Source organism: Balaenoptera ricei, chromosome 6 (genome assembly GCF_028023285.1).
Source record: "Balaenoptera ricei isolate mBalRic1 chromosome 6, mBalRic1.hap2, whole genome shotgun sequence".
Lineage (NCBI taxonomy): Eukaryota > Metazoa > Chordata > Mammalia > Artiodactyla > Balaenopteridae > Balaenoptera > Balaenoptera ricei.
In genome coordinates this window covers 66,005,716-66,120,757 of record NC_082644.1, presented here as the reverse complement: position 1 = coordinate 66,120,757, position 115,042 = coordinate 66,005,716, and the positions used below count along the sequence as shown (strand labels likewise).

The 115,042-nt window shown below is 42.1% G+C and overlaps 1 protein-coding gene, 1 long non-coding RNA gene and 1 pseudogene across 3 annotated transcripts; 2 read left to right on the top strand and 1 right to left on the bottom strand.

The window, feature by feature from the left end:
• Positions 1-10,494: 10,494 nt before the first annotated feature.
• Positions 10,495-14,527, top strand: LOC132367066 (uncharacterized). Its single transcript, XR_009503660.1, has 3 exons — positions 10,495-10,802; positions 11,095-11,189; positions 13,930-14,527. It is a non-coding gene; the product is annotated as an uncharacterized LOC132367066 (long non-coding RNA).
• On the bottom strand, positions 14,309-114,303 carry GLDC (glycine decarboxylase). Of its 2 annotated transcripts, XM_059924751.1 has the most exons (25): positions 113,812-114,303; positions 113,198-113,276; positions 93,448-93,583; positions 84,621-84,785; positions 80,456-80,533; positions 78,995-79,142; positions 78,153-78,349; positions 75,977-76,073; positions 70,196-70,301; positions 68,712-68,851; positions 68,029-68,109; positions 65,631-65,728; positions 65,036-65,120; positions 64,821-64,862; positions 63,699-63,841; positions 49,594-49,669; positions 43,495-43,620; positions 41,915-42,064; positions 33,172-33,284; positions 31,721-31,862; positions 29,218-29,329; positions 20,706-20,801; positions 17,528-17,700; positions 15,550-15,630; positions 14,309-15,012 (listed from the first exon to the last, which is right to left on the bottom strand). In XM_059924751.1, the coding sequence occupies exons 1-25, from the start codon at positions 114,064-114,066 to the stop codon at positions 14,869-14,871; spliced, it is 3,063 nt and encodes a 1,020-aa protein (XP_059780734.1). In that variant the 5' UTR covers positions 114,067-114,303; the 3' UTR covers positions 14,309-14,868. The 2 variants fall into 2 exon arrangements, with proteins under 2 accessions (XP_059780734.1, XP_059780735.1); XM_059924752.1 differs by lacking the exons at positions 14,309-15,012; positions 15,550-15,630; positions 29,218-29,329 and having other exon boundaries at positions 17,567-17,700.
• Positions 53,350-54,203, top strand: LOC132367583 (DCN1-like protein 2; annotated as a pseudogene).
• Positions 114,304-115,042: the final 739 nt, after the last annotated feature.

Here is a 115,042-nt window from a genome sequence, read left to right as displayed (position 1 = left end):
ATCATCTAGTATTTTATTTCCTCTGGCATTGGCCATATCGCTGCATGAAGGGTGGGGAATACCTTCCAGTTTCAGCTACTTGAATTTGTTCTACCACTTTTTAGGGAAATAAGGAATTCCCACATTTATGCTGTATGTTGTTTTAACTTTGCTATAAAATGATAGATTATGAAAAAAAAGCTGATTACAGCTTAACATGTTCAGAAGTGTCAAGAATGTCCCAAAGCTAAGCAATTTTATATTACTCTTAAACTTTTTTCTAAAGACTTCCAAGTTTTTTTACATAAGTATTTCAGTTTGTATCTAGAAGATACAGACTTTCAGAAAGCATAACCACAATATGTTGTCACATGTGTAAAAAAAATGTGTTAACTAATTATATCATCAAATCTAGTAAATATTTGTTCAAATTTCCATTGTCTCAAATGTCATACATGGATATTTAAGTTTGTTTGAATCAGGATCCAAATAAGGACTTTACATTGTTACTAATTGCTATCTTGTAAGTATCTTTAATCTGTGTATATCCCCTTAATCTTTTTTTTTTTTTCCTTTGCCTTTTACAATTTGCATTTTGAAATGTTCTGGAGCCTTTCAAACAGAATAGATTTTGCCAATTATAACCATGTGGAATAGTTTAACCTGTTTCTCTTTATTTTCTGTAAATTGGTAGTTAGAATTCAAGACTGACCAAATTCAGGCTTGAATTGGGTGGCGGGGGGTGGAGGGCGGGAAGACTTCCTCATAAGTGGTGTGGTCATCCTTCAGGAGGGTGGTACATAATGTCTCGTTGTCTCTTGGGCTTAAGTTTGAAAGCTGAGGGTTTTACTGGATTCTATTACATTTAGTAAGTTATACTGATTGCTGAGCACTCAGCCACTTTCATAAGGGTAGGAGTTTTCTTTTTTCTAGTTAGAGTAGGCAGATCCTCTAGTTTTAGAACTCACTTCTAAATAATACGGTTCATTCAGCAAATATGTGCATGCTAGTATGTTTAAGGGTATTAGGTAATCTTTTGGAAGCTGGCAATCAAAAACACCCTTAGCTGTCTTACAACCCTGCTGTGACAGTTTGGCTAACATAAAGGGGCCCTGCCTATATAAAGCTTAAAGCTTTGGATCTCAGTATAGATCCCACTTACAAGAGCTGGCTGGGGATCTGCTCTGACTTGCCCACCGTCTATTTCTCTTTGCGCACCAGGGACAAAACCTTTCCCCATTCTTCTTCAGGTCACCCTGAAGATAGAGCTCATTACTGTCTACCTGTCTGATTTGTCTGTCTTAATTTGAGGAAATTGAACTTGATGGTCCACTCACCACCAGCTCACAGTGAGAAGAGTTATCCTTGCTTGTCCACTGACTAGTGCTGACTAGTCCCCACACCAGACCTTTAACTCTCTGAAAGAACTGTTATTTAGTAACCTGGGTTAATCAGACACTACACAGGGAAAAAAAAAAGATTAAATACCAGTCACTGGACACAGGAATCAAGAGCCAGCTAGAGGGACCAAGCAGGCCGACCAAATGATGTATTGAAAAAAATGAATGAAAGAATAAGAGTTTTACAACTATATCCTCAAGTATGAAATTGCATTGTATTGATAGAGTAAGAACAAGTGCTGTGCAAAGAGTAATTTGAGATTAAAATTCTTTGAAATAAACATGACTGTGAAAACAAAATGCAACAGACAAAACAGAATGGACACTGCCAGAATTTTAATGTATTGCTGAGTAATCCATTATATGAGTATCCTGCAATCTGTCTATGCACCTCCTGATGTATAGGTTGTTTCCAGGATTTCACTATTATAAGGCAAGCTGCTGCGAAACTTTGTCTTTCGAAAATAGTTTGACATTTCTTATAAAATTAATTATGTGCTTAACATACAACCCATCAATTTCATTAATATTTATTCAGGAAGAATGAAGACCTATTTCTAAAGCAGTTTATACCATTTTACACTGCCAGCAGTGTATGAGAGTTCAGGTTGCCACAATCTAACACTTCATTTTGTTCTTTCATTATAACCATTCTGGACAGAGAGGGCATGTAGTCTCTGTAGGAGACAAGAGTGGGTTGAAAATTTAGTGACCAGAACGACTGTAGTAGTCATTTGTACTTTTCACCAGGTATTTCTGGCTCAAGTGCACGTGTTAGGATTATACATCCCAACCTCCTTGTGCTTGGCCAGGGCCATGTGACCAGCTGGTCAGTTAGTTGTAACAAATGCTATGTGTCACTTCTGAGCAGAGCATTTCATTGCCCTCCAGAGTTTTCTTTCCCCTTCCATGGAGACCAGTAGCATCTAAATAGAGCTTTTCTATCAGAGTGGGGTCCCCAGCCAACTTGTGATGTACATGCAACGTGAGTGTGAAGTAAATTTTAAGAGCATAAGGTTTTTGAGTTGCTAACACATGATCCAGGCTTTCCTGACTGATAGCATTCCTAAATTCCTCAGCCTGCCAGTAGACATGAAATTGAATTTAATTGATCTTTTTAATACTTTGGAACTAGAACGTCTACTGTTTCTAAACTGACTTCTTTACTATCCAAATTAATTGACAAAGCTACTGATAAATTGGTTGGTGGCATGGTAGGCAACCACTAAGATGGTCCCCAGTGATCTCTACCTCCTGGGCTTCGTGCCCTGTTGTAATCTACTCTCTGTGAGTGTGGGCTGGAATGCTTTCATTCTACTCATGTAATGTAGTGAATAGAAGTGATGGGATGTCACTTCCAAAGTGAGATACTGTGGCTTCCACTTGGGCACCCTCTCTTGCTCATTCTGAGAGAAGCTAGCTGGCATGTTTTGAGCTACCTTCTAGAGAGGCTCTTGTGGCAAGAAACTGATGTCTCCACCCAACAGCCAGTAAGATCCTGAAGCCAGAGGAGGTGAGTATGGAACTGGATTCTCCCCTAGTCAAGGCTTGAGCCTCCATGCTTTCTGTTAAGTATCCTGTTGGGCTTCCCTGGTGGCGCAGTGGTTAAGAATCCACCTGCCAATGCAGGAGAGAGCGGTTCGAGCCCTGGTCCGGGAAGATCGCACATGCCACGGAGCAGCTAAGCCCGTGTGCCACAACTACTGAGCCTGCGTTCCACAATTACTGAAGCCCACGTGCCTAGAGCCCGTGCTCCGCAACAAGAGAAGCCACCTCAATGAGAAGCCCGCACACCGCAACGAAGAGTAGTCCCCGCTTGCCGCAACTAGAGAAAGCCTGCACTCAGCAATGAAGACCCAATGCAGCCAAAAATAAATAAATAAAAATTAAAAAAAAAAAATCCTGTTATTCATATTGTTCTTCCCCTATGGGTAATGTGGTGTTTTTCTCTAGCCTCTTTAAAGATTTTTTTTTGTCTTTAATTTTCAGAAGTTCAATTATGATGCTACTGAGCATGAGTTTCTTTAGGTCTGTCTTGTTTTGGGTCCATTCAGCTTCTTGAGTCTAGATTATATCTTCTGTCAAATTTGGAAACTTTGCAGCCATTTTTTCTTCAACTGTGATTTCAGCCCTGTACTTTTTCTTCTCTCCTTCAGAACTTTAATGCCATGAATGTTCGTTTTGTTGTTGTCCCACAAGTCTCTGAGATTCTGTTCATTTTTACTCACTTTATAGTCTCTATCATTCAGATTAGATTAATTCTTAGTGATCTGCAGGTCCACTGATAATTTCCTCTGCCATCTATATTCTGCTATTGAGCCCATCCAGTAAGTTTTTTCTATTTTGGTTATTGTATTTTTCAGTTCTAAAATTTGTTTGGGTCTTCCGCGTATCTCTTACTCAAGTTTATATGATGAGTAATTTTGTACTGGATCCTGGACATTTTGAGTAGTATGAGAATCTTATTCCTATTTAAATCTTCTATTTTATAAGGCCAACTGTTTAGGTTCAGTGGGGTTCAGGCCACATTTGTGGTTCAGTGTCAATTTTCAAAGCCTCTGCATTGCTATTCTGGTCCACCTCCACTTGGATGCTACCCAGAAACCAATCTGAAACCTCAGCAGTAGTCCACCCATAGTTCACTTTGCCATGTTGATTATGGTCAGTTTCATGCGTGGTCTGCTTGAGGGTCTGCCCAAGACTTCATTAACAGATTTAAAGGAACCCTTTCTCCAGCTTCTTTCTCTCTGTAATCCTCCCTCAACCTCTAGTTGGGATGGTTAAGATGCTGCCTCTTTGCAGCTGGTCACTCAGTACAGGGCAAGGATGGTCCACAGGGCTCCTCCCCACAGTCTTGGCCACATCTAGTGAGTAGGGGGATGGGTGTTCACTTGGAATGGGGCAGGTATAATCAAACGGATTTTTTATACAGGTCACCCTTTTCCCATCCTTTGGCTTATGAGAGCAGGCTTTTTGTTTTCTTCATCTGTACCCATTGATGTTTTCAGGTTTTACGTTTTTCTTGCACCCAAATCAGGAAAGTAAAAAGGTGGCAAAAGAAAAACCCCAGGAAACTTCCAGGTCATTCCTCAAGTTCCAAAGTGCCTACCCAGGCTACCACCTTTTTTCCACCTTTCAGAGCCTTTTGATAGTTGCTTTATATATTTTGTCCAGGGTTTTTGGTTATATTTAGCAGCAGGAATGAGGTGAAATATATTTACTCCATCTTGTGTGGTACTCAAAGTCCTCCAAGTAGCCTTTCAAAAACGGGTAAAATACTATAAACAAAGCAGACATACTTTCGTCAGTCACCCTGCCCATTCCCCTCCCCCTCCCAAGAAATTATGAGTTCAGTGTTGCCTTTTCAGTTTACTTTTAAACTTAGGTATTCATAAACAAAATATAGTATTTCAAATGTTAAAATCTGCAACTTTTATTTCATTGGACTTTATGCTTTAAGATAGTCTTCTCTTTTAATAGGTAAACTTAGTCTCTTTATGTGTGTTATACTGGAATGTTTATTCCTATCATTGCAGTTTGTTTATTGTTACGGAGGAGGCAGGAGTAATTCTTACCTTTCCTCCGTATTCTCATAAATGAAGAGGATTTGATCCTCCCCGCCCCACCCCTGCCACACACACATGCTGGACTGAAAGGTAATGTTTCTATCATTTTGTGATCATCCTTAATCTTTCAACTTAACTTTAGAGCATATTGATATGATTGATATTTATAAAATGGTCAATAGCTCAGTTTTTTTCTGAATAAAACATATATTTTTGTTTCCCTTCAGATTACCTTTTCTGACCTATTAATGTTTAGTATTCGTTATAACTTATTTTTTAAAACTCAAGTTATTTTAAATATGACTTGCTGTTTTACTTGACAAGTTTTGTCTGTTTACTCACTTTCTTGTTGAATACTTCAAGATGTTTTTTTACCATGGACTTTTCAGTGAAAGTCTATGAACAGTAAATTTTATCAATCTTTGTGGGTCTGAAAATGTTTTTTTTCACACTGATTTTAGAAAGATAAATTGGCTGGGTTTAGAATTCTAGGTTGCTAGTTATTCTTTCTGTAGCATCCTGTAGCTTTCCATTGTGTTCTGGCATCTTTTATTGCTGAAAAAAGTTGGATGTCATTTTGATTATTTCTTTGAAGGATATATGTTTTTCCCCCCAATAACTTTGGAGTTTCACTAAAATCTATCTAGGTGTGGATTAATTGCTGTTTGCTTTGCTTGGGATTCATTGTACTCCTTTAAATTGAAAATGCAGTTCTGGAATTTTAAATTTTTCTTTTAAAAATAATTGTTCCTCCCATTTTTTTCTATCTCCTTCTTGACCTCCTAGAAGTTTGTAGCAGTCTACCCTCCATACCTTAGTATCTGTTACATCTTTCATCTCTTTACCCACTCTGTGCTATGGTCTACGTGATTTCCTTATATCTTCCAATTCACTGAATTTTCTCTTTGAGTCTAGCCCACTTTTTAACTAAACCAGTTGTTAATTTTGTTGAATGGGACTCTTTCACCATGCAACTAGTAATGAATTTGGCTTCTGCATTCACATGTAGCAAAGATTCTTGTTAGTGACTTTGTTTCCACCCGTGGCCTGGGAGGGAAAACTTGTTTTCCTGCTGCGACCCTGAGCTAGAAATACCAGTTTTTCAGTCCTGGTATTGGAACAGAACTTTCCCAATTCTAAGCATACCCCATTCCTGCTTCTTACTATACATTATAACTGCAGCCTCGATTCCTAACATCTCTTCCCTGGCATCTTTGGAATCCCAATTCCTAAGACACATATCCAGTCCAGCCACCTCCATGGGCCTCGTAGTGTCAGGTCCTTTGGGTTCCCTCTTCATTTCTGCCACCTGGAGATTTCCTTTTCTTCCTTCAGAACCTATGTGTGTTTTTTAATGGGGGGAAGAGAAGTATTTCACTGGCGTATCCATGTCTTTGTAGCAGGGATAGCAACAGTTCCCGTATATGTTCATTCTGTGTCCAAAAAGAATTGAGTACCGTTGGTATTTTTCATACCAACTTACTACTTACTACTCGCACACCCTGTGAGGTAAATGCCATCATCTCCATTTTACTGGAGATAAGAGAGTTACTCATCCTAAGTCACTAATGGTAGTCAGGAGCAGATTTAGAATTTAAGCTCAAGGCTGTGTTACTTTCCACTACTTTTTCTGCTTCACTATGTTGTTTGATTATTTACTCCAGTATTTTTGTATTACATCCTTTTGCTCTTTGAAAACCAGGTTTGGACACTATTTTAAAGAGAACCAGCGTGTAACCTGACTGAATTTCATCTGAAAATGTCTGAATGGTTGTTGCATGGCACCTGTTTCTTTTTAGAGACTCTTCTCGTTTTCATAGTGTAAAAACCATGGGCTTCATTCCTAAATGCAACCCGTTTATGGGAAATAATGAAGTTGCTTAAGGATGATACTGAGCCTGCCTAACTGGCTCCTTTCAGCCTCTCGTCCCCAAACTGCCCCTTGTTCAGGAGCATTAGACCTCAGACTGACAGCACTGGTGTGAATGGCAGACGCTGTCCCAGGCTAAAGGCTGTCTTTCTGACAAAATGCAGAAATAGTGCTGACTCTCCTCTCTACCCCCCACTCCTCCCCCCCCCGCCCCCCCCCCCCGCCAACATGGCTGGCACCACACACTATACTCACTCCTTTGCTATTTGCAAGTTTATGTAACAGCCTACCCAACTGTCTCCTTCCATGGAAAGTATTTTCTTCATTGTCTTTTGGAATGCATTGAAGCTGCTTCTCTTAACCAATAAAAACATCTAGTTCTTCTATTTTGGGGAACTTTAATATTCCTATGCAGTTCACGTTGGATAAAATGTCTTGAATGCAAGCAAGTTATCTTTTTCCATTCTTTATGCCAGACTTTTAAGAAAGAATCTGTTTGTAATCTAATTCTACTTTGGCTGCTTCCTACTGCAGTGAGTAGCAATTTTGGATCAAGTTCCCAGTGGCAGCACTGGGGGAAATTCTGCATTTTTTTAGGATGACTGATATCACTCCTGGTGCTGTTGGATTCCACCCTGTTTTCTGGGAATTTATAACTTCGGCTGTTACTTAAAGCACTTAAATCTTATGAATCTCACCAAGTTTTTTGTTTTATTTTTTTCAAATGATCTTTAGAAGTGCTTTTGTAGGAAATTGAAAATGTCATACCCCAAACTATACAAACGCTTTTACTAGTGCTTTTACAGTGCAATAGACAGATCAAAATCACACTAAAATTCTCTTGCATTGGTTCTGAAAACCCTAGACCTCTATAAGAGATCCAGACCCCCAGAGAGTCATGTAGGTCCATTTAAAAAAATAATTTGTAGTTGATTTTTTTTTTCAACCTTCCGTTGTCCATTGATTCTCTTGAATTCAGGAGAAATTATAGGCAATCTCCAACCTGCATTTCAGAACTTAATTCGTAAAAGAATGATGGCCATAATCTGTGACTTAATGTAGGTTGAAAATGAAATCTCTTCTATGAATTAGTACAAATATTTCCCCTAGGAACAGTGATACAGAGGAAAGAGGTAGATTTCCAGGTTAGCCTTCAAAAGCCTCTTAAACCCTAATTGAGCAGCACTGCTTTTACGGAAAAGGTATCCAGTAACCCTTCCCAGTTCCAGGCACCAGAGACTGCCCCCTCCCCTAGATAGACTACATGTTCCAAAACAAACTACGGGGTGGGTGATCTGACAGCAGAGATTGTAGCTTCTTTAATATCAGGGACTTATTCCCCATCCTGAGGAAGTTATATATATGAGAGGTGGGGAGAAGACATGGGAAAAGCTCCAGATGGACAATGTGTACGAAGGCTGGGAAGTTAGTTGGCAAGGTAAAGCTACAGCTGGGAGCCCCCCCCCGGAACAGGGAGGGCTAGGAGAGGGGGGAAGGGGGAGATCAAGTACTCAATGAAGCAAGTGATAAGAATTACATATGAACAGGAGAAGGAAGAAAGAGGAAAAAGAACATCATAACTCACCCGCACAGACCACACATCTTTGTTGTAGTACACAGCAGGGTCCCTGCCTGCTTCTGTGGCCAGTAATAAGCAGGCGGGTCCTCCAGCCCCTAAGGCTCCCTTCCTGGGAGGTTTCCACCCGCCCTGTCCTCAGGGCTTTGCTGCTCTCTGGACTCAGTTTTCAACTTCACAGACATCCTAACCCTGAGGTAGTCACCCCCCTGCCTCTTACTTCCTTACCTCTGGCCTCAGGTTTGGCTCCTGTATGGTTCCCTCAGTTCAGAACTCTTGCCGCCTAGTTGGTTTCTAAGAAAAACTTCCGTGTCCTTCCTCTTCTCTCAGGGTCCTCCCCTCCCACACACATTTCCCTCCTAATCATGGGGTCCTCCCTCTACCCCTTTATTGAGAGGCCCACTCCACTATGTCTGGTGCCCCCCTCCCAGCCTCTTTCTCATCCAGGGAACTTGGACCCTAGGTCTCTTCTTCCACTCGCCACCCCCGCCTCCACCCAACACTGCTTCTCTCCTCTTCCTCCACCTGCTTACTGCTGGCCTGCCTCCCTCCCAAGCTTGGGCTTCCTCCTGCCCTCCACCCTTTCCTTTTGTCAGACCCTGTGCTCTCAAGTCAACTTCTTAACCATCCCCCTTCCCCATTCTCTTGATTTCTCTCCTCTTCCTAATTTGAGGGAGTTCTCTCCTGCCTCCTTATTTGGGCCAATTGTTCATGCGCTTGACTCCCTTCTCTTCCTTCTCACCCTGGAGAACTTTCTTCCACCTCCCCTACCCCCCCATCTGCCTTTTCTTTCCCCCCAGTATTTCCTTCATCTGCCTTGTCACTGAGCTAATGATGTTCTTTCCTCTTCCGCATCTGAATCCTCCCCATCCCTACCACAGACCCCTACCACCTCCTCCCCCATTTCCTTCCTGTTCCTAACCTGCACCTTCTTCCCACTTTCAGTTCTCTTCCCTCCCTCCTTCCCCAATTACAAATCCTTCCCTCCCTTCCTGACCTAAGGACCGCCCCCCCTCCCCAATATCTTTTCTCCTTTTCCCTCAAAGCCCTCCATCCTGAGCCGGGGTCCCGTTTTTCCTCTCTGGACCCTATTTTCTTCCCTATGATCTCGACTCTAGGCTGAAACCCCTCCTCCCCCTTCTTGACTCCAGAAATATTCGGACACCTTTCTTCAACCCCAGCGTTTATTCCTCATCTTCTTTCTTCCTTCCCTATTTCCAAGAGATTCTTAAAACCCTTTACATATGAGATTGAAAATAACCAAATGCTAAATAAGATGGAGAATACAGATACTAAGGCCTTCAAATATGCTTCGCCCTCTTCCTGAACACCCCCTTCGCCCCTTCTCCACTTCTAGTCATGGCTGGCTTCTTTTTGTTCAGATTTTAGCCTGAAAGTCACCTTGTAAGAGAATCATTCCCTGGTCACCTAATATAAAGGATTCCCAAACACCACCCACCCACAGACCATATTGGTTTTTGTTTTCTAAAGAACATTTAATACTGTGAAGTCTTGATGTGTTCGTCCATCTAGAATTGACGTCCCATGAAAGGCCTTAACTTTCTTGTTCATCTTGTATCTCTGTCGTTTAGAATGGTGCCTGGTACATAATGGCTCAGTCAGTTTGCTGAATAAGTTAGTGATTTCTAGGTACCAGACACTATGCCAAGTGCTCACGCTGTCTTGTTTAATCCTTACAACAAGGCTGACTGAGGTAAGTACTTTTATTATTGCTATTTTATACCTTAAGTAACTGAAGTGCAGAAAGGATAAGTGAATTTGCCTGTTGTCTCAAAACAGTTGGTATATCTGAGAACTTAATCCAGATCCGTATGAAGTCACAGCTCATGTTCCTCCCACTTTCTCTGGTGGGCCAGAGGAAAAGGGCCGTTAGGAATGGAAAGGGAAAGAAGATAGATCTGAATGCAAGGTAAGTCAAAGTGGAGTCAGGACTCCTGTGCTGGGACAGGGAGTGCAGGATGTATAGAATAGGACACTAGATCCTAAGTGAAGATGAGGATAATAACAGGAGCTAACACTTAGGAGCACTTACTTTGTGCCAGGTTCCAAACAATATATCGAATTCTCTCTCACCTAGGAGTGGTAATGTCATCTTACAGATAAGGAGACTGAGGCTCAGAGATGCTAATTATCTTCTCTGAGGCCATACAGGTACGATACAGGGGAGCTGGGATACCACCCCAGGCAGTCTGACTACAAAGCAAGTACTCTGGTTGCTATCCTGCACTACACGCAGCAGGAAAATAAACAGACTTACGAGAGTAGTATGCTCTGTGTTGGGCACCAACTCCTGCTTCCTGGATTCTTATCTTCTGGACATTCTGGAATGACCTCAGCTGATGGAACACTCCTGCCTCATGGCTTACCTCTTACTGCTCTCCACAGAGGAGGTGATTGATGATGAACCCACGTTACTCCACTAGCACTGGGGAAGCCCCCCCCCCTTTTTATCTCCCCCCTTCACCTGGGATCAGCACAGGGCAGCAATTGTGGATTAGCTCTACAGACTGTATCTGCTCTACAGACTCAAGCTTTTTTCTTGAGTGAGGTGTCCCCGGGCTTAGATTGCTGAAGCATGGGGGTAAAAATGGAGAAGCAAGCCCTTCCAGCTAGAGATCTAAAACCAGAGTCTCCAATTGGCTTCTTACTGATAATAAAGCTGATTTGTTTTCCAAATGGCAGGAGCGAGCCTAGCAGGCCAGACAAGGCGGAAGCACAGGTGGCATCGGCTCTAGGACAGTCTGCTCCAGTCATAGAGGGATTTTCCTCTCAAAATGGTAAGATTTGCATAAAAAATGCAAGGTTGACTAAGTCCAGCCTCTTCCTCACCCCTACCTGCCTCCCCAGACCCATCCCTTAAAGGCTTAGAGTTCTGGAAATGTCCCTGAAATGTGAACAAAGAAAGCTGAGAGGCAACAAAACCTGGGACTTGTTAGAAATGCAAATTCTCTGGCCCTGCCCCAGACGTACTGACTCAGAAATGGGTCAGGGCTCAGCATTCTGTTGTCTATAAGCCCTTCTGGTGATCTAGACACACTCAGGTTTGAAAACCACTGCCCTAGGTAACATCCCTAACCCTGGCTGATGTCTGAGCCAAACGTTCTGTCCCAGAGCCCTGCAAACCTCTCAAAGTGCTAACATCTCAACTTCCAAACTGCTTGTCCCAGATGGCTTCTTGCACCCAAAACTGGCACCTACATCCTTTATTTGGATAAAAGGCACCAGTTTGGTCATTGGAAAACACGTTCCCTATATGTATCTAGAGGGTTCATGGTTTGTTTTTGTTTTTTTTAAATTATTATTATTTATTTATTTTTGGCTGCATTGGGTCTTCATTGCTGCGCATGGGCTTTCTCCAGTTGCAGCGAGCGGGGGCTACTCTTCGTTGCGGTGTGCGGGCTTCTCATTGCGGTGGCTTCTCTTGTTGGGCCGCACGGGTCCTAGGTGTGTGGGCTCAGTAGTTGTGGCACGCGGGCTTCAGTAGTTGTGGCTCGCGGGCTCTAGAGTGCAGGCTCAGTAGTTGTGGCGCACGGGCTTACTTGCTCCGTGGTATGTGGGATCTTCCGGGACCAGGGCTCGAACCCGTGTCCCCTGCATTGGCAGGTGGATTCTTAACCACTGCACCACCAGGGAAATCCTTCATGGGGTTTTCAGACTGAGCTGGGGCCCTTCCCCTCTATGACACACAGCTGCAAGGCGAGGGTTGTTCCAGGAGTGCCCTGTGGCCTATCCCAGGGCTGTGAGAAGGCCAAGGGGATGCCCGATTCACAGGATGTATGTGTGTGTCTACATCAGACTCCTCATCTTCAAAAGTGCTCAAAAGGTATACTCTCCATAACATTTTGTAGGTACTTAATGCCCCTGAATTGAATAATTTAAAATGGTAAATTTTATCACAAGGTGGGGGTGAGGGAGAACTACACAAAGCCTGTCCAGAGGCTTGTCTCCAAGGCCTGGCATTTTGTACTTAGCTTTAATAGAACCCTCACAGCATGCATTGGGAATACTGGTTTCCATGGCAGTGTCCCTCTTTGAGATCAAGGATCATTCCTTCATTCATTCAATTTATATTTGTTTGTTGAACACATACGATGTGGAAGACCCCAGCTCAGCACAGGTAATCCAATGATGAATGAGATATGGTCCCTCCTCTCAGAAAACTTAGTCTAATGAGGCAGACAAAAACCAAGTAAACAGAATAATTACTAACTGTGCAAAAGAGTGTAGGATAACAAACTGAGTGCCAAGCTAGAAAATAAGAGAGCCCATTTCATGTAGAAAATAAGAGAGCCCATTTCATGGAGACGTGCAGAAGACCTCCTGAAGAGATGCTGAAACATGAAGAACAAACGGGAGCCAGCAAAGCAAAGGTGATGGGGACAAGTGCTCCAGGTGGAGGATACCACACGGACAAAGACCCAGAGCAGGGAAAGATGGCACAAGCCTCAGGTGAATGCATGAGCGACTTAATAGTGAAGACAAACAGTTTACTTCAACTCTCTAAATCACCTGCTTTTGCCCCTAACAAACATATTCCAGGGCAAGCAGTGGATGACCAGCTGTGGAAACAACTTGGGCACTCGACCATTAACACTTTACAGTCTGATAAGAAAGAAAAGACTTGCTGTTCACTCTGGTGGTTTGTTTACACATGCTTGTCCTTCCTCAGAAGGGGCTACTCCATTTCCTGATGGTCAGTCTGTGTTGAGAGCCTGGTTTCCAGCTCAGGAAGGGCAGAGTCTCCAGGTGTGTGGTGACCACGGCAGTGTGGTACCCAGTTTACACCGGTAGGAACTGGAGTTGTTCAGCCTGGGTTCAAATTCTGGCTGTTCTTTCTCATCAGCTGTGTGACCTTGGGCATCTCTCCATACCTTCCCCCTCGTATAAAAGTGGAATGTTGTGAGGCTCCAATGAAATAATAAACACTTAGAATAGTACCTGAGAAGTACTCAACAGATATTAATCATTTAATTATTATGTAAAAAAGGAACCATGGATCCCATCACTTCGCTACTGCTTAGTTAGGCTGAAATGAACAGTTCTACAAACTTTTTAAGTGTGAGAATGAGTAGACCGCTTGCAGAGCATTCAATAGAGTACGCAGACCTTTCGTCCATGTCACTATCATAATAGCTTGAATAATGGTTGGTTGAGTAACAAACAAGGAACCAAGTAGTCAGGGTTAGAGCAGATGCTCCATAACTTTTGGGGAAGAACATATGAAGCATTTGCTATTTCTAGGGAAAAGTTATTTGTGGCAGGCCTGCTAGTTGCCTACCTGAAACTCATTCTTCTCCTTTTCTTCAGTTAACAAACTTCTGGTTTTCTTTGGGGCAGTAACATGCCCAGGTAAAAGACCTTCTCATACTCCCTTGCAGCTAGGAGTGGCAATTTGAAACAAGCCTGGCCAGTTAAAAGTAAGCAGAAGTTACTGGGTGGAACCTCTGGGAAAGCATTTCAAAAGCAGCTGACTTGGATGGAATCTGCCTTTTGTTTTTCCTCCTTTTTCCTGCCTAGAATGGGTATGTGATGCCCAGGTATGCAGTAGCCATCTTAAGACCGTGAGGATGAAGACTATATGCAAAGGGGGCAGAACAGGAAGACTGAAGACTACCCCTTGGCTTATCACCTCTGGACTTACTGTTAAATGAGGAAAAATGAACTATTTAATTAAACTGCTGTGGTTGTTTCTCAGTTATATGCAGCCAAACACAATTCTATCAGAAAGGGCTAAAGTGGCATTCACTGCTAACCGAGACATACAAACTGTTTCTTTAGCCAAAGACACAACTAATAATGTAACGGTTCTGCTGGGTTGGGTATTCTCATTATCCTTCGAACGCCTCTGAAACTAGGGTACATGGGAGTTAACAATGGAAAGTGGACCAAGAAGGCATTCTTCAAATTGCAATGCTTTTATTAGAATATTATTAATTGCAGATTTTTAAAAAACTACACACATGGAAAAAGGAGAACACTCAGAAATACTATTACAGATTAGGCAAATTAGTAGGATGAAAAAGATTTCTTCAGTGTATACAAAATGTAAACATTTGCCCTGGGATTTCCCACAGATGGCACAGTCCACAAGGACTTATTTGGAATAAAAATATGTCTATCGGATCTCCAGTATAGTCTCTATACTGCAAACTTGCTACATTGAAGTTAAAGTTACTAGCACACCCCAAATTTTCTACGCAAAAAACTAAGTGGTCCCGATCAAGGCAGCTTGAACATCAACTGCTACATGTGAAAGCAGAGGCACCAAAGCAAATCAATCTTCCAACAATGAGCTTCCACTCACTATGCTAATTGTATTTACATTTACCTTGAGAGATATTACAAAAATATACAGTATATAAAACCCCTACTTGAGTCTGTGGTGGAAAGTGAAACATTTCTTTATCAGGCATTCCAAAGCCATTAAGTCAGTCACTTGAACTTAGGGAGAGAAGACTAAGAAGAGGCCCTCTTCTGTTCAGAAAATGGGGACTCGTAAACATCCATGGGTGGGCAGGTACAAACCAGGTGCTGATCTCCATAGATGTCATCAATCCGGGCAATGGTTGGCCAGAATTTGTTTTCTGGTTTCACGAAGGGCTGCAAGGGACAAAAGACAGAAATCTTCCGGGATATTCTGAGAGGTTTCTCTCGGTGGGGAAGAGGAAACTGCAATGATATTCCCACGGCCTGAGGTACCATTAGCCCAACAAGTACTCAAAAAGTATAAAAAGCTAAAATCCAACCTCCTTCATTACTGTCCATCCAAAACCCCCTGTCCCTACTCTGCCGAGCATACCACAGAGCACCTTCACCTAAGAATCAAAGGGGAGATAGACTGCATTTGGGGCCATCTCTCTGTTGGATGATGGTAGAAAACATCGATCCACTTGACAGGGACTCCCATTTGGTCTTCCTGCACTGTGCACCCTGAGGATTCCCAGGCCCCTGGATGGCATTCTGACTCTGACCTCAAGAGCTCTGAAAGCCAATTCCTGTGTTCTGCAAAGGTGTCCTACATGTGGTCACTATGGTGAGGAGACAGCAAGAGTGGGAGCCCCACAGAGTAGGTGATGGCCCCTCATACACACATGAACGTGGACCAGCTGGCACATCCAGTTTCAGAGGAGAACTTACGAGTGGGAATGCTGCCACCTCTCTGGAATACGGCCGATCCCAGTGGGAGGACGTGACGCAGGTCAACGAGTGTGGAGACATCTGAGACAGAGACATGGATGGGAGATGGGGTCAGAGCAGAACACTGCCTTTCCCTTCCGTACGTCACATCAACCAGTGAGGTGATGGAAGCCCATGGATGGTGGGTGGTGGTTTTGTTTCAGTTTGGGGGGGAAGGAAATTTTGGTAGGAAAATTTTTATCGTGAAACATTTTAAATATCAGAAAGTTATAGTAATAAAATAAGCACCCAACGTAAATCAACATTTTTGTCATATTTCTTAACCTTTTAAAACAAGAAACATTACAGATACAGTTGAAGCTGCCTGCATATCCCCTTTCCATCTTATTGCTGGCCCTCCTCCCCAGCGATAACCACTACCTTGAATTCGGCTGTCACAATTCTCATCATGTTTTTATACTATTACTGCATATATTAATAAACTGCATAGAGCCTAGTTTGGTACACTTTTAAACCTTATATCATCCTGTGAGTATTACCCTCCACTTGCTTTTTTTTTTTTAATTTTTATTTATTTATTTATTTATGGCTGTGTTGGGTCTTCGTTTCTGTGCGAGGGCCTTCTCTAGTTGCGGCAAGTGGGGGCCACTCTTCATCGCGGTGCACGGGCCTCTCACTGTCGCGGCCTCTCTTGTTGCGGAGCACAGGCTCCAGACGCGCAGGCTCAGCAATTGTGGCTCACGGGCCCAGTTGCTCCACGGCATGTGGGATCCTCCCAGACCAGGGCTCGAACCCGTGTTCCCTGCATTGGCAGGCGGACGCTCAACCACTGCGCCACCAGGGAAGCCCCCGCCACTTGCTTTTGTATCTCAGTATTGTATTCTTTAGATGTCTATTGCTATTTTTTAAAAAACTGCCTAAACCCTGAAAGAATCCAGAGAAAAGAGAAATAATAATGAGAGCAAATCATATTATATTCCTCCACTACCCTGTCAAACTCACACTGAGCACGGTGCTGGCCTTCTCCCGCCAGCCATTGGCCCCAGCCCTCCACCTTCAGCTGGGCAGCTCTGGAACTTGTCTGAGCTCCCCTGAACATCTCATACTCCTCTGGCTTGAAGCCATAACAACAGAACCACAGCCTTCGAGGTATACTCAATTCATGATCCCTCAGCTTAATAATGTCTGGACCTAATGCAGAACTTAGAGCTCCGATCAGATATAAAAGGAACATATTTTGGAAGAGGCGAAGTAATGCCTAACAATTTTTTTTCCAGTGTAGGCCATAAACATGGTAAAACATTCAGGCCAAGTACCATTCTGGTTGTTCTAAGAGATAACGACTCTAATAAAAGAATATCTTTATCCAGAGTTTATAAGGTAAATAATCTCAGCAGAGTGCATCAAACAGAGACACAGAATGATAAGATTTCTCCAACTATATAGGGTCCTTCAGCCTCTGCTCCCTCCTTTGGAAGCCAACTGGGTCCTTGTGGGGTAAATAGCTCCCGCAACCACCAAACGTATACATAAAGTTAAAACATATCAGAAATAACCACATTCGGGGCTTCCCTGTGGTTAAGACTTTGCCTTCCAATGCAAGGTGTTGCGGGTTCCATCCCTGGTCAGGGAGCTAAGATCCCACATGCCTCGTGGCCAAAAAACAGAAACAAAACAGAAGCAATATTGTAACAAATTCAGTAAAGACTTTAAAAATGGTCCACGTCAAAAATATCTTTAAAAAAAAAAAAGAAAGAAAGAAAAGAAATAACCACATTATACTTGAGTAACCACTGTTGTGTTGATTCAAGAAGATTTAAACTTCCAGGTAATGAACGTATGGTCTGCTCAGAAGAATGGCCTTATCCTAGGCAAGAATATCATCTTCCAGTAAGACTTCAGAGGTTGCCGGCACACCATCCAGACACTGTTTTCTACTCTCTGAGATATTTTAGATAAAGTACCAGTGCCTACGTACCTTCAGTGGATTGACCCTGGGGTCGATGCGGCCCTCCTCAATGTCGGCGATTTCCTGCCGAATGCTGATCATGGCATCACAGAACCTATCCAGCTCTGCCTTGTCTTCCGACTCAGTGGGCTCAATCATGAGAGTGCCTGCCACTGGCCAGGACATGGTAGGGGCATGAAATCCTGCAAAGGAGATGGAGGAACTTGTGTCACTAACTTTAACCTCCCCAATTTGGAAGACGAGACCCTCCCCATCTTATAGTTTATCCCAAGGAAAATAATCTGATAAATTTGCTACGGTATATATCTAGGGATACATTTTAGCACTATTTATGGAAGAAAAGCTTAGGAAATAACCTAACATCCAACGATAGAGGATTGGTTAGGCAAATTTTACTGGGCTTCCATACAATAAATATGCAACCATTCTTAGTATTTAAATGTATATTTGTTAATATTTTTGAATGTTTACCCAACTTAAGTGAAAAAGACAAGCTACCTAATGATACTGTCTCGTTTCTATTTTTAAAATGACAAAAGTATTTATATATATATACACATTTATATATGTGTGTTTGTGTATATATATACATACACTTTATATATGTATGTATATTTTAGGAGGGAAGCTGCTTTGAAGAATAAATACTAAAATTTTAACAGGGTTATTGCCAGAAAATGAGACTAGGGTTTTTATTTCACTTTGTTTTAGAATCTTTTTATAATGTTCATGTATTACTTTCAGTTAAGAGAAATTAAAATATTATAGCCTACCAAAAGGTAAATAATGAGGTAACAAGCATTAAGGAGGCTGGGGTGAGTGTTACTGTCCCTATTTTACAGATGAGGAAACTGAGGCTTGCCCAGGATGTAGAAAGTCTTCACCTTTACACTGAATACAGCTGAAGGTATTTCTATGTTTCCAAAAGCTTTCACATGTTAAGATGAATCGACAAGACACATGGTCAAGAGAGAGATTTCCTGGTCAAGAGAGAGATTTCCTGGACAAAAGCCAAAAACAACTTTTTCCCAATTCTTACACTTTTTCCTGTGAAACTTTAAAAGATGAAGAACAGCTCCCAGGTTGATATTTCTGTCAACTAAGTTGGCCCTGGAGGGCAATGGTTCCCAATTCTGGTGTGCATCATTACGTGGAGTCCTTTATAGAGTCATGCCTGCATTCTTTAAGGGATTGCCTTCTCAACATTTTATTATAAAATTGTTCAAATATACCGATAAGTTGAAAGGACTGTAGAGTGAACACCCATACACATTCTACCTAGAATCTACAATGACGCTCTGTTTGCTTTATCACATAATCTAGTTATCTATTCCTATCACATATCTAAGGCATCCGTCTTAGTTTTGATGCATTTCCAAGCATGTTGCAGTCATCAGTACACTTCCCCCTTAAACACTTCAGCATGCATATTATTAGCTAGAATTCAATATCTGAATTCAATATCTGTCCCCATATTTTTGTGATAGTTTACTTACTGCGAAATACACAAATCTTAAGTGTACAATTTAATGAATTTTGACAAATGCCTACAACTGTGTCACCCAAATCAGAAAGGGATTTCTTTTTTAAACAGCAAGCTGATCTCATTACCCATTAAGTCTGACCTCAATTCCATGTGTGAGCAAATGCAGCCCAGTATTTTCTGCTGTAGTGGTTCCCATATCTGGAACCATCTGAGTTGTCATGGAAACATGGATTCCTGGATTTTAACCCTGATTCAGGAAATCCAAGGTATGAGCCTTTAAAAACTCATATCAGAATCAGGTTAAGTTTGGAAATCTCTGCCGTATGGCAGCATGCCCCACACTCACCTGATAGGACTCATCCATAGAGTGCTTGTAAACACAGATTACTAGGCCTCACCCCTAGTATAATCAGTAATTCTGATTCAGGAGGTGATTTAGACCCAGAATCTGTGCTGTCATTTTCACTGTTGTTTTTTTTTTACTTAGCCATTCATTCATTCTCTCACTTATTAAGCACAATTGTTCTGAGTGCCTCCTATGTACCAGGCACCTGGACAATTCTGGGCTTAGGGCAAGCGTAGCCATCACTCTATCAAACATCAAAATATCAAGGTTGTAGGTAGAGCAGAACTTGGAAATACTGGGCAGTAACGTCAAATACCACTTCCGTCCTACCTCCATCCCCCAGCTCCCTCCCTGCAAATGCTGCTGCAGTCAGATGCGGGATACAGGCCACACATCTCAGAAGGGAAGCCTTAACCTGAATCAGCCATCACTCAGCCATTGCCTGGGAAGTTAAGTCAGGTCATAGGAGCAGCCAACAGGAGATTCTGAGGTAATTGCTAATTTCATTAATGAAAACTTTCTCCGGTTTTCCCATTTATTATCAGTGTAACTCTACATAATAAGATCATTCACGAGAGAAGTGAGTCACACACGTGGGACTCCCGTTATGATACGGTAGTAAAACTATTATTAAAGTTCCTTATTAAAAGAAGTCATTCAAATCATCTTAAAATTCAGATAGGACTCCACATCCATCAAAAGGCAAAGTTCTCCCCAACTTAGCCTTCCTGAGAATTGAAGGTTCTGTGATGTTATTAATAATGTCACTAAGAAAATGTATTTTAATAAGGGCTGTGCTGAGTGAACATCCACTAACAACACACAGATAAAAGACTTCACAGAAAATCACATCATCTCTGTGAAAACAAGGTGCACCTATTCCTTCATCTCTATAAGCAGCTGAAACAGCTATGCCACGACTGAGGTGGCTATAAAACTCAAATGCCACTCATCTTTCTAACACTCCTACAGGATGCCTGCTTCACTTCCTTCACTTTCATGGACCTCTCTGTTTACCAGGAGTCGGATAGGTGGAAGGATTTACCAGAAACATGGGCAGAGAGCAGCAATCATTTTCTTTGGGATTTTTAACTTTGTTAACTATAAAGACTTCTTTACCTAGCTGCTGATGGATTCAAGATGCATGATTTAATATCTTTTGAAGGACGGTACCAATGGAGTCATGGGGAAAGTTTTTTCTCTATCCACAGCCCCCAGATCCCCATTTAGACTGTGGATCAGTTTACTATGGTACCTGCACATTCAGTCTGTGGTCCATAGCCAACATGGGCAGCTACATGAATGTCAAAAACCCAAGTTCCCCTACAAGGGGTCACTCCCGGGAGACCGCTCACCATAATCCTGAAGCCTCTTGGCCACATCGACGGCCTCAATATTTGCAGACTTTTTGAAGGGTCTTGTATCCAAAATAAACTCATGAGCCACATAACCTGTTGAGGAAAATTATTTCAGCTCAAGATTAACATCAGCTTGTTGTTTTACCCAAGCAAATGAACAAATAAACCAGCTTTTTAATGCATATCGTTGAGGACCAAGAAACCATGGGCATTTGGTAAGTTTATAGTTGACAACAAAGATTTCATCTGCTCTTATTACGTATAAAAATTGTTAACATGTTGGGCCAATATGTCCAGTCCTCAGTGCTCAACACACCCATGAGCCAGGAGGCTGGTGGGAGGTGGAACAGGAGCTGGAAGACTTGCTGAGATCCCTGGGGATGAGACCATTTCTACTCAAAGGACCTAAAATCTACTTGCAACAGTTAAACATGTCATCATGGGCCTGATCCTTTTATATAAAGTATTTCTAGAGTTAGAGGTACATTGACACCCTTTTCAACAGCATTGCTCCCAACATCAAATAACGGTTTCTTCTGTGTGTGTGTGTAAATACATACTAAACATATCCATGAGACACAGAATTTTATTTGATTCTTCAAAGGGGCTTTTGAGGTTTTGGTTTCAGGCTTCAGGCTGAGAATTAGAAATAAGGGCTGTCAAACAGCACACCGCAAGTGGCAAGGAGCTGATGAGGCCGAAGTCTTGTGGGGGTCAGTTCACTTTGTTCTAATTTGTAAACCAATTGCCTCTCTAGCCTCAGGCTGCCATCTCCCCAGCATGACTTGTTGACCACCCATCCAACATCTAGAATAAACCACAAAGTCAGCATTTTCTTAAATAGAACAACATTCCCGGGAGCTTCCCAAATTCCATGGCCCACACAACTGATGAATTTCCTTCAAAGAAAGTATCTACTCAGGTGAAAATAACGTACTCCTTCTTAACCCGCTATCCTGACCCTCAGCAAACAGTGAATCTACTTACAGATACTTGGAGCAGACATAACTCCTCGAGCCTGAGAAGAAAAGCTCCAGTCATTAACAGCCCCTGAAGATCTAGTATGTGAACTGCTCTGCTTCTTGTGTGATGAATACATATGAAGGGATTGGCTTTGTTTGAAAACAAAAGTATGAGAACCTGAGACTTTGAATATACTGTCACCCCATATTTTTAAAACAAGCTTTCTAACCGTGATGAGGATTCAATTGTAAGGAGTGTGGTTCAAAAGTAGAAAGGTGTATTCAGAGGTAGATAAACTTAGACCAAAAACAAGTGCCTAAAAGAAATGACCAGCTGGAATGTTCAGGGGGAAAATCATGACATTATTTAAATCCTCATCAACTATTAATTTCAGGAATGCTAAATGCCCTACGGCACTACCCCATTTGGGGAGCCCAACCTCAAGCTTCGACCTTTCTTTTCTGAGGCTCTGGCAGCCATCCCAGCACCATGACAATGACTCAAAGAAGAAGGCTAATGGAGCTCACTGCTCTGAAGAACACTCAGCCATCAGGAGGGGAGGAGGAGACGGACACACAGTGGGGAGGAGTCTCTCTTGCTGGCGGGCAGACAGCACAGTCTTTCAAGCAGAGGTTCAGTAATAGCTGAAAGGCCGCATCAAGCCAAGCCCAGCCCAGTGCTGCTAAAGCAAGACTTCATCTGCAGAGGCCCCGCCACAGCCAAGTGGTTTGGGAAGAGCTCCATTTTCAAAATGAGGTTCAGATGTTATTTTCTAAGTCCATATTCTAATACGTTCAAATGGAAACTGTAGTGGGATTTCAGCATCTCTCTCTCTCTCTCTCTCTCTTTACTTGAGGCTGAAAAGGGGTGAAATTTAAACTTGGCTGCTCTTGGAGGCCAGATCCCAAGATGTTCATCTTTGTTTGCAGTTTTTAAGGAGAAAAGATATACAAATATATGGCATATGGTGAGTCAGAGTAATCTGAAGTAGAAATTGTATAAACTGATCAGTGCAAGTTTTAATTTTCAGTGAGTATGTGTTTCCTCTGGGCCTAACCATGACTGTAGCTGAGAGTCTGAAATGATAAGTTGAAGGAGCAAGGAAAGAAGAGGGGTCGGGGGGATGATGGAAGAGCAAAATAAAAGTGGCTTAGCTCTAGACAGTATGGTACTGGCACAACAACAGAAATATAGATCAGTGGTACAGAATAGAAAGCCCAGAGATAACCCACACACCTGTGGTCACCTAATCTATGACAAAGGAGGCCAGAATATACAATGGAGAAAAAACAGCCTCTTCAATAAGTGGTGCTGGGAAAACTGGACAGCTACATGTAAGAGAATGAAATTAGAACACTCCCTAAACACCATACACGAAAATAAACTCACAATGGATTAAAGACCTAAATGTAAGGCCAGACAATATAAAACGCTTAGAGGAAAACATAAGCAAAACACTCTTTGACATAAATTACAGCAAGATCTTTTTTGACCCACCTCCTAGAGAAATGGAAATAAAAACAAAAATAAACAAGTGGGACCTCATGAAACTTAAAAGCTTTTGCACAGCAAAGGAAACTATAAACAAGACGAAAAGACAACCCTCAGAATGGGAGAAAATATTTGCAAATGAAGCAACTGACTGACAAAGGATTAATCTCCAAAATATACAAACAGCTCATGCAGCTCAATATCAAAAAAAAAAAACAACCCAATCCCAAAATGGGCAGAAGACCTAAGCAGACATTTCTCCAAAGAAAATATACAGATGGTCAACAAACATTTGAAAAGATGCTCAACATAACTAATTATTAGAGAAATGCAAATCAAAACTACAATGAGGTATCACCTCACACCGGTCAGAATGGCCATCATCCACAAACAATAAATGCTGGAGAGGGTGTGGAGAAAAGGGAACCCTCATGCATTGTTGGTGGGAATGTAAATTGATACGGTCACTATGGAGAACAGTATGGAGGTTCCTTAAAAACTAAAAATAGAACTATCATCTAGCAATTCCACTCCTGGGTATATATCTGGGAAAGATTAAAAACTAATTCAAAAAGATATATGTACCCCAATGTTCACTGCAGCACTATTTACAATAGCCAGGACATGGAAGCAACCTAAATGTCCATCAGCAGACGCATGGATAAAGAAGATGTGGTACATATATACAATGGAATATTACTCAGCCATAAAAAGGAACGAAATTGGGTCATTTGTAGAGACATGGATGGACCTAGAGACTGTCATACAGAGTGAAGTAAGTCAGATATCGTATATTAACACATATATGTGGAATCTGAAAAAAAACTGGTATAGACAATCTTATTTACAAAGCAGAAATAGAGACACAGACACAGAGAACAAACGTATGGATACCAAGGGGTAAGGGGCGGGGTGGGATGAATTGGGAGATTGGGATTGACATATATACACTACTAGGTGTAAAATAGATAACTAATGAGAACTTTGTGTAGCACAGGGAACTCTACTCTATGCTCTGTGGTGATCTAAATGGGAAGGAAATCCAAAAAAGAGGGGATATATGTATACATATTGCTGATTCACTTTGCTGTACAGAAGAAACTAATACAGATTTATAAAGCAACTATACCCCAATTAAAAAAAAAGAAAGAAAGGGGCTTCCCTGGTGGCGCAGTGGTTGAGAATCTGCCTGCCAATGCAGGGGACACGGGTTCGAGTCCTGGTCTGGGAAGATCCCACATGCTCGCAGAGCAACTAGGCCCATGAGCCACAACTACTGAGCCTGCGCGTCTGGAGCCTGTGCTCCGCAACAAGAGAGGCCACGATACTGAGAGGCCCGCGCACCGCGATGAAGAGTGGCCCCCGCTTGCCACAACTAGAGAAAGCCCTCGCACAGAAACGAAGACCCAACACAGCCATAAATTAAAAATAAAATTAAAAATTAAAAAAAAAGAAAGAAAGAAAGTGGCTTGGCTCTAAGCTTGGAACATCCCCCCTCCCAACCCCTCATGTGTTAATTATCTTACAAGGCTGAAGATGACATGGGAAAGTGCTACAGAAAGATAAGGCTTCCCAAAACCCTCCTTGAGAGCAGGCACCAGAACTTTCTTATCCTGCATCCTCAGAGTGAGTGCCTAGAAATAAATGGAACTCACTAGCTAATTAGAAAGCTTGGGTGGGCAATCAACGCTCGGTCAAGCTTTTCAGTTGTAACCCAGGGACCACAACTAACAGCATCAAGACTCCTGTTTCCCTGGGAATGAGGTCAAGTAGATGGGCCACCGCCCCTAGGCTCAGGAGGTCACTTCCCAGGCAGGGATGTGAGGGTCCAGCCTCTAAGGCCCATGTCCACCTGCCCATAAAGGCCACCGGGAAACCTCTTCAGGGACAGGAATTTCCAGGCAGAGTTAGGTTTGCCTAAGGTCAAAAAGAGATAAGCATTTAAGAAATTAAAACATAAATAAAACACTGGGCTACTAACAAAATGGCCTATCCACTGACGGGAACTCTACTTGGATCAAACAGTGAGCCTAGCCTCCCACAAGAGCAGACACCTGTGAATTTTTTCAGTTCCTCCTTTAAAAATGCCTCACCCTACCTGAGGTAATTCCTTTCCTTATCCTAGCAGAATAAATACTACTGATGCTTCCCCATCCCAATTCTTGGCTATCACTTCCTTGTTTCACAAAACCCTAAGCCTCAACAAGTTTCGCTGGTATTTTCAAATCTCTCAAAGAAATGGTTCATAAAGGGAAGCCTGGAGTTCATTAAAATTATTGCCTCACAGTCGTCCGTAATTCCAGTCTTATTTAGAGCTGGTAAATATGATTAAGATGAGTAACGTCTTCTAATATTGCCATTAGACATTTTGGAATACAATGTGTTTATTAAGAACATTTCTATTTTGGGCTCTCAGGAGGTACGGCGATCATTCTTTTTTAGGCCCTAAAATACTAAGCCTCCAATTGTATAATGAATGTGTTTACCAGACCAAACACAAGACAATTTTTGGTTTCATGAACTTTGGGGTTGGGTAAGAAAGTCTGTAATCACCAATCTCTTTCTGCTTGGGATGAGAAATACAATTCATTATTTAATTCTTGGATAAAATGTCAAAACAAATGGAAATTTCATCCATCTTTCTGTGTTGCGAATCTCCTGGGACAGTCTGCCCGAACCAGTCACTTGTGATGCCAAGCACATAGCAGGCACCTGAGCAACAGGTGCTCATTCACTTTCCTCTCCTGGAGTGCCATGCATCCCCATGTGGTCCACACCACATTCGTTCTTGCCGTAAAGAACTCAGGCTTGCATCGCACAACTCTGTGAGCACACTAAAAACCACTGAAATTCAGTGGGTGATGTGTATGGTATGTGAATCCTATCTCAATGAAGTTGTTAAATAAACTTAATCCTAAGGAAGTATTAAATAAAAAATAACAATTAGAAGAAAAAAACCCTAAACCTTGTAAATTAAAGCAAAAACATTATTTTCACCCATCAAATCGGCAAAGACATTTTGGGTTTGGTTTGTGTTGCTTTCCCAGCCTGGCACTTGGTGCTCACTGGGCCCTAGTGCGATGGTCACTCCTATGCTGTTAGAATGAAATCAATTGCTATTGTCTCTGAGGGGAAACAAGGCCATACATTTCAAGAGCTTAAATGCATTCAGATCCTCTGAGATAACTTCTCTTCTACAACTCTAACCGGTGGAAATAGTCAAGGACGTTTAAAAAAAAAAATCTAGGTAAAAGATATTCATTGCAGCATTGTTACAGATGCAAATAACATGGTGGGCAGGAGGTGTGGGGGGGGAACCCCTACAATTACTTAAATCATGGTATATATGATAGAATCGATGTAGCCACTTTCAAAGCACCTTTAATGACGAGGGAAATAATCGCAATATAAAATAAAGTTGAAAAACAGGATACAGGGCTTCCCTGGTGGCGCAGTGGTTGAGAATCTGCCTGCTGATGCAGGGGATGTGGGTTCGAGCCCTGGTCTGGGAGGATCCCACATGCCACGGAGCAACTAGGCCCGTGAGCCACAGCTACTGAGCCTGCGCATCTGGAGCCTGTGCTCCGCAACAAGAGAGGCCGCGATAGTGAGAGGCCCGTGCACCGCAATGAAGAGTGGCCCATGCTTGCCACAACTGGAGAAAGCCCTCGCACAGAAACGAAGACCCAACACAGCCAAGAATGAATAAATAAATAAATAATAATTAAAAAAAAAAAAAGAGTAAAGCATTTAAAAAAAAAAAAAACAGGATACACACTGTGTTTATAATATGATCTCAATTGTCTACAAGTAAGGTGGGAAGGAATACAGCAAAATATTCAGTGGTTATGTCTGCTTGATGGAACCATGGATCATTTACATTTTCTTCCTCAAACTTTTTTATTGTCCAAATTTTCCACGTTGAGCATACGTACATGACTTATATAATCATACAAAACCAATACTGATGCTAATCCTGAAGGCCAATACATAAGCAGGATGCATCTCACAGCACAGGAGCTATATTTGAATTAATTAGTAGCTCTTGTAGCTTCTTTCATACCCAACACAAGCATTTCATTGTGTTGCTTAGAGACATATTGCCCACAACTTTCTTTCCTACTCTCTGGGGAGCACTGTTAACCAGAGCTCCCGATTATTTAGTTCTTTTCTATTTTCAAACTCCAGAACCACCCTTTTGGATACATATTTACAAAGCAAGATCAGCCTTTAAATTAAAGATCACAGGTGGAGATGCACACTTCCCTGGGCTGGAGACACTAAGAGCCATAGAGGGGCCTCGTACCCGTGGCCCTGGGTCTGGGCGCTGGATACTGACGGCTCTCTGCTCTCTCTGCCCCAAGCTCAAGACCCGTGGCTCCCTGGTCTCGGATTCCATGCCCACAGCCCATGCACCGCCTGTCCACCTGACTCGTAGCGCCACCCTCCCATCACCTCCAGGGTGACTTGACTCCCCCTCCTATTATTCCCTCTATTGTAGCTTCACTCTCCCCTCTTCACAGCCTTTTCTCTGGCAGCTTAAAATCATCTTGTTCTCTTATTTAAAAACAACCAAAGCTGCATCCTATTGAAGCAGCTCCTGTCCCCCTTTACCACCAAACCCCCCAAACCATGAAAGCTTCTCCCTTCTCCCAACCTCAGCCTACATCTCAGCCCATTTCCATCTAGCATCTACCGCACTGTTGGGCCCTAACTGCTTTTGAAGGGGACCAAAGGCTTCCTAATTGTGAAAGGCAATGGTGCTTCTTAAGACTCATGAGACCTGCATCTTTTTAAGCCACCTGCTCTTCAGCCTGTCCCTGCATGTCACGGAAGACCACCCACACGTGCTGACTGTGCGTGTTGTGCTGACACGATGCCAGGGACCGAGGCAGCCACAGCCTCCGCCGGGCAGGAGCTCAAGGTCTGCGGGAGACAGCCAGATGATAAACGGAGTGGGAGAATCCTCCGCGGAGGAGGGAGCCAAGAGGAGCAGTTCTCGCCACCAGGAAAGGAAAGGGCAGCCTCAGGGAGGAGGTTGGGCCAGAGCAGAGGCAGGAAGGACAGGCGCTGTGACAAATGCTGGGGGTTGGGAAGGGGGGCATCTAAAGCTGCCTCGGCACAGAGCCCCCCTCACCAGATGCCACTTTTCCTGCACCCACTCCATGTAGCCATCTGCTTCAGGGGTTTTGCTCTGGCTCCTCAACACTGTTTCCTTGGGTCCCACCATTTCCAAGAGCCTGCTCTCAGATTCTGTGCCCAGAGCCACATCTCTGCAAGTCTACCTGCTCCAGCCTCTGCCATCACTTCCAGGGAGACCTTGTTCCTCCATCTCTTACTCCCTCTAAGAGGGAGGCTTACCTAAAATTTCTTCACTCTCAACTAATTAGTAACTAACTCCCCTGATTCTACTTCTAACAGCATGTTCATCTCCTCCCACTGTCTTAATGATATTAACATCCTCTTAATCCTGTCATTACCCTGCTCAAAAAACGCTTCTGGCCCAACTGTAGAGTCCAGAGCCTTCCAAGGCCTTCAAAGCCCCATGCTACCTCTCCAGCCTCATCCTCATCTGCTCCCATCCTTCAACCCACCCAACACTCCCGCCACCCAGACAACTCCTTTCTCTCCAGCTTGCTCCTGTATCTCTGTTTACTGGCGTTCTGCTACTCTTCCTTTCAGGCTTATCTCAAATGCCTCCTCCCAGAAGGCTCTCCCAACTATTCTGCCCTGCCTCTGCCCAGTCTGAATTACTCCACTCATTCCCATGGAACTGGAGGAGGTAATGAGTGCATGGTATTTATGTATACGTCTCTCAGTGGTGTGGGCTCCTTGTTGGCCTGCGCTTCAGAGACTAAGTGCATGGCAGAGCCTCGCAAATAGTGATATCCTGTTCACTAAACTGAAGTGCTTTCCAATAACTCTAGGCTTTTCTCTGGTCTGTGCTAAGAAACAGAAGTTTCCCACCCTCTTCTGAAAGCCACATCCACTAGGTCAAACTTGGTTTGGCCAAGGAAGAAAACCAAGGTGAATATAGACTAAAGTTCATACTTGCCTCTTGCACCCCGGAAAAGGACTCTGTAGTGTTTTTCTAATCTCTTGGCCATGTAGTTGGCATTTAATATAGCAATTTCTGTGGCCTGTTTAAGGCCCTTGCCTCCCATCATCTGCAACAGAGGGAAAAAGAGCCGTCAACCACGGAACAGGGAAACCCAATGGACACTAACCAAAGGTATCCCCAGATAAATCCCACTCACAAAGGAAGTCAGCCTACCATCACTCTCTGGATTGCAGATGAGTGAAATATCCTAACAAGGATATCTGTCAATCCTCTCTAAGCCTGAAATAATTTTTGGTTTCCTCCTTTGAACAGTAATTTTATGCTTCTTATTATAGTTACAAAGCTTAGAACAGGGCAAAACTAACTGCTGACTATTGTGTTATCTACCGAAGAAAAAGAATTGTTTTTAGGTTACATGCATTTGGGGGAGGTTTTGTTTGGTTGTTCACTGTGAATTTGAGATGCCTTGATAATTGCCAGGAATCTCATGGGATCTTGGCCAAAATCCCCACTGAATCCATTTTGTATGGTTTGTCTTCCAATTGTCCATATTTGAGGCCTTTATGTTTAACAACTGTCAGGTTCAATCTTATTCTTTTCTGGTGGTTCATAAGTCCCTGTGATTATATGGGGTGAATGCCATTAGCAGCAAAGAGCTTAAAACCAAGACTGCACCAATTTTTACTCACTACTTTCTTCCCAGAACACCTCATATGATGGAGGCTTGATGTATATTAATACATAACTAACGTAAAGCAGATGAGAAAGCACCAAGTAAAAGAGCAGGGACACCGAAGTCCAAAGTAAGGAGAAGACACATTTTGGTCAAAGAAGGGTTCCTAGAGTAAGAGTTTGAACTTGAGTGGAAACTTGAAAATGGGTAGAATTTGGATAGACAAAGAGAAAGGGGATGACACTCGAAGTGAGAAGAATGGCAGAAACAAAGGTAGGGAATGGAAGGCACATGGCTGCAGCTTGGGAGGTGCTGTAGAGCTGGGTAGGCTGTGACTACCTCTCACAAGCCTCAAACCCTTGCTGGGAAGGACCTGGACTTGGTTCAGCCAGCCACTGCCTCTGGCCTGTGCATCAGAGTCTCTGAGCAGCTTGATGGCCCAAGCCCTAACCTGCATATGCTGAATTTGATTCTCTCTGGGATGGGCCCTAGGCAAGTGCATTTGGGAAGAACCCCCTAAGGATTTTGTGCAGGCTAGGCTAGGGAGATCCAGCGAGGAGAGGATGGAGAGCCCTGGCTGGAATCTAGCAGTCCTGTAGGGAGTCTCCAAGAGGGACTGCAGCAGGGACAGAAGATAATTCTAGAGTCCAGGTGATAAGTAACAACAGCCTGAAATAAAGAAAGGGCCCAAGGTCAGAGGGGTGGCTTAAACCCTACTTTATTTCATTTTTAAACTGAGGCTCTGTCTGGTGTTCCTGGCATATGGCCAAACCAGCCTTGGGGCATTTATTTTCTATACGTGATTCATCGCCAGCCCAAATAACATTCCATAACAAATAACTCAGGTATACAGAGACCAAAAGGAAGCTGTAAATTAGATTCTGTTTGCAAAGAAGCAGACCTTTATTATGATTGTTTTTGTTTTTACTACTTGCAAACTAACTCGAGTATCATTTCAAAAAGCAGGTTTTAGTCTCTGGGGTACAGAATTGTTGTTCCAGCTTCCCAGAAAGTTTTCATTAAGAATCATAAATGCTACACTGTTCAAGAATAACAACCAGCCCAAAGAGTCATCCGGTGTGATTTGCATAGCTGAGTTAGGGGTTTATTTCACCAGAATCCTCCCTTCCTCTAAGGAGGGGAGCCAGTTGGGGAAGGCTGCTCTAATTAGCGGCTGAAGAAGTGCTCCTATCCAATGCATGGTCTTCTCAGCCCAGGAGGTAGGCAGGACAGTTTGAACAAGAGCTGTATAAAATAAACTCCGGCCGTAGTGTTTCTTGGAAAAACACAAAGGAAGGAAGCCTGTTCTCTGACAAAGTCTAATTACCCCCGAGAGTATAGTTCCACAGGCCCTAAAGGGCAAAGAGCTTTGGGAAACCACCACATAAGCAAATTTCTGCTATTTTCATCTTATCCTCCAGGCTCCCAAGAAATATAAAGCGAAATGAGATGTATTCCTAAAATTTATCCCAGGATCTCAACCAAGTGTAATAATTAGTATGTGCACTGTTTTTCACTTGCGAGGGGCCGTACAAATCCTACAGGAAACCAAATGACGTGGCCAGAACATCCATATGACTCATGGTACTTAACTCTGTCTGGAAAAATATATCTGGCATGTATGTCAGTTTCTCTGGTGTTAAACCCACTATGAGAACCCAAAGGAAAACAGCCTGATGAAGAAGAGACAAAATGAGTTTTAGCTGATCTCTTCAGGAAGGTTTCTTCCACTCAAGTCATCAGCAATTTTCAAGTCTGCAGTCTCAGTTCCCCACCCACACATCATACCCCCCCGCCCCTCTAACACACATCCATAGGCCTCACCTTAATATAAGCCCATGAAATGGGCAAGATGGAACTGGAGCCCCATGGGGCCGCGCTGACGGTACCCAAAGGCCGGGCATCTTCGCTTGGCTTTACCGAAATGATGGGATGATTAGGCAGAAAAGGGACAAGATGCTTCTTCCTGTATTGTTTTTTTTAATACAAATTTAGAAGCTGTAAAAAGATCCAGTCTAACCAAACAGGCAGGTGCTGGGCCCTCTCAGGAAGCTCTATTCCTAGCAGAGGAACTCTGACATGGGAGGGACCCGGCACCTGCTAAGGGGCAGATGTTCAGGAAGTGTTCCTTCCTTCCTCCTTTGCTGGAGGCATGGCTCAGCAGCCATCAGCATCCCAGCAGCTCACCCAAGAACCGTGGCGGCGAATCTGGCAGAGGCAAGCAGCCTGGAATAGTATGCAGGGCCATGGGCTCACAAGAATGTGGGGACATCCCAGCCCCACACACCCTCTCCCTCCCAGCCCCTGCTCCCACACTCTTTCCCAAGACATCTAAGGGGTATAGAAGGATGCTGCTGAGAAGAAGCCCCATGGGGTAACACATCAGAGGCCAGCCTGTGAACATCAGCCACCCTGCCTCCCCCACAGCTGAGGCACTGGGCCTCCTTCACTTACTATAAATAGTAGTAATCAAAAAGGAAAGAAGAGAAAAGCAAGGGGGCCAGGCTCGCAGCATTCCTGAAGACTGACCCCTTTGGCACAGTTTTGGGAAAATGAAGATGCTCAGGAAATGGCTGCTCAGCATCATTTTCATGAGATGATTTGGCTTCACAGTGTAAAGATATCAACTGCTACGAGACACTGCTTTAGTCTTATTCTGACTTCATCCAATTGTTTCTAGTAATAAGGTCTGTTTCCTTCTTACTTATCTCAGATGTAATAAGAATTCAGGCTGCAAAGTGTTCAACATCTTACACCCAATTCACTTTTTTTTTTTTTGGGGGGGGGGGTGGCATTTAAGTTCTACTCTCTTAGCAAATTCCAATTATACAATAGTGTTATCAACTATAGTCACCATGTTATATGTTAGAGCCTCAAATGTAACCATCAGCTGATTTTAAAAAGAAATAAAGAAAAGCTGCTTAGAAGTCTAAATTAAAGTCTGAGAGGCACTTCTAGGTGCTAATATGCCAGTTCTCAGCCATAATGCTCAGTAAAGGTCCCTATTCATTACTCTGTTAATAATCCTGCTCTGTCTAGGCGTGACTGGGAGCTAAGTGTGGTCACACACTGTGGTTAATAAAATCTAAGTATGTTTCTCCTTAGACATACCCTAAAAGCACCCCTTTCACTGCTCCTCACCCAGTCCCTATAGGCATGCCACATGTGAAGGTATCCTGACACTTGAAGACCTCGACGAGAAGAACAGAGAGTTTGGGGCCAATCTTTGATTCTCAGTCTTCAAAGCCATCCTGAAACCAGGGCCCAGAACTCACACTCCGATGGGCCCCATGCCAGGGCCACCTCCGCCATGGGGAATGCAGAAGGTCTTGTGAAGATTTAGGTGTGAGACATCAGACCCAACGTCTCCAGGACGACAGATTCCCACCTACCACAAAGGGAAAGAGCCAAAAGCAAAAGTCAAGAGCGTGAAGGGGTGTTCTGGAGAGGCGGCCATGCTGTTCCCCTTGAGAGGAAAGGCAGATGGAGCTGTTCACAGAAACATACTTAATAATGCAACCAGGACGCCCCCGCCAGTGTCCTTCGCCCTCCATGTGCCCGTGGCCTTTAAACTGCCGGTTCCTCAGCTGGGGGCAGGGGCACTGAGTTTCCCGTTGGGAGGTAAAGTGGCCACCCTTTACCTCCCAAATGCCGCAAGGAGACAGGCCTCTGGGCACTAGGTACCCCACCCTCGCCCTACACATGCCGGTGTGAGGCCCTCCCCAGGCCAAGGAGGTGGAGCGCTTTCCCCAAGAACGCAGTGAGTGGGACGCAGTGCCTGTCTCTTCTCCCTCCACAGATGAGAGAATTGAGACACGGATATTATATGCCCTGCTCGATATAAATACAACTGGATATAAACTTCAGGAGGCCAAAGTATATCACCTCTCTCGTTCACTCCTGTATCTTGAGCATCTAACACTGTGCCAGGCATATGATTGCTCTGGTAGCCCTGCGCCAGCCTCCCGGGCTTCCTCCCAGCACAGCCTGTGAGCGACAGCCCTTCCCTTGCACCTGACTGGGCCTCTGGGGCAAGGAGGTGCTGCACGAAAGGAAATCTGAGGCACAGAGAAGTTAACTGCCTGGTCCAAGATCACAGAACTAAGCTGTGAGACTTGAGTTGGTGTCCTTCATGCATCACGTCTTCCCATCATTTAAGAAGCCACTGAGATACTTGCATATTTAGCTGTCTCCTACCTGCGGTGTGGCTGACAGGGTCTTGGTGCTCTGGCCTGGTGTCAGGCCTGAACCTCTGAGATGGGAGAGCCGAGTTCAGGACATTGGTCCACCAGAGACCTCCCGGTCCCACGTAATATCAAACAGCGAGAGCTCTCCCAGAGATCTCCAACTCAATGCTAAGACCCAGCTCCACCCAACAGCCAGCAAGCTCCAGTGCTGGATGCCCATGCCAATGAACTAGCAAGACAGGAACACAACCCATGCATTAGCAGAGAGGCTGCCTAAAATCATACTAAGTTCACAGACACCCCAAGACACATCACCGAACGTGGCCCTGCCCACCAGAAAGACAAGATCCAGCCCCACCCACGAGAACACAGGCACCAGTCCCCTCCACCAGGAAGCCTACACAAGCCACTGAACCAACCTCACCCACTGGGGACAGACACCAAAAACAATGGGAACTATGAACCTGCAGCCTGTGAAAAGGAGACCCCAAACATAGTAAGTTAAACAAAATGAGAAGACAGAGAAATATGCAGCAGATGAAGGAGCAAGGTAAAAACCCACCAGACCAAACAAATAGAGAGGAAATAGGCAGTCTACCTGAAAAAAGAATTCAGAGTAATGATAGTAAAGATGATCCAAAATCTTGTAAATAGAATGGAGAAAATACAAGAAACGTTTAACAAGGACCTAGAAGAACTAAACAGCAAACAAACAATGATGAACAACACACTAAATGAAATTTAAAATTCTCTAGAAGGAACCAATAGCAGAATAACTGAGGCAGAAGAACGGAGGAACGACCTGGAAGATAAAATAGTGGAAATGACTACTGCAGAGCAGAGTAAAGAAAAAAGAATGAAAAGAATTGAGGACAGTCTCAGAGACCTCTGGGACAACATTAAACACACCAACATTCGAATTATAGGGGTCCCAGAAGAAGAGAAAAAGAAAGGGACTGAGAAAATAATTGAAGAGATTATAGTTGAAAACTTCCCTAACATGGGAAAGGAAATAGTCAATCAAGTCCAGGAAGCACAGAGAGTCCCATACAGGATAAATCCAAGGAGAAACATGCCAAGACACACATTAATCAAACTAACAAAAATTAAATACAAAGAAAAAAACACTACAAGCAGCAAGGGAAAAGCAACAAAAACCACACAAGGGAATCCCCATAAGGTTAACAGCTGATCTTTCAGCAGAAATCTGCAAGCCAGAAGGGAGTGGCAGGACATATTTGAAGTGATGAAAGGGAAAAACCTACAACCAAGATTACTCTACCTAGCAAGGATCTCATTCAGATTCGACGGAGAAATTAAAACATTTACAGACAAGCAAGAGCTAAGAGAATTCAGCACCACCAAACCAGCTTTACAACAAATGCTAAAGGAACTTTTCTAGGCCGGAAACACAAGAGGAGGAAAAGACCTACAATAACAAACCCAAAACAATTAAGAAAATGGTAATAGGAACATACATATCGATAATTACCTTATATGTAAACAGATTAAATGCTCCAAACAAAAGACATAGACTAGCTGAATGGATACAGAAACAAGACCTGTATATATGCTGTCTACAAGAGACCCACTTCAGACCTAGGGACACATACAGATTGAAAGTGAGGGGATGGAAAAAGATATTCCATGCAAATGGAAATCAAAAGACAGCTGGAGTAGCAATTCTCATATCAGACAAAATAGACTTTAAAATAAAGACTATTACAAGAGACAAAGAAGGACACTACAGAATGATCAAGGGATCAATCCAAGAGAAAATATAACAATTGTAAATATTTATGCACCCAACATAGGAGCACCTCAATACATAAGGCAAATGCTAACAGCCATAAAAGGGGAAATCAACAGTAACACAATAATAGTAGGGGACTTTAACACCCCACTTTAACCAATGGACTGATCATCCAAAATGAAAATAAATAAGGAAACACAAGCTTTAAATGACACATTAAACAAGATGAACTTAATTGGTATTTATAGGACATTCCATCCAAAAACAACAGAATACACTTTCTTCTCAAGTACTCATGGAACACTCTCCAGGATAGATCATATCTTGGGTCACAAATCAAGCCTTGGTAAATTTAAGAAAATTGAAATGGTATCAAGTATCTTTTCTGACCGCAGTGCTATAAGACTAGATATCAGTTACAGGAAAAACACTGTAAAAAATACAAACACATGGAGGCTAAACAATATGCTATTAAATAACCAAGAGATTAATGAAGAAATCAAAGAGGAAATCAAAAAATACCTAGAAACAAATGACAATGAAAGCACAACAACCCAAAACCTATGGGATGCAACAAAAGCAGTTCTAAGAGGGAAGTTTATAGCAATACAATCCTACCTCAAGAAACAAGAAAAATCTCAAATAAACAAGCTAACCTTACACCTAAAGCAATTAGAGAAAGAAGAACCAAAAAAATCCAAAGTTAGCAGAAGGAAAGAAATCATAAAGATCAGATCAGAAATAAATGAAAAAGAAATGAAGGACACAATAGCAAAGATCAATAAAACTAAAAGCTGTTCTTTGAGAAGATAAACAAAATTGATAAACCATTAGCCAGACTCGTCAAGAAAAAAAGGAAGAAGACTCAAATCAATAGAATTAGAAATGAAAAAGGAGAAGTAACAGCTGACACTGCAGAAATACAAATGATCATGAGAGATTACTACAAGCAACTATATGCCAATAAAATGGAAAACCTGGAAGAAATGGACAGATTCTTAGAAATGCACAGCCTTCCAAGACTGAACCAAGAAGAAACAGAAAATATGAACAGACCAATCACAAGCACTGAAATTGAAACTGTGATTAAAAATCTTCCAACAAACAAAAGCCCAGGAGCAGATGGCTTCACAGGTGAATTCTATCAAACATTTAGAGACGAGCTAACACCTATCCTTCTCAAACTCTTCCAAAATATAGCAGAGGGAGGAACACTCCCAAACTCATTCTACAAGGCCACCATCACCCTGATACCAAAACCAGAAAAAGATGTCACAAAAAAAGAAAACTACAGGCCAATATCACTGATGAACATAGATGCAAAAACCCTCAACAAAATACTAGCAAACAGAATCCAACAGCACATTAAAAGGATCATACACCATGATCAAGTGGGGTTTATCCCAGGAATTCAAGGATTCTTCAATATACACAATCAATCAATGTGATACACCATATTAACAAATTGAAGGAGAAAAACCATATGATCATCTCAATGGATGCAGAAAAAGCTTTCCACAAAATCAACACCCATTTATGATAAAAACCCTCCAGAAAGTAGGCATAGAGGAAACCTACCTCAACATAATAAAGGCCATATATGACAAACCCACAGTCAACGTCGTTCTCAGTGGTGAAAAACTGAAACCATTTCCTCTAAGATCAGGAACAAGACAAGGTTGCCCACTCTCATCGCTATTATTCAACATAGTTTTGGAAGTTTTAGCCACAGCAATCAGAGAAGAAAAAGAAATAAAAGGAATCCAAATCAGAAAAGAAAAAGTAAAACTGTCACTGTTTGCAGATGACATGATACTATACATAGAGAATCCTAAAGATGCTACCAGAAAACTACTAGAGCTAATCAATGAATTTGGTAAAGTAGCAGGATACAAAATTAATGCACAGAAATCTCTTGCATTCCTATACACTAATGATAAAAAATCTGAAAGAGAAATTAAGGAAACATTCCCATTTACCATTGCAACAAAAACAATAAAATACCTAGGAATAGGGCTTCCCTGGTGGTGCAGTGGTTGAGAATCTGCCTGCCAATGCAGGGGACATGGGTTCGAGCCCTGGGCTGGGAAGATCCCACATGCCGCGGAGCAACTAGGCCCGTGAGCCACAGCTGCTGAGCCTGCGCGTCTGGAGCCCGTGCTCCGCAACAAGAGAGGCCGCGACAGTGAAAGGCCCGCGCACCGCAATGAAGAGTGGCCCCCACTTGCCACAACTAGAGAAAGCCCTCGCACAGAAACGAAGACCCAACACAGCTAAAAATAAATAAATAAATAAAAAATTAAAAAAAAAATACCTAGGAATAAACCTACCTAAGGAGACAAAAGACCTGTATGCAGAAAACTATAAGACACTGATGAAAAAAATTAAAGATATACAAAGAGATGGAGAGATATACCATGTTCTTGATTGGAAGAATCAATATTGTGAAAATGACTATACTACCCAAAGCAATCTACAGATTCAGTGTAATCCCTATCAAACTACCACTGGCATTTCTCACAGAAGTAGAACAAAAAATTTCACAATTTGTATGGAAACACAAAAGACCCCGAATAGCCACAGCAAACTTGAGAAGGAAAAACAGGGCTGGAGGAATCAGTCTCCCTGACTTCAGACTATACTACAAAGCTACAGTCATCAAGACAGTATGGTAATGGCACAAAAATAGAAATATAGATCAATGGAACAGGATAGAAAGCCCAGAGATAAACCCACACAAATATGATCACCTTATCTTTGATAAAGGAGGCAAGAATATACAATGGAGAAAAGACAGTCTCTTCAATAAGTGGTGCTGGGAAAACTGGATAGCTACATGTAAAAGAATGAAATTAGAACACTCCTTAACACTGTATACAAAAATAAACTCAAAATGGGGCTTCCCTGGTGGCGCAGTGGTTAAGAATCTGCCTGCCAATGCAGGGGACACGGATTCGAGCCCTGGTCTGGGAGGATCCCACATGCCGCGGAGCAACTAGGCCCGTAAGCCACAACTACTGAGCCTGCGCGTCTGGAGCCTGTGCTCCGCAACAAGAGAGGCTGCGATAGTGAGAGGCCCGCACACCGCGATGAAGAGTGGCCCCCGCTTGCCACAACTAGAGAAAGCCCTCGCACAGAAACGAAGACCCAACACAGCCCAAAAAAATAAATAAATAAATAAATAAAAATAAGGTACCGCTTACTTTTTAAAAAAAATAATAAATAAATAAATAAATAAGTAAGTAAATAAATAAACTCAAAATGGATTGAAGACCTAAATGTAAGGCCAGACACTATAAAACTCTTAGGGGAAAACATAGGCAGAACACTCTATGACATCAATCACAGCAAGATCCTTTTTGACCACCTCCTAGAGAAATGGAAATAAAAACAAAAATAAACAAATGGGACCTCATGAAACTTAAAAGCTTTTGCACAGCAAAGGAACACATAAACAAGACAAAAAGACAGCCCTCAGAATGGGAGAAAATATTTGCAAACAAAGCAACAAACAAAGGATTAATCTCCAAAATATACAAGCAGCTCGTGCAGCTCAATATCAAAAAAACAAACAACCCAATCCAAAAATGGGCAGAAGACCTAAATAGACATTTCTCCAAAGAAGATATACAGAGTGCCAACAAACACATGAAAGGATGCTCAACATCACTAATCATCAGAGAAATTCAAATCAAAACTACAATGAGGTATCACCTCACACCAGTCAGAATGGCCATAATCAAAAAATCTACAAACAATAAATGCTGGAGAGGGTGTGGAGAAAAGGGAACCCTCTTGCACTGTTGGTGGGAATGTAAATTGATACAGCCACTATGGAGAACAGTATGGAGGTTCCTTAAAAAACTAAAAGTAGAACTACCATACAACCCAGCAATCCCACTACTGGGCATATACCTTGAGAAAACCATAATTCAAAAAGAGGCATGTACCACAATGTTCATTGCAGCACTATTTACAATAGTCAGGACATGGAAGCAACCTAAGTGTCCATCGACAGATGAATGGATAAAGAAGATGTGGCACACATATACAACGGAATATTACTCAGCCATAAAAAGAAACGAAATTGAACTATTTGTAGTGAGGTGCGTGGACCTAGAGTCTGTCATACAGTGTGAAGTAAGTCAGAAAGAGAAAAACAAATACCGTATACTAACACCTATATGTGGAATCTTAAAAAAAAACAAAAAAAAATGGTTCTGATGAACCTAGGGGCAGGACAGGAATAAAGACGCAGACGTAGAGAATAGACTTGAGGACACGGGGAGGGGGAAGGGTAAGCTGGGACAAAATGAGAGAGTAGAATTGAGATATATACACTTCCAAATGTAAAACAGATAGCTAGTGGGAAGCAGCTGCATAGCACAGGGAGGTCAGCTCGGTGCTTTGTGACCACCTACAGGGGTGGGATAGGGAGGGTGGGAGGGAGACACAAGAGGGAGGGGATATGGGGATATATGTATATATATAGCTGATTCACTTTGTTATACAGCGGAAACTAACACAACATTGTAAAGCAATTATACTCCAATAAAGATATTAAAAAAAAAAAAAATACTGCCACCAAAACCTGGCATCCCACAGGCAGCGTGGCTTGTGGTTTCTATGGAAACAGCAACTGACTTTTTAGCCTAATTTAGATTTTAAAATACAGAATTGAATATACAGTCAATTCCTAATTATTCACCCCAAGAGGGAGAAAAGGAAGTACCCTAGCGCAAGAAAGTACAGTACCTCCGTGCTATTGAAACAGGCAATTTCACCCCAGCATTTCTAGCACCCCAGCTTTGGGTATCATGCACTTTACCAAAGGGCCCCTTAGGGCACGTGGCTATAAAGGGCTGGAAGGCTGTTGGAGAGAATACTGAGCTGAGGGAGAGAAAGGGAGGCTGACAGTTTTCCTGGACCATTCTGGCACCAGCCACAACATTCAACGGGTGTTCCTGCCACTTTGGCACTTGGACTAATTGTGAATGTGGTCAAAGATAAAGAATCCATTTATGCTACTGAAGCAATAGAATCCCTGGACTACTCAAAAGAAATCAGACAGGAGCAAAGAAAAGCAGAGAGTCTGAAATGGTTTAACAAAATTTTTTTTTAAAAAAGGGACTTCCCTGGTGGTGCAGTGATTAAGAATCCACCTGCCAATGCAGGAGACACGGGTTCCAGCCCTTGTCTGGGAAGATCCCACATGCCACAGAGCAACTAAGCCCGTGTGCCACAACTACTAAGCCTGCACTCTAGAGCCTGCAAGCCACAACTACTGAGCCCACGTGCCACAGCTACTGAAGCCCGCACACCTAGAGCCCGAGCTCCGCAACAAAGAGAAGCCACCGCAATGAGAAGCCCGCGCACAGCAACGAAGAGTAGCCCCCGCTCGCCGCAACTAGAGAAAGCCAGCACACAGCAACAAAGACCCAATGCAGCCAAAAATGAATAAATAAATAAATAAATTTAAAAAAAAAAAAAAAAAAAAAAAAAAGGAGGAGAGGAGGAAGCTGAGAAGACTCTTAAAAACATGATGAGTCCCTGTCCTCCAAAGTCTCCCTAACGCATTTCCTCAAAGGTACACATCACACAGACCACCACCACACCCCCCAAGCCCTGCCAAGAAGTCAGGATCAGCCCTTCAGGGACAGAGCTATTCAGCTGTTTCACACTGATGAAGCTGAAGCTAGTCCAAGGCCATGGGAGATCAACAGCCACCAGGGGCCAAAACTTGGGTCTAAATTCCCTCAGGAAGGGAGTCAGGTGACCTCATTGCCTTTAGTACCCCCAGAGGGATAACACCCTGTGACAAGCTAAGGACATTCAGCTCACTCCCTGCTTCCCTTCAACCTTTTTACCTCCTCCTCAGCATCCCCCATAACCTCCTTAGGATCTGTAATCTCAGTGAAATTGTGGTACATACTTTGTTTGATTTGGCAGTATAGAAAGTCAGTCTCTGTTCTGAATTCAGTGTCATGTTTTAAGACAACTGCCAAGAAATCAAAGAAAATGAACTTTTTTTTTTTGGCACTTAACCATTTTCTCAGGGAGCCCTCTCACACTGCCCACCTGAGCGTTCATATTTGCTCCGTCCAGGTAGACCTGTCCTCCGTGTTGGTGGATCAGGTCACACACATCTCCAATGTTCTCTTCAAACACTCCATTGGTGGATGGGTACGTAATCATGATTGCTGCCAGGTTCTCCTTGTGTTTATCCACCTGAAAGATAAAAAAGGGCAGAGGGAGACAATGAGAGGGAATGTTTCTTTCTTAGCCAATCCCTCGCTTTTTATTTTAAAGGATTAAGAAGGACGAAGACTCGTTCTATTCATTTCTGGAACTGTCTCAATGTAGGATGACGCTAATAGGAGATCCACAGCCATTACTCCCTTTGTAAATCATTCCAAAGAAATAACAAGATCCCTTCAGGATAGGTCTCCATTGTCAAAACCAAAAAACTGTTCAGAAGATTTTTGGGTATTTTGGGCTCAACTCTCTAAAGTGGTTTTCCTTTGGTTCAAATCATCTCAATAATTATTTCAGATCTTTTTGGTTCCAGACAAGTTGATTCTCACAGTTAATCTCTCTCTGCTCATCTTGCCATATCCACCCTTATCCCCTTTCCCTCCCATTCTACTGAAACTAGAATTTCCACTAGGAGTATTCTGCTCTGATTAAAAAAAAACTCCATCTTTTTCCTTTTGACAGAAGGCAAGCATATATAAAAGGCATGTTCCTGTTTTTTTGACCAGCAAGTCAGTGAACAGGCTCATGTGGAAATGAAAAAAAACCTTTTTAAGGTCATATCCTATTTTGGAGAGACTTAATAATTATAACTACTGGCCCAGAATATTTATCAGTAAAAACTTTATGGAGCTATGGAAGCAGGAGGGTGGGTGGGAGAGGTGAGCAGCGTTGTGTGTTTTCATCTTCTCTTTGAGGTGGTTACATGAAGTTCTCAGTCTCCATACCTAACAACCCCGACAAAATCACATTGCTATTCAAGTGATTTCCTTCCCTCTTAAGATGCAGCCTCCAGTCCACCAGTGGAAAGCAGATACGGTTGCTAGGCAACCTCTTCCTGGAGGTTGGGAGGTTGGGAGTGGGGATTGGTGATGCAAGAAGGAAGATGGAATATTGCCTGAAATTCAGCAGGTAACGGCTGGGGCCATCATAAGCATCTGCAGAATCTACATTTATGTTTTAATTCCCAACACAAAGATTGAGAATACCAGTGACTGCCAGTTTGACTGTTAATGGGGGAAGGAGGGGAAGGTTGGGCAGAAGGAGGCAGGTAGATCCTGCAAGGAGTATCCTTACTACCACCATGAATAATTCATTCAGTTTCTTACACATGCACACATTAGATGATGGGATTTCAGTGTAAAGGACCTTCTCCCTGTTAGAGAAGGAAGAGGTAAAATAGACTGTGGTCAGCTTTATTCTGGACCAGAAATGTGACTCTTGCTTTTATTTTTCTTATAGAGTCGGCTAGGTTTTCTGATTTTATGCCATTCTCCCTAGACTCATTCAGAGGAGGAACTGCAGTCTTTTAATTAGAATGCAAAAGAAGATAATAAACTATCCCTGATCCCCACAACTTCTTTCCAACCCAGACCCCCCCCATCTGTTAAGTGGAAGATGAGTACCATAGCCTTGAGGTGAGCTGCATCGATATTCCCGTATTTCTCCACCTCCACAGGCTGAATCTTCATGCCTGCCATGTGGGCACTTGCAGGATTGGTTCCATGTGCGGATTTTGGAATGAGGCAAACCTTAGGAATGGAATGAAAGGAAGGAAGGAGAGAAAAATCACCAGGCTATTCATAATGACAGAAAAGTCCTACAAAATACTTGGAGCATAAATTCAATAGGCGCCACATGCTCTATTTAAATTGACCAGTAGTGCCTTAAAGTTTACTACAATTTCATTATTACTGTATTGCAAAACAATGTCCAACAGGAGTTTACACTTGAATCCCCAAATACTGTTCCCTAAAGACTTTCAGAATATTAATACTCTCCTCCCTTAACCCAGCAACACCAAAAGCAGGTCTAGGCTTATTCTAACCTTGTCTCAGCTATAATATATAGAAAGCACCTTACAAGAACATGAGATTGGAAGTTAAACTCTAGGACTCAAATGCACACATCACAGCTCCAGTGCTCTGCTTGGCTCTACTGAGACCAGGAGAAGTAATAGCCGACATATTCCAAGGCCTCTCAGTGCCAACACACCAATGACTACTTCATTATTGGATGCTTACTCTGTGCAATGAATTGTTAGTTGCCATGAGAATCATAACTAAGCACAAATGCCGATCAGCCCCTGCCCTGTGCTCACACACTGCGTTCACTGACAAGGCTGGCATCCGTATAAATAAATGTCTAGAAGGACTTCCCTGGAGGTCCAGTGGCTAAGACTCCGCGCTTCCAATGCAGGGGACGCGGGTTTGATCCCTGGTTGGGGAACTAAGATCCCACATGCTGGGCGGTGCGGTCAGATTAAAAAACTAAAAATAAATAAATAAATAAAAGGACCCTTTAAACAGGGACTGCATCACCTCAACCTAGTCTCCTTGGCCAGTGGAAACATCTCCTCCTCCCTTATCTGAGGAAGCCGTTCCTCTCTTTCCAAAGCATCTTGTTGTTGTCAGTATAATTGGGGAAATAAAAATTCTTTAAAAAAAAATGTCTAGAGCCCACAGGTACCAAAGGAAATCAGAATAACGGGGTGCCACTTCAAGTTGAAGAGATCAAGAGAAAGTATTTCAAGAGCTAGAACCTAAGCCAGAGCTTAAAGATGTGTTGAATTCTTATGGAAGGCGGATGGTAGGCACAACGTTAAAATTCCCAGATTTAAATCATTTGCATTTCCTGCCCCCAAATCATGGGAACACAGGTGCTCTGTGTGATCTGATGGTGCCCCACTACAGGAAAGGGCCTCATGGAGTTCCCTCCAACAGAAAGCAACAAGAAGAAGCAATGTTGACCCTGAAAACAATCCTGTTTTTAATTTTTTTTAATCCCAGAACCAATACTGACACCCCTTGAAGAGAAGTGGATGGGCATCATAAAAATAGGCTTATGAAGGGGATATTTAGCTTACAGCTGTTTCCTCAAAAACAGCAAAGCCATCTACTTAAGCAAAATGTATGTGACCCAAAGAGAACTACAAACAGAGGCAAACATGAAATTACTTTGTTGTTCTTCTGCAGACAGAAAGTTAGTGCCTCTTTTGAATGGTTACTGGTCTCATGCTTATTATGCTGTGTTGTCCTCAAATCCTTTTTCTTGTTTAAATGTTTCCCTTTTGTATTAAGTTCTTTTCTTTAATTTCTCAGGACCAAAGCTGGAGTTATTTTTCCTTTCTCACAAGATATTTTTATTCTACCAAAGGATCTTTGGATAAAAGGATCCCTTCTGGGCAGAACACTGATCAAGGAAGGGAAAGGTGAATATTTAAAAATGAATATAAAATATTTGTTAAAGGCCTCAATGAAGAATTCATACCAGAGAAGTTATAAGGAAACAAAAACATCCAAGCTAAAAATGTCACTCATCTTGTGATACACTGAATAGCATCCAAATGTGTCCACATTCTAATCCCAGAGTCTACGAATGTGACTTTATATGGCAAAAGGGATTTTGCTGGTGTGATTAAATTAAGGATCTTGAGGTGAGAAATTGAGGATCTTGAGATGGCATCTTGAAATCTGGATTATAGGTTGGACCCTAAATGCATTCACAAGTGTTCTCATCATAAGGAGCCAGGGGAAGCTTTGACTACAGAGGAGGTAGAAGATGTGATAACTGAACAAGGGGTTGGAGTGATGGCAGGAAGGGGCCATGAGTCAAGGAATGTAGGAGGCCTCCAGAAACTAGGAAAGGCAAAGAAACAGATTCTCTCCTGGATCCTCCACAAGGAACGAGCCCTGCCAACACACTGACTTTAGCCAAGTGAAACCAATTTCAGACTTCTAGCCTCCATAACTATAAGAAAATAAATCTGTGTTGTTCTAAATCACTAAGTTTGTAGTAATTCGTTACAGTAGCCATGAGAAACTAATACACATCCTGATATAAGGATTAGCGGGAAGAAAAGGTCTCAGTGGTTTTGTCAGGGATTTCTTGCTGTTAGACGTTTCTGATTTTCTATGTGGATCCTCACTTTAAAAATTGTGGCGTTGCAAAGGACTTGGAAATAACAGGACCCAGATTTGATATTTTATCAACATTAACCCTCTTTGGTACATTTATGCCAATTTAGGTGGATGCTGTGTTTTTCTAACCCCCCAATGCACCTGGTATAGACCCAACATAGCTAGCTCATCCTCAAAGACTTGCTGGGGGCTTCCCTGGTGGTGCAGTGGTTAAGAATCCATCTGCCAATGCAGGTGACACGGGTTCAAGCCCTGGTCTGGTAAGATCCCACATGACAACTAAGCCCACGAGCCACAACTACTGAAGCCCGTGTGCCACAACTACTGAAGCTTGCGCACCTAGAGCCTGTGCTCCACAACAAGAGAAGCCACCGCAATGAGAAGCCCACTCACTGCAACGAAAAGTGGCCCCCGCTCGCGGCAACCAGAGAAAGCCAGCACACAGCAACGGAAGACCCAATGCAGCCAAAAAACAAATGAATAAATAAATAAAATAAATCTATAAAAAAAAAAAGAAGAAGACTTGCTGAATGAGTGACAGATTAAGGAGGAGGGCTCCTTTGCAAGGGAAATCAATTTCTTACCACAGGTAAAATCCAAAAACAAAAGGCCACTCCTTTGCCTCAGGCAGCTGAGAAAAGAAAAATACATATAGGTTTTGGGGGTGTTTTTTGGTGGTGGGTTTTTTTTTGGTTTTGGGGGGGTTTTTTGGTCAGTGTTTTCCCTTTGTATAGGAAATTCAGTATCTGATCAACAAACCTGAGTTAGTATTTGACAGGCAAATTGAGTTAATAAATATAAAGTGTTTAGGACAGTGCCTGGCACAGGGTAATTTCTATATAAGTGTTTGTTAAATAATTTGTATTCTCTCAAGTTAAACTGGTAAATCAAGAACTTGGCCATTGCATTTTAGGAACCTCTGAAATTTAACCTAAGAGTAAATGTGAAAATAACTTCCAAAACAGCTTGAAATAAGAGAATCATCAGGAACCCGGGAGGTTCTGTAGCACATGACTTCCCCACATTCTTCTTTTTTTTTTTTTCAAAAGGATATATATATATATATATTTTTTATATTAATTAATTAATTTATTTATTTTGGATGTGTTGGGTCTTCGTTTCTGTGCGAGGGCTTTCTCTAGTTGCGGCGAGCGGGGGCCACTCTTCATCGCGGTGCGCGGGCCTCTCACCATCGCGGCTTCTCCTGTTGCGGAGCACAGGCTCCAGACGCGCAGGCTCAGCAATTGTGGCTCACGGGCCTAGTTGCTCCGCGGCATGTGGGATCTTCCCAGACCAGGGCTCTAACCCGTGTCCCCTGCATTAGCAGGCAGATTCTCAACCACTGCGCCACCAGGGAAGCCCCAAAAGGATATATTTTACTAGATTCCATTAGAGTCTGTTGTATGGAAGCAGCTGTCTTAGACATCTCTGATGTTGAAAAATCCTGATTATTTGAATAATAAGTCATTTTCTTTTTCTCTAACTAAAAAAGTCAGGTTTAATTAAAATCTTTAATCTAGAAAGGATGCCAACATTTCCGAACTTAAGAATTCTGTATTTCTACAAGCTCAGTGACTGGGTAGCTTTCCCTGCCTCCCCTCACCCACCCCCCAAAATGCAGCATCCCACTCCTCTCTGTCCTTCAGTGGAATAACCTCTTCCAACATTTCAGTGATGGTAGTGTGAACAGTGGTGCCAGAAGAAAAGTCACACACAAGGGGACTGAGAGAGAAGGGAGGACTGGAAAAAACAAAGAAGGAAAAGGAGCTAAAAAGAATCCATGAGTCACAGAAGAACTCTGCCCAGGCCCAATCAAAACGTCTCTCATCCTTTTTCCTTGACCTTTCTGGTTTGGTTCCCAACTCCTAGACATTCACAGATAGCTCCGGGTGTCAGATTAAAGAGCAGGGAACCAAGGAGGGATGGGAAGTATCACAGAGTGGACAGCCCTGGGTTTTAGCTGGCCTTTTCTCGCTAGCTGCTCACTGGCTTTCCACAAGCACCACAGTGTAGATCTCGGCAGCCTCTCCATAAAGCAGGAGCGACATGAAGATGGTTACACAGGATGAATGGCTCCCTCCCCAGGAGTCCCAGACACCTCATGGTTAAAGAACATAACAATGGGGAGTTCCAGGGGCTACTGAGTACATGGAAGCCACGGAGGAAAAATAGAAAAAGCAACTTTAAATGTCAGTCATCTGGCATCCTCTCACTGGAGTCCCAGTGTTTCCTTTCTGACTCTATGACGGTGCTGAGATTCTGAGGTCCAAAGAACAATCGTAATTCCAAACTAACCCTTCCTTAGAAAGTTAAAGAATTCAACACCTAAGCGAAAAAAAAAAGTTGAAATATCAGGGACTGTGTCTGTCTTATTTATCGCTTGATCTCTCTCTGGACTGGCGCACACAGTGGCTCGCATGTGGCCAGTCTTCAATAACTTATTCAAGTAATAAATGTCCTGTTTTCCAAAAGGTCTTTGAAAGTCAATTCTATTCCCCAACCAGGACGAAGGCCTGGGAAAACACACCTGTGTAATCAGGATGGATAAGCAAGGGAAGGTGGGAGAAAATTTTTTTTCTCCCCTTTTGTGAAAGGGAAGTGAAATAGTATTTAAATTCTTCACTGCAAAATCCAGGCAACTGGCCATAAACTATCTTCCAGCTTTAATAAAACCAGGAATGGACTAAGATTGGACTACCACCCACTGCACCCCACTTATGTGGGCAGCCAGACCACCCCAGCACCTTTTTCTCTAACTCTCCTGGGCTGGGCAGACACTTCGACCTGCTCCTGGCTCCTACCCACTGCTCCCTCTAGCACCACCTCCACAGCTCATGAAGTTCAAGTTTAGCGTGGCCATCACCAAAATGAAGGTCCCAGGAACACAGACCTCCTTCAGCCACAATCTGAAGCCTGTGTTGTTAGGTCATCTGCTAAAGGCACTGCCTTTGGGGATTAGTGGAGGCCTGGCGAGCCCATTAGCACCTGCTGGCCGCACAAGGGCCCCCCAAAAGCAGTTTGGACCCTGGAGACTAGACTCTCACCCAAAGCAAACAAAGAAGCAGAACCGTGAACTCTGCTCCATGTCCCATGTCTTCTTTTGTTGCTTAGAGCTGAGAATCACTTAATAGGGAATTTATTTATTCAATAAATATTTTCTGAGCATACATATGACAAGAACTGTGCTCAGGCACAGTAGGAGTTACAGAAGAATGAAAGCTCAGTCTCTGCCCTCTGTCCAGGGCTGAGCCAAGGAGGGAGGCTTGGAATGGCAACATTCCTGCCCCTTCCTCCCTTTGCTCCCTGCGGGGAGCAGGTCCACAGCCAACTGGCTGACTTTTACAGACTGGGTTTGAGAGAAAGCCTTTTATCTCCCAATGTTTTCCCTCAAAATGGTCCAGTGAAACGTCTTGGAGGCAAGGATCGTAATAGCCAGTTCATAGACATTTGTTTCTTGATTATATGTTTCCCCAGCTTCTTCCAAGAAGACTTGGAGGGAGTGTCCCACAGAATGAAAGGGACCCTAAAGCTGAACCTGCTGCCCTCCCCCCACCCCCCGGTGGTGAGCAAACGGTCCACACTCACTGTTCTGTGTCTCTCTCCTTTCCCGTCTAAGTAGGCTCGGATAGTGGCCAGCCCAGCGTATTCCCCCTGGGCTCCGCTGCAAAGACAGGAAGAAAAGGGTCAGAGCTTTATGCCTCTCTGCTTTCATTTACTCATTCAGTATTCATCGGGCACAGGCTGTGTGTTCACCAACATGTGACACTAAAAGCTCACCTAGGACCCCTGCATGAGCCTAAAGGCTTGAACAACCAGAACAGTACCTGGTCTGTGCACTAAAGCTTACCCATGCACCTAAAAAATTTTTTTTTATTATGGAAAATTCCAAAATTATAGAAAAGTAGAGAGAAGAATATAAGGAACCATCACATTATACCTATCACCCAGCTTTAAAAATGATCAGATTATGGTCAATCTTGTTTCCACCTATATCCTTCACTCTGAACTAGATTATTTTGAAGCAGAACTCAAGCATCATATCATTTCATCAATTCAATCTTCAATATGTATCTTCCAAAGATAAGAATTATTTTTAAAAGATAACTGTAGGGACTTCCCTGATGGTCCAGTGGTTAAGACTCCACGCTTCCAGTGCAGTGGGCACGGGTTTGATCCTGGTTGGGGAACTAAGATCCCGCATGCCGCATGGCGCGGCCATAATAAATAAATAAATAAATAAAAACAAAAGATAATTATTACACCTAAAACAATGAACAATAATTTCTTAACATCACCAAATGTTTAGTCAATGATCAGATTACCCCAAAGGAACTGTACACTTTGAGTGTGGCACCATTCCTGACAGTCTCAGGGTTGGCTTTCCCAAGCCCTAATGATCATGGCTGCTAGAGGCTGGCCATCCCCGTCTCAGCAGTCCTTGAAGACACTACTTTTAGAGAACACTTAATGACTAACATTCCAGGGAGGGATGCTGAGTCAGTCATAAACTGTTACTTAATGTTCTCAGTACTCTCTGCAGGAAGGAAAGGAAGTGAGTAATAGGTTTTTTTAATCCCATTCAAAATGCATATTTCCTCCATTTCGCAAAATTACACCATCTTTTGACTCTGTGGAAGGCGCGGTGGTTTTGGCATTCATCGCTTCTGGTCACCCCGTAATATTGAGATCATACTCTAAAAAAGCACAAGGCTTAAGAATAAATTGGATAAACTGTTTAATTTCTAAACTAAAAGCTAAAATTTTGAGCATTGGAAAACATTTTTTGAGAGAACGCTGGGATGGAACCAGTTGGATTTGAAATATCTGCAAACTAGCATAGGGGCATTGATGGTTTGGTGTCAGGAGACGGCAGAATTGACGATTTAGGGCTCAGCATGAGAAAAGGACAGAGAACAGGGAAACATCTGGGTGTGCAGGGCGTAGAGCCTGGCTGGAGGAAAGGAAGGAAAGTGGTGATTTCCACAATGTGGGTGTCACAGAGCAGCAGAAGAGACTAGATGAGTTAAGGAATAATAATAATAACAATAAGTATAAACTGCTCCATTAATTAAGCACTTCCTCTTTACCAGGCACTGTGCACGGAGTAAACACAGGTAAATGGGAAACATTGTTGTTGTCACCACCAAGCATTTTACACCATCTTATTTAATCCTCCTAATACCCCCACAAGATAGGTACCATTGTCTTCATTTTGCACATGAAGAAACTGAGTCAGAGTATTACATGCCCAACCGGCCAACAGTGACAGCCGGAGACACTGATACAAGTTGGCCTGTCTTAAGGGGTCTCGTGCTTCACTTGTAAGCAGTGAGGCTCCTCTGAGCACGCTGTGCTTCCCAAAGGATTGAGAGTCATGGGAGCAAACACTGGCTTTCCTTCACAGAACCCTTGTCTGACTGACAGAACTAGGAGGTTTAGCTCCATGTAAAAGGCCTGTCCCCATAAGACCTGGGGCACCCATTTCCTCATCACCCACACTGAGTGAGCTTTGCCTCTCTCCTCTCTCTTCCAGGGAGGGAGGCAAACACTGGGCTTCTATTTTTCTGGCTTCTGAAAAACAAGTTCTAGCTCATTTGATGTTCTTTATTTTGAGAACAGGAAAATGAACATGCCACGATTTAGCAAACCACTTACACCACTATTTACTTAGCCTCTCTGTGTTCTCATCTCTGAAATGTGCATAATAATTGCACCCAACTCGAAGGGCAGTTATGATAAGACATGAGATGATCCATGGTAAAGGGCTTTTCACAGTGCCTGGCACTAGGTAAACACTCATTAAGTACTGGCAACTATCATCACTATCATCAACGTCATCATCATCATCATCAATCATCACCATCTTCAGGCAGCAACCCTCATCACTCTGTGACTCAGGATGGGCTGAGGATGGGCTACCACAGCATTTGAATGAGCACTTCCACAACCCTCAACCTCTGTCACCCTCTCCTTTCCCTCCAGCAAGCCAAATCCACCATTCTTCAACTGTCCCAACTCAAGTTCTGCCTCTTCTATAAAGCCTTCCCCAAAGTCACAAATCCAGTTCCTCACCATGGCCTACAAATCCCCCACACGATCTGTGACTTCCACCCACCTCTACACCCGTGTCTTCTACCATCCTCTCCTTGCTCACTATCCTCCAGCCACCCAAGCCTTCTTCCTTCCCTGAAACAGATCAAGCCAATGTCTGTCTTGGGGCTTTTCACTAAATGTTCCTTCTGCTTGGAAAGCTCCTCCTCTAGTTCTTCAAATATCTGGCTTCTTATCAGTATTTAGGCCTCAGCTCAAGTGTCACCTCCTCAGAGAGGCCTTCCCTGAAGGCAGAAATCTTATCTGTCTTTATCAACATTGTTTTCTTTTTTTTTTTTTTTTTTTAGAAATTTCATGTAATGTCTGAAACATTTATATTAACATATTTCCATACATATTTCCATACAAGTACAAATATAAGATTTTTAGAAATTTCATGTCAACATTGTTTTCTCTACGCCAAGAACACTGACATAGGGGGTGTTCAATAAATACTGATTGACTGACTGAATGACTGAATTATTCTTTACCTCCTCCAAACTCGTGGAGTATTTTACTCTACTCGTTCTTCTGATAATACCATCCTATTCATACACTATACATTGAAATTATAGATCTCACATGTACTTCGTGTGCCTATTTTATCTCAATTAGGGTATAGGCTTTGAGAATAGGATCTTAGGTATTAGAGTTCTATACATTCACAGGGAATATATAGAATAGTACTCACAGGGAATATATAGAATAGTACTATGCATGGAGTAGCTCTGCAATAAATGTTTAGTCAATTTGTTCAAAATTGAGTTCTTCTCCAGTCCAGACAATCAACATTAATGTCATCCTTTCTCCCATGGAAAGGGACTTCAGCACATGGATTTTGTATTTCTCTCTGTGTTTTTCTCATGACTTCTACTCATCTTGTTTTGTTGGAAGACCAACCAAGGTGTTTAGACTAGGAGTGAAAGAAGAGACTGGAGCTAGGAGCCAGTAATCCAGGAGAAAGGCAACATGCTAAAGACTTGATCAGGAATGCTGGGTGTTTTCTGCCTTAGATACTCTTAAAAATCAGCCATGTTTCAACTCAAAAAAGTACAAAAGATATGTTCTAAATGCCACACAAGTCTTATTCCTAGGGTACTATGGAAATAAGGGGAATTATTAGTGCCACCTGTTGGTGGAAAAGTATTATGAAAAGTAACTGCTTATAAGCATAACCCAGACAGAACCCGTCAGAAAAGTACTACCTGTGGAGGGGCAGCTAGGATAGTGGTCTTCTGACATCTATTTAAAATGAAGTGGCTACTGGCCTGGACCTGCAGAGCCAGCCACAGTGAGGAGGATGCCAGTAAATGGGGAGCCTCAGACCCACTTAGAAGTGCCAGGTAGGCATAAGCTTAAACTGTCTGAGAAAAACAAGGCCCCCAGTCACAGCATTTACTCAGGCTGGTGAAAAAACTGCGACATATTGTACTGTTTAACACAGAATGAGTGACAACTAGCAACTTCTTCCAAAACCCAGACTCATTCTACAAAGAATCCACGAGAAATCCAGTAGACTAGACGAAGCTAGAACAACTGTATAGCAAGTACAATGATCCACAAGGTGAAAATAAATTGGAGTTGATGGGATTCAACAGTTTTGTAATGATTTAAACCTAGACCCTATTAGCGTCAGTGTATCATCGTAAGTGTGGGATTTCAGGGCAGCTATTCAATGTGAATTTGGCAAAAAAATTAATTAAAGGGGGGGTGGAATTTGAAGATGGCATGACAGAGCTAGAGTGATAGTTCAGCTCTTTTGCTAAGATTAGAGCAAGAAGGACAAAATAAACTTCAAAGATTTTTATCATTTTACCTTTACCTTTGCTAAGAGCACTGAGCAAAGGTTAAGATTAAGAAATATTACAATTTAGTTCTATCTGGAAAGGTTAAATTTTTAGATCTTTGGAACAAATTTTTATTGGACTATCACACAAAATAAATCCCAAGGGACACTTGGAAACTTCCACTAGATTTTAGAAATATAACTGCAGATACGTCTATCTATGATGAAGAAGGAACATGGATGGCCTGCTCCTACAGATGATTTTGCAGAATGATATGCATGGCCAATAGTCACAGGTGGAAAGCACAGCACTTTTTAAGCATACAATTTAAGCATAAGATTATAAGTGAATTGCATCCTATAAAGAAGGCATTTTGGTCAGTTACTGAGTACCTTTGTCACTGATTGCAGAAGTCATCCTCAACCAGTCATTAAATAACCTCTTTGTTCCACCTAAAGAATACAGTGGCTGACTTTATATACACCATAAGAAATTCTTCAGAAGTTGTCTGCTTGGGAATATTTGAAGATGGATTATTGTAACTGCTGTTTTTAAGAGAAAGATTTCTGCACAGTATATATACTTACAAAAAAGTAACATAGAACCCATTTGTGTGACTGCAGAATACGCTACAATTCATGACTTAGTGTGAACCCCAGCAGTCACCAAAATTCCTGTTGAATTATACTATAAATTGAACTGAGAAAACAGTAGGATGTTTTATTTATACAAGTCAAAGTGGGATACTATATTTATACAAGTCAAAAGGTGTTAAAAATGTGCCCTAGGGACTTCCCTGGTGGCACAGTGGTTAAGAATCCGCCTGCCAATGCAGGGGACATAGGTTCAAGCCCTGGTCCCGGAAGATCCCACATGCCGCGGAGCAACTAAGCTCATGTGCCACAACTACTGAGCCTGTGCTCTAGAGCCGGCGAGCCACAACTACAGAGCCCGCATGTCGCAACTACTGAAGCCCGCGCGCCTAGAGCCCATGCTCCACAGCAAGAGAAGCCACCACAATGAGAAGCCTGAGCACCACCACGAAGAGTAGCCCCCGCTTGCCACATCTAGAGAAAGCCCGAGCGCAGCAACGAAGACCCAACACAGCCAGAAATTAATTAATTAATTAATTAATTTTAAAAAAAAAGTGCCCTAAAGAAAATGATCATGTTATGGATCATAACATTTAAAATTTTGGGTGCTGATGATTCAAGATTTATACAATTTTTTTGAACTATCAAGTATCGAGATTTACCAAATCTATTCTTGTTTTAATTTTCTCTAGATATTCTTCTGAAAATCATTCAGTAGTTTTTAACACACCATTGTAGTTCACACACTAATGGCCACGTTTAGTGTGCAGTTTCAGAGAAGTTTTCTTCTAAGCTGTCTACAAGTCTGTGGGCCTATTTTATTTCTAATAATATCTGAACTTCTTAAGAAGTTTCCTATATGTTTTTAAAATTATTACATTTAAAAAGACATTTTTCATGAAAAGGTTTTTTTGAGTGATAAACTGTAAATTTAAATACGAAGTGAATTGTTTCCCTTCAACCACCTATAATATCAATATCTAACATCTAGCCTGTTGTAAAAACTATAACTTTAAAAAAAAAAATTTATTTATTTATTTTGGTTGCACTGGGTCTCAGTTGCAGCAGGCAGGCTCCTTAGTTGCACCTCACCGGCTCCTTAGTTGCACCTCACCGGCTCCTTAGTTGCGGCGTGTGAACTCTTGGTTGCGGCATGCATGTGGGATCTAGTTCCCTGACCAGGGTTCGAACCCAGGCGCCCTGCATTGGGAACGTGGAGTCTTGACCACTGCGCCACCAGGGAAGTCCCAAAACTATAATATTTAAGAACTAAAATATGCATCATTATCCAATAAAACCAAGATTTTTGTAGACATAAGATTATTCTGAAATTTATATGTAAAGGCAAAGTGACTGAAATAGCTTCATTTTGAAAAAGAAAAAAGCAAGAAGAATCAGTCTGATGCCAAGACTTATTATATAGTTACTGTAATAAATAGTGTATTATTAGTGGAAGGATATACTTGTAGATCAATGGAATCGAATATAGAAACCAGAAATAAATTCACATATATAAACCCAACTGATTTTTGACAAAACTGCAAAAGTAATTCAATAGAGGAAAGACAGCCTTTTCAACAAATAATGCTGGAACAATTAGACTTCCATAGGTCAAGCTAAGTCTCATACCTTACACAAAAACTATCTCAAAATAGATCATGGACTTAAATGTAAAACATAAAACGGTAAAACTTTTAGGATTAAACAGAAGAAAATCTTTGAAATTTAGAGCTAGTCAAAGAGTTCTTTGACTTGAAATCAAAAGCACAATTCATAAAAGGAAAAATGGATAAACTGAACTTCATCATAGTTGAAAACTTTTGCTCTGCAAAAGACCCTGTTAAGAAGATGAAAAGACACGCTACAGATTGGGAGAAAATATCTGCAAACTACATATAAACAGTAAAAACAGTAACAAAGAAACTACATAACAAACAGTAAAAAACAAAGGCAACTCAATTAGAAAATGGTGCTGTGATGATCAAACATGTGAATGTGCTTAGAAATAGAAAGGAAAGTTACATTAGGATGTTGGAGATTTGCAGGTTCTCATTGTTGCTCTTTTTGTGGATGTATATGTAGAAATGCTCAGCCTTTCAGTCCCCTTAAAAGGGGAATTTCCCCTTTTGTGTGAGTCTAGGGAAAGGCAGGGTCCTAACACACCCTATGGAAGCAGAAAGGGACCAGATATTCCCAATCACTACCCATGAACGAGGTGCTAGACATGTAACCCAGTCTCAACCTAACGGATACTCCAGCCTGGGACTTCATGAATCTGGAGAGAGTGACCCTAGGAAAAGGGCAGTCACAGTGGTGGTGGTGATGCTTCCCCTGGCGTGACCTTGATTGGTTCTCTGCTGCCAACTTCCCTTGGGTCTTGCTCACTTTTGAAGCCCCATTCTCCAGCTTTTCCATCAATTCTGGGAAGCACCCAATATCTTCACCCTATAAATTGCTTTTCTGCTTAAATTATGCCAACCCATCTTCTGTTGTTGCACCTAAGAACCTTTACTTAATGACGGTGTCGTGTGGCAGGAGGGGATTACTAAATTTCTCCTACAACACAGCTTTTTAAAGTCACTCATTCCTAGGCAGGTCTAACAAAGAGATGGGGCCATCCTGGAGTTTCTCTTGCCCCTAATATCAAAGCCTTCCTTGATTTGCTGTCCCTTTTCAAACAATTCTACCCTGAGCTCCTCTGGATCTTACTCTCATCTGTCTCATTGGGATATGCCACCTAATTTACAGATGAATTTAAAATTTGTATTATAAAAGTAATATGTTTGTCTGATTTTTTTAAAATTCCATCAATGCAGAAGGGATGAAGCTTACAGTAAAAAAAGAAAAGAAAGCAACCCCCCCCCAAATTCTTCCCAGTCTTACTCCCCAGAAAGAAGCACTATTAATAATTTCTTGTGATACATAATGTTTTGATGTTGGACATTCTAATGCCAAACTGTCCTCATCCAAACCCTTCTTTACTTTAAAAATACCACCAACGAGTGGTTAGGAACAAAAATGATCCAAGTGAAATGTTAGCTAAGAAACTGACATTATGGTAAAACTAATCACAGTAAAATGATCAACAAAACAGCCAGTGTGTCAAAAATGACCTGAATCAGTGCACGGCAACCTCAGAGGACCACTCTCAAGAAAACAAGGTAGAATTAGTGCTGACTCCTAACTTACAGACAGGATAAACATGATATGCTTCCATATCTTAGAAGCAATTCAAATTCAATCAAACTCTTTGTTGCATAACTCAAATATTCTAAACACTACCTAGATCTCTGCTTCTAGTAGCTTAAAATAACACCCCCTCAACATGTTCTTACCAACCTGTATCTAATTTGACATAAGCTAAATTCTATGCTTAACCTTTGAATTCTGGGCAAAAAACATCTGGATGGATCCAGCCACTCTAACCTTTCTGATATCTCAAGAGCACCTTAAAGCAGTGGTTTTCAAACTCGAAATCCCCAAATATCAGCATCACCCGGGGACTTGTTAGAAATATAAATGCTTGGCTTGCACCCCAGGAGTACTGAATCAGAAATTCTGTGGGTACAGCCCAGTGTGAGAACCACTTCTCCAAAGCCTTACAAACTGCAAAAATCCAAATATACTCTTGAGAGTCAAGAAAGTTGGGGAAGGGGAGATCCTTCTCATTGCTTTATATTTCCCCAAAAGTGGCTCTTTTCATCCTTCACCCTTCTTTCTCTTCCTGGCACTCTGAGTGTCTCCTTGGGAAATTAGTCACTCATCAGAGAGGGTCTCTAATATCTGGTTTCTCAGAGCTCTCTGTAAGGGAGGGCTCTGAAGCTGCACTAGGCCCAGTAGGAAAGCGAATCAGAAGTTATGAATGAGGTAAGTCTACTCAATGACACTGACCATGAGCTCAGGAAAGAAGGGGAGGGACATGGCCACTATCAGGGGTTTGACTCTGTTGTAAACAATGTGATCTGCACATGACAGTCATGACTTGGCCTGCAAAGGCCAGTTTTAAAGTTCACTCCACTGGAAGATATTAGGCATAACTAAACCTCCCTCTTTGGTGTTCCTCCAGGTCAACACACTTTGCAACCCAGTGATGCACATTAGTATCACCTGAGGAGCTTTTTAAAAACTCTGTGATGCCTGGGTACTGCCCCTGGAGGCGATTCCGATGTAGCTAGTTTGCACGGTGGGGAGGCCATGGTATACCTCAAAGGCTCCCCAGGAATTCTAATATGCAGCCAGGACTGAGAACCCCTGCAGGCCGTGGTTTTCACAGTGTGGTAGCCAAACCAGCACCACCTCATCCCCCAGGATTATATTAGAAATACAAATTCTCAGGCCTCAATCCAGACTCATTAAATCAGAAACTCTGGTGGTGGGACTTAGCAATTACAGGTGATTCTCATGCACAATAAAGTTTGAGAGTCATTGATTGCGCCCTGTTCACACCTCATTGAAGAACCTTACCAGGAGGAGATTCCGGGAAAGCAACTGCTAGCTCTATCTACACTCAAGATCACAGTTTGCAGTTTTTAAAGACAAAAACAACTCCCTCACTTTTATGAGCCAAGTGAGCTAATAATAATTCCAGCTTGTCTTTCATTTTAGATATCCGTGGAAGGTGTTAAATGCTGTTTCTGTCTGCCTTAAACATTACATCATAATTCTAACCTAGCAATTCCTAGAGTGTATTTGTGTGCTGCTGAATGATTTTAAGAGTGTCACAGGGATACGGGGAACAAGCCGAAGCAAGCTGCGCTGGGCACAGTAGGAAATGGAAAGGTAATTAAATATTATCTGGCTACGTTCTCCACTAAGCTGGAAATGCACTCCGCGTTTATAGATTGAGCAAATAAATAAGAGAAATGGGGACAAGTTTCTTGACATTTTTGTTTCAAGTCCTTTAAACAACGTTGGGATCTAACTGTCCCAGGAAACAGACCAAGTGAAGGCTTGGCTATATGAACCAAAGATTTCACGCCACAGTTTTTGGTTACAAAATCCTTTATCATCCATATTTATCAGCCATCCCTCAATTAAATCTCAGATCAATAAGGTAGTTTTCCCTTTCTTGCTGTATAGGAGAGAAACCTACATCACAACTAGGGAGGAAGCCACATGACAGAGCTCTGGAGGCCTCACATATCCTAGGTGCTAGCTAACCTCTCCTTTGAGCTGCTGATTTCCCCTCAGAAGAAAGTGCACTGCAGACAAAGGCCCTGTGGCAGTCTCTATCTAGGCGGGAACTATTAGAGAAAGAGAGAAAGAATAAAAACCCTCTGTGGGCATAACATAGAACTGCTCTGGACTGGAAGACATTATGTGAGGGCCCAGCAGCACAGACGAGGCGGAGCCATCAGGAAAACAGGCAGAAACACTCAGGTTTATGCCCGAAAATTGCAGTTTTCCTACTTAGGCATTTTAGAACCAGAGAGTTGTATTTCGAGTCCACTTGATGTTAAATATTACTCTATTCTACAGAGTTTGGCTCTTTTGCCCTTTGTTGCAAACCTTCCTCACTTTGAGTACGGCTTTGCTACAAAGGAAGACCAGTGGTTTGCCTCAACCCCAAGGCAAGTTCAAAGCCAACTTCATTATGCTATCAGCTGATGGCCAAACCCCCTGAGATCAGGAGAGTCAGGGTGGAAATGAATCTGTAAGCATCTTATCAAGAATTTCATTGTTTCATAATATGCACGTTCCCCACAATAAAAGTAACTTATTTTTGGATTGTATTAAAATAACATATATCGTGGTTAAAAAACGTTTTTATAAACTAAAATAGCGTAAGGACAAAAAGTAAAAATCACTTGAAATTCTACCACCTTGAGATAACTATTTCGGTGTCCATCCTTTGATTCTCTTTCCATCTATGCCTCTGCATAGATCTGTAAAACAGTATGGCAGTTCCTTAAAAAATTAAACAGAATTACCATATATTCAACAATTTCATGTCTGGCTATACACCCAAAAGAACTGAAGGCAGGGACTCAAACAGGTATTTGTACACCAACACTCATAGCAGCATTATTCCTTATAACCAAAAGGTTGAAACAACCCATATGTCCATTGATGGAAGAATGGATAAACAAAATGTGGTACATACATACAATGGAATATTTTAAAAGGAGGGAAATGCTGACATGTCACAACATGGATGAACCCTGAAGACATTATGCTAAGTGAAATAAGCCAGACACAAAAGGACAAATATTGTATGATTCCATTTATGTGCTGTACGTAGAGTGGTCAAGTTAATAGTGACAGAAAGTAGAATCACGGTTGCCAGGCGCTGGGGTAAGGGGTAAATGAGGAAATATTGTTTAATGGGTACAGAGCTTCGATTTGGGAAGATAAAAAAGTTCTGGAGCTAGACAGAGTTGATGGTTGTACAATGATGTGAATGTAATGAATGCCATTGAACTGGACAGTTAAAAATGGTTAAAATAGTAAATTTTATATTATGTATATTTTACCACAATAAAAAATTAAGTTATAAAATATTACTAACACTACTTCCTAAAAATTATGCCATAGTTATCTTTTAAATACCATGCAGTAACAAAAAAAGAAGGGAAATATATTTAGATTCCAAAGTTTTGGTGACTGGACTCTAGAACTCTGTAGACACACTGACCAGTTCCAACTTGTCAGGTATAAATAAAAACACCAGGAAATGGTCCCTTGATAAAAGAGGTTACTACACCCTCTATTTTATGAGTATAACTTCAGTGGCTGACATTGTACACTAAATTCTTTTTCTGTGCAGAGTAGTCAAGAAAACTTGTGTTTCTTCTTACAATAACTATAAAGCCTACACTGGTCCCTTAGACTTCAGTGGACACTAGCCAGCATTAAATCATGACTAATTAACCAGTAAGTAGTTAGCCCTGTGGTAGACTGACTCTGAGACCTGGAATATAGAATTATAAGACCTGGGATTTATAATCCACCTATGGAGAAAAGATTACCACAAATAAACCAAGAGGGAGGTTATGAAGAGCTAAAACTAAAGTCACTCACATAGAATATGTGGTGCATCCCTTCCTCTTTTCCCAAATTAGACATCAAATTTCCTTACTCACTGCAAGCATAGCCCCTGTATTTTCCCAACAAAGAGTAAGGTATTTCCCTATCTGTCATAGCAGCCTCTGCTCAGGACCAGAAATATCCCTCTACTAAGCCTCAACACAGCCTCTGTAACACTCAAGTCAGCTCTTGGAAATGGGTGGTATATCTGGGAATCTCTGGAGCTGGAGAAGGCATCACTGCCAGGAGGTACAAAATGATAAAGATTTCTCTCCCTCCTCCAAGACTGGGATAGAGAATGGAGCCTCGCTGACAATCATACAAATGAGGAGAGTAAGACAGAGAAAGAGCATTAGGTAAACTGAGGAGAACAGAGAAACTTCTAAGACGATGGTTTTCAACCTTGGCTGCAAGCTGGAATTACCCGGGGAGCCTTAAAGATATACCCATGCCTGCCTCCTTCCCTCCACCTAGTCTTTCCCCATCGAGATTATTATTCTATCTGGGATTGTGATCTGGACATCAGGATTAGTTATAGACTCACCATGTGAGTCTAATTTCCAGGCCTGGGAACCACTGCTTTACGGGAAGGAGAGCTTCCTCATCCTTCAGTCAGTCTTCTGGAGACCCTGCCTGGGACCTCAATTTACTGCAAGAGCTAATGACTTTAAAAAAAAAAAAGAGCTAATGACTTTTAAAAGTTAAAATGGTCTTGAAAAATTGCTCTCCAGTACAATACAGAAGATGTGATCATATTCCATCACTAGAGGGCAGTTTCTTCATTGTCAACACTTAATTAAGGTATTATTGCCTCAGGTTAATTTACTCAGGTTCCTCCCTTAATTAAAAAAAAAAAAAAGCAAAGCTGCATGATGACATTTTAATGAAGGTATACTACAGCCTGACTTTCATAAACATCAATTCCTTCCTATTTATGAAATGAGAGTTTGAGAGACTAACATTAAAAAAGCTCTGTGTCCTTTCATCTGTCACATGCCCTCTTCCTAAAGGGTTTGTACTGTATGGGGTATATTGTTTTCACAAAGTGTATGGCTTTGCTGTGTTACCTATGTTTCCAAACAGGAGGTAGGGCTTGATAGTAACTGATTAAGATCTGATTACCTTCTGTCTCAGAAAATGAGACAATAAATGTCTCAGTTTTAAAAATTCTTTGATTTTTGTATCTTGAAATAGAAATCTGGCATTTCTAACAAGCTTCTAGGTGCTGCCAATGCTGAGACTGCTGGTGGAGAACCACACTGAGCAGTGGGAGGTAGAGAACCTCGGGGCAGATACCAGACTCCTCCTCTGAAGGTATCCCCAGATGTTAATTCACATGCTGACGACATGTCTGTCTGTCTGTCTATCTATTCCCATGAAGACAGAAAGATCACAAATCCAGTGGATCCAGGTTGACTATACTACATCAGAATCACTTGGTTGCTTCTTAAAAACAAAGACTTTTAGTCTCAACCCCTGGAGATCAGTACTTCTGGAGTGGGGCCCAGGAATTTATATTTTTTTAACAAGTACCCAGGAGATGCTGCAAGAGCCCTTTGCTTTTGAAAATCACTGTTGCTCAAATGTTTTTACTTTACAGACAGAGACCGAGGACAGAAAAAAGGAAGGGAACTTTCAAAGTTAGTGACAGAACAAACTAGGATACGGACTCTCCTGGCCTTACTAGATTGAGGCATTACTGCTTATAAGGAGTTAACACGTGTGCTCAACTCTGATTCTTACACTATAAGATGGATGTAGTAACTAGCTTCCAAAGATGGCCTGCAATGAACCAGGACTCTTGACATTCACACCCACGTGTTGTCCCCTTCCCACTTTCAATCTGGGCTGGCCCTGAAACTTGCTGTGACAGATAGAATGCTCTGGAAGTGATGTTGTGTAACTCCAGAGGCTGAGCCTTAAGAAGTTTGCAGCGTCCACGTCCTTCCATCTTGGAACACTCCACTTTGAACCCAGACCCAATTCTTTGAGGGAGCTCAAGCAACCACTGGAGAGGTCCATATGGAGAAGAACCAAGGCCCAGGTCAACACCCTTAACTGAGCTCCCAGACAACAGCCATCACTACCTTCCCAGTTATGTGAATGAGGCCACTTTGGACCTTCTAGTCATCCATCCCAGTGGGTATTATACTACAAGAGATAACTGAAAAGACAGAAGAAGAAATCCCCTTACCTGTTAGGCTGGAAAGAGATTCGGTCATAGCCCGTGAGTTCACACAAATCCTTCTCAAGTTCTCGAAAAAGCTGCTGGTACCCTTGAGCTTGGTCCAGAGGCACAAAGGGGTGGATGTTTGCAAATTCTTTCCATGTGATAGGCTGAAGAGCAAGAAGGGAGGAAACGTACACATATGTACACATTGTAATAGTAATAAGACTGACTTTAATAATGATGATAATGATTATCAACAGCTAACACAAAGGGTGCTTACTATGTGCCAGGCACTGTTCTAAGCACTTTACATACATTCATTCATTTAACTCTTACCACAATCTTATGGGGTAAGTACTATTACTGCCTTCATTTTACAAGTGGGTCACAGAGGCCCAGAAAGGGAACTTATACAAAAGTATAACCATTTCCTATTTTTTCAGGAACAAAAAGGCCCCTGAATAGATTTATATCCATGAAACCCAATGAGTTGTTTCAGGCATGGTTTATTCAAACTCTTACATAGCACATATATCATTCTTTTTTCATGAAGCAGAACAAAACACCAACAGAAAAGCAAATGGGGAAAATCCTCCTATTAGAATATAAAATGATTTTCTTTGCCTGATGTGATTTGTCGTATCAGACTAATCCTATGGAAAAAAGGAAACATCCTAGCCTAGTAGAGATACTTACCAAACACCATAGCAGGGGACACAAATCTTCTGTTGATACAAGAAACAAATTAAAACCTCAAATCTCTACCTTTCTGGCACTGAGAAAGGATTTCTAGAAAGAAGGCTTACGGTTCTTAATTCTATCTGAGCTTAACAACTACAAATTGATAAAAGCTTTCAACATGGCAGGTTTAAAAGGGTGGTGGGGGGAGTTGGGGAAGGTAGGAAGACATAAACACTATATGTTTAATTATTTTAATATTTAAAAATAATTTCACCCATAAATTTAAATGATCGGGTTGTGATAAAGTTAGGGTTTCTCCCAAGATTGTTGAAGAGCAAGGTAAAGGATTACTAAAGCAGTTATTCAATCACGGTCCCAGCAGCAGCTTTCTCTAGTTATCTGCTTATGTATAAGCCAAGACACTGCCTCTGCTAAGTTCCCTTTTAATAGAAGTGACCTACTTACTGTGAGTTCAGATGAACTGTTGAGCTTCATGGTACAGGACCCCTTTAAGAAGCACAGCCAAAGCATATTACGTTAGTGACATGCTATGGTCTATCTGATCGGCCCTCCCATCTCCCCAAATGGTCACCCATTCATCCCTCTTGCAGCATATTAGATGTGACCCAAAGAGGTGGGATCAGGGTGGGGTGGGAAATAGAAATAAAGGCAATAATTACCAGTGGAATCATGCTATGAACAAGGGAAATGTCTTTGTTTTCCAATCTCTTCATATATCGGACAATATTTGTTTCTGAGTGATAGCTGTGAATATAAAACACACGGTTTAGGCCAATATAATTAGGTAAGAGCCCATACACATCCCTCTAAAAGGTAAGACACACTGAGATCTACCTTCAACATACAGATCAAATTAGGCCATGGACAACATGCCAGCAAAGCATCAGAGGGAAGGGCGTGTACCCCCCATGAAGCGCAGAGGATGCCCTAGGACAAGAAGCTGCCTGTGGGCGTGAGAGGAAGAGTTGGAAAGAAGAGGATGTTGAGTTCCTGGGTATGATCTTCAGCCTGGCGACTATGCATCGAAACTCCCATCTTCTTGAGAGTAGAATTAGGGGTTATAGTGTCAAGGGAGCACAGCCACCAGGAAATAAGGTGTGCTTTGCCCAGGTTAGAATTGGGATTTAGTAGTGAGTCAGGCTGAGCCACAATAAACCAGGCCATGTCATAGTCAGAATGCCATAGTAGAAGCCACTCTCTACCGTGCTCCCAAGCCACAGCACACAATGCAGAAGTCACACAAACTACACAAACCTGTTGAACACTTGATGTGTAAGGAATGGACTAGTTCTCTTGAAGGCAGTCCCTAGAATACCTCTCCGTTCCTCACCCATGCTTTCAGCAACCAGCTCCTGCATGGAGAGACCACAGAAACTGAAGGGCAGGAAGCATGCCTGGAACCACATGTGAAGAAGGCTTCCATTCAGCGTGTATTCTGACAGAGCACCAGAAATTCCCTACCATCCAACCTCCCACCTCCCTGACCACCCACCCCAGGGATATCTGGCACAGTGCAATGACAGATGTCAGGGGTCATGCATTGTGGCAATTCTCCAAAACACTGTTTTTAAGTTCTGTTGAACTTAGCCACAGTGAACAAAGAAAAGTGAACAATCTTTACTGCCAAAGAAAAAAAAGTTGACATCCCCTGCATGTTCCTTGAATAATGAAGCAAGTTCCAGTAAACTATTTTAAAGGGCTATCTAAAAAGTGACGACCATGATAACACTCAAGTGAAGATTCTCACTTGACATTGCTCTTTTATCTTTGAGAACAATTCTAATAAAATACAAGTGCCAAGACCATTCAGTGGGAGAAAGGACAGTCTCTTCAACAATGGTGCTGAGAAAACTTGATATACACATGCAAAAGAATGAAGTTGGATCCTTATCTTATAGAATATACAGAAACTAATTCAAAATGGATTAAGGGGACTTCCTTGGTGGCGCAGTGGTTAAAAATCCGCCTGCCAATGCAGGGGACATGGGTTCGAGCCCTGGTCTGGGAAGATCCCACATGCCGCGGAGCAACGAAGCCCGTGCGCCACAACTACTGAGCCCATGTGCCACAACTATGGAAGCCCTCGCGCCTACAGCCTGTGCTCCACAACAAGAGAAGCCACCACAATGAGAAGCCCACGCACTGCAAGGAAGCGCAGCCCCCGCTCGCTGCAACTAGAGAAAGCCTGCACACAGCAACGAAGACCCAACACAGCCCAAAATAAATAAATAAATAAATTTATTTTAAAAAAAAAATGGATTAAGGACTTAAATTTACAAGCTAAAACTACAGAACTCTTAGAAGAAAGTATAGGGGCAAATCTGCATGACCTTGGATTTGGCAATGGTGTCTTAAATATGACACCAAAAGCATGAGCAACACAAGAAAAAATAAAGCGCACTTTTGTGCATTAAAGGACACTATCAAGAGAATTAACAGATAACCCACAGAATGGGGGGAAATATCTGCAAATCATATATCTGATAAGCATTTAATATCCAGAATATATAATTAGATACATGGCTTGCTCCTCATTCTGCTCCAGGCCGATAGTATGAGAGCCCTCAGTGGTTGCTCCATAAATATTCTTCAAATGCATGGAACAAGTATCTGTGATTAAATTTACTGCAGAGTTCTAGAGGAAAGATATTATTCAGTCTTGTTTATTAATTAAAGATTAAAAGAGAACAGTATAATACTTTTTTGATGATTTACATTTGTTATCTGATACTTAAGTCATCTCTCAAAGAGGACTCAGACAACCAGGGCAGCACTGATCAACGCTCTGGAACCTATTTCTGTTTCCTTTCATTGATTCATTTAACAAATATGTATTAAGTGGCTCCTATGCTCCAGGCCTTATAGAGTGTTGTGATTAACACCTTGCCACAGGTCTAGATAGCTGACGTCTCTCTTCCATCCCACAGACTCTCCTGCTCACATGTCCCTGCTATCTCATCATTTTAGAAACCAACTCAGTCACACTGAACTGTTTCTAGTTCTCATATAACCTCTCTCCTCCTAGCCTTTGTGGCTGCTTTTCCCAGTGTCTGGAACACCTCTGGCCCCATCCTCCTTCTTCTCAACTGTGTCTGGATAGCTCCTACTCATCTTTCAGGTCTCAGCTTAGGACAGTTTCTTCCAAGTGTTGGTGAGAAGCCCCCTCCACTCTGTGCTCAGAGAGCATCTTTGGACACTGCCCATCATAGTACATCATCTGGATTGCAGTCTTGTGCCTGTTTGGATCCTCATTAGACTATAAGCTCCAAAAGGGCGGTAAGTATGTCTGATTTACCACTAGCCTCAGGGCACAGCATAAGACCTGGCACATATTAGGTCAGTTTTCCCAGAATCAACATAACCAAGATGCTAATGTCATGAATCTTTGTATTAGGAATAGTTTCAATTAAACACCATTAACAATCCTTCCAACTAGCCTTGCTGCTCAGTCCTGGCTGGGGCCCACGGCAGTGACCTCTAACTATCAGCAGTCACAGTGGCAAGGGACAATCGGTGGCATAATTTTAACGCAGGCCACCTAATGTCATTCCTGCGCCCCCTCTCCCTCACACTCAGGCCCATAAGAGGCAAAGCCAACTGTGACACCTCCTCAAATAGTCATTATGAGGAATGTGAATTTTGATTTACTTACTGCAGATGACTCACAGCCGAAGATCCACAACAAGTCATCCAGATCTTTTTCATTGACTGTTTCATCAAGAGAAATACCAAGCTATAGAAATGAAAATGAAAGGGAAAACATCAGCTCTAAATGCCAAGATCAGTGCAGAGACTCCAAGAGAGGTCAAAGGGGAGAAAGTGCTGGACAAAACTCTCAGTTGTTCTAAAATAACAGGGTATCATTATGTCCAAGTTGGCCCTTGGGCAAAGTAGGCTAGACCAGTCCCAAACGTCAAAAGATTGAGAGTTTTACAGCCACTTCTGGACTCTAAAAGAGTCCAGATGGCTGCAGGGCACTCCTTTTGGTACTAGATATGCTCACTTTTTTCTTCCCTTAACTTACCTTATCATATCACTTATCATAGCCTTTACCTTGAACAGTCATATTGTGAACGAAGGAGTATTATGAGCAAAATATGTGCCTAAGAGTCCCATATATGAAAACACAACATCTTAAGGAAAGCTGACAATGGATTATCATTTAATAGGTCACAATGTTCCAAACTGGAAATGAAAATTGTTTACAAAGAAGTTGTGCCCAAAGGTCCAATACTGATTTTTTTTTAAATAAAGAGAAATTTTAATGAGAAAAGTCATAAAAATTTATAGAATTTGTACAACAAACAAACAAACAAAACTGAAAGTCTGACTTACTGTGTGATCCTCAAACAGCCGAATATTTATTTGTCGCTGAGCAGCCCTGCCCAAGACCTCCTTCACCGAGCAGCCACACTGAATCTTCAAAGTGTCAAAGAACAAGTCATGCTGGAGTTGGTGTCCTGCTCTCTTGAGACCTAGACAAGATAGGATAGCCACTGGTCTCTATGTAGAAACCAAACCCTCTGCCACTGACGCTTCACAGAAGTAAAGAGGTAAATCCTACTACGGTCTGTTCCTACACAGTGTTTTGGTCGGTGTTTTTTTTAAAAAAAAGTAGGACTTCCCTGGTGGCACAGTGGTTAAGAATCCGCCTGCCAATTCAGGGGACATGGGTTCGAGCCCTTGTCCGGGATGATCCCACATGCCACAGGGCAACTAAGCCCATGCACCACAACTACTGAGCCTGCGTGCCACAACTGCTGAAGCCCATGCACCTAGAGCCCATGCTCCACAACAAGAGAAGCCACCGCAATGAGAAGCCTGCGCATCGCAACAAAGAGTAGCCCTTGCTCGCCGCAGCTAGAGAAAGCCCGCGTGCAGCAACGAAGACCCGACACAGACAAAAATAAATAAATAAATTTATTTTTTTTTAAAAAGGTAAATGTTTATTATTATGCTACAGAAAGTTGTGAAATACATATAAAAATGGAGAAAAAAATCACCATAATCACCATCCAGAAATAACTAGTGGTTACTTCTTGGTATAGATTCCTCTAGAAGAGTGTGTGTATGTGTATGTGTGTGTGTAATATATCACATACATATACTTCTTTACCCTTTTTTAAAAAATTTAATGTATCATGAAGATTTTGCTTTTCTACAGATCAAAACTCCTATCATTATTTTTAATGGCTATATAATATTCAAACTTAAATTATGTACCATAATTTAACTAATTACTTATTATTGGACGTTTAGGCTGTTTCCAAGATTGCGCTATTGTAAATAATGTTTCAATGCACACCCTTTACATCGTTATCTGATTATTTCCTTTAGATACATCCCTAGAATTTCTGTATCAAATTGTAGGCACATTTTAAAAGCTTTTGACACATATTGTTTAAGTGCCCTCATAAAAGTCATACCAATATCAGCATTCTTTTTAATCTCTGCCAATGTAATGAGAGAAACACTACTTTATTCTTTCAATTTACATTTCTTTGATTAATAGTGAGGTTGAAATTATATATGTTCATTTGTATACTTTCTTTTAAAATTACATTTAATGTCCTTTGTCCAGTTTTCTCTCAGGGTGTTCATTCTTCTTGTGTATGGGGTGGGGGGACTGAGGAAGAGCTCAATATATTAAATATATTAACACTCAGTCTGTCATAGATGTTGAAAATATTATTCTTAGGTTTTTATTTGACTTTTAATTTTGCATGTAGTATTAGACATGCAGTGAGTTTTCAATTTTATTTACTCACATGTATCGGTCTTGTTATAACCAAAAGTTTTAAAACAGAAAACTGACTCACCTTCAGACAAAATCAAAGTGGCATTATGTACCCTCCTAGCAATATGTTCCAGCCCGTGGGACCCATGGTAGATTGCAAACATTGCAGCCATATTCGCCAAGAGAGCCTAAAACGACAAAGAGCATTTAAAGAATCAGGTTCAACAATGTGATGGAAGATGATCAGTGGGAGGGATTGTTATTCTGACTTGAGATGCCAAAACTAAAAGCAGGTACAAAGCAAAATGATTAGACTCCCTGCCTTCTCTATGATAGTTGGAGACCATTTATAACCTGCCCAAACATCTGAGGGGTAAATACAGCATCCAAGACACCCTAGAGCCACTATACTAAACCTTTGAATGTGACCATTAGTAAGGCGTTCCATCCATGCAACATAATCATGTCACCCATAAAGGGGAAGATCAGGCTGTCATCAGACATGGAGATGCAATATTTAATGTTGGAAGATAGTGGAACAACAAAGACCTCAGGGGGAAAAAAGTGAGATCTAAGAATTTTATGCTCAATAATACAGTTCTTCAAGGATAAAAGCAACAAAAATTTTCAAACACACAGGAACTCAGGGAGTATAATTCTCTTGAAGCCTTAAATAAAGCACTAGAAAGTGAATTTCAGCCAACCAAGAGGTGAATGGTGAATCTATGCAAAGGACCACCAAAGATGAAAATGCAGGACGCAGGGGAATAAAACCAAAATGAGTTGGCAGGAGATATATTAGGAAGGGAAAACCAGAACCTACTGGCTTATTCCCTGCTGACAGTAAGGTCACTTTCTCAGGTAAAGATATCTCTCCTGACCGTTGATTGAAGTTTCACAAAAATATTTACAGGGAAGTGTGTATTCTAGTGTGACAGAGAATAGGAAAGAATGGCACTAGAATCTCTCAGAGACTCAGGGAGGGAATCCAGCATAGGCAGCAAGGAAGGGACCACTATGGTGGCATCTTGGGTCAGGGAGGAGGATAAAAAGAGGATGGCAAAGGTCAGAAATCAAAATGAGTGCCAATGCGGGGGAAAATCATGGAGGCTCACCTCCTGTCTCTCCTCCTTTTGGCGCTATCCCTCACCTGCTTTTCCATCCTAGATCCTACCAACAAGCAGCCTTCTAACCATGCAATATCACCCTAGGTAACTGACCCAAACTCTAGTCTCAGACTCCTCACCTGCTTAGTCCATTCAATTCTCCCACAGCCCCTCCCATCTCATTGGTCCAGCACCATGGTTTCTATGAGTTTCCAGTCCCACTAAAGTGACTTCTGTCCTAATGTACTAGGTCAGCAGTTCAAGGTCCACCTTCATGTTCAAGCATCCCAAGGTGGGAAAGGGCACATTACAGAACAGAAACACTACTCAGCTGAGAAACACAGTGCTTTAAAGTTGGATGATGTTCAATATCAGATCTATTTTGTTAGGTACACATTTCCTCTGTGAGGCTGCTAGAAGGAATCTCTCTGGGGTCACTGCAAAAATGCCAGAAAGTGAAATCAGAGTCAATAAAGGAAATGAGGAAAAGAAGACATCAGAGAACACAGCAGTAGACTTTCTTGGACCAAGTGCCAGAGAGAGTACAGACACTCTTGTGGACTCTGTATAACAATCAGAAATAAATACGGAAGAACCACAACACGTTATAGCTATGGAGAGGGCATGTCTTAAGTAAAACATCCATAATATAGTGTATCATGGCTCATGGCTATACTGCCTGGGAACAAAAACTCAGGCTTGATGTTCACAGAATGCTCTGGAAGCCTCCCATCACAGAAGCCTTTTGGAGGTTGGTTCATGTCACTTTTTAAACTAGAGATCATTCTTTCTACAAACAGGAGACTATATCAACCAACTGACCAACAAATTAATGAAAAGTATAAAGTCACTTTTAGAAATCTTGGTAAGGCATTAGAATATCAAAGGAAGTTCAGAGAAACAGAGAGACCAAGAAGATTCAAATTTCTTTGATAATCTGACAAACAACATAATTAGGATACTTAAAGTAATCAAAAGTGAATCATGGGGACTTCCCTGGTGGCGCAGTGGCTAAGAATCCGCCTGCCAATGCAGGGGACATGGGTTTGAGCCCTGGTCCAGGAAGATCCCACAAGCCTGTGCACCACAATTACTGAGCCCACGCTCTAGAGCCCGCGAGCAACTACTGAGCCCGCGAGCCACAACTACTGAGCCAACGTGCCACAACTACTGAAGCCCACGCACCTAGACCCCGTGCTCCACAACAAGAGAAGCCACCACAATGAAAAGCCCGTGTGCCGCAACGAAGAGTAGCTCCCGCTCACCGCAACTAGAGAAAGCCCGCGTGCAAGCAATGAAGACCCAACGCAGCCAAAAATAAATAAATAAAATAAATAAATTTATTAAAAAAAAAAAAAAGTGAATCATGAAAGGATGCTCAAAATCATTAGTTATTAGGTCACTGCAAATCAATCCTACAGTGAGATGTCACTTCACACCCACTAGGACAGCTATAACCAAAAAGAGGAACAATAACAAGTACAGGTGAAAATGTGGAGAAATTAGAACCCTCATATATTGGTGGAGGGAATGTAAAATGGTGCAGCCACTTCAGAAAAGAGTCTGGAAGTTCCTCAAATAGTTCAACATAGAGTTACCAACAACCCAGAAGTTCTATTTCTAGGAATATACCCAAGAGAACTGAAAATATATGTCCCCACAAAAACTTATACACAAATGTGCATAGCAGCCTTATTCAAAGTACCCCAAAGTGGAAGCAACCTAAATGCCCATCAATTGATGAATGGATTAACAAAATATGATATATCCATACAATGGGATATTCTTCAGCCATAAAAAAGAAGGAAGTATTGATTCATGATACCGTAGGGGTTCCAAACAGGCCTCCCTAAGATGTGCCACTTTAGCATGTGGATTATTTTGAGTTCAGGCAATGGAGACCTTCTGGGCTCAAGAGAAACTACTGCTCCTCCCTTAACTACCCAGAAGAATTTAAATTGAGGATTCTTCCCAGAAAAGGAGTTATTACCAAAGATAAATTTTATCTAAGTGGCCCCATCTATATGGCAGAGCAAACAACTAATTACCAAACATCTTGTTCTTCTTATCATCCAGTGAACGGCCCTCCCATGCTTGGAAGCACCTGGCCCCTATCCCATTCCTTAGCCCAGGATGACATGTATACCTTATTTACTTTTCTGTCCTTTAACTTCTTATGTATGTGGGGTCTCTGAGCCTCGCATATATGTGGGGATCCTGTATGTATGTATAAAATGTTATTTTCTCCTGTTAATCTGTCTCATATCAATTTAATTCTTAGACCAGCTAGAAGAACCTAGAAGGTTAGACGAAAAATTTTTTTTTCCTTCCCAATTCTATAACGTGGAAGAACCTTGAAAACATTATCTCAAACGAAAGAAACCAGGCACAAAAGGCCACATATGGTATGATCTCATTTATATGAAATATCCAGAATAGGCAAATCCATAGAGACAGAAAGGAGATAAGTGGTCACCAGGGGCTGAAGGGAGGGGAGAAGGATAGGAAGTGACTGCTTAATGGGAACAAGTTTGGGCTTCCCTGGTGACACAGTGGTTAAGAATCCGCCTGCCAATGCAGGAGACACGGGTTCGAGCCCTGGTCTGGGAAGATCCCACATGCCGTGGAGCAACTAAGCCCGTGAGCCACAATCACTGAAGCCCATCCACCCTAGAGCCCATGCTCCGCAACAAGAGAAGCCACCACAATGAGAAGCCTGCGCACCACAATGAAGAGTAGCCCCCGCTTGCCGCAACTAGAGGAAGCCCACACACAGCAACGAAGACCCAACGCAGCCAAAAATAAATAAACAAAATAAAATAAATAAATAAACAAATAAATTTAAAAAAAAAAAAAAAAAAAAAAATGGGAACAAGTTTCTTTTAGGGGTGATGAAAATATCCAGAAATGAAATGCTGGTGATGGTTACACAACTTTGTGAAAATACTATCAACCATTGAACAGTGTACTTTAAATGGGTGAATTATATGGAGAGTTATATCTCAATAAAAGAGCTAATGAAATGTAAATTATACATCAATACCCCTGGACTTTAGAAAAAGCTAATGAAAGTTTGTGGTGGAAGTTGAGAAATAAGAGAATATAAAGAAGAAGATATGATGCAAATTCAGACACCTGTAGAAATGTCACAAGTTTACAGAAAGATTTTTTTTAAAGAATTCAGTAATGCATTTTCAGAGATTAAAAAAAAAAAAGTTCTGCACCATCAGTGATGCAAAATTAAGAGAAGTCCAGTGTGGACCCTACAACACTCAAGAGGAATGGGGCAGCCTTGAGAAGAACATGGAAGAGGTGCTACAAGAAGAAGGCTGGAGTAAAGACATAGAGTGCTCAAGGAACAGCTTAAAAAATATCAGTCATCTCCGAACAAAAGAGAATAATTATAGGCCTACAAAGAAAATGACACTGGCGTCACAAGCAATTGTTTCATGCAACCAGTTATGAGAAGAAACACATGAGATGAAATAGACAATTGAGAGTTAGAAAATCTCCAGAATAAAAAAGTGAAAATCAGAGAAGACAGGGTATGACTATCTCTAAGGCAAACATCATGTTATTCATTGCTGAAAAACAGAGACCTCTTACGATCCAAGTTAAATAATGAAATATCAGCTATCCATGAACTGGAAGGAAAAAAGAAGTAGGAATGTAACTTTTGCTCATTGTAGATAGCCCAAGTTAACCTGGAAAATTAATTCAAACCTTGAAGCAGAAAACCCTTAGTGCACTTATGATCAGAGAGACACGTTCTGCAAGAACATGAGCAGAAAGCAGCAGACGAAGGGAAGATACGTAAGCAGGGAATTCAACAAATGAAGGGTAAACTACAGAAAGTAAAGGCATCACATAAAGATCAATTTGCTGTCAACAGAGGACAAGCTTGTGACAACTGGCTCCTTCCTGCGATACTAGAGGAGCTCTTCCCTGAAAAGCAGCCACCTCCCTGAGACAAAAAAAAATAATACAGGAAAACCAACTGAGGAAACTATTTCAACAACCAATGGATATGGAGCAAACTATAAGAAGACCTTATCATCTACTCCCTCCCTGGTGAGGCTTTCTAAAAGCTGGCAGTGGTGCTGTGAGCCTATGCCCTAAGGGGAAGAACACTGCACTGCCTACTGAGGTATCTGTGAGATCTCTCCCTTTCCCTGACCCCGAATGGAAGAGAACCGAGAATGGATTATATGCTCAGGAGTGGTCCTCCACCTGATCCTAGGAACTGGCTGGATGTCAGAAAACACTGCTCCCTCTAACCTGAGACCTTGGGCAACGTTCAGGTAACTCCTCCTCTTTTATCCCATACATTTCAGAAATGCCTCTCATGAGTTCCCAGTAAGAGTACCCCATGGCCACCACTGGCTGGCCAATCTGGACTATCCCCTCAGTACAGTCACCTCAAGCACCTTCACCTTGCCTTCCTCACACTAACCTGGAGGGCCTCCATCTCAGCCCTAAGAGAAGGTGCCCCAGTCACCACCCATAATGGACCTGCCCTGTGGCCAAGAATGCCAGAGATCCTAACGGGTGAAGGGTGTGCATACATGGAACCACAGTAAAATGCATTGTATTGGCGTTCTGACAAGACCACAAGGCTTCTCTACCAACAAGATCTTGACATTTTTGGTGTGCACACTGCTCAGTGGATGAATGAAGCAACAACTCAGTAAATGAACAAGTAGCTCATTGCTGTAGACTGTAAGACATTCAGTGAGCAGGTCAGGTATGTGATCTACCTGAGCTGTACAGATGTTGCTGGTAGCCTTGTCTCTCCGGATGTGTTGCTCCCTGGTTTGAAGAGCAAGACGATACACTTCTTTTCCACTGGCATCTCTGGACCAAGAATAAAACATCCAGTTAGTACAGATTATCATAGCACCAGGAGTTGCCATAAACAGAACTGCTTCTTTCCTTCCCACCTTGAAGTGAATTCAGCAAAATTACTTAGGTGCAAGGCCATAAAGAAACAATTTACAAACCAATCTTCTTCTAAAGGGGACTGTTAATTTTCAGTTTGTACTTTGAGGATTTGAGGCACTGAGATATATACAATAAGCTGGGAACTTTAAAAGAAAATTTTCCAGCAATCACCCAGCCTAATAAAATGATGCTGATTGAGGATTAAACTTCACTCTGAGCTTCTTGGCAGACTCAGAGAAAAGGGAAATACCCGACAAAGGAAACAGAATTTCTATACTAGAAATCTAAAGCAACTATATGGCTATAAATAAAGGATGTTAACAACCTAACACTTGTCTCTAATAAAATTTCTCCTTTCTTAATACAATTAAAAATCTAGATAACCATAAAGATTCAGCAGTCTTAGCCTTTATTTCATCAAACTCTCAGGTCCACTTTCCAGAAAGGTAAGAAGTTCAATACAAAAATCAGAAGATGAGGGCTTCCCTGGTGGCACAGTGGTTGAGAATCTGCCTGCCAATACAGGGGACACGGGTTCGAGCCCTGGTCTGGGAAGATCCCACATGCCGCGGAGCAACTGGGCCCGTGAGCCGCAACTGCTGAGCCTGCGCTCCGCAACAAGAGAGGCCGCGACAGTGAGAGGCCCGCGCACCGCGATGAAGAGTGGCCCCCGCTTGCCACAACTACAGAAAGCCCTCGCATAGAAACGAAGACCCAACACAGCCAAAAAAAAAAAAAAAAAAAAATCAGAAGATGATAACTGATATATGAAACTCTTTTAAATTAGAAAACCCTCTGTCTCATCTGGTGAAGAGACATCATTGAAAGAAAATGTAATGTGAGAATACTTAAAGAAACTATTATTTTTTTTTTTTTTAAATAAATTTATTTATTTATTTATTTTTGGCTGTGTTGGGTCTTCGTTTCTGTGCGAGGGCTTTCTCCAGTTGCAGCGAGCAGGGGCCACTCTTCATCGCGGTGCGCGGGCCTCTCACTGTCGCGGCCTCTCCGTTGCGGAGCACAGGCTCCAGACGCGCAGGCTCAGTAGTTGTGGCTCACGGGCTTAGTTGCTCCGTGGCATGTGGGATCTTCCCAGACGAGGGCTCGAACCCGTGTCCCCTGCATTGGCAGGTGGATTCTTAACCACTGCGCCACCAGGGAAGTCCGAAACTATTATTTTTTACATTAAAAAGCAAAGTGCCTTTTGCTATCATGTGACAAAGTGAAAGTATTTCAGAACTTCTCATCACCAGCACATCATTCACTAATTCAGACTCTTCACTTACATTAATAGCCCAGCTTTATGAAAGGTCAAAAACAATATGCTAAAGTTCCACAGTAATAATCATGGCATTCATCTCAATTCTTAACCTGAGGATTTTCATCAATGAGAAGCACTCAAGGAAGTACATTTGGAAATTACTCAAATGGCCAAAGGGCAGGCCTCTAGGAAATAATGTAGGTCACACCCAATGTGTGCATGGTAATGTCTTATCGCCCTTGTCTTTACATAGCCATGTGGCATGTTAATACTTCTGAGAAAGAAACTAGTTAGATATAAAACACACTTAAAATATTCAGTCTCTCAAGACTTTCATCAATCTAAAATTCATTTCTATGACTTCAATACAAATATGCTATAAATTGTACACATACTTTTCCAAATATGCACAAATTCATGGCATTCGAGAAGAGGTACATGGCATTTGAGAAGGGCCAAGTATGGGATAATGGGGTGGGTGTGTGTGTGTGTGTGTGTGTGTGTGTGTGTGTGTGTGTACTGGGATGGGGTTGGGGGGTAGGCAGGGCATTGATACCCCAAACATTCATACCCCAAATACATTCTCTCTTCTGACTCTATGTTTACATTTCCTTAATCGACCCAAAATGGCCCAGTTAAATTCAAAGAGAAATCAACAACTTCCGTGATCAAGAGAAGGAGCAGGGAAAACCATAACCACAATAAAAGGGAAGAAACATGAGCTGCCTTACCTTGTTACCCCCACCATTCTTCCAGGCATCATCCTCACCAAACTTTCTCTGACAGCAAAAAAGGCTGCATGTGGTCCGCCATAGCCCAGAGGCACCCCAAATCTCTGTGAGCTGCCCAGAGCAACGTCCACCCCAAATTCTCCAGGAGGCCTCAGGATACACAGAGCTAGAAGGTCAGTAGCACAACAGGCCAAGCTCTAGAAAGGAAACAAGAGAAAATGGACAAGGTTGTGATCTTCCCTGAGACCAGTGGAAGGATAGCAAATTATCTCCATTATAGGCAGACTGGCAGAGTTGGTTCGTATCCTGTGAAATTTATTTACTCATTCATTCATTTAAAATATTTACTGAGTGCCTACCATGTGCCAGGAACCAGTGAAGAAAACAAACTTGAAAAAAGGAGGTTGGAAGGAGGCAGTTTTACCTTACCAAGCGATAAACGTGTGGATTAAAACACAACAAAAAGAGTAACAATAATAGGGCTTCCCTGGTGGCGCAGTGGTTGAGAATCTGCCTGCCAATGCAGGGGACACGGTTTCGAGCCCTGGTCCAGGAAGATCGCACACGCCACAGAGCAACTAAGCCCGTGCGCCACAACTACTGAAGCCCATGCGCCTAGAGCCTGTGCTCCGCACAAGAGAAGCCACCGCAATGAGAAGCCCACACACCGCAACGAAGAGTAGTCCACGCTCGCCGCAACTAGAGAAAGCCCGCACGCAGCAACGAAGACCCAATGCAGCCAAAAAGAAATTTTTTAAAAAATCATGCTAAAAAGAGTAACAACAATAATTCAAAGTTGAGACACACCTCCATGGACCCCCCACAAGGAGAGGTTTGCCTACCCCAGCCTGATGGGCTCTCTCCACGAGCTCCGTGAAGTCTTCCACCTTCCCCTCGGTGTCTGGGTACTGGAACAGCACTCCACTGACATCTTTTCCACTGAAGTCCATTTCATGGGGTAACTTCAGCTCAATGAGGACTCCAGCATACCTGAAAAGACAGAAGACAAAGAACCACCATGCTTTTGGTTTACAGGGAAAGTCAAATCATCTACAGTTTCTTTTCCACGATAAGAGCGTGCGTATGCTGTGTCCCTCCTCAGTGCCCCCACCCCCTACCCTATCCCAACACGCACACACCCCCATCCCACACCCAGCCCTTCAGTGGTAACTGTGCTTCACACCAACTCACGTGCAGCCACCGTTAGCGCCTCCCCTCCCACTTTCCTGTCAGAATCTGTGCCTGAGACAAGAGCAGAAACATGCCTTCCTAGGGCTAAACAACCACCACCTGTAACTGCAGAGCCATTGCCACTTTGACCTTGGATAGGTCTTAGGTGAATGGAAAACCTCAGTAAGACAAGGAAGAAGACCTTCCTTAGGTTCCTGCAACTATCTAATTCCTATCATATGTCAGAAACCACTTCTGAAGGAATGGTGGTATGGGATCAGGGGGAAAGGCTTTTACAAGGAGAAAGCAAATAAACACACCCACATGTGGTAGTTGTTCTGTGTTTGTTTTATCTGATTACAGCACTTAAAAAATATAATATGGGGCTTCCCTGGTGGCGCAGTGGTTGAGAGTCTGCCTGCCGGTGCGGGGGACACGGGTTCGAGCCCTGGTCTGGGAAGATCCCACATGCCGCGGAGCAGCTAGGCCCGTGAGCCACAACTACTGAGCCTGAGCGTCTGGAGCCTCTGCTCCGCAACAAGAGAGGCCGTGATAGCGAGAGGCCTGCGCACCGCGATGAAGAGTGGCCCCTACTCGCCGCAACTGGAGAAAGCCTCACACAGAAACGAAGACCCAACACAGCCAAAAAGAAAAATTATAAATAAATAATAAATAAAAAATTTAAAAAAAAATAATAATATGCTTTCATCTACATCATACTATACTAGGTATTATGTGGATTCCCTATGAGCCATGTTTGCAGGAATATATACAAAATCATAACAGTTGTGTGAGAGTTCCATTTTTACCCTGTGCTTTTCAAACTTTTCAAAACACTGTTGAAACAATTTTAATATTCTTAATTTTCTTTTTAAAAAAAAGAACACAAAACAATGTGTTCTTTTTATAAAATATAAAGCAAAGGTGACCAAACCCACTGTGTATTTTTCCCTGCATTCTAACACATCTTACTTACCAGCGAGGTCATGGGAAGAAAGTGGGAGGGAAAGTAAAATTCAATAGCCCCAGCTTAAACCAGGCTCAACTCCAGTCAGTTTGGAAATTAGAGGAAGAAACAGCAGAGATGAGCATAACATTATCCCTGAGTTCAAAATACAAATACAATTAATTACTTGGCTCGAGTCTGGACGACAGCTATTGTCTGTGAGTGGCAACGAGGGTCAACAAAAAACTTCCTCCTCTTGTTGTGTCTGTTGAAAAGAAAAATCACAATTCAAACACGAACATTAAAGAAATCAGAGTATCTTCTAAGAATGCAAAGCAAAGATGGTACTTAAGGAAAGTCTGAGCATAGGATAAAAAATAATGAGTCATTAATAACTAATAGTGACATTTCCTGATTCGAATTTCACTGAAATCCAATTCCCATTCTAACCCCATTTAGCAAAATCAATCTTAAACTGGTTTAAATTTTTTAAAATATACTATGAGGAAAAAGAAAGAAAAGGGTAGTGATTAGGTGCGAGTAGGAACAAAAAACTAAGTCTTCTAGATAAAATCATCTGAGAAGTTTATTGCCAAAGGAGCATTTAGAGATTATCTAAACCGAGTGTCCTCATTCAAAGGAAGCGGAGAAGAACTCAGATAGGTTGTGATACGTGCAGGTACCACACAGCTATGGAAGGAACTGCGTTGGGTCTAAGACCCAAATTCAGGAAGTTCTCTAACAGTCCATAGTTTCAGGAAACAAAACTGATGGGGATGCATAACACTTTGTGTATCACAAGCGCATCTGGGTAAAAAGAAATGAGTGGAGGATACAAGTATATTGTATAAAAATAAAGATCCACATGACCAGTTAACAGCAAGTTTCTCAATGGAATGGGACTGAGAAACAGCAAAGTTTTACTTGTCATTATATCCTTCTCTACTATTTGAAATTTTCCACTATGAACAGGTATTATTCTTATAATAAGCATAAATTCAATACAGTAAGTAGAGTTGGGAGATACAAAATTAACTGTCCAATGCACAAAGCTCTTCAAAGTCTATATCTAAATAACTCTGGAGAGAAGAGCTATCTAAGCCTAAATGACCTCGGATGGAAACAAAAACAGTGCTATTGAAGAAAACATTTCCTAAAGATAAGAAACACAAGGCTGCTTCTCAAGGGTAAAATTAAATGCAGGATGGAAGGTATGAGAATTAAGAGAGAGGAAGCAAATCAAGCACTTGCAGAGTGTGCGTAGCCCAGTGACTCTATTAAGTTCAGGAGAGAACCCCTGACCCATCAACTACAAATGTCTCAGCTTCTGCAAGTGTGAGATGAAAGCTCTTACTCAGAAAAAGGGGATGGAGGTGGGGGATGGGAGAGCAGCGAGAAGGTAGATGAGGAAGAGAGAAGGTGAAAAGGAGTGAAAAGCTGAGAGTAGAATAGAAATGGCATTCCTTTCCGGCTGTCCCTAAGATGACCGGAAGAAGAGCCTGAACCCACCCCTGGGACTGCTTGGGAAGCAGAAGGGCCTGGAACTTAGAGGCCTCCACATCTGCCCAGTGAGTTCGAGGTTCACAACTGCAACACTGTGATTTATAGGAAATAAATATTTGATCATTCAGATGACCAAGATATATTTCTCATATATATTTGGTCTTTGTCCACAGTTCCTGGCTCACAGCTCCCAAAACCACTGGAATTTTCTTAAGTGTGAAAAGTGATCAAGGTGTCATTTGTAATGTTAATGAGGTGACTTTTGCATCCCACAGAGGAATGAGGGCTGGTTGCTAAAGGAGCCAACCGTGTGATTAGAGGGTTGGAACTTTCAGTTCTACACCCTGAGCTCCAGGGAAGGAAGAGGGGCTGGAGGCTGAATCAATTGCCAATGGCCAAGATTTAATCAATCGTGTCTATGTAATGAAGCCTCCATAAAAAACCCAAAGGGTAGGATTTGGAGAGCTTCTGGACTGGTGAACATGAGGAGATTTGGGAAGAATGGGGATCTCTGAGGGAGCATGGAAGCTCTGAGCCCTTTCAAGATACCCAGCCCTATGCATCCCTTCTGTCTGGCTATTCCTGAGTTATATCATTTGATAATAAACTGCTTCTAGTAAGTAAAATGTTTCTCTGAGTTCTGTGCGCTGCTCTGAGGAGGGGGTCATGAAAATTCCAGTCGATGAATACAGGTAACAACTTGTACTTGAGAATGGCATCCTGAGTTGGAGGGGGTTGTTGGAACCCCAATCTACAGCCAGTTGGTCAGAGGCACAAGTAACAACCTGGGCTTGCGACTTGTAGCTGAAGTAGGGCAGGGGCGGGGGTGGGGGTGGGGCGCAGTTTTATAAAACTGAGCCCTTAACCTGTGGAATCTGATGCCATCTCCAGGTAGATGGTGTCAGGATTGAGTTGAATTCTCTGATACCAGCAGATGTTTGTTCGTTTGTTTTCAGGTGTGAGAGGAACCCCTTTCCCTGACTGGAATTGGTACCAGAATCAATTTAACCACCCCTCAAGACTGTGGAAGCCAAGAAAGAGACTTACATGGGCATTCAGAGTGTAAACAAAGAATGTTGCCCACCAGTTCCCCAAGGATCAAGCCATTAGCCACTGCAGTCACCCAGTCAGTTGACTAGGGCCAGCCTCCCAAAACCTCAGACAGACACATCATCAATGTAGGCAGATTTCCCTACCAGATGACCATCTACATGAGAATTCTACCTGGGAAGGTAAGGTAAACTCAAATGTATTCTCAAGGCAAAGAACAAAAGAAGGTGAGGAGCTGGAGAATGATTATTAACTAAATATTAACCAAAGTTAACCATGACCCAGCAATTCTACTCCTAGAAATGCATCCTCAGGAAATAATCAGAACTTTTGACAAAGATTTATCCTACAGATGCACAAAAATACCATTAATAACAGTGAAAAATGGGAACAAACTATGTATAACAATAGAGGTGAGGTTACATAAATTATGGTACTTCCATGCAAATGAATATTGCTATGTAGCCAATAAAAGCCACAGTTTAGAGAGCTGACTAAAGAAATGGGGAAATGTTCACAAAATATTGTTAAATAGAAAAAGAAAGCAAGCTATAAAACATTAAATACAACCTGAGAAGAATATTCTTCATAAAAGAGGGTGATACTTATTTACATATTACATTGCAGATTGCTAGTTCCTACCCAATATCCATTCTCCCTGTCACCCACAGTAACAGAACCCCAATATGTAGAGTGCAGCAATGTGCCCATCTGAAAAAAACTGCATTTCCCCAGGTCACTTGTAGGTAGGGGTGGTCAATGAAGCATAAGTAAATTGTTGAGTGGAGGCTTCCAAAACACTATTTAAAGAGAGCTTATTTCGCTAGAAGTACCCTTTACTTCTTCCTGAATGCAGGCGTCATGGCTAGAGCTCCAGCAGTCATCTTGTGACCAGGAGGACTGTGGACGGGACTGTTGTCTGCCACTGCAGTAAACAAAAAATGTTGCCCGCCATCCCAGTTCTACAAGGATCAAGCCATTAGCCACTGTAGCTGCCCACTGATGGTGCACCCTGAGAGGAATTCAGGATGGAGAAAAACAGGAAGTATTATCTGCTTTGGAGACTGGCCCAAGATAGTTAAGATGCATTTCTAAGGAATAATTTCAATGAGCCCAAACTCTTGCATCTTCCCATATGTTGAAAAGCACTCACATCATTAACCTGAGATGTCTGTTCTTTGTGATTAGCAGTCATCTTTTGATGTTCGACTGCATGGTTTTTTCCAGCAAAAGACTCCTACATGTTCTGGCTCCTCCCTGACCTCTTCGGAGCAGTTCCTCGGAGCTGTGTGAGAGACTGTCTCTGGGGCTCTCATCCTTAGTAAGATCCCCAAATAAAACTTAACTTGCAACTTTTAGGTTGTATGTTTTTCTTCATTCTACAGGAGGAAAGCCTCGCACTAACGATGGCAAAGAGAGAGGGGCCTTGGTCCTTGATACTATCTCGGAGTTGCTGTAACATCCCTGAACTTAACATTATGTATGTGAAGAGCAAAATGTCTTTCTTTCATAATGTTAAACAATAAACAGCAGTGGCTTTTTTAAATGCACTATATTTCACATCTGTTTGTTACCTCAACTAACTGGTATAATGATACTGATACAACATATCTCATAGACACAAATGTGTGTGTGTGTGATAAACAGAAAGAGGGGGCAGGGAAGAGAAAGAGAGAGAGAGGGAAAGAGGGACAAAGTCACTGGGCACTGAACGGAGCAGGGGAACCCCCGTCTGCACAGCAGTTGTGAGGCTGGAAGACGTCCCTCCCCCTGAGGGAATCTCATGCTGGGCCTCTCACCTGTGGCAGAGCTGCATTGCCTCTGCAGCTGCGGTGGCCTCATCCAGCAGGGATGCATTAGCCATGTCCATGCCTGTGATGTCACACACCATGGTCTGGTAATTGAGTAAACTCTCCAGTCTCCCCTGAGACACCTCTGGCTGGTACGGAGTATACTGGGTGATCCTGTAAGGGACCCAAAACACTATGTCCAAACTGTGAATCCACTATTCAGAAAAAGCTCATGAAATACCTTCATTTTAGAATTCAGTATCTGAAAATTAAGTTTGCCTCTCTTGAGAATCATATAATACATCAATAAGCTTCCTTTTTGTCTTTTGTAAGGAAGCTCAGCATTAAATCATAGTAACAATATTATCCTTTGGGGATAATCAGTACTTACTTTTCTATCCCTCTAAATTACTTAATCTTACATTTCTATTTTAATGATCTTATTGTAAGTATGTTGTATTGTAAGTTGGCTCTTAAAATCCACTTGAGACTGCCTATGATATTATAAACAGAATAAAAAAAAAAAAAAAAGCTCACCACAACCACGGTTCACAATAGAAAAGTATCCAAGAATCTAATATCCAATACTCGAAACTTTTGGTTTTGGGGGAGAGGAGCTTTGTTTATACTAACCAGAAGTTCTATGTGCTCCTAAAAAATTAATAGAGGTCTATTTAAGAATTGTTGGGAATTCCCTGGCAGTCCAGTGGTTGGGACTCCGCACTTTCATTGCCAAGGGCCCGGGTTCAATCCCTGGTCAGGGAACTAGGATTCCACAAGACGCGTGGCACAGCCAAAAAAAAAAGAATTGTCACTATCCAGTTATTAAAAGTCTATGGAAGTAGTAAACTCCATACCTATCAAAATTCAAGAATACTAATGGTTAGAAGGCAGCGTAGACATGAATGCTAACCTTAAAATCCTCCAGTTATTAGCCAAAAATGTGTCTTTAGGTATGAGAGTTAACCCACTTAGTGACTTCATCACTTTTTTCATCCCTTCATTCATTCACTCATCCTACAAATATTTACTGCATGTCTACTAAGTGCCAAAAACTATGATAATTTCTGGTGGCACATCATAATAAGCAAGATGGGTAACAGTCCCTGATCTCAAGGAAAATATATTGTAGTGGGGAAAAAGAGATAAAAAATACATAAAATCATTTCAGAGTGATAAATATTTTAAAGAAAATAAAATAAGAGGAGAGAGGGTGGCTGAGGACTTGGAAAGAGCTGCTATCTTTTCACCAAGAATCCATTACTGTACTAACAAAGTGTGTCAGATTGGGGGCTATGCTCCCACATGAGATTAACACTGTTTCATATCTCTATTGTTTTCATTCTTCCAAGCCTGAAGAGTATTAGAAAAAAAAATTTTTTTTCAACCCCTTTTCCTTCTCTCCTGATTTGGTAATCACGTTCAGGATATTTCCACCTTTTTTTTTTTCTTTTTTCTTTTCTGAAGGCTTTGAAATCAATGTCTTCTTACCTTTGAGGGGGAATAGAGTGGGGGAGATTGCCTTACCAAGCAGTACAATGTCAAGACTTTGAAATAATTTCCCTGAAACTTTCATTGGTATAGTTGTGTGTGTGTGTGTGTGTGTGTGTGTGTGTGTATGTGTGTGTGTTTGTACAGCAGAGTATGTTTTTGCTTAAATTATTCCTTGAACAGCCTGGCTTAGCAACTGTAAATCAGTTTGCCAAATTCTAAGCGGGTGGTGAACTGGAATAAATGAAGCACACAATACATAATGTAGACAAAGTAGAAAGGGCATCTCAGCAGAAACGGCACACAAGAGGCACAGGCAAGGGGCCACTGTGACCTCAGATCAGATAAGATCTTCATACACAGCTACTCTGCCACCACAAAGACATATGCTTAGATAGCCTGGCTAACACGAAATTTTCGTTTTACTCACAATCATTATTTGGCATACGGACAGACACACAAACTTATACACACACATACACAAACAAGCATGCATATGTATCAGCTAGCCCATGCAAAGAATTCATCACAGCACTGAACAGAATGTTGAAAAATGAGCAACAAACTCTCTATTAAAAGGAAAATGATTAAATAATTAATTAATTTAATTAATTAATTAAATAGACAATATGCATATAATACTATGGACTGTGAAAATGATATGTAAAAATATTTTCTGACATAGAAGATGCTCATGATACATTAATTTAAAAAGTAAAATGTAAAATACTACAATCCTATTTTTGTAAATTTGTAAAAACGTGAACCAAAATGTAAACAGTGATTTTCTCTGGGTGGCAAGATTAACCATAACTTTTACTTTCTTTTTATTATATGTTCTAAATTTTAAAGACATTGGCTAGCATTTATTAACCATCTTCTGTGTGTCAGGAACATGTTTACGACCTTTTTTTGCTGATTATGTGACGCATGCTCTTTGTAAAAAGTTGGAAAATTGAGATAACTACTGAGAAAATAAAATCATCCATAATCCCAGAACTCCAAGATAACAATAGTTAACATTTAGGTACATTTCTTTTCAGTCTTTTTTTCTTTTTCTTTTCCTGCTCATTTTTCTGTTGTGTTGTTTGCCCCTTTTCCTGTTAATTTGTGACTTTTCTATATACATTCTTTTTTTTCTCTAGCTTTATTGAAGTATAATTCATTTATACTTAAGTATAATTCACTTAATATGTGTATATTAAAAGTGTACAACATGATGTTTTGATATATGTATACTTCGTGAAATGACTACCACAATCAGGTTAATTAATTTCAGTCTCTTTTTCACATCACAATCATATTTATACTTCAAAGTAAGATGGTACTCTGTATAAAGTTGCGTCTCGATTTTTTTTCTGTTAACATTATTCCATGGACAATTTCTAATAACTTTAAATATTATTCAGAAATATGCATTTGATTGTTATGTGTTATTAAATCATTTATCATAATTTATTTAACAAATCCCCTCAAGTTGAACATTACTTTTGGTTTTTAAATATTAGAAATAGCGTTAACAGTGAACATCCTTATCTTTGTATTATTTCCTTAGGATAAATTCCTAGATTCCTATCTTTGTATTATTTCCTTAGGATAAATTCCCCTCAAGTTGAATATTACTTTTGGTTTTTAAATATTAGAAATAGCATAACAGTGAACATCCTTATCTTTGTATTATTTCCTTAGGATAAATCCCTAGATATGGAATTTCAAATCATAAGGTGTACGATAATCAATTTCAAATCTTTCGGTACATATGCCATGTTTTTCTCTAGACAGTTCACACCATTCTGTATTCCCTTAAGTAATACAGTGATTCACAGGTTTCCCTGTATCTTCACCAATGCTAAGTATTAAGAAGCTCTGGGTGTCAACCTAAATTCTCTAGTTTATTACCTGTGAAATGGGACAAGTCACTAAACCTCTCCCTGCCAATTTCTCTTGGCCATCAATGGAGATAACATCACCCATATCAGATATTATCTTAACACTCAAGTCCAATTAACATACGTAAAGCATTTTGGAAATGGTAAAGTCCTTCCCAAATGCTGGTTGTTTTGAAAAGTTTTTATCCTCTGTTCCGGTCTTAGAAATTTTTTTTTTAAACACTCATAGACTTCTCCCAAAGGATTTATTCATACTTCTATTCAGATATTATTAGATATTTCTACATGGAAACAATTTCTTTCTGGAAATTCATCACATCCCATGTCAGCATCACATTCCCTATCCTTCCTCCAACCAGATCGCCAAACAAGGTAGTTTCTTTTCTTAAATATTCTTATTCCTTCAAAGTTACCACTATCATGCCAATTCTCAAGGTAAAAACTCCAGATTTTTTTAGGCCCAAATGATGACCAATTGCCATTAGTCTTCCTTCCGACGTCCTATATCCACCCCTTTGTTGCCTTACTAGCCTAGCACAGTGCTTAAAATAGGAAATTATCTAATATTTCTGGTGCAAATGTATTTGTTTGACTTTCCTGCTCAAATGGGGATGACTCCCCAGTTACCTGCAAGAAAAAGCCCCAAACCTCCCAAACACAGTCCTTCATACCTGAGACCATGCTATTCCTTTGCTCACAGACTTTCGGATTTAATATTCCCCCTCCCTTGTTCAGCCTTTCTCTCCTTGCTCAAAGTCCAAGCTTAGGCTGATGCTAATTAGCACTGCTAAAAGGAGAGAGCTTTAAAACTTTTCTTGCAGAGATGACAAATACATGATCCTACTTCTTTTACTTGTAAACTTCTTTTATAATCCACACTTTTTTTTTACACTAATAAACAGACATAAATGGTCTTAAAAATCATCTATTAATGGACAAGGATTGGTGAGTCTCAAGCCTGGAGATACTAAATAAACCCTCATTTCAGGAGAAAAATGCTAGCACAGGGCCTGCCATCCTGCATAAAAGGGTTTAGTTGCCTCAGGCAAAACAGTGATCAAGAAAATGTCCGTAATCTACAATTTCTATGTTCCAACTGATATTTAACTCAATTGATTTCTGTTTCTAGATATATTTTAATATTAAAACCCAAAAAGTATCTGCATATCCAAGAAGGCATTCTGTTCCGCTCAAAAAGGATGCATGATATATTCAACATGGCATTAACATTTATTCCAAAATAATCAGTATTCTCTACGATTTTAACCAAAAAAGGCGTGGGGGAGTTGCAGGAAGACAAACATTCATGAGATTCTCTCATTTAATCCCAGTGCCAACATGACACAAAGCAGAAATAGTCACAAGGGAAATGTAAGTGTTTTGATATTAGTTAACTGATATTATCAGCAATAGAAAATTTCAAAAAGTAGACCCCATAAAATATATTCTAGGCCTAATGTAAATCTTCTTGTAAGAGCCCAAATGTTTGTATTCTCTGGAGGCTATGTTACCCATTTATTTTCACCTCACGTCACCGGAATTTGTTGGTTCCATCTCTATGGCAACCATTCAGAAGGGTGATAATGTGAAGTCTACCCACGCTCATGTGCACAGCCCTCCCTATCAGGGCTGGCAAGGGCCAGTATCACCCTCTGTTTCAGATCAGCTTTCGGAGAATGCAAAGGAACAATACTTAAAATGCACCCCAAAACCAGAACTGAAAAGCAAAGAACAACACTGTCTCCCTCTCAAAACTCTGGCGGATCCTAAAAGTAAATGAACATATCCACTCACAGCCAGGAAGCAATATGGTGAATATTCTGTGCGGCCACCAAGAGCGAAGACAGCTGGCCAGTGTTCAGACAGCTGGAATGCTGCAGCCCATTCATGTACTTAGGAGGCTTGTTTTGTAAGAAGGAGGAGACAGGCCATTTGCTTTTGAAATCAAACTTGGAGTTTACCATCCAAACTTTTACCAATACCCCAGGGGAAAAGAAGCCCTCAGCAATACAAATACCTTCACACGTGTTCACACACACACAAACACACACACACACACAAAGCAGAAAAACTACTTCTTTGACAGTTCATTCCTGTTCTCCTATTAATAAAGAAATGGAGCATATTGAAACCAAAAGCAATGCAGGAGTGATTAGGCCAACAGATCTGGCTTCTATAATGATGAGACGTGAATCACTGCATTTAGGACAAACACCCTCACCAATCAGGACTACCTTTGCACTTATGCAAAAGCAGACAAAAGATGCAAAGGCGCTGTGCCTCCCACCCAGTCTAACCTATGCCCTGAGCTACACACATGTCTTGGTCCTCAGACCTACAGGTCTGGGCTTTAGGCACCAGATGAAGGCCCGCTGTGCTGACAGCCCAACACATATTCACTCACAGACTCAAACACACAGAAACCGCTATGTTTGTTTGACTGTAAGTTCAAACAGAGTGTAAGTTCAGAGTGTTAGTTCACATATGGTAAGTAGTCAAAACAGTACATCTATTCCTAGTACTAAGAACACCTTGTGCAAAGTTTAAAATTACGTAGGGTATCAGGTTTACTCTCTAAAATGTCAAAATTGTCAACGTTTGTAATTTTAGATGGGGCTGCATGTTTCTCTGTGTGTTTGTGTTTGTGTGTGTGTGTGTGTGTGTGTGTGTGTGTGTGTGTGTTTTAGAGGTGACTAGATGTTTTAAAGGGAGAATGAGGGAGTGGGGAGGGGAATGAGCAGGGACTCAGTAGAGTCTGGGAAATGAAAATTTACAAAAACAGGAAGGGGGCCGCCCACATGAAACCCATCTGGGTTTGCTAAGGGGTGCTCATAGAAGTTAGGCTCCTCCTAGATGATGGTACTGGTCATGCAGGGAATTAAAGGTAAGTAAAAACAGGGCTTCAAACGTGAAATATTATGTCAGAAACGATACTGTGACCAATTTAAAGGAAGGATATTTCTATGCAGAAAAAAAAAGTTCTTAAGCTCCCCAAATATTCCAAAGATATTTATGTTTATTGTTTTAAATTGAAATAGAAAAATTGCATTAGATAGATACAATGTTTGTATTTTAGTGATTCCAGAGTTTAGCTCCAATGTGTGTACCTTAAAATATAAGTATCTGTGATCAAATTTTATGGAAATTTTAATCCTTATTACCTTAAATACTTCTCCAGTAGAAGATGAAACCTGAATTATTTCCCATGCTATGCTCAGGTATAAATTTTGTTTCTAAGAAGCAAAGGAAGTTCATTACCACCAGTAATAAGTTTAACTTTGAGAAGCAAGGGAAGTTTGCTTAAAGAGATAGCATTTAAAAAATCACTTTCTGATGAATTATTTAAAAATACTAAACCAACATTTGATAATATCCCTATTTTCAAAATAAATCTGCCAAAACAGAATCATAATGACTATGTGCTCCTCATTATAATTTACCTCATTATAATTTATAATACTCTTACATAGAATAAAATCATCAATTTCAGGGGGGCAAACGTGATTGCTACAAGCTCCAGAAATGTGTAATTTGTAAGAAAACTGTATTCCCATGAAATCAAAACACCTGTATCTCTTACCAAATTTTGAACTGTTTAAATATCATACTTTATTATCTGCTATTCTGATTGAGCAAGAATAATGAAGCTCAAAGGATGACAAAATTAGGTTTTATGATATAATAAAATATGTATTATTATTGTTAAAAAAAAAAAAAAAAAAAGAAGTTAGGCTCCTACCCAACCTCAGAAGCTGGGAGACACGGACCCCATCTTCAGGAGTTGACTAGAACAAACAGTAAATTTGGGGGGTAGCTTTGAGTCTTCTCAGGCAGGCACTTACTTCTGTTTTTGAGGAAAAAAATGGACTAACAGCTGTCTCAATAGTCTGTCATAGGATGGCAGGTGGACAGCTTCCTTATATGAGGCGATTATACTGAAATGAGAATTTTGGTCATTTGATTCAAATTAACTCTGATAGAATTTTATTAAATAAAACCTTTTTTTAAAACAGATGTGAAGTGTTCAGCAAATGTTTAAGATATATTGCTTTGGAGCACGTGCTTAGTATTTCAAAGGAGGCAATTCCGTGCTTTCCCATGGGGGGGTCCACATTCCCTTTACTAAAGTTGATTTTTTTTCTATATGCTAACCTAAAAGATAGTCTCTGCATCTTGCTATAAATACCTTTGAATTGCAGAGGCAATCACTTTGTCCTTGCATAATAATGGTCCTACTAAAAATTAAATCTACCTCGTACACCAACCAACTTAAAAAAAATCACCCAGGAAGTATCAAAGCCTTCCCAGGCTTGGTTTGTTTCTATGCTAGAGATGGTAAGTGCACACATTCCTTTGGAGATAAGGTTATCAGTTGAAATAAAGTTTCAATTCAAAGATGCTGGTGTATACAATGGCACTGATCCAAAAACAAGAGAAAGAAAGGCCCAGGGGTCCCCATCTTTCCTCCTCCATAGTCAGACAATATTTCCCAGTGGGCAGAAGAAGCAGATGCTCTGATCTGCTCTCAGGCACCTTTGAAGCCACGGTCTTTGCCCGTTAAGAAGTACCCAAGGTGTTTTCTGGTTTAGTGTATACTAGGACGTGAACCTCTGTTTCCTTCTTTCTATCATACAGCAAACAGGAATGGAAAAGCAAGATAGCATGGAAGTTTTCCTCAAGTGCAGGAGAAACATTTTCATTTTGTGCAACCTGTGGCCGCCAGAGTGGGCAGGGACAAGAACACCCCCTACCCCACCCCCTAGAGGACTAGGAATGAGTCACCTGATAGGTGAGGTGGAGGCAGAACAAGTAACAGCATTAACAGCTCAGGCTTGTCTTTGATTGTTTCTAGAAGAGCCTGTTCACAGAATACACATGTTCTCTTTCTCTACAAAGTGCTAAGTAATAAAGCGAACATTTTCATCTCCATCTACCTGATACAACGTCTTCTTTTTTCAGTTGGTCATAAACCCAGAATATTGGTTTGGGGCAGGGGGCAGGGGAGGGGGGTATAATTAACTGTAGCTCCTAAAATCCTGAGAGAAGACAATGGACCAAGATTTTGACTCACTGAGTAATCTCAGACAGCCTAAAATCCTAGTGTCTCCAAAGAATAAAGCCCTGAATCTGCCCACCTGCAGGTTTGATATCTTGCTCAAAAACGCTCACTGAGAACAAACACGGAGTCAGCAAGAGGAAGAGATGCCCAGCATCCACAATTCTGAGCTCTAGATTATTTTATGGGAATAAAAGTGGAAAGAAGCTTCTAAGTCCTCTACATTTGAGTAAGGAAATCTCCCAAGCCAGAGAAAGCCAGGTAGGTTCCTGCAGGTTACGGATAGCACTAGAGTATGGGTGTCAGTGGGCAAGTTCTGAGGCTTTGGGAGGTGGGGACACAGAAAGAGTCATGCAAAACAAATCACAGCACTCCTGTTTTTCATCAAGAAATACATTACCATCCTGAGTTCTCCAGTAAGTTCCGCAAAATTGTCTGTGGCACTGAGCAGTTATAATAGCCCATGCCAATATATGATCTCCAGATCTGGTTCTTGCTGGAAATGGCATGCAGCGTTGCAAGGATTTCATTTTCACCTGATTGTGGGAAAGAGAGAAATGTTACAGAGAGAAAATGTCTCAAAAGAGAGCTCTAGTTATAGTTTAAAGCCCTAGTTTTGTTTGAATATTGACATGAGGAGAACAGCTATATGGAAAATATAAGAATCATCCGCTCAGCAACACTAAGTACTAGATGCAGGAACCTGAAAGATCCCCAAACAGCACTCAGTTACTCCTCAAGGTTGGTTCCTCAAAATTTTTTTTGGCTCTTCTTTTTTTGGCTTTGTCAGAATTTCCCAGTTTTGACACCTGCCTCATTCCAGTTTTCTTCTGTGCCTTTACATGTTTTATTTACACCAAATAAAAATTCTGTTCTTAGTAAAATATTTTTCCTTTTATTTTTTTTTGGGGGGGGGGGTTAATTTATTTTATTTATTTTTGGCCACGTTGGGTCTTTGTTGCTGCACATGGGCTTTCTCTAGTTGCAGCGAGCGGGGGCTTCTCTTCGTTGCAGCACGCGGGCTTCTCACTGCGGTGGCTTCTCTTGTTGCGGAGCATGGGCTCTAGGCGCGCGGGCTTCAGTAGTTGTGGCTCGGGGGCTCTCGAGCGCAGGCTCAGTAGTTGTGGTGCATGGGCTTAGTTGCTCCGCGGCATGTGGGATCTTCCTGGACCAGGGCCTGAACCCATGTCCCCTGCATTGGCAGACGGATTCTCAACCACTGCGCCACCAGGGAAGCCCTGTTTTCCCTTTTAAATTGCCTTATACCAATAGTTGGTATGTCTTAAATAACACATGACCTACATTATTCTCTAAAATTGCCGTGCTAATTCTGACACTTTTTCCTGTGTGTCACTGAAAGGGCTACTTATAAAAGGCCCTTCACTCAACCAAGAAAATATCAGTTATAATAAAAGACCCAGGACTTCCCTGGTGGCGCAGTGGTTAAGAATCCGCCTGCCAACGCAGGGGACATGGGTTCGAGCCCTGGTCCAGGAAGATCCCACACGCCACGGAGCAACTAAGCCCGTGCGTCACAACTACGGAGCCTGCGCTCTATAGCCCACGAGCCACAACTACTGAAGCCCGTGCACCTAGAGCCCGTGCTCCTCAACAAGAGAAACCACTGCAATGAGAAGCCCGCGCACCACAACAAAGAGTAGCCCCCGCTCGCCGCAACTAGAGAAAGCCCGCGTGCAGCAACGAAGACCCAACGCAGCCAAAAATAAAAAATATAAATAAATAAATAAATTTATAAAAAATAATAATAATAATAATAAAAGACCCACATGCAGGGGGTTTTTTATATTTATTTATTTTCCTTATTTTTTCCCCCTTTGGTTTTATTTTTGGCTGCGTCAGGTCTTAGCTGCAGCACATGGGATTTTCGTTTCGTCATGAGGCATGCGGGATCTTTCGTTACAGTGCACAGGCTCTTTGTTGTGGCTCATGGGCTTTTCTCTAGTTGTGGCACTCAGGCTTCTCTCTAGTTGTTGCGTGCGGGTTTTCTCTTCCCTAGTTGTGGCGTGCAGGCTCCAGGGCGCGTGGGCTCTGTTGTTTGCAGCACACGGGCTCTCTCACTGAGGCGCGTGAGCTCAATAGTTGTGGTGCCCGGGCTTAGTTGCCCTGTGGCATGTGGGATCTTAGTTCCCTGACCAGGGATCGAACCTGCGTCCCCTGCACTGGAAGGCGGATTCTTCACCACTGGACCACCAGGAAAGTCTTGACCAGCATTTTCATTAAGGAACTAGGTAATTAAGGAGGAATTATAAAAGTCCTCGGATGCAGATGAGACCCTATTTTGGGTCATGCATGTAATAACAGCATCTGACATTTTGAGCACTTACTCTTTGCCAGGAATTGTACCAAATGCTTTCCACATCGCTTTGGAAACTAAGGCTTGAAGAGAACCACTCACCTAAGGCTACACGGTTTTAAATTAGCTACCCAGACTAACTCCAGCTTCCACAGTTTCCTGAATGGGCCAGATTTCGAACTGCTACATGTATAGCACTTATACTGAAAGATACTTTCTAGATACAAATGACCTTACCTGGTTCTTTCTCTGCCCCTCTGCATATAGTTAGATCATGCTACTAAAATTTAACTGAGACTTAACTACTTAGGCAAATGTCTGCCCCCTTTAAGATCTTACAGACTCAGGGACTTCCCTGGTGGTCCAGTGGTAAAGAATCCACCTTCCAATGCAGGGGATGCAGGTTCAATTCCTGGTTGGGGCACTAAGATCCCACACGCCACGGGGCAAGTAAGCCCGCGTGCCACAACTACTGAGCCCGCGCACCTCAACTAGAGCCCGTGAGCCACAAACTACAGAGCCCACGTGCTCTGGACCCTGTGCACCACAACTACAGAGCCCGTGCGCCACAACTAGAGACAGAAAACCCACACGCCACAACTAGAGAGAAGCCCGCGTGCCACAACAAAAGATCCCACATGCCTCAACAAAGACCCGACATAGCCAAAAAAAAAAAAAAAAAAAAAATTAGGGACTCAGTCACTAAATCTTGGAATTGATTGATTTTATTGTTACAGATCTAGGTACAACAATCTCTAAAATGGCAAACTGGCTAGGAAGATGCTTCAGGATGTTTTAATTCTACTGAACTCTGTGACTGTTATTCTCATTAATCCTTCTTTATCTTCATTGAAAACACTGTCACCTTCCATCCTACCCTCCCACCCCACTTGCTTTCACAGTAAATAAATTCACAAGAGATGTGTCATTTTGCCAGACTAGGCTAACAAAAGAGAGGAGTAAGTATCAGTTTACAAGTATCGGTTTCATGAGTAAATACAACCCTACTGCCTTATGATGGACAATCTTGCCTTCTTCCATGGAAAACTTAGGAACTATAGGTAAAAGTACAATAAAACAATATCTGAGGAGATACGCAAGTACAGCATCCTTAGGAACAATCATGCAAGAAATCCAATCACTTCCCAAAGTCTTCTTAGGGCAGAGTGATTAAGAAGCCCAGTAGGAGGGGAAATTAGCAGTGCCTGGCCCACACCCAATTCAGCAAGGCCAGCTTCAATCAAGATCCTGTGCAAGACGGACAGGTCCCTGTTCCATATTATGCCATGAGGACAAAAGGTCCAGCTCTCAAATGAGAACAGTCTTTGAAGGACTTTGTCAAATTAAGAGTTTAACCTTTGAGAGTCATAGAGTATTGAGTAATACGATTTTTTTTCTACATTACAGAAAGATAATTCTATTGGTAGTGTGGATAGGTCAGAGAGGAGACTCTGGAAACAGGGGGATATGGTAAGAGGCCAGCACAATAGTCCAGGAGGGAGATGGTCCAGGGAGTGTTATGGGTTAAAGGGTTAAACTGTATCCTCTAAAGAGATACGTTGAACTCCTAACCCCAGGTACCTAAACAAGTACATAAAACATCAGTGGCTGCTACGAGAGATGTTGATATTTACCTGGAGACCCTAAACTCTCAACTAGAATGGTGGAGGAACCTGATTCTTCCTTTTGCAAGAAAACCCATTCTCTCATACCTCCCAGCAGGGCTGAGGATGTTAGTGCAAGTTTGTGTGCCCAGTGAAAGAGCTTCAGTTAGAGTCCAGTTCCTGTCTCGTCCATTCTGCAGCCTATCCTGTCCATATGCCTTCACCACTGCAGACTAGCCAGGAACCCATTGCCACATCCCACATCAGTTCAGGGTGTCCATATGTCAATACATATCATCATCCCTCATAGTTGCCAACGTCCTACACACTTGGATAAAACACTTGAAAAAATTTAAAGGCCAATTAGCATAAAAGAAGAGCAAAAAAAATAATTATAGATAAGACCCAGAAGCATAAAAATGTTCAAACTTGAGACACACAAGTTTTTAATCCTGTAACAGAGGAGACTTCCCTGGTGGCACAGTGGTTAAGACTCCATGCTCCCAATGCAGGGGGCTGGGGTTCGATCCCTGCTCAGGGAACTAGATCCCACATGCATGCCACAACTAAGAGTTCTCATGCCACATATAAGGAGCCTGCCTGCTGCAACTAAGACCTGGTGCAACCAAATAATCCTATAACAGATATACTCTAGTCCCTATGGGACCAAATTTTCCAAGCACCTGTGGGCTCTGCCCCTACCCAGATAGAGCTAATACACATACAGCAGGCCCTCCAGGACCCACAGCTTCCAAATTTGTGGATTTCAACCAAGAATCAAAAATATTCGGAAAAAAAATTTTCAGAAAGTTCCAAAAAGCAAAACTTGAATTTGCCAGTGTTGGCAACTATTTACATATCATTTACATCGTATTTACAACTATTTACATAGAATTTACCTTGTATTAAAACTATTTACATAGCATTTACATTGTATTAGGTATTATAAGTAATCTAGGGATGATTTAAAGTATATGGGGAGGTTGTGCGTAGGTTATATGCAAATGCTGCACCATTTTATATAAGGGACTTGAGCATCCAAGGATTTTGGTACGGTGGAGGGTGGGGGTAAGGGGGCGCCTGAAGCCAATCCCTCCTGGATACTGAGGGACAATTGTGTTCCCTGATTGGCCCTCATCATAGCCTGGTCTTGACAACCAATTTTACATTCTATTGGGAACAAAGTGAGTTAATAGAATGAGTAGTCCTCTGTACACCAAGCTAATGGACACTCATGAGCCATCAAGAGTAGGGTAGGTACTTGGTCATGCTTCTGAAAGTTATAATGGTCTGAGAAACGTTTACCATTCACTCATCCATTGCTCATCATGACAACCTAGAAGACAGTCTGTGACTTGAAGAACAGAGAGTTAAACTGTTTCTTACTGTGATAAAATCAAGACCTCACCTAGAGATTATCATACTAAGTGAAGTCAGAAAGAGAAAGACAAATACCACATGATATCAGTTATATGTGGAATCTAAAAAATGATACAAATGAACTTATTTACAGAACAGAAATAGACTCCCAGACACAGAAAACAAACTTATAGTTACCAAAAGGGAAAGGGGAAAGGGGGATAAATCGGGAATTTGTTATTAACAGATACACACTACTATATATAAAATAGATAAACAACAAGGACCTACTATATAGCACAAGGAGCTATATTCAGTGTCTTCTAATAACCTATAATGGAAAAGAATTCAGTTATATGTATATAACTGAATCACTTTACACCTGATGCATTGTAAATCAACTATATGTCAATAAAAATAAATAAATTTTTAAAAAATCTAGACCTCAGGCTTTACCAGTCACATTTAATAAAAAACACTCCCCAAAAACACAACTTAGTGAGTGTCTGGATTATTTCTAATGTTTGTTCACTGGTCACCATTTCTCATACCTACTAATGAAATCTGACTTTGGTCCAATCAGCAGAAGAGCCAACCTAGTACATTTAGGAGCCCAGAGTTTGAGTTACCGTGTTAAATAATGCCAAGATCCAATGGACATGGAGAAAAGGGGAGAAGAGGGAAAAGTCCACAATCAGAGGTCTACCGCTGAACCTCTCTGAAATGGAACATAGCAGAAGCAGTCTCTAAGAGCAAGTTTGGGGGCATGATTGGTCTAAATAAAAGCCCAAATCCTAACCATGCAATATCCACCATTGTACTTCATGATAGATTTAGATTCCTTTCTCCCTTGGAAAAGAATGCCTTTCTAGAGAAATAGTGTGGGATCCTTAAGTCCAAAGTGGCAGTCTTTTCCACCTACATAGTAAGAGAACCATTTTAAAAAGGCAATTGTGTCATCCAAACCCTGGGCAGCACAGCCCCAGGAAAGCTGTGTGAACAAAGAGGAGAGAGGAAAATGATCAGCTTCCCCCCAGAGTGAGCCCCACAGCAGTGCACATTCCTCACTCTTGTCCTTCCAACTTGACAAAAACAGCTTCTTCCTGTTAACAGGCCCAATTCCAGTAACTATCTTCCTGAATATGAAGGACAATGAAACAAACCAGGGAGGAAATGAGACAGAATGAGAAAGGGAATGTCCATTAAAAAACACTTGGATGGATAAACAACAAGGTCCTACTGTATAGCACAGGGAACTATGTACAATATCCTGTAAGAAACCATAATGGAAAAGAATATAAAAAACTATATGTATATAGATAGACAGAGAGATATACATATATATAAAATATGAAAAACTATATATATATATATATATATATATATATATATCTGAATCACTTTGTTGTAAACCAGAAACTAACACAACATTGCAAATCAACTATACTTCAATTAAATAAATAAATAAATAAAAACAAAACATTTGGAGACAAACTGTCATTCTCCAGACATCTGTACAGCCTCAAAGAGCAGCCAGACCTTGCATTAGTGTGCCCTCCCAGCCATGAAAGTCCTCAATCCTTTAGCGATCTAAGCAGTTAAGTTCTTTTCTTGTGGAATAAATACCTGCTTCTGACCTTGTTTATTCCTCTATCTCAGCACGTTGCATAACGCCCTGGTCCTAATGTACCAAGAACAGAGTTCAGTGACCTGGGCACCATTCCCTAAGAAACTACAGGTGGGTCTCACAATGTTCCTGCTTCTCAGAATTCAGAATGAATGCTTCCTCCTTACATAATTCCATATAAGAGCCTTTCCAATAGTAACTCCCTTGTCACTTGCACCTAAAACGTCAAGGAGAATTTTGTACCAACCACTTCCCCAAATATATTTTCTGGTAGGAATAAGCTGATTTAGTTGTTAAATTTCTAGGCCTAGGTTTTAATTTCCCATACATGTGAACTTGGACAAGAACTAGGAGAATGTCATTAGAATAAACAGGCAGGCTACGTGGGTCAAGATACCTGCTACACCCCAACACACACACACACACACACACACACACACACACACACACTGTTCCCCACCCTTAACCCATTCCCAAACACACAACACAATTTTTTTTTGCCACAATTATATGGAAATATGTATCCATGCTTTGCTTTTGCTTTTCTGACAATCTAAAAATATTATGCCTAAGTTTCCACAGAGTATATATTATTCTACCATTTACATTAAAAAATAAATATATATGGATATGTTGTATATTAACAGACTATCTCTGGGATGATTCTTAAGAAACTGGTAAGTGAGAAGGGGTCTTGCTTACCCTGTATATCTTTTCATGCTTTTGAATTTTGGATAATATGCCTGTGTTATTTATTCAAAAAGTTTAAATTGAGTTAAAATGTTACACCCAGAACAAAATCCTGCTTGTGAAATACATGGGTGCGGACATCTGCCGTCCCCACAGTGGCTGGCTGTCCGCAGAGCATTTTCCAGGCAGCCCAGCAACACCCAGCATGGGGCAGCCACTCAACCAGCAACAGAGCCTCCCTCCCACTCCCTGCCCTTCATGTGCTTTGCAAGATTCTCAGAAAAGGGCTCTAAGGAAATCATCAGGACTGAAAACCAACAAACTCGTATTTGAATTTCCCAGAAAAGGCTTTTTCTGCCTGAGGCTGAAGGGAAGAGCTGGGGCTAAAATGGGAGGACAGAGACTGCTTTAGCATTTTTCTTGCCAAAGCTGCTCAGGAACCATGGGGTGGAGTCTGGGGTCTCAAGATAAACAAACCATGGATGATAGCATATATCAGGATTTTCTGATTTCCTGAGTGGAAGCCAGAATTTGCCTACAAACTCCATCCTAATGCGTAGCCTTTTTCTAACTTCGCCTAATCATTTGCAGCACCTCTCTCCCTCCCCCATAAATAAGTGGGCTTAAGCATGGCTTAACCCCACTTACCCAGCCCATTAAACCCTACTCCCTCTTATTTGTCAAGTTTCTTTCCCTAGCAAAGGAGGGTTTCACAACCACAGTCTGCTGAATTATAGCATTTGTTCAGTCCAGGAAGGCAAACCAATCTATAAGCTCTGTTAACGCAGAATAATGACATGGGAACTCTTTGAATTGAAAACCCTTCAAGACTGGCAGAGGGGCGCCCACCCCATGCGTCAGGATGTGGTCTGGGCAGCACCACACAGGCCTGACCTGGGGCTCTGGCCCCCCAACCCTAATCCTGCCAGGCTCTTTCCCATCTTCTTGCTCAGCCAATTAATACCCCAGGTCACCCAGCTCCTCATGAGTCTTGGGAATTAGAACCCCCAGCCAGGCACTTCCAGCCGAGAGGAGCCAAGGCACGTCCAATCCGTGTTTCTGATGGCTCCATGGTCCCTCGTCTCCACAGGAGTGAGCAGTCCCTAGAGCTCTGCCTGCTCACCCAAGAGATATACAGGTTCAAGATCTTTATAGCAGCTGTAGGAAACCCAGAACAGCATCCCATGGTGGGGTAGTGGGGACATGTCTGTTATTTACTTCTTGGACTTGGGTCACACTACTTTCTGTGGGAGACCTCCTCAACCACCCCTTTTCATTCAATCTATAAACATTTACAAAAGAAGTGTACAGAGAAACATTACAATTTATTATATTTACATGAAACACCAGTTGACCTACGTAAGCAGGCCAAATGGTCAATTTGAAATGAGAATCAGAGTGGAAGTCCTGGAGTGTTTGTTTTTCCTCTTTGCTGCCCTGTGAGTAGCTTGTCATGGCCAGCAGAGCAAGAACAAGAAGGGACAAATATGTATTGAGTCCAACTCAAACAATTTAACATGTTTGCAGGAAAGAGAGAATTTTTATAGATCAAAGGAATACAGGCATATGGAGAAATTTGTAATCCAGCCAAGAATCTCACCAACTAAATTATAATCTCCTTGTGGACAGGGGCATAGTGGTTGCTAGGTACATACTAGGTGCTCAGAAAATACAAGTGAATGAAAATTCACCTCAACTCCCACATATAGTTAGCTCAATATTCACAATAACTCACCCATCACAGAATCCACAATGACAAATCAATGTGCAAGCCCTTCTCACATCCCTAAAGGCATGAGCTTCAGAGAAACATTTCTAAAGGGAAACTTGCAGCTATTAAGCAAGTTCTGTGAAATAATACAGTGCCTACAATAATTTCATATTTTCCAAAATTTTGTTTCCTTATTGTTTAATCAGTTAGTACATTGGATGATACGGACATTGAGAATCCTTACTAAAATTCCCAGTTTGCATTTTTATTAAAATACTTCAGGTTTAACAAGTAAAACAAACCTGAGCAGTCAAAACGAGATCAAAGTTCTTCACACATCATGTAACAGAGATTTCTAAAAGCAAACCACAGTGCCATTTGGTGGGGTGAAAAGAGGACATAAGGAATAGAAGCCACAACACTCACCCTCCTGCAAGCAGCACACAACCTCATTGTGCACCACCCCCCTTCAGGCTCCCGAGCTGACTCAGAGGTTTAGCAGGTCAGGCCCCCCACTCCCATTCCCATAAGGTGGTCACTGAGCTCCCATCCCAATGTGGACGGATGGGACTGCCTCACCTGTCTCCCACCCCAGCCAGCCTGTGTGGACCTTGAAGTCCTTGGCCACTTGACTTTACCAATCCTCAAACTAAGCTAAATTCAGGCACCCCATTTCTCTGTTCCTGCTCCCAGGTCACTAAATGATGCTGGGTGAGGGGATCCTAGCAAACCTTACAGATTCAAGCCATTAAATCTCAGCAGGACTTCCACGCAGGGTGATCTAGGCTCCTCACTACCCAGATGATCACTTTCTCACTTTTCTAATGCTCAGTCTCGCCCTTCCTGCCTCTTACTTAGATCATCAGACAGGCAGCCCCTGAACTCCTCCCACCTCGGAGTGTCCTTATGTCATCATGTGGACTTTCTTCTCTCTTATGCCTAAGAAAGGTCCAGAATATGACACTGAGGTCCACAAACCCCTGACTTAAAATGTATCCTCTGGCCTCTTGGATTACTTCATCTCAGGCTGCTCTGCCTGTGTCCTTTTCCATGCTCTATTTCCCAGTATCCTGGTTTCCACTTTCTTCCCAATACTCCATCCATAGGAAATCTCACTCATTCTCGTTAATTCATTCAGAAGACTCACTAAATCTGCAACTCCATCTCAAATCTCTCTCTTGAGCTCTAGACTCGTTATTTTCAACTACTGATTCAGGTTTTTCAAATGCATGTTCCTGAGCACCTCAAATTCAGTTCTGCTCAAACAACACCCATGATCTAGGCTTCCTCTAGGACCCTCCTCTTCTCCCTGTTTGCTCTCTGTTAATGACATCTCCATCACCCCAAGACACTCAGCCTAGAAACTGACTGACTGACAGTCCTACCTGCTGTCCCTCTGGACCGACCACCATGTTTGTACCAAAACCATACTTCCCACAGGCTGCTCCCAGGCAATTATTGATACTAAGCCCAGCAGGAGAACTAATGCAGACCCATTCCTGTAAGATGTGGGACTCCTCTGATGGGTGACTTTGGTTCAAGGACTCTGCTCAGTCTGACCAAAACTTTTTAGATCTGTGCTGCAGTCTATGATTCTTCTTACCCAATTCTTCCATCCTTCTCCCCCTCCACCAGGGTCAGACCTGCATCACAGTCTAAAGGCTCCCCTGCCTTCTCCTGCTCCCACTCTTACATATCTAATATCAGCTTGGTGACTGCTTCCTGGTAGACACATTTAAAATCTCACCTCTAAAATCTCCAACAGGGCTTCCCTGGTGGCACAGTGGTTAAGAATCCGCCTGCCAATGCAGGGGACATGAGTTCGAGCCCTGGTCCAGGAAGATCCCACATGCCGCGGAGCAACTAAGCCCATGCACCGCAACTCCTGAGCCTGTGCTCTAGAGCCTGCGAGCCACAACTACTGAGCCCGCAAGCCACAACTACTGAAGCCCACGTGCCTAGAGCCTGTGCTCCGCAACAAGAGAAGCCACCGCAATGAGAAGCCCGTGCACCGCAACGAAGAGTAGCCCCCGCTCACCGCAACTAGAGAAAGCCTTCGTGCAGCAACGAAGACCCAAGGCAGTCCAAAATAAAAAATATACAATAAAATCTCCAACAATCTCCCAGCTGGTCTCCTTGCCTCTATCTCAGAGGCACTCTGCAAAACACAGTTTGAATATGTCACTTCCCTCTGTAATAACTGTTAATGTCTCCCCATTATGTAGAGGAAAACAAATCTTTATCATGGCTTTGGGCCCTCCATACCTTGCTTTCCATACCTCTCTACAGCTCAATATTCTACACACATGGTCTACTCACCATCCTCAAATAACCATGTTAGGTTATTTGAGGCATGTCCACACTTCCAAGCCTCTGCTCATGCCATAACCTCAGCTAAACCATTCATCCTATTGGCAGACCTAAGGAGCTATTCAGTATCTATCTCCCTATCAGTTTTAACCTACAGTCAGGGACCATATCTTTTTCACCCTTTACTTCCTGATTCTTGCACCCTCAGTGCCTAAAGCAGTATTGTATTTTCCATTGAAGTCTCTCAAGGAATGAAAGTAGATGGAGGAGGCTGTAGACATAGATTTGGTAATAGTGGCTTATAACCCAATGGTGACAAAGGGGAGTAGGTTGGGGCATTTAGTGTATGGGCAAATGGCCCTATGTACCTCAACAGTCCTCAAGAGTAATACCATATTTAAAGCACAGTATATTTTATTTTGATAGCATTGAGTACTTTTAAAAGTTAGATAAAATTCATTATAATTTATGATAGCAAGTATATGCTAATTTAGATGAATGTGGTAGTTTTTAAAATATCTCTGCAGAAGATTTTTAGGGCAGTGAAAACACCCTATATGCTACTATAATGGTGGATACATGTCATTATACACTTGTTCAAACCCACAGAATGTACAACACCAAGAGTGAACCCTAATGTAAACTACGGACTCTGGGTGATGATGATGTGTCAACGTACATTCATCAGTGGTAACAAATGTCCCCCTCTGATGGGGGATGTTGATAATGAGGGAGGCTGTGCATATGTGGAGGCAAGGGGTATAGGGGAATTCTCTGTACTTTCTGCTCAATGTTGCTGTGAACCTAAAACTGCTCTAAAAAGGAACGTCTATTAAAAAAAATTATGTGTGCAATCTTGTTTGCACTCCTCCCTTCAAAAGGTGTAAACTAATTCCCCTTCCCTTGAATTTGGGCCTGTCTTAGTGACTCACTCTTATGAACAGCATATGATATAAATGATACTATAGAACTTCCAAGACTAGGTCATAAAAAGAATAGTTTCTGCCTGGCTTTCCTTCTCTCCTGAATCACTGGCTCTGCAGGAATCCAGCTGCCATGTTGTGAGGACACTCAAGCAGTCTGTGGAGAGACCCATGTGAGGAGGCACCCAGGCCTCCCGCTAACAGCCAGCACCAACTTGACAGCCATGTTTATGAGCCACCTTGGAAGTGGCTCCTCCAGCCCTGGTTGAGCGTCCACCAATGTGCGACCCACAACCTCATGAGTGACTCAGCCAGAACCACCTAGCTTAGCTGCTCCTGGATTCTTGACCCACGGAAACTGTGAGGATAATAAATGTTCATTGTTGTTTTAAGCCACGGTTTTGTAGTAATTTCTTATAACGCAAGAGATAACTAATACAGTAACTTTTCTAAAAAAGTGCCAATTTTTTAAAATATTGGTAAAGAATTCCATTTACATAAAATCTTTGATGGTGCTGGATGAATTCCATGATCCTTTAAAAAGATGAAAAGGAAAAAGTTGTTTTACATTTTAAGTTCTTTGTCTCAATCACATGACCTATTTGGTCCCTCATCACCATATGTCAGCATGTTTGTATCCTTGCATGTCAAAAAATAAGCAAGTCCTGTGAAAGGATTTCAATCCAAAATGGAACCCAAGGGGAGTTCCCTGGTGGCCACTGCTGTGGCCCAGGTTCAATCCCTGGTCGGGGAACTCAGATCCCACAAGCCATGTGGCCCGTCCACAAAAAAAACAAACAAAAAAAGGAACAATTTGAGACAGCAGAAACATAAAGTTGAAGAGGAAAAGGATGGGACTCATACAGCCAAATGAAGATAAGGTGCTATCAGCAGAAAAAGGACTACTAAAAAAAAAAAAGATGGAACCCAAGGATATGAAATGGAGAATCTCACACATGCTCCCTCAGAAGAACGGAACTTAAGAACTGAGAGACTGATTTCCTGTAAACGCCTGATTTACAGAAGACTGAGACTTATCTCTGGACCAATGAACATCCACCAAGAATCTCTCCATACTCAAGCCAATGAACTTACTGGCTGGGTTCTGGCTGGATGTCCCTCTCTTTGTGCTCCCTGCCTACAAACACAACCTGCCCCAGAGCCTCAATAACTTGTTTGCAGCTTCTACAGCACATGTCTCCTAAATTGCAATTCCTCTGCTATTCCCAGATAAACTCAAATTTCTGGTAATTTGAGCTTGTTTCAGTTTACATCCTTACTTAGATTGATAGTTCAAAACATGTTAATGCTTAAAAATGATACTTTACAAAGACTGAGATTTCTCGTTTGGTGTTCTAGTTTCAAAAGGAAGGGGAAAAAACTGATCACAATTTATTTTAGGATTCATCTCTTTTAAAATAAATATTTTCTTTTCACCTCTCCACTTTTATCAGGATATACCACCACATATTTTTCTGAAATATCCCTGTAGTATAATAAGAAATATCTCTGGTCTTTGGTATTTCCTGAGTGACAGGAGTATCTTGTGTTATTCATACTCAAGTCCTTTTGAGCACACCTGAGTATCTGCTAATCAAGTGATTAGGGTGGGGTCCCTTAATAGCCTCAGGATGGGGCTGGTCAGCAAAAACACCAAGTGATTAGAGGGCTGGAACTTTCAGGCCCACCAACTGACCTCTGGGAAAAGGAAGGGGGGAGGGGTTGCAGGATAAGCTATATAAAAACAGCAGATTTGATGAGCTTCTCGGCTGGCTAATACATCCCTGTGCTGGGAAAGTGGTCCACCCCAGTTCCATGGGGACAAAAGCTCCTGTGCTCGGGACACTTCCAGACCCTACCCTATGTACCTCTTCATTTGGGTGTTCACCTGTATCTCTTATAATATCCTTTATAATAAACTAGTAAATGTAAGGAAATGTTAGTGTTCTGTGAGCTGCTCTAGAAAATTAATTGAACCAGAGGAGGGGGTCCAATTTATAGCCTGTTGGTCAGAAGCCCAGGTGACAACCCTAACTTGTGATTGTCATCTGAAGTGGGGGCAGTTTTGGGGGACTTAATCTGTGAGGTCTGATGCTATATGCAGGTAGACAGTATCAGAAGTGAGTTAAATTGTAGGACAACCAGTTGGTGTACCCTGAGAACTGAAAACTGCTCGGTGGTGTTGGAAAACACTCCAGAATCCCCCAAATCATTGACAGCATAATTATTCGATTAAGATTCCATCCAGGGCTTCCCTGGTGGCGCAGTGGTTAAGAATCTGCCTGCCAATGCAGGGGACACGGGTTCAAGCCCTAGTCTGGGAAGATCCCACATGCCGCGGAGCAACTAAGCCCGTGAGCCACAACTACCGAGCCTGCGCGTCTGGAGCCTGTGCTCCGCAACGGGAGAGGCCGCGACAGTTGAGAGGCCCGTGCACCGCGATGAAGAGTGGCCCCCGCTCGCCACAGCTGGAGAAAGCCCTCGCACAGAAACGAAGACCCGAAGACCCAACACAGCCAAAAATAAATAAATAAATAAACTTATAAAAAGGACAATTTAAGGCATAGGGGTTTACTCTTAAAAAAAAAAAAAAAAAAGATTCCATCCAGGATGAGACTATAACAATACTCAAATAATTCCGTAATTATGCTTCACACGTTGCATTTTGCCGTTTTCTTTTTCTCAATGAAGGAGCTGCCTTTTTGAGTTTTTCCCTTCTTATAATAACATATTTACACACAAAGAAAACATAGTCAATGTAAAGATTTTGTCTTTCTTTCTAACAGGAAAAGATATACTTAAACTTTTCACATTGTTTTCAGAAATCCCTGTTTTGCTATCCAATTTCACATCATTTCTGTACACTCAAAGCATTTTATTCATATTTCTTATGACATCTTGGACACTAACTTTCTGAATCAATTTATGTTAAGATGGAAGCTCCCTGAGGATAGTGACTGTTTTTTCATACATTTATCCTCACAGTTCCTTGCCTATAGTAAATAGCCATAAACACTTACAATTTAGGCAATAGGTTGACTGTCCAAGGTATCAGTCAGATCAGCAGGGGTCTGCCTAACAAGAATTTATGACAAAAATACAAGGACAACAGACTGCTGTGAGAGTCTAAACATATAGATAAGGAATAGCCAGACCACAGAACTTTCACCCACAACCTGCAGCAACCTACTCAGGAAACCAACCCTCTTATCTACAATAAACCACCTCTGAAGTCAGCCTGCTACAGATTAGACTTGCAGAAAGCCATCTTTTGCTATCTCCAGTGACAATGGAGGAAAATGAATGATAACTTCTATAACAATTGGCCCAAAAGGGCCAGGACTTGATTAATAACTGACAGCTTCCCTACTCTTGGTCCTTGCTTCCAATTTAGGACCAACCAGACAAAGCCAAACAAGCACCCCTAACCAATCACATAGGAAGCCCTGCTTTAATTGGCCCACCTACAGCTTGCCCAGGCCAACAGGGCACACCTGAAGCCTTTCCTTTATTTCACTATGAGGTCTTCCCACTCCTCTGCAAAACAGAAGTCTGACTCCTAGAGCAAGTTCAGAACAAACAGCCTTTGCTTTTCTCATTTGGCTGGTCTTTATTTATTTCCACAGTTGTATAATGAAAATCCATTGGAATTATCCTAAAGATGAAATAATAATTCATATGTGCTGGGAACTGAAGGAGCTAGGAATGGCCAAAGGAGAGATTTGTCACAGACTGAAGAGTTTACAGGTTGCACCTCACAACAGACTTAATCCAGCTGAAAGATAATTGACGTCCACAGCCAGGGGAACAACTGCCCTGTAGGTGTCCTTGGGATCAGTTCAGAAGAGTGCCCATGGACTTCCCTGGTGGCATAGTGGTAAAGAATCTGCCTGCCAATGCAGGGGACACGGGTTCAATACCTGGTCTGGGAAGATCCTATATGCTGCAGAGCAACTAACAGCATGTGCCACAACTACTGAGCCTGCACTCCAGAGCCCACGAGCCACAACTACTGAGCCTGCACACTGCAACTACTGAGCCCACACACTGCAACTACTGAAGCCCATGAGCTCTAGGGCCCACCTGCCCCAACTACTGAGCCCGTGTGCTGCAACTGCTGAAGCCTGCACGCCTAGAGCCCGTGCTCTTCAACAAGAGAAGCCACCGCAATGAGAAGCTTGTGCACCACAACGAAGAGCAGCCTCCGCTCGCCGCAACTAGAGAAAGCCCGCACGCAGCAACGAAGACCCAACGCAGTCAAAAATAAATTAAAAAAAAAAAATGGAAGAGTGCCCAACCCCACCTGGGTGACAGAGTCACCACATGCAGCTGCGTTACACAACACCCCCTCCCTCTGCTCACTGCCCTCCATTAACCATTTATTAAAATCACTCTAAACGATATCTCTTAGAACACTAAGTTCTCACAAGACCGTCAAAAGTCTCATTCCGACAGCTCAGCCGCTCAGTTCTGGTTGAATAACTTGAACATTAAAGGGTTTAGTGTCTCCTCTCTCTTCCTAAGCATGCTCACAATAAGCAATGTGCAATTTTGTGTAAACTTTAAACCCTGCTTCTGTGAAGTTACAGGCTAGTTCAGTCTGGTTCACTTGAGATGGCTTCACTGAAAATACTATACAGACAGGCATAGCATAGCCGAAAGTGATTGGCATGGTTCATAAAGTATTTAAATTTTGTATTAATAAAATACATAGTTATTGTAGAAAATCTAGAAAAAGCAAAGGAATAAAAAGAAATCTAAAATCATCCATAACGGCACCATCCAGAGAAACAAATGTTCCCACTGACATATAGCCTTCTAGTTTTTTGTTCTTTGTGTATGTCAGTGAGGGATGGAGAAGTCACTTGACTAGATGAATCTGATAGGGTTTTGAACTGAGTATCTTTGCTTGTTTCTCTAAAGTATGGCTTACTGTGAAGCCAACTAATGATCAAGGTATTCTTTCAAGGCACTTCCTGAAGTGTCCAAGGGGAGGGGGAGTATCCTGCGGGACGGCTGAACTGTCTGTACCTCCCTGACTCTGTCAGGCCACTCTGTCCTGTACAAGCTGGTCCCTTTAGCTCCAGCACTCTCCCCCAGCCTTGTCCAGCAGAGCATAACTACTCATCCTTCGATACCCAGCCCTAGTCCTGAACTTTTGTTATCCCTTCCCTCACCCTGGCAGCGGGCCTGAGTGTTCTCACACCTGTGCTCTCAGCCTGCCGCTGCATTTCCACTAGGGCAGTTGGCAAATGGCAGAGTGATTCCAGTGTGATTGGCCTTGTGCATACCCGTAAATTGGATGCTTTGGAAGAGTCAGGACAGGAGTTTTCTACTTTATACACCCACCCCCTTGCAGAGGACACAACGAAGACAATGTAGACTGATGGCTGGAGTGTGAACAGCAGCTGGTCTGTGTGGGATGAATTTTGCCTTCACCGCTTACCAGTGGTGACCTCGAGCAGGATTCTTACCCTCTGTATGCCATGGTTTCTTCATCTTTAAAACAGAGTTGTTAATGGTAGTTACCCCTCAGGGTTGTAATATGGATTAAATTAATACATGAAATGCACTTTAAAAAGTGCCCAGTACATGGTAAGCACTACATAAAGATTTGAGATTATAAAGTTATGCATAAGAACTAACCCAAGTATCTCCCTGCTGCTTACAGCTCTCACAATCTTCTTTTTACTCAGCAATGAGGGATTTAAGACTCATCTAACTAGCTCTTATTAGTTTTCTCTGTATGCAGTGAACAAATATTTGGTCTAGAATTCCTCTGACTACAGTAGAACACAGGCATTCAGCATTCACGTGAAACCAAGTTTGGATAATGCTGCTCCACTGTTAAATGAAAATGCTTCTACTAGAGGTTACCTGTACCAATTTGCTCTCCGCACGTGGAACACATTAATTACCCATGACGTGTGCACAGCTCAGAGTAAAACACTGATGCCTTTCTGATGCATTCTGTGCCGCCCACCACCACCTCCCCCTCCCCCTCCCCATCCTCCCCATTTCCGCCCCCAGCTCACTTCCAAGTAGCAAGCTTTGTTGGAGAGCCAGCCCACTTCAGGGCAAGGGGGGACTCCTGACTGTGCAATATTTTCTGAGTCACCTCAGATTAACCAGATGGAACCAGCCTCAAGTCTCACAGAAGCTGGGTTTAAAGTTTACACTTAAATTGCAAATTACTTATCAGAAGTCTGCTTCTAAAGAGAGGAGGAGAAATGGAATCCCCCAAGGTTCAAATTAGTCAGCTGGAAACAAGCAGCTGAACTAAAAAAGGCTAGATAACTTTGACATGGTTCCTAGACGCTAATTTCTTCAGGAACATTTTATTTTAGAGTATACAGTAAAAGGGCTGACCTAACATGTCCTGACTTTGAAAGTCTCAGGAGGGCATTTACTTGTTCAAATATTCACCGATGGCTTGCTTTAAAAATATATAACTCTTCACTCTAAACATTCAATTAATCAGGATTCTGATTTCCTAAAACTGAAATAGATAAGGCTTCCAGCTATCCCCAAGTCTCAAATCAGTTCAATTGGACAAAAAGCGCGTATCTTCTTCTATGAACAAGGTCCCTGCCGTCAAGGGAAATGGTTCAGATTTGAAACTAACAAAGGGAGCAGCCCTCAGCACACCCTGAATTACAGCATCAGCCAGCTGGAGCTAGACCTGCTTCATACCTCAAGTTGTATACTTTAAAACAAAATAAAGCTTGCCTTCCACATATCCCTTCTGTCCTAAAACCTAAAACAAACCAATTGTCTTCTCTTCACTTGACTCCAGAAGTAAGAGATAGCATTTTTATGATTCAAAACCATGAGAATTCTTTCCTGTTTATAAAAAAAAAGAAAAAAAAGCTCTTCAGCTCTGCCTATTTGCCTTTAATTTTTTTGTGGATTCTTGCTCAGTCCATGGAAGTCAAATAATCTTCAGACCATTAAAAATATTTTAAATATAAAATAAAATTCTCTTTCTGTTTGAATTTTTAAAATAAATAAATAATAAAAATAAATAAAAAAATAATAAAATTCTAAGAGAGTCTATGGGTAAACTAAGATTTCTTAATCAAGCATGAATCTTATTTCTGTTTCTCTATAAAAATCATTCAGGCTTTAAAAGTACTGCTGCCTTTCAGTAAGTATAAATAGTAAAATTTGGATGTGAGAGAGAACAATCTGAATATACTGTGGTATAAAGAACCTTGGGGCAGGAGGCCAGATGTCTGGGTTTCCCGTTTTTGTCACTTCCCTGTTTGCATGACTGTAGGCAATTCCTTTTCCCTTCTGAGTATCCTGATCTGCAGAGAAGTGATGACACCTCTCAAGCCAAAGGATGGGAGAACCATGGCCTGGGACAGGTGCCTGGAAAGTTGGGAGTCCTCTACACGTGTTTGTGCACTGCCTTCCCCTGGAAAGTCTGCTGTGTCCTCACTGAGATAAAGAACTGAATTATTCCACCCTCTTCCGCCCCGTGAGGTACCCAACGTTGATTTATTTTCATAAACATTCTCCCTCCTGAGCAATCCTAACCCACAGCTGGACTTTCAAAGACCATAGAAGACAAATAGGCCGGAGCAAGCAGAGTCTCCCGGTCACTTACAGACTGGGTCATCCATTTTCAAGGGTCTTTTCAAGCGGATGCTGGCGGGGACGGTCTTCTCGATCAGTTCATCAATGCTCTAAAATTAAAACGCAAGTCCGTGAACACTAAAGGCAGAGGAAATTGCTTCTCAGTTAAAAGTCACCTCTGTATTTTGCAGCTACAAAGGCTTGTGGGAAACTTCATTTAAATTGTCTAATTAGGGTTTCTTTTTAAAAAGAACTTTGAACAAACCAAAAATCACTGGAGAAAAAAAATAATGAGTCGGGGTAGTGATTCGGCCACTCCGGGTTGGATTTCAGTGGGCAACCGGAGATAATCGGATAAATCAGGAGGTCCTCCTCTTGCAAAGTGAGAGCTCATCTGCAGGGCGACTTAGGTTGAAAAATATACGGTTTTGAGGCGCGAAGAGCGGGTGGAGAAAGTAACCTGGTGGGAGCAGGCTAGGGCACGCGGACCGAGCACGCGTGCTTGCTCCCACACCAGGGGCCCCGGGCCAGGGTGCGGGTCCCACGCGGAGCGAAGCAGAGCTCCTGGCGGGGGCCGGGAGGCCGTACGGGCAGAACCCGGGTGGCGCAGGGTGAGGCCTCTGAGGGCCGGGTTGGGGTCCTTACCGCCAGCCCCAAGGCCTGTAGCATCTCCCTCTGGTCTTTGTCCCCAGGGCCGATATGCCTCCTAGCAAAGTCGTCGTGTCTGGGCAGGAGGCGCTCGAGGAGGCGCGAGGCCCCAGCCCCGCCGCTATCCCCGCCGCCGCTACTGCTGTCACGGCCCCGCGGCGCCCAACAGGGCCCCGCGCCTCCAGCCAGGCGGCGGCCGCCCCCGACTCCGCAACCCAGACGCAGCCCCCAGGCCCTGGCGCACGTCTGCATGGCGGTGGTCACCGTCCCCTGCCGGGCCGGCGAGGGTCAGCCACGCTTCGGCTCCTCTTCTGGTCGCGGTCCCCTGGGTAGCGGCTGCCCCCGGGTGGCTGGAGCCCCTCCCTGCTGGACGACCGAAGGGACGGATGGATGGTCAGAGGCAATGAATGGGTGCCGCGCGGAGCCCGGACACCCGCGCAAAGTTGTTACTCCACTCGAGGCACCTGCTTCGCACACTTTAAGCGTCGTTCTGGGGGTGGGCAGTGGGATACGGCCAGGAAACGCTCGGCCAATGGGAGTGAACGGAAGGGCGGGGGCGGGGTCTACCCCGCCCCGCCCCCTTTCCCTACCCCCTCCTCAGGCCATCGGCGGACTACTGCTGCGCCTCGCCCGGAGTCTTCCATTCTCAATTACTCCTACTCCATCTCTGGTTGACGCGGGGTGGGGGCGCTCCATGCGCTCGGTGCCAGAGGCCACAGGCGAAGTGCCTGGGGAATTCAGCTGAGATGGAAGATGATTCCAACCGAGAGGCCAGACTCAAAGAGTTGGTTAGTCTCCATTAATTTGGGGGTATCTTTCCTCTCATATCTCATGGAAACCAATATGCACAGATGAGAGTTCTTATATAGTTGTAGGATCGTGAGCGAGTTACCCAACCTCTGAGCTTAGGTTTCTGCATCTCATAGAGCTGGATGGGATTTAAAAAGAGATTATGCATTGAAAGCACTGCCATAACACTAGCCTTGAGCGCTCTCTCTCTCTCTCTTTCCTCCTTCCCCCCCACCCACGCCCCCCCCACTGCGGGTGTGTGGTATAAAAATGCAAAAGATACAAAGGTATACATTTTACACTGTCATCTTAGTTGGAAAATTATTTATACTTGGATATTTTTGAAATCTAATCTCTCTAGTTATCTCTTGAGATTTTTATCGAGAATGAACTTACAAAATTCCCACTGGGGGAAAAAAAAAAATTCCCACTGTCATTC

Bases quoted from the DNA above. Each gene is read 5' to 3' on its own strand.
- GLDC (XM_059924751.1), bottom strand. From the start codon at position 114,066: ATGCAGACGTGCGCCAGGGCCTGGGGGCTGCGTCTGGGTTGCGGAGTC. The intron at 63,842-64,820 runs GTAAGTAGGTCA...CTTGCTCTTCAG, and splicing joins ACAGTTCATCTGAACTCACA to CCTATCACATGGAAAGAATT. The intron at 33,285-41,914 runs GTGGGCAGTGTG...CCTTTGTGGTAG, and splicing joins GAGCAAATATGAACGCTCAG to GTGGGAATCTGTCGTCCTGG.